At 29.9% G+C, this 144,179-nt stretch overlaps 11 protein-coding genes, 1 long non-coding RNA gene, 3 other non-coding genes and 1 pseudogene across 20 annotated transcripts in view; 8 read left to right on the forward strand and 8 right to left on the reverse strand.

The window, feature by feature from the left end:
* Nucleotides 1-210: 210 nt before the first annotated feature.
* On the forward strand, nt 211-1,318 carry LOC114169175 (annotated as a pseudogene).
* Nucleotides 1,319-3,823: 2,505 nt separating this feature from the next.
* LOC114170603 (cytosolic sulfotransferase 15-like) lies at nt 3,824-4,986 on the forward strand. The gene has a single exon (XM_028056116.1). The coding sequence runs from the start codon at nt 3,906-3,908 to the stop codon at nt 4,851-4,853; it is 948 nt and encodes a 315-aa protein (XP_027911917.1). The 5' UTR covers nt 3,824-3,905; the 3' UTR covers nt 4,854-4,986.
* Nucleotides 4,987-8,417: 3,431 nt separating this feature from the next.
* On the forward strand, nt 8,418-11,909 carry LOC114168767 (putative pectinesterase/pectinesterase inhibitor 24). Its single transcript, XM_028053695.1, has 3 exons — nt 8,418-8,989; nt 9,766-10,269; nt 11,096-11,909. Exons 1-3 carry the CDS (start codon nt 8,458-8,460, stop codon nt 11,770-11,772), a joined length of 1,713 nt encoding a protein of 570 aa, XP_027909496.1. The 5' UTR covers nt 8,418-8,457; the 3' UTR covers nt 11,773-11,909.
* Nucleotides 11,910-11,990: 81 nt separating this feature from the next.
* Nucleotides 11,991-15,302, reverse strand: LOC114168766 (probable pectinesterase/pectinesterase inhibitor 47). Its single transcript, XM_028053694.1, has 3 exons — nt 14,363-15,302; nt 13,004-13,361; nt 11,991-12,892 (listed from the first exon to the last, which is right to left on the reverse strand). Exons 1-3 carry the CDS (start codon nt 15,215-15,217, stop codon nt 12,204-12,206), a joined length of 1,902 nt encoding a protein of 633 aa, XP_027909495.1. The 5' UTR covers nt 15,218-15,302; the 3' UTR covers nt 11,991-12,203.
* A 12,928-nt stretch (nt 15,303-28,230) lies between these two features.
* Nucleotides 28,231-31,280, reverse strand: LOC114168212. The gene is made up of 4 exons (XM_028052954.1): nt 30,929-31,280; nt 30,706-30,804; nt 28,571-28,907; nt 28,231-28,448 (listed from the first exon to the last, which is right to left on the reverse strand). Exons 1-4 carry the CDS (start codon nt 31,075-31,077, stop codon nt 28,374-28,376), a joined length of 660 nt encoding a protein of 219 aa, XP_027908755.1. The 5' UTR covers nt 31,078-31,280; the 3' UTR covers nt 28,231-28,373.
* A 2,594-nt stretch (nt 31,281-33,874) lies between these two features.
* On the reverse strand, nt 33,875-38,289 carry LOC114170092 (mitochondrial inner membrane protease ATP23-like). Of its 4 annotated transcripts, none has more exons than XM_028055573.1 (6): nt 38,142-38,289; nt 37,221-37,384; nt 36,935-37,059; nt 35,635-35,772; nt 35,462-35,548; nt 33,875-34,384 (listed from the first exon to the last, which is right to left on the reverse strand). In XM_028055573.1, exons 2-6 carry the CDS (start codon nt 37,312-37,314, stop codon nt 34,253-34,255), a joined length of 576 nt encoding a protein of 191 aa, XP_027911374.1. In that variant the 5' UTR covers nt 37,315-37,384; nt 38,142-38,289; the 3' UTR covers nt 33,875-34,252. The 4 variants fall into 4 exon arrangements, with proteins under 4 accessions (XP_027911374.1, XP_027911375.1, XP_027911376.1 ...); XM_028055574.1 differs by having other exon boundaries at nt 37,221-37,414; nt 38,142-38,270; XM_028055575.1 differs by having other exon boundaries at nt 37,221-37,363; nt 38,142-38,269.
* Nucleotides 38,290-45,082: 6,793 nt separating this feature from the next.
* Nucleotides 45,083-46,286, forward strand: LOC114170552 (cytosolic sulfotransferase 15-like). Its single transcript, XM_028056057.1, has one exon. The coding sequence runs from the start codon at nt 45,146-45,148 to the stop codon at nt 46,127-46,129; it is 984 nt and encodes a 327-aa protein (XP_027911858.1). The 5' UTR covers nt 45,083-45,145; the 3' UTR covers nt 46,130-46,286.
* Nucleotides 46,287-49,608: 3,322 nt separating this feature from the next.
* Nucleotides 49,609-50,299, reverse strand: LOC114170533. Its single transcript, XM_028056027.1, has 2 exons — nt 49,979-50,299; nt 49,609-49,890 (listed from the first exon to the last, which is right to left on the reverse strand). The coding sequence occupies exons 1-2, from the start codon at nt 50,272-50,274 to the stop codon at nt 49,866-49,868; spliced, it is 321 nt and encodes a 106-aa protein (XP_027911828.1). The 5' UTR covers nt 50,275-50,299; the 3' UTR covers nt 49,609-49,865.
* Nucleotides 50,300-55,642: 5,343 nt separating this feature from the next.
* LOC114168236 lies at nt 55,643-56,247 on the reverse strand. The gene is made up of 2 exons (XR_003600644.1): nt 56,016-56,247; nt 55,643-55,934 (listed from the first exon to the last, which is right to left on the reverse strand). It is a non-coding gene; the product is annotated as an uncharacterized LOC114168236 (long non-coding RNA).
* A 1,544-nt stretch (nt 56,248-57,791) lies between these two features.
* LOC114168770 (type I inositol polyphosphate 5-phosphatase 10) lies at nt 57,792-63,525 on the reverse strand. Of its 3 annotated transcripts, none has more exons than XM_028053700.1 (11): nt 63,279-63,525; nt 62,725-62,802; nt 62,390-62,465; nt 61,336-61,414; nt 61,135-61,239; nt 60,071-60,587; nt 59,781-59,974; nt 59,553-59,661; nt 59,165-59,316; nt 58,424-58,637; nt 57,792-58,161 (listed from the first exon to the last, which is right to left on the reverse strand). In XM_028053700.1, exons 2-10 carry the CDS (start codon nt 62,800-62,802, stop codon nt 58,430-58,432), a joined length of 1,518 nt encoding a protein of 505 aa, XP_027909501.1. In that variant the 5' UTR covers nt 63,279-63,525; the 3' UTR covers nt 57,792-58,161; nt 58,424-58,429. The 3 variants fall into 3 exon arrangements, with proteins under 3 accessions (XP_027909501.1, XP_027909500.1, XP_027909503.1); XM_028053699.1 differs by having other exon boundaries at nt 63,246-63,524; XM_028053702.1 differs by lacking the exon at nt 63,279-63,525 and adding an exon at nt 62,566-62,611.
* A 12,832-nt stretch (nt 63,526-76,357) lies between these two features.
* Nucleotides 76,358-79,554, reverse strand: LOC114169715 (SUN domain-containing protein 1). Its single transcript, XM_028054982.1, has 2 exons — nt 78,165-79,554; nt 76,358-76,883 (listed from the first exon to the last, which is right to left on the reverse strand). The coding sequence occupies exons 1-2, from the start codon at nt 79,251-79,253 to the stop codon at nt 76,578-76,580; spliced, it is 1,395 nt and encodes a 464-aa protein (XP_027910783.1). The 5' UTR covers nt 79,254-79,554; the 3' UTR covers nt 76,358-76,577.
* A 4,205-nt stretch (nt 79,555-83,759) lies between these two features.
* Nucleotides 83,760-83,843, forward strand: TRNAL-CAA. The gene has a single exon. It is a non-coding gene; the product is annotated as a tRNA-Leu (tRNA).
* Nucleotides 83,844-92,725: 8,882 nt separating this feature from the next.
* On the forward strand, nt 92,726-92,809 carry TRNAL-CAA. Its single transcript has one exon. It is a non-coding gene; the product is annotated as a tRNA-Leu (tRNA).
* Nucleotides 92,810-114,021: 21,212 nt separating this feature from the next.
* On the forward strand, nt 114,022-114,105 carry TRNAL-CAA. The gene has a single exon. It is a non-coding gene; the product is annotated as a tRNA-Leu (tRNA).
* A 19,061-nt stretch (nt 114,106-133,166) lies between these two features.
* LOC114170449 (chalcone synthase 17-like) lies at nt 133,167-134,601 on the reverse strand. The gene is made up of 2 exons (XM_028055922.1): nt 134,279-134,601; nt 133,167-134,188 (listed from the first exon to the last, which is right to left on the reverse strand). Exons 1-2 carry the CDS (start codon nt 134,454-134,456, stop codon nt 133,197-133,199), a joined length of 1,170 nt encoding a protein of 389 aa, XP_027911723.1. The 5' UTR covers nt 134,457-134,601; the 3' UTR covers nt 133,167-133,196.
* Nucleotides 134,602-143,402: 8,801 nt separating this feature from the next.
* LOC114168796 (chalcone synthase 17-like) overlaps nt 143,403-144,179 on the forward strand; it is a 1,553-nt gene continuing 776 nt past the window's right edge. Inside the window, exons 1-2 of the mRNA XM_028053748.1 lie at nt 143,403-143,758; nt 143,849-144,179. The exon at nt 143,849-144,179 is cut by the window's right edge and continues 776 nt beyond it. Coding sequence (XP_027909549.1) covers nt 143,581-143,758; nt 143,849-144,179 — 509 coding nt within the window. The 5' untranslated portion in view covers nt 143,403-143,580. The remainder of the gene's footprint in view (nt 143,759-143,848) is intronic.

The raw sequence follows: 144,179 nt of genomic DNA on the forward strand, positions 1-144,179 counted from the left end.
ACATTTTTTCAAACGTTGAAATGCAATTGACACTCTTTTAAAAACATGTAACATATCTACACACCTCTATCAAAGTGAGTACCATACAAATAATTAAACCTTTCTCAAATTATCGAGAACCACGTGCTAAGATAAGCTGAATAGATTGATATCCATGTAGTTATATAGATGTCATTTCTCCAAACGATTATAATTTCTTCAACCTATTGTATTGCTATAAAAGATATTGATCAGCGACCAAATTCTCCATCCATCACTTCCAGTTATCATCACATTCTAGGGTTTTTCCTGTGGAATCTTTTCAGTGACAATGGAAGCAAATGCAGAAGATGAAATAATTCTCTCATCCCTCCCAATAGAGAGGGGTTTTGGAACACCCAGTATGTGTCTATTTCAAGAGTTTTGGTGTCCATCAACTCTTGTAAAAGGGCTAAACATTTTTCACAAGCAGTTTGAAGCAAAAGATAGTGATATTTTTGTTGCAAGTTTTCCCAAATCAGGCACTACATGGTTGAAAGCCATTACTTTTGCCATTGTCAATCGCCAAAGCTTGTCCTCCATTGACAACCATCCATTGCTTACTTCCAATCCTCATCAACTTATACCATTTATTGAAATTATGTGTCGTGATGATGCCGATTGGCCAAGTACTGAACCAAGAGTTTTTGGAACTCACACTCCACTCCCTTCCTTGCCCAACTCCATCATGGAATGTAATTGTAAGATTATTTATATCTGTAGGAACCCTTTTGACATTTTTGTTTCAGCATGGATTTTCTTTGATAACATTAAGCAAGAGTCTTTGACCCCATTGAAAATTGAGGAAGCTTTTGAAATGTATTGTGATGGGATAATTGAGTTTGGTCCATGGTGGAGTCATATGTTAGGTTATTGGAAGGAGAGCTTAGCGAAACCAGATAAGGTTTTGTTCTTGAAGTATGAAGATCTTAAAGATGATGCCAATTTTCAAGTCAAAAGAATTGCAGAATTTTTGGGTTTTCCTTTCATCCAAGAGGAAGAAAACAACCAAGTGATCGAAAGCATAATCAAGTTATGTAGCTTTGAGAAGATGAAGAACTTGGAAGTCAATAAATCTGGAATAACCGAACTGTGGAGAACAAGCGCTTTTTTCGGAAAGGAGAAACCAGAGATTGGGTAAATTATTTTTCTCCTTCCATGACAGAAAAACTGTCACAAATTATGGAAGAAAATTTTGGTGAATCAGGTTTGTCACTTAAGATTCAGGATAACGTAGGTATTGTTATAAAATTATCATATGTAATTTGACTACTAAATTTTGATAATGTTTTTTTATAATCTTAGATGACATTTTTTAAATGATTTTTTATTTTTTTATTTTTTTATTTTCGATATTTTAAAATCACTTAAAAAATAACACATTAAATTGTATGAGAAAATTATCAAAATTTAATAGTCAAAATTGTTCGTAAGTAAATATATATGTGGCTACGGAAAAAAGTATGTACTGTATTGAGCGACAATTATGTGTTGTCACTTTCTTATCGTTCTTTTCGAAATAAAGAGATTTTACATGTCGTAAACCCTTGTCACTATTGCTGTTACCTTTCTTGTGTGACGGTTGAATATGTGCTCATGCTTCACCTTTATTTTATGGCAAAGAGTGTTTTATAACTATATTCAAATTCAAATTATATTGAGAAGAGTACAAACAGCAAGGGAGTAGAAACAACTAAAGTTTTTATGAGTTCTAATTAGTTTAACAAACAATCAATAAATATTTTCTATTTTATATACCAAAAATTGTTAAATTCATGACATGGCTTTACCAAATATATATTTATGGTTATTTTTAAAGATAAACTAACATAAAAATAGTCATTTACGTCACCTAATCTACATTAGTAAAAAATTTCAAGTAAAAATAACCCAATGACATTTTTATTAATGAGTGAAACAGATTTATGTTGGACTTTTTATCAATGACATTTTTATATTTATACTTATACTTTTATTTTGAATATATCAAATAACACCGGCGACTACATTCAAAAGAACAACACATAATTTTTTTTTAATTAATTTTTTAAGATTGAATAGACAATATATGCAACTGTACAAGTATCCAAAATTTATTTTAAACGTGAAATGAATTTTATTTGGTTAAAAAGAGTTGAAATTTTAGAATTTACAAACAAATATTTATATTAAAAAAGTTGTCGGTTAGGTAATTTTCTTAACCAAATTTCCACATCCAATAATTTCATTTGTGGGGTGCAGAGGAGTCAATGGATTAAAGTCGAAAGCCTATTTTTGGAAAGCTTTGAAAGATTTGGCCACCGACGGAACTTAGCGTTGTCAAAGGGGCGTGGTCCCCCACATTTTTTATATTTATATAATTTCATATAAATTTTTTAAAATTTAATATTTTAATATATATTATATATTATATTCTAATAAATAGTCTTTTTTTCACATTTAATTTTCAATTTATCTTTTAATTTAATTATTTTTTTATTTGATTATTTTTAAACTTAATTATTATAATTGAAAATGAATAATAGTAAAATAAAAATAATTTTATATTTAATTTAATATAATGATAACAATAATTATAATTTTATTATTTTTTATTAGAATAAAAAAAATAAATACAATGTTTTTACTAGTTTATATAAAAATTTTGGAATTATTCTTTTGGTTCCTATTTTCGTTGAAAAATAATAAGTTAGTCATCGAATTTTTTTTAGTTTCAATTTGATTCTGATTTTAAAAAAAATAATGCAATTTTGTCATTTTTTCAATAAATTTCTTGAATCGGACGAATGTTTTTTCATCAAAATTGAAGTTGTAAATAAAAATTATTTGTTTTGATGGTGTACATGACATAATCCTAGTATAAATTTTGGTGAAAAATTCTTTTTCCGCTTTAAAAAATTTAAAGAAAAAAATCAAATTGTATTAATTTTTAAAAAATCAAAACTAATTTGAAACTAAAAATATTAGACAATAAACTTGATATTTTTACACGAAAAAATAGATAAAAAAACAATTCAACCAAAATTTGGAAGATCCGCCTGCTGAAGAAATTGTTGGAGGTGCATGGAAGAGCGACCTTACGTGATTTGGCTCAAATCCTGCCACACAGCCAAATCCAAATATAAAAGGCTCATGTGTTCTTCTTTCATTTTTATTATAAAAAATAGAAAATAAACCAAGGACTTCTTCCTGTACCTCATGTTTTTCTTTCCTATTTTACCCCCAAATAAAGTTGTGCACTAGAATAGACACTCGAGTTTGATGATCTCAGATCCAGAAGTATGTATCGAATTATCAATATAGAAACATCAGTTTCGAAAAAAAAATAATTTTTTGATTATTAAATTTTGACAATTTTCTCTTATAACTTTAGATGACCACTTTTTAAATGATTTACTAGTTTTTTATTTTCTTATTCTCAATATTTCAACATCATTTAAAAAATGACACTTCATATCGTAAAAGAAAGTTGCTGAAATTTAGTAATTAAAATATGATTATTCTTTCGAAAATTAACCCCAAATTGTGATAAAACTGTTGTTTATACTAATTTGGCCAATTATTGAGTCACATGCTAACTGGTATTAATATATTGTCATAACATGTCTGCCATTGATAACATTTGTCAAAACCATCATAATTTCTTCAACCTTCATGCTACAGATAGTGCTATAATAGGAAAGTTTTGTGCTATCTGCGTGTATATGCCGGAATTGATTTCAACTGATGTATAATGTCTCCAACTCATATTGCTATAAAAGATATCGCTTAGCGAACAAATTCTCATCCAACACTTCCACTCATTATCACATTCTACCAAACCAATATCCTCACTAAAAATTTTCAAATTTTCTAGGGTTTTCTCTTCCCTGTTGAATCTTTTCAACATGGAAGGGCCACAAGAAAATGCAGAAGATGAACTAATTCTCTCATCCCTCCCCAGAGAGATGGGTTGGGCAATCCCTGATCTCTATCTATTCCAACAATTTTGGTGCCCTTCAATTCTTATAAAAGAGGTTAACATTTTTCAAAAGCAGTTTGAAGCAAAAGACAGTGATATTTTTGTTGCTAGTTTTCCAAAATCAGGCACTACTTGGTTGAAAGCCATTACTTTTGCCATTGTTAATCGCCAATGCTTCTCTTCCATTCATAACCATCCATTGCTTACTTCAAATCCTCATCAACTTGTTCCTGCTGTTGAATTTATGTATCGTGGTGATATCCATTGCCCAACTACTGAACCAAGAGTTTTTGGAACTCACACTCCATTCCCTTCTTTGCCAAACTCCATCATTGAATCTAAGTGTAAGATAATTTATATTTGTAGGAACCCTTTTGACATTTTTGTTTCAGCATGGACTTTCTTCGATAAAATTAAGCTAGAGCCTTTATCCACATTGAAAATTGAGGAAGCTTTTGAAAAGTATTGCAATGGGATAATTGAGTTTGGTCCATGGTGGAGTCATATGGTAGGTTATTGGAAGGAGAGCTTAGCCAAACCAAATAAGGTTTTGTTCTTGAAGTATGAAGATCTTAAAGATGATGCCAATTTTCAAGTCAAAAAAATTGCAGATTTTTTGGGTTTTCCTTTCACTCAAGAGGAAGAAAACAACCAAGTGATCGAAAGCATAATCAAGCTATGCAGCTTTGAGAAGATGAAGAACTCGGAAGTGAATAAATCTGGAATAATTTACCAATTTCTGGAGAAAAAGTACTTTTTTCGGAAAGGAGAAACCAGAGATTGGGTAAACTATTTTTCTCCTTCCATGACAGAAAAACTGTGTAAAATTATCGAAGAAAAATTTGGTGGATCAGGTCTGTCATTTATGATTTAGAATAATGCATTGTTGTAATATTCCTCTAAGTAAATAAGTGCCTGCACAAAAAATAAGTGTGCACTGCATTGAGTGACATAAATATATTGTCACTTTGTTTCTGAAATAAAGAGGTTTGATATGTCGCTGACTACCATTGTTGTTACCTTTCATGTGTTTCTGTTGAATGTTCATGTGTAGTGTGCTCATGCTTTAGTCAATTACCGTGATGCAACATTATTGAAAAATAAAAATTTAACTTTAAAATATTAGTTTGGGTTAAATTGTGTTATCAGAGTTTAATATAATACAAAAGATTATTATTTTTTTAAATAGAAAAATGTAAAATTGTTTTTAATTACTTTTAATAAATAAATAAATATTTTTGTCAGTGTCTGTTGGCCTATCCAACGTTAAGTTATTATTCTTTAAAAAAATTTAAAGAAATTTAAAATTATTTTAATATTAGTTGGATAATAGATATATAAGTTGCACTTCAAATCTTGAGAGAGGTGACGTTAGACTTTTCAACACTCCCTCTCAATATATGAGGATTCTAGTGAGCCTCTAAATGTCTGTCGAACCAGGCAACTTAGACATGTTAGTAGGTAATTACCAAATGAGTTGTACATATTAGGATTTTTTTTCACAACACCATTTCTCTAAAATAAAATAGAAAAATATTATTATCTGAAAAAATTGAAAGTCGTTATTATACCTAACAGTTTTTTCAAATTGAATGTCGTAACCATATTTGAAATTTTTGTGTAGGAGTCGTCATCCACGATGACGACTTCATCTTTTTTAATTTTGTGAAGGAGTTGTCCTCATGTCATACGACTTCGTTATAAAAGTAGTGTTGGATTTAAGGACTTGTTTCCTACAATGTAATTTATTAGTCAATTGTTTTATTTTGTAAAAAATGAGTAAAAATGACCTATTTTTGTAAAAAAACCACGTTTTAGTACCATGTTATATTTAAGCTTAGAACACAACATCTACTAAAATACTTTGATTTACATCAACTAAAAAATTGTCTCATTAACATTGTTAAAAAAGTATTAGCTGACATCAATCGAAAAATAATCCTAATAATGTTGGTCGGGAAAATTTTGATTATTGATGGAGAAAATAGTTTGACCACATTCTAATCTACATTAGTAATAAATGATCTTGAAGTTGACTGTTCTGATTCCGATCCAAGTTCGTCCGGCAGCCATCGTTAGGAACAACCACCACGTTCCTGAGGTATTGTCCGCTTTGGAGCTAGTTCTGTCACGGTTTTGATAATTAAAATGTACTTTAGAGGGTGGATGGAGGTAGGAGTATTTAAACTTCGCTTGACCTCGACTCCTAAGCGATGTGGAATTTATTGGGTGTACCGGAACACTAAAAAAAACCTTAACTAATATTAGTTGTTAGAGATTTTTTCTTGTATGGAATCTAGCTATCCTGTAAGATATGGTATGTCTATGGTCCCTTATTCTAGATGTACACATAATTCTTGAATGATCCAACGAGAGTAAGGTATCTGCAAACATTTGATTTGTTCTAAGTAATCCAATAATGTGAATATGTATCAAGACTTTGAGCACCCCCTATGAATTCATCAAAAGAAAAACATACATGTAACTCTGTTACGAGTGTGAAGTACATACAAAATAAATCATTGGAATAATCTTCTTGACCTGCACAAATCTCATTAGTTTAACTAGATGTAAACTTTACCTGCCAACCTAGTTTTGCAACCTTGACTTAAGAATAAAATCTTCTCTAAAAATGACATAAAAGTTTATTCAAGAAGTTTTGCTAGTAGTTAGAAATCCTTGTCTTTTACATAATATATAAATTGGTGTGAATTCACTTACAAATTTTTATTTTTCAGATAAAATTTGAAATTTTTTAATACCAAATAATCAAATTAATTTAAAAAATTTAATTTTTATCAAAACAAAATATTTTATTATAGAAATTTAATTTTGTTTTACAAAAATAAATTATTTTTTGGCATGAAAGATCCTACCCAAGGCATTACTGAAAAGTTATTTCTTAGGGATGTCAATATGGGCCTGATCCATCGGGCCGGCCCGCAAGCCCGTGAAAAAAACGCAGGGCGGGCCAGGGTAGTGAATCTGCAGGCTCGCAACAGCTCGGCCCACAGCCCGCACGGGCCGGCCCGCAAGCCCGCATAAAAAAAAACTTGCACTTGTGTATATTAGTTATATTTTTTATAGACTTTTGCATTAACGTTCTAAATTCTTGTATAACTGGAAAAGACAAGTATTATGTATTTTTTAATATGCTAAAATTTAAAGAATATATTGTGTATATCATAGTATGAATATGATAAAAATGTTGAATTATCAATTTATCATTAACTCCCCAAAGTCTTTACTTAATTTTGTGAACTTTTTAAAATTTCCTAATTTTTAAACATTGAAAGTTTTATCATAAGAATTAAAAAAAATTAAAAAAAAGGATAGTCCGTAGGCCCGCGAACCAAATGATGTGCGGAGCGGGCCAATAATTGCAGCCTGCATAAATTGTGCGGAACAGAACATGTCAGTCCACGATATGCGAGCCTTATGTGGATCGTGTCTAAACAGGTCAGACCAACCCACATTGTCATCCTTTTTATAAATGAAAGAGCTTATCCTATGTTAAACTTTTGTCAATGAGTCAACATACAAAACCAATTTAAAAAATGAGATTAAATTTTGCATGTAGTAGTAATTTAATTGTCAGTTTCTGAAAATGAAGAGTAAAGTTTTCCTATAAAACCAAGAACATAAACTCATAATTACAATTTTAGGATTTAATTTAGTATATATATATATATATATATATATATATATATATATATATATATATATATATATATATATATATTATCTTGTGAATATATATAATATATTCAGGCCTGTTTCATTTTCGAACCTGACGAAAAGAAAATAAGGCTTAAACCTGAATAAAAAATGAAAGTTATTTCCCTCTTCTTTATTTAATTTTAATTATATATTATACTGTCAAGTTAATGAATAAGTCCTTCAACTTTTTAAAAAGTAAAAGAAAAAAAAAATTCATCGCACCAAAACTAAAGGTATAGCTGCCGATTTTAATCATCACAAAATAATTAGAGAAGCTAAATAGAGAATTAAAGTCAACAACTTAAAAATATAAGGATCAATATAAAGTTTGACCTAAAGTTAAATATAAACAAAAAAAACAAAAACACCTTTTTCTATCATAAAATGAACATATATTTGTGTAACATGCCAGCCACTCCATTCAACTTCGATATGCAACTAAAAGGATAGTGCCTTGCACGTAAACCGCGTTAAGCTCAACCCAACCTCAACTCCTACATACATATATTTATATACATATATACATATAATATTATAATATATATATATATATATATATATATATATATATATATATATAAATAAGCTACACGTTATATTTATATATTACACAAGTCATATACTGTTCAAAAAAATACATATATATTACAATTTGCAGCAAACTTCAACTCGTGTATATATATATACACACACTTTCACAAACCTGTTACTATTATCATCGTAACACAAATCAGCAAAAAGTAGTTATAGCATTAACCATGTCTTCCTTCAAATCTTATGGCAAAGTTGATGAATCAGAGCAAGCCATGCTCGAAGTTCGGCGAAAAAGCCGAAAGAGAATCACCATCATAGCGTTGTCCACAATAGTCCTGATTGGAGTTGTGTTTGCTGCAGTGTTTGGAACAGTTGCTCATAACAACAACAACAACTCGAATGATGGTGAAAGCAATGTTGCTTCTGTTTCCAGCTCAGTGAAGGCTGTTTGTGATGTGACACTCTACAAGGATGCCTGCTACAGCAGCCTTGGTTCTGTTGCACAGTCGGGTGATGTTCGACCTGAGAATTTGTTCTTGTTGTCTATTAAGGTGGCCTTAGGTGAGGTTTCTAAGGCTGCTCAGTATTTCTCTGAGAAGGGAGGGTTCAGTGGCTTGAATGTTGATGAAAGGATTAAGAACTGCAAGGATCTTCTGGGTCTTGCAGTTGATCATCTGAATAGCTCTCTGGTTTCTGGGGGGAAGTTTTCTTTGGTTGATGTGTTGGAGGATCTCAGAACTTGGTTGAGTGCTGCAGGTGTGTAAGCGTTGATGCTTGTTTAAATTTGCATGTTTCTTGAGTCATCAACTTATATTTTTACTCTTATATTTAACCCTTTTTGCCTGTTTAATTTATTTGAGAAAATATTGTTGTTTTTTTTTTCGGCTCGAGATTTAAAATCAGTATACTATTCTCATTTGCCTCGAGTCTTTTAAAAGTTATATAGGTTTTATGCATAGTCATATTGTATATCATTGAATGATCTAAAGTTACTAATCTCATTTTTATGTAAAAATGTAGAAGAATGCATGTTATATAAATTTATAATATATAAGTTGATGTATATTTCATTTTACAATTGTAGGATTCATTTAGGTTTAAAGTCTATTTTTTATAAGTGTGTGTTAACAAAATTTATCATTTGTTGGGTGTGGTATGACACATTTGGTCAGATGTTATCAGATCATTTATTAATATTCGGTCTCACGCTCAATATACATGTCTTGGTGTGAAGAGAGTGTATTAGAGATTCTATATAACTAAAAATAAGATTAATTTATAATATGTAAGTGGATATGAATTTATTTTCAAACCAGTTTTATAGAATTGACTTTGGTTTAATGTTCACCTCTTAGAACATGCTTGACAATCTGAAAAATTAAAGAGCAAAAGAAGCATCGAAGAGCAGTGTATTCAACAACAAGGGCTTAAAAATAAGATATAAATTTATTCTTCCCTCATAAATTGATTCACCAAAACTTCTACCGAATATTTGAAGATCACTGTTCATCCGTGTGCAACTACTGAAACAGGTACCTACCAGCAAACTTGCATTGATGGATTTGTAGAGGCAGAAAAAGCATTGAAGAGCAGTGTATTCAACAATCTGAAAAATTCAACAGAGTTCACCAGTAACAGTCTTGCCATCGTTACATGGCTTGACAAGGCTGCAAGCACTGTGAATTTGAGGCGCTTGTTGAGTGCTTTGCCACACCAAGATGAAGAACCAAAGTGGCTTCATTCTAAAGATCGAAAGATGCTTCAAGCTGATGATTTGAAGAAGAAAGCTAATATTGTTGTTGCAAAAGATGGCAGCGGAAATTTTAAAACAATCACTTCTGCACTTACACATGTCCCTGAAAAGAGTGACAAGAGGACTGTGATCTATGTGAAGAAGGGGATTTATAATGAAAATGTGAGGGTGGAGAAGACCAAATGGAATGTCATGATCATTGGTGATGGTATGAACGCCACCATTGTATCCGGAAGCCTTAACTTTGTGGATGGCACCCCAACATTTTCATCAGCAACATTTGGTATGTAACACTTTCTATTAAGTAGAGTACCTTAAACACGATTTTAGATACTAAAAGGAAGTTTTTCTAAACTAGTATCAATTCTATTCATTTTTATTTTTGAAAATACCATGCTTTATATATAAACAAGTTTTATGTTTGGTGGAGAGCCTAACTCAACCCTCTTCTCTTAATTGAGTCAAATTATGTCATGTGATGTATACAAATTGTTGAAGATGTTAAGTAGATTAGAGATAAGATATATTTACAGTATATAAATAGATGCAAACTTTAAATTAAAAACTAGTTTTGTACGTTTGAGTTAGGTTTAATGTTCAATTCTTAAGATAGTATCAGACCTATCTCAAGCCTATCCTATTGAAATTTATTATTTGTTGGGTCTATCGAACCAGCCGCTATTAGACCACAATTAATGTCTAGTCATACACTCGAGATGTATATGCCTCATTGTGAGAGTATGATAGAGATTCCACGTCGACTAGAAAAAAGGTCAGATTTTTCGTATATAAATGAGTACAAATTTTACTTTATAAGTTGATTTTATAAGGTTAAGTAAGGTTTAATGTAAATTTCTCAAGATAAATTATCTCATTTATTAATGAGGTTTTTTTTATTTTTTAAGATTATAAATGCATCATGTACTCTTAGTCTCTGATAAGGGACTATAAGGTCACTGTTTAAAACTGAATGAAGTTTAAAGATAGACAAAAAATTTTACATTTTTGGGAAGAGAGGTATATCTAAGCCTTCTGATTGCATTTATATTGATTTTTAACACTTTTGTATGTGGTAACGTACTTCATTTCTTTTCTTTGGTGCAATTTAGCTGTGTTTGGGAAGAATTTCATTGCTAGGGACATGGGATTTCGCAACACAGCTGGTCCAGAGAAGCACCAGGCAGTGGCACTGATGAACACTGCAGATCAAGCAGTTTACTACAGGTGTCAAATTGATGCATTTCAGGACAGTCTCTACGCTCATTCCAACCGCCAATTCTACAGAGAATGCAACATTTATGGCACAGTTGATTTCATTTTTGGTAATTCAGCAGTTGTGCTGCAAAACTGCAACATTTTTCCAAGGGTGCCTATGCAGGGTCAGCAGAACACCATAACAGCACAGGGCAAAACTGATCCCAACATGAACACAGGAATTTCAATTCAAAATTGCAGCATTTCACCCTTTGGGGACCTAAGTTCTGTGCAGACTTACCTTGGAAGACCCTGGAAGAACTATTCAACCACAGTGTTTATGCAATCCACATTGGGGAGTTTCATCAATCCAAATGGATGGTTACCATGGGTAGGAAACTCAGCACCAGATACCATATTTTATGCAGAATTTCAGAATGTTGGACCTGGAGCTTCAACAAAAAATAGGGTGAAGTGGAAGGGTTTGAAAACCATTACACTTAAACAAGCTACAAAGTTTACTGTCAAGACTTTTATTTCAGGGGACAAATGGATTCCAGCTTCGGGTGCCACCTTTAAATCTTCTCTGTGATCACTTTGATACACATATGTAATACAATATATGATGCAAATTCTGTCTGTAACATTTTCAAATTTCCCATTTTTTTTTCTTTGTATTATTGATTTGATTCTATATACAGATTAACTCAATTTGAGGCTTCTTCCGAAGATCTTGGAACCTACTAGAGGCATTACGCCTCTTATGAGTACTCATTTGATATTATGTTTACTTCAATATCTTTATTTTTCTTTGTATTATCCTCTGAAGAATCAACAGTTGTAACTTCATCTCAAGATAAAAAATTTTGAATTTGATCCAAACATTCAACAGATGACACTCATCCTTTTTGTAAGCTCTTTCAAGACATAAAAATGATGATACAAATACATCACATTCTAATTAACCAATAGTGAATCAAATTTATTGTTACTCCATACAATTGAATTGATCACTAACCTAATCTAGAGCCCTTCAGAGTAGGGTATATCGGTATCCGGAAGCCATGTATTACCCAAGGTAAAGTTATACACAGTAAAGTTCCAAGCTTGTGTAGGGCTCAGTATATTGTAACCATTCCATTGTACCCTTTTGCTTGTATCAGAACCTGGTCCAGAGTTATTGAACTCACCATAAAAGAGGGTGTCTAATCCATTTGTTCCATTCCATTCTAGCCATCCAACGGATTGAATCAGTTCTCCAATATATGACTGCATGTATACTGTTCTTGAGTACAGTTTCCATGGCCTGCCCAAGTAGTTTTCAGTTGAGTTCAAGTCTGCAGCCAAGTCAGGTGCAGCCTCAATCTTGCAATTCTGGATTGAAATTCCAGTGTTTTGATTGGGGTCTGTTCTCCCTTGTGCTGTGACAGCATTCTTCTGCTTTGGCAATGGTTTTCTGGCATAGATGTTGCAGCTCTGGAACACCACAGCAGCATTTCCAAAAATGAAATCCACAGTGCCATAAATGTCACATTCTCTGTAGAATTGTCTCAGAGAGTGGACATAGAGAGTGTCTTGATATCCTTCAAAGCTGCAATGGTAGAATGTGGACAGGTCTGCATTGTTCCTCACAGCCACTGCTTGGTGCTTCTCAGGGCCAGCAGTGTTTCTGAATGTAACATCCACAGCAACGAATCTTTCTCCAGAAACAGCTGCATTGAACATACAAAAAGTTGAATCTCATCAACTTCATCGAAGAACAGTCGAATTTGAATTCTCTGATGAGATTTTAACAATCCAAAATATTATTATAATTTACTTACCAAAGGTTGAAGAATTGAAAGTGGTCCAACCATCTACAACACTGTGGTTTCCTGTGATACAAGTCTTGTTGATACCATCACCAATAAGCAAGATATTCTTCTTTTTAGAGGGAACAGTGACATATTCCTCATAGGATCCTTCTTTTGCATAGATAAGGAAATAGCCATCTTCTGGCCTTAAGTTATCTGGTGCAGCAGCAATAGCCTCTCCAATGGAGGTGAAGTTGTCTGTGCCATTAAGGTTCACAATCACAAACTCCTTAAGCAGAATTCCCTTGCTCTCACTTTCTTTAAGAATCCTTTCACTTCTAGTGCTGCAATTGGATGGTGCTTCGCAACTGTGCTTTGTGTGAAGAAGCTGCGCCAAGTAATGTTTCAACTTTTGTTTTTCAGTTAACAATTTAGCATTTACATATATAGAATACAAGAAGACTTATCTATTGACATATTTAAAATCATACAATATCAAAGCTAAGGAAACAGAAAATACAATTATATCAAACACTTTCCACCAATAAGAAACAACCAAAGACTTCAACACTACAATTAATACTACAAAGGTATACAAAATGGCATGTGGTGCATGAAAAGACGCTAGTTTGGGGGTAATTATGAGTTACACGTGCATGGTTTGTTTTTTATTCGTAAAACATGCAAAGAACCCACGTGGCAAAATCATCGGGCTATTACACATAGTTTAAACTTTAAAACCAACCTACGTTGACCTGAACTAACCAATCCTTGGATCTGGTTGACTTCATTTTTATTTATTTTTTATATGTGAACTGTGAAAGAATTATTTTTGTAATATTTTTTTCCATCATAACGTCATCTTATTTTGTATTGTTCTAAAAATGTTTTGTGAAAATATATGATGTTGAAATAGCATAATCAAACCCGTATTTTGGAGGACGGTACTCACAAGTTTCTAATTTTATTGTGTGACCAGCTTTCGACACAGCCATGAGGCCACAAAGAATGCTGTTTTATTTAAGCAATGTTTTAGTTTATTAAAATCTATGTGCTTGAGCAAATATATGTAAGAAATTATAGGGTGGAATTGTGTGCAAATGATCCAAATTCAAAATGGATTTCAATATATGTTATATTTACATAAGAAATGTTCGCCTTAAAGTTATATATAGAAAATATTGATAAATATTAATTTAAATATAAAAATATTTATTTTGCATGTCTAAAAGTTGAAAAACTAATTTTTAATTAAACTTTTGAAATACGTTATTAAAAAGTTAAGTTTGACAAAAACAAAACACCCTTCTTATAATAATTGAAAATTCGATAGAAGCATAGAAACCAACAAAAAAAAGTGAATTAAGAATCCAGGTAGAAACTAGTTACCTTAATGAGCTTCTTCAGTGGCTGTCTGACCTTGTTATTCTGGGTGGGAAGACCATGTTTGCGAGTCTTATGCTTCTTCTGATTCTTCTTCAGAGCCTGCGTGACCAACCCAAGAGACACACTATAGAGTTGTGTGACATTGTTGAGAGGCACAGCGAGAGTGTTGACAATGTTGCTCTTGATCAGCACCAACCCATCATAGCAAGTGTAGTGGTTGGTGGCCACAGCACTGAGATATGTTTCGATCTTTTCTACCAACTCTGTGTTGGAGGGGTCTGCAGATTTCAGCTCTTCTGAAACCGACTCCAGGTACCCAACACTTAGCTGGCTCAGCTCACTGCAGTCTTCTAGGGCTGCGATCTCTGCGCTGCTGAGAGAAGAAGATTGGTGCTTTTTGAGGAAATTGGAGAAGACTTTGGCCAGTTTCTTGGCTTGCTTGAGGCTCTGTTTGATGGAGAATTTTCCCAAGTTGTAAGGGTCAGAAGGTGAAGCTCGAATGGATGAGAGAAGGGAACGGCACAGTTTTGGATATAATGTGGCCTTGCATGCTGCAGAGGGTGAAGTTGGTGGAAGAGGTGGTGGAGGAGGAGGAGCAGTTGTTGGAGATGGTGATGGAGACGGAGAAGGAGAAGGAGCATGAGTTGGAGATGGTGATGGAGAAGGAGCATGTTTTGATGGTGATGGAGAAGGAGCATGAGTTGAAGATGGTGATGGAGAAGGAGCATGTTTTGATGGTGATGGAGAAGGAGAATGAGTAGCATGTGTTGGGGATGGTGATGGTGATGCAGTTTGAGCTAAGAGTAATGGAAGAAAGAGGAAGAAGAGGAAAAGAAGGGAGATTGGTGGGGAAAACATGTTGAAGGGTTAAGGTTTTGGTTCTTTGAGGATATACGATGTGGTAATTGGATGGTGTGTTGGAGTTGGAACAATGGGGATTTTTATAGGGTGATGAAGATGAAGTTACTAGGAAGCAAAAAGGGGTGTGAGGAACAATAATTAAGGAAGAGGGTGTCGGTTTGAGCATGCAAAAGGGGCGAAAAATAATGCATGGTAGACGGTGGGAACGTGGCTTTGCATAAAACTGTAATATATATGCATGGCAGTGGAGGAGCTTGATGATTGGTGTTTTTGAATAGATTATGATAAGTGCATGACTTTGAATTGTCAAAGTTGTATAGTAAGTGAGGTCAAACCACCTCTCTTGAGATTCATTCAAGAAAAAACATGTGCGGAGTAAAATAATTTTTAAATTAGAAGAGATGTGAAAGAGAAGTGAAGTAATTCTCTACAAGTAGTGTCAAATAGTGTAGAAAAATAATTCTCTTACTAGTAGATAATTAATGGGATAAAGATATACAGAAAAAATAAAATGATAATATAATAATAATGTAACTGTCACTGTTCTTCAAATTAACTTTTAGTTTCGTAAAAAAAAATTTATTTTACAAGATTTTCTTGTGGTCAGAGTCTAGTTAATCCCAAAGTTTTTTTAAGAAAAAAAAAAAGATAACAAAGGAAATCGGTAAGTACAAAAAGAGAAAATAATTGAAAAAAAAGGGAGTCTTCAACAGAAAGAACATGAGAGAGCTCCGTTTTCCCACCGTTCTTAAGGTTGCAAAGCAAGTCCTTCGGATTCTCCTTGTATTTTTAATTAGTTGCAATTATCTCGATGTTGGAATCTTTAGGAAGATAAACATATTTACTATTAATAAGAAAATATCACTTTCAAAATAAAATTTTAAGTTCAATGTTTATAAGTCTCTATTTAATAAGTTTCACCGGACTATTTTATTTTTAATTAATGCAAAACTTTTCACTCATATCTAATTCATTATTAGTTCACATTTTCACTTATAGCCATGTTAAATATGATTTCATAGACAATCTAGAATAGAAGATAATTTTAGTCTAAGAGCAAGTGAAACATGTTAATCTTGACACAAACAAATTGAAAGTGACGCTTAAAAAATCAGACCACTACTAAAAAAAACTCATATTTCCAGCCAAATTTGTTTTGAATTTTTTTTTAAGAAATACTTACAAATTTTTGTTATGAAAAAAAATTGTAAGAAATTGCTACTAATTTTTTTGAAAAATATTTTATATAAAACATTTTTTATAATAAATTTTGTAGGAAATACTTGTAAATTTTATAATTTTATAGAAAATAATTATCAAAAAGAAAATACCTACCAATTAAGATTCTTAGAAAAAATGGCAAAAAAAATATCCTTTTTAAAAAATTTGCAAGAAAAATATCATTTAATATGAGAATTTCTAATAATGGACTAATTCCTTAAATAAGAATTATATTCAACCACAACAAAATCAAATTAAGGTGAACCTCATCCTCATTGTTGCCCAACCTTATTAGTTCTCATAACTCCTACCCTACAAAAGAGCATGTACCTATATAATAGAGCTTCGGAGATTCATGTGCTAAATTTTAGCCTTATTATTCTTTTGCCAAAATTTCCAGCACCCTATAATAACCTACTACCATTGTGATCACTATGATACATGAGTCACTTGGCTTTAAATTCTTTTGTATGTTTTACAGGACAATCAATCCCTCAATTATCGTCATTATCTTTTCTTGGAATCCAACTAGCACACAAGCTACTTTGCAACCATACGCTAAAGAGTTAGGTTATTATATTCCTCTAGGAGTGTCAAAATGGGTCCCAACGGGATGACCTGCTGACCTGCCAAAAAAAAAGTGGTCGGGATACATTTTAACATACGTTAGAGTTTCCCTTTCATCTTTCGTTCATTTGTTCTTCAGGTAGCAACAACCCAAACACAGGCCACACAAAAACCCTTATTCCCTCAAACATAACACACTACGCAATCACAAATTCATAGCCCACACAACCTCAACTCATAAGCCACCACCCCCACACACAACCATGTCACGAGCGACCACCACCTAGCGAGATTGAGAGGATGTTCGTGACCACCACCACGCGAGATTGAGAGGAGGAAAGTGAGGAAAGTGACCACTACCATGCGAGATCCAGAAGAGGCGCACGACCACCACCACAAGAGATCGAGAGGAGTCGCATGATCACCACCACGTGAGATCGAGAGGAGGCGTATGACCACCACTGCGAGAGATCGAGAGGAGGCGCACGACCACCACCATGCGAGATCGAGAGGAGGCACGCGACACCACCATGTGAGATCAAGAGGAGGCGACCAAAGTTACGTGATGCGAAAGAGAGGAAGATAAGGAAAGCAGTCTCCACAACGACAAGGTGACCCACAGGTGGCTTTGATTGAAATTTCTGGTTGTCTTAAATGTTACAGATAGGTATTTTTGGTTGGATTGGGAATTTTGCAAGTTCCAATTTTTATGGTTTGAACTGGATTCTCATTGTAGAGATGAAGATAATGATGATTAAGAAGAATAAAACAATGAATGTATTATGATGAGGATGGATTGTAATGTTGGCACAAGCAAGCTTGGTGCAAAGATTTGATAAAGCAAAGTGCATGAAGATCTCATGTGTTTGATGAAGATTGATGAAGATCCACTTGAAGATCATGTTTCTATAGTGCTAAATTTGTAAATGATGTGTTAAATGTAATGGTTACATGTTATATCATGTTGGTAGGCTATATGACATAGGTTAGATGTCTTGTTAGTCTTAGTGTGTCATTTATAATATGTTAAACTGGGTTTTAACACGTTAAAAAGCTTGTTGTATATAGTTTCTGGTATAAATGTATTCAATCAGTTGAACTATTTTTTCAATCGACTGATTTCACTTAAGTCAAGTGAAATAAATAGATTGTACAGAAAATTCAACTGATTGATTTCACTTAAGACCAGACTATATAAGTTGTGTTTTCAAGAGCAAAGGCATGATTCTGAGTTTTTTAGCGCAAAAATCTGTAATTCATCACTGAAAACTCTCTTTCTCTAAATTACATAGCTACAAGGTGAAGATTGAAAATCTTGGTTGATCTTGGAGGCATTTTGGCTTAGGAATAGCATGAAGAACTCGTGTATGGTTGGCTAGGAAGAGCCACCATCAAGTTTTGTAGTTCTTGTGTCTTTGCTTGTTTACAAGGGGATTTGGGAGCTAATCATCGAGGGATTAATAATTCATAATCTTTATCGATGTTGATAAATGAGATTGATATAATTATGCTATTATTGAATTTTATAAGGTTGGTGAAGTTTGATCTTAATACATTAAAAGAAAATAAATATTTAGCATCAATCAAAAGTTAGTACAAATAAGCAAAACTCAACACTAAATAGTCATTAGCATCGGATTTGTGTCTATGTGTGTGTGGCTCTAAAATCATGAATGTTATAATCTATTAGCATAGGCTTTTGAAGAAAGACAGTAAATAGTTATTAGCATCAAATCTGTGTTATACACATGTGCATCTCTAAAATCATGGACCCTAATTCGTTAACATCAACTTTTGAAGTCCAACTTTAAGAAGTGTTAACTAAGGAAAAGCTAATTCATAATTAATTCTTAAATTAAGTTTTTAACTAAAGCAACTCAGTGTCAACCAAACCAATACTAATGTGTCTTTATTTTATAATTTAGCTAATTTAGCATCCACTTAGCTAAAACTAAAAATATATTCATAATAATAGTTTAATTTGTGTCAATTTGGCTCACACTAATGAAAATAACTTAAAAAAAAATCTCATACAACATCCCTATGTTCAAAAAAACTAAATTGTAAATGAAAAAAAGATGAAAAAAGAATTATAGTAGATGAAGGAGACGAAAATGGATGAAGGAGATAAGTATGAATGGATGGGATGAGAAAAAGAATGTATGTGGATGAAGGAGATGAGAAAAAAAAAGTATATGAACGATATGTGTGTGGATGAAAGAGTTGTGTGCGAATCAAAAAGATAAGTTTGAATAAATGAGTTGAATATAGGTTAAATAGATAAATGTGAAGAGATTTATGAATATGAATGAACAAGACGAGGGTGATGAGATTTAAAGATAACAAATCTCCTTACTCACAATTTTTCTCTCTCACTATCCATATAAATCTCATCACACTCATCTTCTCAATTCATATTCATAAATCTCCTCACATTCATTTCTTTTATTCACACTCATCTCCTTCACCCACATTTATCCACAATCATCTTTTTTTCTCTACACAAATCTCCTTCATCTACATTTTTCTCCTCATCTTCTTCATTTATACTCATCTCTTCCATTAACATTATTCTCCTTCATTCACTATAATTTTTTCTACTTTTTTCATTTATATTTATTGAAGAAAATATTTCTTTAAGTTATTCTCAATAGCGTCAACCAAACTTGTTTGTGTAAATTAAACTAATATTAAAAATAGATGTTATTTAGTGTCGACTTAAATAAATTTTAAAATAAAACTGTTTTAACATTGACTAAGCCGATGCTAAACTGCTTTAATTTAGAGTACGTCTTTAAAAGTCGATTCAATAAATTAATATTTATAATTATAAAGTCACACTCGTGCAATGTAAATACGACACTAATAACTATTTACCGTTGCCTTTTATTTATTAGTGTTAGCTTTTACACACATTTTGCAAAAGAAGTATATATATATATATATATAACAAAACAAAAATTCAGGATAAGTAGACACATGTACAACACAAGGACAACCTACGAATCAAAGTTTGTGAACCAAAATGCTAAACGATGCCTGCATTATGCATAATGAAACCAGAATGTTGGAACGAAACCTCCTTCTTCTATATTAACACTATCCACCAACAAAGATTCATCTGATAGAGTGAACACAAAGAAACTACTTAGTAAAAATTACATTTGCATTTTAGAATAATTAAATTGAGTTGGAGAAAGATAGTGCAGGGAATGTTAAAAGTTGAAAAAGAAAAGATTAAAAAAAGAGTTTAGAAGTGATTCAATGAGGAAATACTTAATGTTAAAAAAATATTAATTGCATGTCTTCCACAAGATAAAATTATAAAAGAAGTAACAAAAAAAAAAAGTCAATGAATGTTTAAATTTTACTTATTATAATTTAAAAATAAGATAAGAAGTTGACATTGCAACATATATAACATTATGTTCATGAGAGTCTTTATCTTTATGCGTTTTTTTAACATGCATGTAGTTATTTGGTAAACCACATAACCTTTTATAATCAGTTTGCTAAGCAATTTGACAAATTGTAGAAAGGTCGATTTTCTAATATTCAGAAACTGTGTACAACAAGATTATATTAATATTATATATTACAAGTTGTGACAGTTGATAACGTGAAGCAGATGCTAAGATTCAAACTATGTTTCAATAATCTGGATTCCATCACTACAATTTAGCAAAAAAGTGGGTCAAAAGTCAGCTAGATTATAAGTTCCCATGCATTAATCATGTTTAAGGGTAAAAGATATTTGTTTTTATTTTTTCCTTATTTTATAAAAAAGAAAAGTGTATTGTTAATAATATATGAGAATGAACTTGATCTTCAAAAACAAATTGCGGAACTTGAAGAACTATGCTAAAAGGAATAAAATTTTGAAGGCAACCAAAATAAAAATACATTCGATGATCATTAATCGGTGTATTTTTTTTTTTTTATGATTAGCAAACTAAAAAAAATAATATACATTTCTAGCATATATGTTTATTAAAAATTGATGTCTTTTAATTAGGGATGACAAATAAACTCTTCCCGTAAGTATTGTCCAAATTTGTTCCCATTTTAACAGGGGTATCAGAATAGGTATGGAGAATATCCGACTTTTTCAAATAAGTAAAAGGGTGAGGGTGAGGAGGTAGATATTCGTCATGATAATGTTTAATCCTCTTAGTTTAAGTGTTTAATAGCATAAATTTTTCATTTACTACGTAATATAAAAAATTTATCTTATTTTTTCTATTATTATTAATTTTTTCTTCATTTGAAGAACTTTTTTGTTTCGCTAAATCAATTTTCATTATCTCTCAACAATCAACTAAGTTGACATTTGAAAAGTTTTATTAGATCTTTAAGGTATTTTTCATATAATCATATCCTTAATTATACATTTGTTTTCCTTTGTCTGATTTCATTCAATGGACTCTCAAATTATTTCTAAGACACATTTGAAAAATTTATTTTAATATTTTTATTTGTTGTTTATTTTTATCATATAGAATACTAGTTTTATATTTTTTTTATATAATTTTTTTTCTAACTCATCATTATACGTGTAATTTTATCACTATAATTGTATAAATAAATTTTATTTACTATAATATAATAATTTAATGTAATTCTAATGAATCTTTTTTATCACCATCCAACATATATTGAAGTTCAAAAAATGAGTTAAAATTTTAAAACTATTTTATTATTAGTTTAATCTTTGTTCCTTGTGTATTTTTGATCAAGTGATGTGTTATAATTTTTATTAAAGACATTTCATTATCATTTCATTATAATTTAAAGAATTGAAGTAAACAGACATCTAAAATATTTTTAATTGGAATATTTGTTTTTCTTTCATAACTTTTTTTAAATATTTTTATATTTTATCATAATGTTTCATTAACGTTTGCAAGTTTAATAAATATTTTTGTTGTCATGAAATTTTATTTAATATTCTGATTCGAAATATATACAATTATAGTTTCTTTCTAAATATTTCATATTGAAGAAACAACTCTCCTTTTGATATTGAATATTTAATAATAATAATAATAATAATATATTGCTTTTACCGTAACTTTTTATTATTTTATAAAGATTAATTAATTAATATTAAAACAGTATTAATATTGAATATTTAATAATAATAATAATAATAATAATATATTGCTTTTATCATAATTTTTTATTATTTTATATTGATATGGATACAAGTATATATATATATATATATATATATATATATATATATATATATATATATATATATATATATATATATTTATTTATTTATTTATTGTTTGTAGAAAATTAAAATAGAAAGTCTTACAAATATTTGATTAAGTAAAAAAATTATATCGTATTTCTTAGTTTCTTTTAAAAAACCCCCTTAACGAACACTTATAAAAAGAAAGCGAGAGAGTTAATCTTTATAAAAATAAATAAATAAATAAAACCAAATTCGGTGAAGAGGATATTGAATATATTTTATTCAAAAGTAAATATTAATAATTTTTAAAAGCTATATTATTTCTATTTCTGTGCTTCAACCAAACATGGAAGTGGAAGTACACCTCAGTGCATAGGGGTGGCAATGCGGGCCGGCCCGCCCCGTTTAGGCCCGCCCCGCATAAGACCCGCCCCGCCCCGCACATTTTATGCGGGCCGCATATTCTGGCCCGCCCCGCATATACATTGGCCCGCGGGCCTGCGGGCCGGCCCGCTTTTTTTTTTAATTTTTTTATTTATTTTTTTTTTATAATAAAACTTTCAATGTTTAAAAATTGGGAAACTTTAAGAAGTTCACAAAATTAAGTAAAGACTTTGGGGAATTAGATGATAAATTGATAATTCAATATTTTCATCATATTCATACTATGACATACACAATGTATTCTTTAAATTTTAGCACATTAAAAATTACACAATACTTGTCTTTTCCAATTATACAAGAATTTGAAATGTTAATGCAAGAGTCCATAAAAGAAGTAATTAATATATACAAGTGCAAGTTTTTTTTTTTTTTTAAATTTTATGCGGGCTTGCGGGCCGGCCCGCGCGGGCCTATGCGGGCCGAGCTCGCGCGGGCCTGCGGGCTCAATATCCTGGCCCGCCCCGAATTTTTTCTGCGGGCCTGCGGACCGGGCCCGCGGGCCAGGCCCTAATTGCCACCCCTATCAGTGCATATCATTGATAAGTTTTTGTCACACAAAATTAAAATAGTGAAAGTACCTGTTTTAGAATAATATTAAACATGGATATTAAATGTATGTATATGTATTTGAAATTATATATAGGCCAGTGGCCATTAGTGAAGTGAGTAATTCAGAACTATAGTAACATTTGACTTTGGAGTTTTCCAATATCAAAGTAGTACTTTGTATTGCACAAATTCCAATTCACACAACGCGTATGCCAACTAAAAATCATATGCTAAACGTATTTTTGATGGTTAAATCGATGACCTAGTAAACCGGGAAGAAGCTTAGCGTGTAAACCCATGTGCATGAAGCTCGTACCACACATGCGTATGAATAATTCAGTTCCATGGCTTCAAGAGCTCGTAAAAATCTTAATTATGGCATGTTTTCCATCATCTTTCAGTTGCTTAGGTCAATAGTATAATCCAAATGAGAAGTGGGGGAACTTCATTCCGGTGGGATTGTTGAAAATATTTTATTATAATTTAAAAAATAAATAATTAAAATAAAAAAATTTATTGTTATTAAAGTTTTTATAGCCCTTTAATTTATGGGTGAATGCTTTTAATGGCTAACGGCTATATTCTTATTACTATTTACTCATTTGTCTCCTTTTGTTACCTATAAATACCACCTAGGTGCATGGGGAAGCATACAACAACAAAGATAACAAACACCAGAGTTTTTTCTTAAAAGTGTTCTTATTTTCTTCTCTATATTATCTTTAAGACAGTGGTGTTCATAAGGTTCTGAGATCCTTCGCTGCACTCGATCGATCTGACGGGTTGTTGTATCTTGGGAGAGAAACACATATGATAAGAATAAGAAACACATATGATTGTGTATTTATATATTTGTTTAGTCCTATGCAGTGGGGGCGTTTTCTCTCTAAGGATAGCGCTATGTGTGTCTCAACCCAGGATATTTCTACTTCTTACCTTTTATCTATTATTTATTATTGTTAAAATAATTGTTGATCTCTGATTAATATTCATTGTTTTATATATTGTCTTAGTATTATTATTGATTTAATAATTATTATTATATCATTTTATATTTTTATTATTATTAGTATTATCTGAGTAATCTTTTTCTAACATTCTTAGAGAGAAAAATATTATCTTGTTATTTATATTTTTTGATTATTCATCTGTATTCATTTCTACAATTAAAAACAATATAGAGTTGAAAACTGAAAACACATTTTATAAATTAATGTGTTTCTTATGGTTATAATTTAATCAGTTTCAACAAAGCCTAAAAATTGATGTGTATAATTGTTTCTATTTCTATTGATAACAATAAATGAAATTATGTATAAATGAAATTCCTTCTCATTGAATAATTATTTTGTGATGTCTATAGCTCATGCTTATGTTGTTATATTATTTATGCTTTAATATTGTCTATTCTTACCATTGATAAAGATGTTATATATCATGTTATATATTGAGAAATTTTGATTAGAGATCATTCAAATTATAAAATTTTGAGGTGCAAAATTAATTAAATAGAGAAGTTGTGATACATGTATGTATAAATGAGTGTTTTATGTGAAATTCATGATATTATTCATTAAGTAACATCTTCATATAGTTTATGGTGTTAATATAATGGTGTAGCGAAAGAAAGAAAGAAAAAAATGTTATGATATGGTAAGTGTTATTCTCCAAGTTCTAGTTTGCCTAACATTATATTAATAAAATTTTATATCTTGCTTACCATATTTTGAACACAAAAGATTGTGTTAAAACTTGTTATGAGTTATGAAAGAAAAAAGAACCACATTTAAAATATTTCAAAGTGTGGGGGTGTCTTACAATGCATACATGTTAATAAAAAAATCTTGGTTATATATTATAAAGTGAATGAATATATACCTCACTCTATTGTCATCTAGTGTGATATTATTTGTTTTTCTAGTTATGGCAATATGTCCAATTTTTTTAGATTAATTGAATGATATTAATGTGAATTGGATATTAATTCTGGTGGCACAAAATCACCTATTGGTTATGGTTATATTTTAACCATGGATGAAGATGCCCTATCATGGAAATATGTTAAAAAGTTGTTGTTATGTCATGATCTACTGTGCAAGCATAAATTATTCTTTTTTCCAATGCATCTTGACAATCAAATTATTATATTTAAAGTTTTTAGTAAAAATGTCAATGAAATTGAAAAATTGACATATGAGAATGAGAGACAAATATATTAGAAACTTAATTACTCATGATATTATCTCTCTTGAGTTTGTCAGGTTAGAAAGAAAGGTTGCAGATCTGCTTATCAAAGGGTTGATGCATCAACAACAAGTATTTGAGTCGTCGAGGGGAATGAGATAGCCCATAAATTAGTTGCAACAATGGACACCCATCTCCACATGAATGGCGATCCCATGGAATGGAGTTCAATGGATAACAACGAAGTTGTTGTTGACTAAAGTACACCAAATTATTTGATTAAATTTTATGTCTCATTCCTATGGCAAGGTGTACTATAAATTGTGACAATAATAAGGTTGAGGTATATGCATTATTATGCTTATTTTATAAAATACCTCTTAATAAACCCAATGGTTGGATGTATGTGCATTATTATGCTTATTTTATAAAATACATCTTAATAAACCCAATGACAATTATTGTAGGGGTGTGAGTCACAAACCACCCTTTGAGGGTTTACCTAGTGAGTGTGATGGTGGGGCCGCCATTGTGAGACATGGGCAAGTCTCTAAGTGACACTCATGAAACAAGATACATGCACAAGGCCGTAATGTGCACCCACTGACTAAAACCTATAACGAACACCGATATTGTATGTGTTATTTACTAAAACCTGGTCACAGGGGATGTAGTTCAAGACAATCAAGTCTCTGCATTTTCTCGAGTGGAAGTTTATAAGCACTAGGTGTAAGGGTCACACCGGGAAGGTTCCTTACGCTGAACTACAATATTTTGTTTTAAAAGATAATATATTTTTGTTTTTTTTTTTTAAATTATGTGGGGGATTGTTGGAAATATTTTATTATAATTTAAAAAATAAATAATTAAAATAAAAAACTTACTGTTACTAAAGTTTTTATAGACCTTTAATTTATGGGTTAATGTTTTTAATGGCTAACGGCTATATTCTTATTACTATTTACTCTTTTGTCTCCTTTTGTTACCTATAAATACCACCTAGGTGCATGGGAAAGCATACAACAACAAAGATAACAAACACTAGAGTTTTTTCTTAAAAGTGTTCTTATTTTCTTCTCTATATTATCTTTAAAACAGTGGTGTTCATAAGGTTTTGAGATCCTTCGCTGCACTCGATCGATCTGACGGGTTGTTGTATCTTGGGAGAGAAACGCATATGATAAGAATAAGAAACACATATGATTGTGTATTGATATATTTGTTTAGCCTTGTGCAGTAGGGGCGTTTTCTCTCTAAGGATAGCGTTATACGTGTCTCAACCCAGGATATTTCTACTTCTTACCTTTTATCTATTATTTATTATTGTTAAAATAATTGTTGATCTCTGATTAATATTCATTTTTTTATATATTGTCTTAGTATTATTATTGATTTAATAATTATTATTATATCATTTTATATTTTTATTATTAGTAGTATTATCTGAGTAATCTTTTTCTAACAGGGATATTATTAGAAATTTCCTAAAATATCTTAATACTTTTTTTATTCTCAACTTGGATATAATTCTTTTAATATTATTGTTGTTAAACCCTTTAATAAGTATATTTGCAACTTATTTTTGAAAAAAAAATATTTGGTGTGCAATCAAGTCATTGTAAAAACTTCAATACATTTAGTTATATCATATCGTATTGGATTATGAAATATATAATAATTGCATATTTGTGGTTAAATATTGTTTCATATGTCTATCTCATTTTATCTTCAAGTCTTTCTGTTTAATTCTTTACCATAATAGCTCACATATCTCTTGAGTCATTGCTCGAAATATAGCTTTAGCAATGGACCTTGCTACCACACTTTGCTTTTTACTCTTTCAAATTACCAAGTTTCCACTAAGGAAAGTGCAATAACTAGTATTTGATCTTCTATTAACAACTTATCCTACATAATCAACATCAGTATATGCTCCAAGGTTCACATTCTTGTTTCTTCTTAATAAAATTTCTTTTTCTGGTGTCCCTTTCAAATTCTAGATAATTCTAATTAATTGCAACTTGAAAATGAGCTTCCTTTTGTTGATGTATAAATTGACCTACTAAACTCACAACAAAAGCAATATTAGGTCTAGTATGGGATAAATAAATAAATCTACATACAAGCCTTTGACACATTTCTTTATCAACAATCATACCATCCTCTTCATTTCTCAACTTTACATTTCGATCAACTAGTGTGCTCACTGGTTTGCAGGCTATTTTACTTGTTTTTTTCAGCAAATCAGTAATATAATTCTGTTGGAGTGAGTAACTTCAATTCCTAGGAAATATTTAATTTCCTCATGGTTTTAATTTCAAATTCTCTAGCTAGATATTGACTTAACACTACAAAAAAATATGTAAATACCGACGTTTATTTTTGTAATTTACGTCATTTTTGACTGTCGTTATTTACTTGAGTGACGGTTTCCTAAAAGGTCGTAATTCTTGTCGTCACAAAGTATAATACGGCGGTTATATATGAAGTGCCGCAACAATCGTCATTTTATACAACGTATAAAGTGACAGTTTAAAGAGGAAAAAAGCGTCAGTTAAAACTGACGTAATATTTTTACTGGATGACAAATATAATGTGAAAAACAACGCTTTAAACTGACACTATTATCATTATATTATGACATTTTAAAATGTCACGAGTTCAATTAATTAGAATGAATTATGTTATTAATTACATCATTATCAAATGTATCAAGTGACGTAATTTTAATATTTAATTATTTATTCATTTTTAATATTTATTATACTTTCATAATTTGAAAAATTATTTTTTCATGATTACTTTAAAAACTATAAAAAATTATAGTACTATCAAATAGAAATTAATAAACTAAATTGATTCATTGTCAATATAGCATAACTACACCAAAGTACCAATTCAAGCATTTGGAAAAAAAAGACAACATTAAGAGTACCAAAATATTCAAGCATCTAAGAAAAAAAGACAACATTAAAAGTCCTAAGTCTAAGATGTTTTGCTTCCACCACTTGATCCTAGTATTTCATGCGGAGATGGCACACCACTTTCAATATCTGGTGCCTGCAATGAAGAAATAATACAGTATATATGAGTAATTGAAATTGAAATAAATTATGAGACCCACACAATAAGTTTAAGTAATTTACTAATGTAAATTATAACTCATTAATAGATGGACATACCAAACCAGCAACCATTGTAGCTACATGTTCTGGAACATCTTCTTTAGAAGCAATATAGGCAAGCAGTGTTTGCACTTGGTTCTTGACAGTTGCAAGTTCATTTTCAATCTTCACAAACTTGTCTTCATCATGTGGTGAAGCTGCATTAGGTGAAGCAAAGTTGATTCCTCTTATTCTTGTAGTTGATTGTTGAAAAGCAAGAGTAGGACACGCGCCATACAAAAGTTCTCTAACCCGACCTGGATGCTCTTTTCCAAATATGACACCAATAGGATCATTTGGAGATATTTCAGATGCAGTTTCCGGATTTTTCAACATCAATTCATCAATTTTTTTCCTGCATAAAAATAGGAATAATAATTCAACTTTAATCATACTGCAGCACAACAGAGAACATGAGTCGATTTTCAACATCAATTCATCAATTTTTCAGTTTCCAATTTATTCTATCCATCACAACATTAACTCAGAATGGGATGGAGGATGAGTCGAAGATCACAAATTTTAATCATATTGCAGCAACAGAGAACATGAAATGCGAAATCTGGTGATACACCAATTATCTTCTTCTTTTTTGTATAGTATGTTACTTATGTTACTAACCTAGTTGATGAATGTGAAATCTAGTGATGTGTTCAAGAAGATAATGAATACAAAAAGTATATATCAAATTGGAGTTCATGCCATGTAATATCCGATTAGAAAGAAAAAATTGTTGCAGATCCATACAAAAATCAACACCAATAATGTACCAATATGAATAACTAGTATGCAGAACCACAAAAAAAAAAAATGTATTCGTTAATACATTTCAGTCAAAAATACAGATTATGATCACAAAAAATCACCATGTTTCAGAACATGACAAAATGCAGAAATCACAACTAATCACAAGCACCAAGCAACCAAATTGATGGCAGAACCACACCAAGGCAGACACAAAACATGGATAGTGTGCTTAAGATCACATATGTTTTTATACTCCAAAATCACAGAAAGGAAAAAACAAAATAACCAGCACCAAACAAGCTATAACTAATATCAATATCACCAGTAACTTTAAGAGCTAGAAACTGCATTGTGGAGCTTATGTTTATCTGCAAAATGAAGTTGTACAGGAACTACAGTATAATCGCAACAAAACATCATAACTTTATTATTGAGGATGTTTAAGATGATAATAAAACATGAACATATGCCTTTAATGGAAGCCTCCATTACCACTTGTTGCAGGATTTTAAACCGCAGCAACATGCAGTAATGGAAGCCTTTGGGGTCACCAAAACTCATTCTGTATTCAAAGCTCCATGCACAGATCTAAGAAACTTGTTATTTTATTTCTCAGTCAAGCACACACACCCTTATACCTTAATCACAATTACTGCATCCATATTTATAGACTGATAAAGAGACACGATGAAGATGCATCACAGAGAAAATCCTCTTACTCTCTTTGCTGTGGTTTGATTCGCCAAATTTAAATTTAAGATATGATTACTTTTTAGATAGAGAATAATGGACTTTAATTTCTCAAGAACCTTCATTGTTTATAATGACAGCTTAAACAAAGTCCACTAAGGTGGAGATATACAGTGCTTATTTACTTCTAATATAATAGAATGTTACCAAAAGGGAAATATACCATCATTTCCATAATATCTTTTTTATCTTCATGCAGCAGAATCAAATATACATGATCCTTTAATCAAAATTCATTTGCATGTTGATTCTTTGATCGGTTTGTGAAGAAGCTAATGTGATTTAGTGTTCACAACTCGTGGAGAATATATTAAAGAATGGCTTTAAAGATAAAAGGAATAATATAGTAATAGAAGCCACACAAGTCCAAACTGATTGATGATAATTACAGAATGCCACCAATTAACATTGCAGATAAACCCTTTCATGCAATGATTTAATTTAGCAATGGAACATTTGGTAAGCCATGTGTCAACATTGATTGAAGACAAAATCAAACAAACAAGTATCAGTATAGCTGCAATAGCAGATTATGTTATTCCAAAAAACCAAGCAGAAAACGTTAGCTGCAATACCACAAATCAAGCAGAAAACCAGCACCCAACCAAAAAAAAAAAAGAAAAAAAAATACTAGAAGTGAAATTCAGAGGCAGAACCGAAACTGAAATTCGAGCTTCAGTGTGGTGGAGACAACTGGTGCGAGTTCCTCGCCCTTCGATGTCAAACTGTCGTTGTCCACCACGCGAACCCTAATCCTACAATTGGCCACTCAAATAAAAAATTGGCAAGACTAAATTCAAAAAGGCAACACTAATTTGATGAATATCATACCATAAACAAAAAAGGAGTGGACTGAGGCGCAAATGCGAGCAATCGAACCTTTCTCCTTCAGAACGAGGTTGAAGAACCCAATGAGCAAATAAGAACGGAGGCAATCGTGGACTAGTCGAGAAGGAAGGAGAAAAGAGAAAGAGCTGAAACGAAGAGGTGAAATGAAGGAGAAAGGAGAAAGGAGAAAGGAGAAACATGCGAAATGGAGAGGTGAGTGAACGGAGAGGTGAGTGATTTAGGGCGACCTGAAGGAGAAAGGAGAAAGGAGAGACGCGAATGAGACGCAGAGAAGGACGAGAGCTTGGTTTGACGCAGAGAGACGAGAGCTTAGTGATGAACGCAGAGACTGAGAGTGAAGTGATCTGTTGGGTATCAGCGAGGGAACAAAATTTTACCAAAAAAAAAAAGAAAATATTTGTTGAGTGGGAAAATGAAATAAAAAAGAGAGGGAACAAAATTTTACCAAAAAAAAGGAGGTATCGAGACAAAAGTGAGATAGAAAATAATTTCATAAAAATAATGTTTTATATAAAGTGACATTTCAAAATGACACAATTTTAAATAATAATATGACAATGTAAAAGATGGTGGTTAGAAACGCCATATTATACATTTACATTACGGCTGTTATCAAATTGACGTATTATACTGCGAAAAGCGACAGTTTTAATTAACCGTCGTATTAAAACCATCGTTATATACATAATTTTTTGTAGTGTAATCTTTGTCCATGTTCATTTTATGAGTCTATGTAGATGATATTTTTGTGACTGAAATATTCCAGTCACAAAAATATCATCTACATAGCTCATAAAATGGTTACTCCACCTAAACAAAAATGCTTAAGAAATAAAGTATGATCTCTTTGACTTTGTTTATACTTAAGGTTCATTAGGATTTTGGTGCACCTCCCAAACCATGCTTTAGATGAGTGTTTCAACCCATACAATGTCTTCCTCAATTTGCACATTGTGTTTTCAAATGGTACCTCCATATATATTTCTTCTTCAAGATTCTGATGTGGAAATGCATTTTTACATCAAATTGTTGCAATCCAATCATGGTTTGCTACTAAAGATAAAACTACTCTAACAATGTTAATTTTTGCAATTGATGCAAAAGTCTCCAAGTAATCATGGTTTGCCACTAAATATAAAACTACTCTAGCTTTGTACCTCTCAGTGGTTCCATCAGCCTTGTATTTTACTGCATAAAACCACCCAACAAGTTTTTTTTAGATGGTAATAGCTTCTAAGTATTATTCTTCCCTAATGCCTTCATTTCCTAATTAATAGTTTGTTTCCATATTTTGCCAATTAATGCCTCATATACAAAGGAATGTATATTTGTAGTGTTTATGTTGTTTAAAATATGGAATGAGTACAATTACCTCAGAAATTCAATATCGTTCGTCTGATGGATGACACGTGTAGGGATTAGGTGAAAGGTCAAGTACAGAAATGAACACCTAGAAGATGGGGGACAGGTATAAAGCAATCATTTCATCCTAGAAACTGAAGACTCAAGGTTGGAGGATTGAGTACTATCTAGATCAATACGTAGGTTCATGACCGACTTAGGTGTACTCATCTTATCTCGATCTAACAGAGGTATGATTCTAAATTCATGTGAAAGAACAAAAGGGAGAAAATACGTATTATTTGGGCCGACTACAACCTTACATGCCTCATTAGCGATTATCTATGAGCCAAGTTAACAATTACTAACACAAGAAATGCTTGAGGACCAACGAGGTCATATATGTCAAGATTTGGGCCGAAATCTATTTTATAGTTGGTTTAAATATTTTTTTACTATATCATTATATAAAGAAATTTTGATACGTTGTTATTATCTTTTTAATCTTTATTTTTTTATTATTCCTTGTAACTAAAATGTAACTAATTTGCTTATAAATAAAATACTAACGGTCACGATTAAGAAATGAAACTTTTTTTTGTTTTAGTGTTATTTACTTTAGTCAAGAGAATTCGTTATATTTTTTGGGTTAAATATGTTTTTAGTTCATGGACTTTGACTCAAAATTGGAATTCGTCCATATTTGAAACTTCACTACATTTTGGTCCCTAAACTTTAAAAATAAATGAATATAGTTATTTTAATCCAATTACATTAACTTTTTTTACGTATCAAACGCATTTCATGTTAGTATTGGAGTTGTATACACCGTTTGACATCTACAAAAAAGCTAACGTAATTAGGTTAAAATGACTATATTCATTCATTTTTAAAGTTTAAAAACCAAAATATATCAAAATTTTGGACAGAAACAAATTCAAATTTTGAGTCAAATTTAAGGAACTAAAAACATACTTAACCCCATTTTTTCTTCGGTTTAAGGCTCTCAACTATTTTTAAGAAAATAAAAAAAAAGTATTCCAAATTAAATTAAATCTAGAATACATTTCCAAATTATGCAATTTAATCGGATATACATCCCAGACTATATAATGTGAAACATGTTTCCAAATTCCAATATTTAAACATGAACATTTTTAACACCCATAGAAAATGAGGAAGAAACCATCGTAGTAAAAAGGGTAATTACCCTACAATTGGTGGCTAGTGTGGACTGAGTCATTCAATGGATGACAATTTGAACTAGTTTTCCATCGTGGCAGTTTCTTCCTACACCTCCTTGACTTCAACTTGCACCATCATCAATTTTAAAATTTACACTTAAGTTAAAGATTTTCATTTTTAGTTTCAAATTGTTTAATCCGGAGATGTTTTAGAATATACAATTCAGAGTACGTTTGTGTTCTGCGTTGCATATGTTCTGGATTGCATAATCCAAAATACAATTTTATGTTCTAGAATGTATATTTTAAAAATATAAAATAAAAAACACACAAAATTTGTATTCTGAAGTGCATAATATAAAACATAAACTTGTGTGAATTCCAAAATACATACTTTTGTATTTCAAATTATACAATCTAAAATACAAATTCTATTTCAGATTGTGTATCATAGAAAACGAAATAAAAAAATAAATTTCAAATTGTACAATTCTAAATGTATTTTTCAATAAACATATACAATAATAAGAACAAAAATAGTTACAAAAATCAATCCGTTCAATCAACACAGCGAGGAAATGAGTGTCTAAGCAATTTCTGACAATTGTAAAGTGTTCTAGCAGTGCATCTAAAACAAAAACTAAAAGGGGAAGGGGTAGAATGGATGCAAGGCCAATGTAGGAAGAAGAAGTTAAAGTGAACCAGTGCAACTCTCTCGTTGAATTGGCTGGCTAACCTTCATTCTTATATTTGAATCACCTTAAAAGTTCCAAGCCCAAAATGGTACCCAACGCAGGTATAGTAAATACCAGTTACAATCACGCAGTTTTTACAGAGTTCTGTCATAAGGCTCTGTATCATTATAGCAAACATCCCATACAGATTCCATAGCAGCCTTCGCCACACCAGAGCAATAAGGATTTGCAGACAACGATTTCATAACTCTCCTTCTGATGCATTCCTTCAAGTTACATTGCATTGGTTCAGTACTGATCAAGTAACAGAAGCAGTGTCTAAACTCTTGAAAAGCAAGGAGAAAATTCAATTGCAGACCGCGCATACAGTGTAGCAAGCAATGCAATAGGAGAATAAACTCAAAAAGACTTCAACTATTACCCGTGAAACATATTTCATTTTTCACTTCAAAAGTCAATATCGTGTAAATATAAAATATGATACATCTAATCAACGACAGCAATAGCCTAGTGTTGGTTTATTTTTTGCCTTTATTCATTTTTCTGATGAATGGGGTAAAAATTATTAGCAAAAAGCCCAGTGGTTGTGTAGCAATTTATGCTTATGTTTTCACACAATTTTAATTTTCATCTAATTTCTCTAGTTTCGTAATTGATTTCTAATTTGAGCTACAAAAACAGTGTCATACTTTCCAGACCAATGGTTGCTTTGATCTTTCAAAAAAAGGACTATCATATACTAACTTATAATATTAATAGTCAACATCCAACATGCTTCATGTATTCATTATCCTATTACTTGCTTTGTAAATAGTGAATAAGTATCCAAGCACTTGGGGAACCCACCCTAAAAAGCTAGCTATTAAATGGGAGAAACAAATACTTAAATACTTTATTAAACCCCTTCTTCTATTTAATAAGTCTCCAAATACTTGGAGAACCCACACTAAAAAGCTAGGTATTACAGGAGTGAAACAAATACTTAAATACTCTACTAAGCATCTCATACTAATCAATGTGTGACCTAGGCACCCCAAAATACTCAAGTTCCTAATGTAACATCACCCCTAACTTCACTCTACAACACTTCACTCAACTCCCCCCCCCCCTATTAATCAAAACCTTCCATAGGTAACCCTATCTAAACACCAACAACGAGTTCTCTAAGTCTACAACACTTCACCCCAAAGTCTTTTTATGAATAATTTATCCTTGACACTATCAATCTTTAGATAGTAAAAAGGAAAGAAGAAAAAAAAATCAAATATAAGATCCTACATGTTATCACTGAAAATAAAAGTATTATTCTGTATATCCGGAGAAAAAGGAAAGAATCAACGCACTTGTTCATGCCCTCGAATTTTCAAGGAAGTTAATTTAAGAAGTTCCCGTTTGAAATGGCAATCACCACTTAGATGACCAGCTCTGATCTGTTTCACATAATCATTGAGAAAAATTAATTGGAGGTACTTCATCAAATTCATTAGATGGGTAAGGGGAACATTGTTATAGGAACCTCGCTACAAGCATGGTGAGCACATTTTGTCCAATCCAAGTTTGCTGCACGACAGTCATCAAATACATGAATAAGTTCATGCTTTAACACCTGGTCAACATCATCTTGAGATTCCATCTCGTTGCAGCACACAACTATCTGAAATAAAGTCACACACCAATGTAATAAAAGGATGCTATCACATTGCAATGCTCATACTAACACAATCAATCACAATATTATGACTTTATATTTTTTTTTACTGTCATCCGATCATGGAATCTCATATAGCTAAAAATTGTTGAATTGTGTAATAATTAACATACCTCTCTGTTTGGATAGGGGATTTTAAAATTTAAAGAAATTCAAATAAATTTAATTTGAACTCCTTTCATTAACCTTTAATATGTTTTTTCTGTTGAATAAGACAATTCAAATATATTCAATCTTGATTGAATAGAGTGTTTGAAATACCACCAACTCCAAAAATATCAAATACGAAAATTACGTCTTCAACCATTCAAAGCATTAAGAAAAAATAACCAATAAAGACCTCAACCGAAAAAATTTGGTTGACGTCCACTGAAAAATAATCCCACTGATATTGGTTGTGAAAAACCTAAAAATCATTTACCAAGAAATAACTCTAACTTATATTAGTCGAAAAAAGAGTCTAATTGGCATTGGAAAAAACATCCTAGTTGGCATCAATCCAGAAATTGTTGTGTTAATATTGATCAAGAAAAACTTTGATTAATGGTGGTTAAGAAATAACCTCACACACTTTCAAATCAATGTTGTTGAGATCAACAAAAAAGAATATCAACTAAAAATAATATTTTTTGATGTTAATAAACAAAAGAATTGTTCATAATAAGCTAAAAGCCATTGTTCATGTGAATAAAGAAAACCCTAATTAACGTTATCAACAAAAGAAAACCTTGATTGATGCCATTATATCATATTATTCAACCATTATATCTTATAGCAGCTTAGTTTAATAGTGTAACTCAGCTTTTTAAGCTCCTACACCAGAAAAGTCACCTAAATAAAATGAGAGGAATACTGTTAACACCTTCTTTTAACTATATACTTCTTGTTGCTTAAAATTATTATAAACTACAAAATCATATGGGTACTCATTAAATGAGAAACGAGAGACCCTGTAAAAAGTTGTGACATCCAAAAAATTTCAGGCCAATAGTGAAGAGTATATTCAAAAGAGTGTGTGATGCCTAGCATCACTCATCGAATAAACACTATTTAAATTGCATGTATAACATGTAGAAGCCAAACTCCGAAGAGAGAAAGAGACAAGTACCCCTTTACCCTTAGTGTAACCACCAGCTATTCCGCTCTCGTTGCATTTAACAGCTTTGATGAAATTATCCCCTACAAGACACCCGGCTTTCTCCAACTGTTCCCTCAAGAACCTCACCTGCGGAGCTGAGAGATGTCTGGAATAATCAAATCAAACGAATCCACACATAATATAAATTAGAAGTTTTCTTCTTTTTTAAGTGATTTTGTAAAGAGATTGAGTAATCGGAGTTTGAGAACAGAGAGCGTTGACATGTGATGGATAAAAATAGAAAAGAAATACATACAAAGGAGACTCTTATGAATCATGCGTTGGCACTGCTCCAAAGATGCGCCGCGGTTTCTGGGAATGTAGGAGGAAGAGAGATCGTCTTCATCCATTCCCGGCTCCGCCTTTGATTTCTTTGGAATGCAGTTTTGTTGGCAGCTCCTAATACCACATATTAATACGCTACCAAAAAGAACATGGTAACACAAGATTCTGTTTATAAGGCAGAAATCAAATTTGATACGTGCAAATAACATGCCATCAAAGTTTAATTCAACATAAGTGACTAAAAAGTATAATTTGATACCAATCTGGACTAATGCTAAATATCAATAACTTATTGATCCAAGGAAAGCCTAAGAATTGAAACACGAAAACTACGTGAGGTTCTCAAAATTTTATTAAAAATGTTCCCCTTTAATAGCTCTTTGATAAGAATCCTAATTCTTTCAGAAGCTTAACAACTTAAAAAAGGGAAGATAAAAAAGGAAAACTACTTAAATCATTAAAAAAAAAAAAAACACAACAGATAAATGTTAGCCAATTTGCACGACATTATTTTGAATACCCTTCGTAGTGATAATAATCAAAATTTGCAGTTTAGTAGCAGGGTTGTCCTGCAGGAGAACGAAGTCAATCTCGCTGCGCCTAAAAACTAGAAAAAGAAACAGTGTTTGAAACACAAATACCTCGATCATAAATTACATACTCATCATCACTGTCAAAAGATATACATAATACGAAAGAAATGAATCAGTATAACTAATAATCATTTAAGCCTAAATTCCAATAACAGAGAACCTTCCAACTTTACCCAGTTTTGGAATAAACAACATTTGAAATAGTACAAGTTGGACCCTATGTTTGAACCCTAAAATAAATACTATTCCGAAGGTTAGCACATGGATCAAAAAGAGAGAAAGCAAATTAGAGACTATACCTCCGAAGACGAGAGACAGAAAGGCCTGCGAGTGAACTCGGAGAGATTGAGAATGAGGACGAGAATTAGGTTTGTAAACAGCGATTTTGAGGGCTCACAGATTTCAAATTGGGTGAGTCTGAATAATTGGAAAAAACAAAACTATAATAAATAATATAAAAAATCAGGCGATGGTAATAATTTTAACCATTTTTTTATATATGAATTGGCCTAATTATTTTACTCTTCTATTTTGGTATTTTTTAAAATTAATATTTAATAAAAGATACATGATTGTATTTTAATTCCTCTTTAATAAGTGCATATATTATACATTATCGGTTTCTACATCTATATTATTTCGAGAATGATACATTGATTCATTTTTCCTTAGCAAATTTTATGGTAGCTAAGGTAGTAATTCTTTCTTCAATTTTGGTTTGTTTTTTTTTAAGCTTTGCAGGAGATGAGGAAATGTGAGTCGAAGAAGGTTATGGATGACAAACGCCATGGTGGGAATTAACTCACCAATTTAATACTCATCTAGTATTTTTTTTTTTGTTGGACAAGAGCTTCTTTCTTCGACTAAACCTTTGACAATAGTGTGAACGCTCCGTCTTGCTTGAGCTAGGTTAGACTAGGTTGGACGATTTGGTTGTGAGTGGTCGGTTGCGTTTGCTATAGAGCAGGTTGTTGAGTTTGGGCAGACTCGGATCCTCGGATCTAAAGGATCATGTTGGACTAGTCCAATTGTCCTTTTCCTCACCCCATGAAACATCCACGTCTTCTGTCAATTCGTTGTTTCCTTGCTGAGCGAAACGAGCCAAGGTGCTAGAGCAAATCAACTTTTCGATGAGGTATCGCAAGTGACGACACTCCTCTATGGTGTGTCCAATGATCTGGTATAAAGCACATTTTTTCGTTGGGTCGACCTCGGGTGGAGGAGGTTGAGGTTTAGGGAGCTAAATAAGCTCTAGATTGCATGCTTCCATGAGTATGATGTCTCGGTTGGCATTGAAAAGAGTGTACTGGCTATATCGGTCTGTGTTCTAGTTAGTGACATTGAAAGGAGTGTACTGGCTATATAGGGATTTCGGGCTTCTTCACCCTTTTCAACATGTTTTCTTCAACGGTCACTTATTTGGTCGCACATTCTCTCAACACGTCCATGTTCTTTGTCCTTTCTGTGAAAAGGGAGTCAGAGAATGGCAAGCTGAAGATCATAGATCAAAGAATGCATGATCACAAACAAGGTGAGGTTTGGGATTGTAGTCGTTGCGGCGATGAACTTGTCCATGAAGTGCTTAACAGTTTCGTTTCCCCCTTATTCTATGCATATCAGGGTGATCGAAGTCCTCGACACCGTCTTGCGATCCATGAATCGGGCTCGGAACATGGTACTTAGTGTTTCAAAGGAATCCACCGAGTATGGAGGTAGCGTGTGGTACCAGTCTAGAGCTGATATGTAGGTGGTAGGAAACAGTCTGCAAAATACCCTTTTATCTTAAGTATGGATACTAACCTAGATCATGTAAGCTTTCATATATATATATATATATATATATATATATATATATATATATATATATATATATATATATATATATATATAAGGTAACTTAATTAATTATGAATATTTTAATAATTTAAACATGGACGGATATATGACAGGGATATATACATCTCTATACCCAACTGAAAAAGTCGAGAATTCCCCATACTCATATCCAGTTAATGCGAGGATTCCCCGTCAAAGCACAGATGTGTTCAGACAATACCCACGGGGATGAATTTATTTGCCATGTCTAGTTAAAATCTTTAACATAAATTTACATATGTTGGAAAGGACGTAAATTTTGGAGTTTTTTTTTTACACCAAATTTGTGTCAGACATTAAGTAAAGTTGTGATTGTTAGTAAGAGACATAAATTTACATTTGTTAATTAATGTTCTAATATACATAAATTTATGTTTTTTAATGTCTTAAGAGATATAAATTTGTGTTTGTCATTAAGAAAACTCGTGATTGTCAGTAATGAACGTAAATTTACATTTGAATGTCCTAACAAACATGAACTTATGTTTGTTAATGTCTTAACAAACGTAAATTTATGTTTGTTAATGTAATAATAGACGTAATTTTTTTACATTTATTTAAAAATATGAATTGGTTTTGGCTTGAAACTAAAACCTGAAAAACATAAATTATCTAGAACAACGTATATATTTCAAATATAATGTTTCAAATACAAAATATATATTTCCAAAATCAAAATAAATATATATTGAATAAAAATGGTAATTTAACTTAAAATAAAAAGCTAATCAAAACCTAATATATATATATATATATATATATATATATATATATATATATATTCTTGAACAGATAGTTTGCCCACTTTCATCCTATTTCGGTCATGTCCTCATTTGATATGGATAATAGGTCCATGAAGACCTAAAACAACGATACAATATTATGATGTATAAAATTCCTCAAACCATACAATTCATGCACAAGTTATAAGTGTTTACCCTTGTCCAGTTTTTAGTGACTTCTACCCCAATGATAGTTTTGATCCAATGCATGATGTAGTATCCACGTTAGAAGAAACTACTGTTCATATTGCAATAAAATAAATAGAGGAAAAATTGATATCATACTACTTCTACATAAAATAATTAATTTAAGGTTTAAATGATATATAACCTTAGGATATATAAATTGGATTTGTCTTTATTTGTTCCTATTTAATTATTAGTTTGTCCCGACCACAACTTTGATTAAATTGAACACACATTAGTCATTGTTATATACTAATCGGATGATACGAAAATTGTAACATTCCCCTTCTAGTAAGTGTTTTAGTTTAGTATTTTGTTTCTTATGAATAAAACAAAACCAAATAATTAGGGACTCTTCAAGAATCATCAAGACTATTAAATTATAATGGACATACAATGAAGAGAAAAAAAATGGTTAATTGAGTAATTAGCATAAAAAAATAAATTACATGAAGGCTAACACTAGCCAAGTAAACATGTCTCAGTGAGGTGGTCATCGTTGTTGTTATATATTATATGATTTGAGCCTTTGTGTTGCCATATCTTTGAACATGGTTGACTCAAGTGTAAAGCAATCACTTTAGTCCTCTATAAAAGGAAGACCTCAATTTTAGAGAAAAGAAAAAAACTTATTATCGAGTTGAGCATAACAATATTTTTTTTAATTATTTTTATTAATGATTAATCTTAAAATAAACTCTACAGGTCTGTGAAAAAAAGTTTAGACTCAAGAAAAAAGACTTGAGACTTCAAGATACTACAAGTCTATTATCGAGTTTACTTTCTTGACAATCAAAACTAGGTTTTATTGTTTTAACTCGTTCATTTTGTATACTTCTTTTTAGTAGTGTTTTATATATTATAATTTTTTATTTCATATAAAAATATATCGATATGTCAACTATAAAATTTGAATCAGGTTGTTCAAAAATCCAAAAGAATAGAAGAATTGAGGTTTTAATTGCTTCACAAAAAAAGAGTTATGAATAAATTTATAAAAATATATAAGAAAATTGAATTAGAAAATACATGTAGGTGCTCTTTGAATGAGCAAGATAATATATATATATATATATATATATATATATATATATATATATATATATATATATATATATGTGTGTGTGTGTGTGAAAGCAACAATAAAAAAGAGAAGTAATTAGTGATGATGATAATTTTGATTCTCAAACCCATGATAACGAGGAGAAGATTGTGAAATTAGATGATGATTCTACTTTTGACAAAAATATATATGATCCAAGCTAATGGAAGAATATTGATACAAATTTGAGAGATTTATTGGTAGAAAATAGTCCTATTAAAATCACTGGTATAAATTTTCCTAAGGATATGCATTATAGGCACTTTTGCTCATCAAATTATATTCAAATATTGCCTAATGGATAGAAATACAAAAGAAGATGGATAATTTATTCTAAAGATTTAGGTAGAGTCTTTTGTTTTTGCTGCAAATTATTTAATGTTGTTTCTTGAACAAGTAAACTGTTAAGGAAGGTAGTAATGATTGAATAAATCTTAGTACCAAGTTAAACTAACATTAAATGAGTATATTACTAAAATGAATGAATGGATTAATTTGGAAATGAGATTGACAAAAAATAAAACAATAGACAAATATGTTCAAGAACAAATAAATAGAGATAGAGAACATTAGAGAAAAGTGTTGTTAAGAATTATTGTAGTTGTTAAAACTCTTGGTAAAAATAACTTAGTCTTATGTGGAAACAATGAAAAGATCTATCAAGGAGCTAATGAAATTTTCTTAAGTCTAATTGAAATGATTGTAAAATTTGACCCAATTATGTAAGACCATATTTGTCGAAATAAAAATGATGAAATTCATAACCATTACATTGAGTATAATATACAAAATGAATCGATAAATTTGTTATGAAGTGAAGTCAAAACAAAAATTATAATACAAAATAAAAAGACCTTATTTTTAAAATTTGTTTTAGGCTTCCTAAACTTTTGAGACGTCTCTCTTTGTTATTATATAATAATCACTTCTTAGGAAGATTGATTTCTTTTTATATGTTACTTTTTAAATTTTAAGATAATATATATATATATATATATATATATATTATATTTTTATTTTTATTTTTATTTTGTATTTTTTTAAGAAAGAAAACTTAAAGGATATAATAAATAAATAACTTATTTTAATTTACATGAAGAATTAAGTGTTTTCCTGTAAAAACTACTGAAATAAAAGAAGTAAATCTTAAATCAAGTATTAAATCTCATTAAATAACATTAAATTTTTTAAAAATTAATTAATGTGTAATTCAATGATATATATTAAATTTAATATATAAATTATATTTTTACTGTTTTCTTAAGGTGCATTGAAAGAATATTTTGTTCTTATTTGATAGTCGTTTCAAAATTTAGACAACATTCATTGTTATATATGTATATATTATAATAGAAAAGTTTATAAATACACTAAAAATACTTTAGTCCACACATAGGAAAAAAGTAAGTGAAAATTACTGATTATTTTCTTTAAAAAACAAAACAGATATTCGCAAGTGGGAGGATGTCGACATTAATTCTTTTCATAGTTTACTTTCTAACGAAGTGTGTCATTAATAAGATTTATTTTTAATTATGAGCTTAAAAAACCTAAATAAATTAATATTTATAAAGATAGAAACATATATTAAAATCCCATTAAAATTTTGTTGGTTGTTGAATACATGCTTATCAAAAAATGTAAATGTGATTATTTTCTATACATACTCATTTTTAATATGATTATACTTATAATTGGTTTAAAAATAATTTAATAAATATATGAATTTCAATAAAAGGATCAACATGATATTTATATAAAATTTAAATTTGTTCCAAAAAGAATAAAATTGGTCTATTTAAAATAAAATTACAATCAAATTGAATTAAAATAATAATTATTTAACTTCAATTGAATATAAGATAATGACATATTACATCGACATTGTCATATTATATTATATAATACGAATGTTGACTTAATATATGAACAATTTTTTTTTCTAAAATATTTTAAAATAGAAAACAAAAAAAAAATATAAACTAAAATATGACTTATCTTGAACGTTGTTGGTATGGTACAAGAACCAAATTACATTTAATTTTAAAAAATTAAAACCAAATTAAGATAGAAAAGAGAAGAATGGAGAAACCAATTTGAATTATCTTGACCAAAATTAGTTAAAAAAACACTTTTTTCTCTTCAAATTTAACCATAGTCATCGTTAGAGACGTCAAAAAAATATGTATTCGCAGATATTCGTGGATAAAGTCTGTAATGGGTAGGAAATAGATATTGAAAATGGATACACGCAAGTAACGAGTTGATATTTTTTATACCCACATGTTAACGGAGCGGGTACGGATATCATAATATTCGTACCCATGAATATTTGTACTCGGTATACTCTAATTTAAATTAAATAAAATAAAATAAATGATTAAAACATTAATACATTCATACTTGCAAGTACCCATGGATATTCGTATATATTAAAAAAATATGCGGATATCCACATAACAAATACCTAAAGCTGTCAAAATGGGTCGCCCAGCCCGGTCCAACCCGACCCACCACGGGTTGGTCACTTAGTGGGCCAACCCAACCCAGCTCACTTATTAGCGAGTCGAAAACATTCGAACCCAGCCCGGCCCACCACGGGTTTGTGGGTTAAACGGGTTGGTTCACTAGCCCACTTAATTAAAAAAATATAATTTTTTTTTCTTAAGTCAGAAATTATATTTCAGATTAAAATTTAAATAAACTTGAATACAATCTCAATATAATCCAAAATGATGTTAAACTCTAATACAAACCAAAATAAATAAATAAATAAAAATACAAATTACTATATAAGATCAAAACATTCTTGTGACTTACTCAATATTTTATTGAATGCAATATTTTTTTCAGCAAACTAATTATACTTTTTCCAATAATTATATTTTTATTAGTTGAAGTTAGGTTTCCATTTGCCAACCCACCAATGTGTTTGGTTAAAAAAATAGCCCAACATTGCAAAGTCCAACGTAATGTGTGTCACCATGCGGGTTGGTGGGTCAACCCGACCCACCACGGGTTCAATCCGGATGAGCCGGATTCTTGGTGGACCGGGTCAAAAACTAACACGTACTAAAATTTGTAAAAAAATTTCAACCCAACCCGACCTGAACCTGTGATGGGTCGGGTTAGTCCACGGATTCTGACTCATTTTAACGACTCTACAAATACCCAAACAAATATAAATACAAGTATAAAACAAACTTTTGTCCAAGAAATAAATTACGGGAAAATTACTAACCCTATTCTACCCGTATCGTTAACGTGCCTAATCACATCTATAAAAGCTATCCCCATGTGAGTCAAATCCTCACAATTTGAAAAGTATCAATTAGAAAATCACCTTCTATCTACTCCAATGGCTTCAATAGCTTGGCAAAACGAGAACGAAGAAGAAGATAATCTCATTTCCTCCCTCCCTAAAGAGAGGGGTTGGTCTTTTCCCTATGTCTTTCTATTTGAACAATTTTGGTGTCCATCACCTCTGATCAGAGAAAGAAACATTTTTCAAAAGCACTTTCAAGCAAAACAAAGTGATGTTCTTGTTGCAAGCTTTCCAAAATCCGGCACAACATGGTTGAAAGCCCTTACTTTTGCCATTGTCAACCACAAAAACTTCTCCAAAGAGAATCATCCATTACTCACTTCTAACCCTCACCAACTCGTGCCTCCCCTTTACACATTTCGCGGTAACATCCATGACCAGATTCTTCACCTATCCAACATTCCTGAACCAAGACTTTTTGGCACCCACATTCCCTTTCCTTCGTTACCCAGGTCAATCATAGAGTCCAATTGCAGAATAATTTATGTTTGCAGGAACCCTTTTGACACTTTTATTTCTGCATGGGCTTTCTATAACCAGATCAAGGTGGAGTCTTTACCGACATTGACAAAGGAGGAAGCTTTCGAAATGTTCTGCAATGGGGTCATCGAGTTCGGTCCATGGTGGAGTCATATGTTAGGTTACTGGAACGAAAGTGTGGCCAGACCAAACACTGTTCTGTTCTTGAAGTACGAGGATCTGAAAGAAGACGTGAATTCTCAGGTGAAAAAAGTTGCAGAGTTTTTGGGCTGTGCTTTCACGGAGGAGGAAGAAAGTGATGGAGTGATCGAAAGCATAGCCAAGTTGTGTAGCTTTGAGGAGATGAAGGATCTGGAAGTGAACAAATCTGGAACCATGAATTTTGAAATCAAAAGGTTTGAGAATAATTTGTTTTTCAGAAAGGGAGAAACAGGGGATTGGGTAAATCATTTTTCCCCTTCTATGGTGGAAAAATTATCCAAAATCATTGAAGAGAAGTTTAGTGGGTCTGGTCTGTCATTTAAAATGCATACTTAAAACTATTATTATGTGGCTTTGAATTGTGTGCCACAAATGTTATTGTGGCTTTTTATTTTTCAAAATAAAGAGGTATCATAAATTGTAATGTAAAGTCAAGTGATTAAATAAGGTACCTTCCTTCTAAAATAGTTGTATGGAGTTATAGTTTTATGGAAAGGAGGTTCTCTTTTAGATTTTTAGATCTATATGCAAATGATTTATCTGTCTTTTTTCTGTTCTTACATAAGTTGTTCAATTCTTTTTACTGTGTTTCAGAACAAGTTTTAATAATAATAATAATAATAATAATAATAATAATAATAGTTAATAATTATTATTATCATTATTATTGTAATAATATGTTATGCAAATTAAATATTTATTAATGAATCATTTAAAGAAATTTGTTTCCATTGTCATTAGGGTTTGGGAAAGTGGGTCATGATTTATTGATTAGTTGTAATTTTAACTAGTGTGTATTATTTTGACTCATTATATCAAGTTTGTCAAAATAATGAGACAACAAATTAGGTGAATCCAGTCTTTTTTTCTTTCTAAAATTAAAATAAATGATAAATTAAAAGATTAATTTTTTTATATTATATTATTTTCAAAATTTTAATTTAAATATATAATAATATTATAATTTAAATCATTAATACTTAAAAATTAAGTTGTAATTATTAATTATAATAGAGTAATTATTAAATATAAATGTAATAATTTATTTAATTTATTTAATTAAAGAAATTGATTAATTAATTAAAACTTTAAAAAATATTTACATGATTAAATAGTTTATATAAAATTTTGAAAAAACTGTCAAGACAACATACAATGAAAGAGAGTGACCCGTTTTATCTTTTCTAATTATTATTGATAAATGTGATGGAAAGACAAATTAAAAGTAAAACAAAAAAAAAAAAAACTGTAACAATATATGAAACGTTCAGGAACACTTATTTTTTAATTTTCTTTTTGTATTTCAGATTAGATGTTATGGAAGATATTTTCAGATTTGAAAATATATTCTGAAATATTCAATTCAAAATACAAAAACAATTTTCAAAACACGTGTTTTTGTATATATTTTGCACCTGCCATAAATCCAAGTTTACATAATTTTTCAAATTTCAACGCGTAACATGCAATATGTAAATGGCGTATGAAAAAGAAAAATAACGGGATGTGGATGTAAAACTGAATTAGACAACTGGCCCATAAAAATAAAAAAACAGGTGTAAAAAGAAAGATAGGGAGGTTTGGATGTAAAAAATGTATAAAAAGAAAATCCGATGTATATTATAATGTGGTTTGAGTTGTTAGTCCATTAGAAAGAGGTGAAGAAAAATGAAAACGGAAGGTGTAAAGAGTTATTTAGATCCTAGGTTGATTGGGCCATGTGCTGGAGGTTGTAAAGCGAAAACTTGTGGGTGTGAAAAGTAGTCTTTTTTTTAATTATATGTTTATTGTTATTTTTATTTCACTTCTTTTTTATTTTCCATTTTTGGAATTAAATAAATACATAGTTTTTTTTATTATTGTGGAAATAATTTTTTTTTATCCAAATAAAATTAGGTATTAACACTGCAATAAAATGTTTTGCTAACAACAAATTTTCATAATCAAAAGTTGATAATTACTTAGATCAATATCAATTATGAAAATAAAAAATTATTATTTATTATAATTTATTTTTAAAATATAAATACCAAAGTTTTAGCTACAAAAGAAAATTTGATCATTAATTATTAGCTATAAAGGATTTTGCTAAAAAAAATTGTTTCTAAATTAATTTCTAATTAATTAGTGACTAGTTTAACGATCAATTATAATTTTTTTATTTATAATAGTAATTATTTTAGTAATTATTTTTTTTTTATTTTATATATTAGTGTAAGAAAGTGTATTAGATTAGTGTTGTTTCCTGAAATTTGGTGCAATCGTGTGAAAATATAATTAAATTGACATACTATTATAATAATTTGACTGAGTGGCTCAAAAGGGGATTTATCTTGTGTACCGAGAATGTTTGGAATATATTTTGTTTAGGGTAGAATTGGCAAGAAAATACAATTAAATTGACATACTATTATAATATTTTTTAAAATATTATGTAAAAGGGTTGAAATGTCTGAATTCCATATTCATGAATATATATTTTTTCTTTACTAGTAAAAAGAAAAATTATTGAGTACTATGATATTTGATACAAAACTGAGACTTTTGAAAAACATTTCATGTTGTGTTATGTTATTTTACGTTTCAAAATTCTCATTTTCCCTAGTTTTATGTCTTTAATATCTTTTTCTCTTTGGGCACCTAATGTATTTTTTTTTCATTCTTTAACAATATATTTTACTCATAAACAATTATAATAACAGAATTGAAGAAATTTTAGAAAATAATATAATTAATAAATTCAATAACTTATAATATAAAATATCTCAAACAACATTTAAAAGTAGTTTGAAAAACTTATTTGAATAAGTGATAAAAAGATTACTATCCCGAAGATTGTATGAGTAATGATATATCTGAAAACAATAAAGTAATTTTTTTTATATAATGTAATACAGGTTTATTAATTCTTTAATATATTTTTAATTCTAAAAGTAAATTAAAACCATTATTGTTATGTACTAAAATAATCTCTTCAAGTTAACTTCAACACCTTTATTAACTGATTATGCAATCGCTTCAACCCTCGATACAAATAGGAAATAAAACAAAGCACTATAGTTAATGCAACAAACTAATTATAAAAGTAAAAAATAAAATAAAAAAAATAGAGAAAATGAGTCCAGCAAGCAAGAAATAGGGGACATGTGATCATAATATACATTTTAAAATATTTTATCAATAAATTTCGTATAATAAATTAGAATAATGAATAAAAGTGTTTTGATGTTCTAAATATTATTATATTCATAAAAAAATCATTTCAATGAAGAAAAATAAATTTCTAAAACATATTTTCAATAAACCCATCATTAGATAACTTAAATAATATATATAAATGTTTCAATAAATAATTTTAAAATATAAAAAATTAAAAGTAAAATGTATTTTAAGTATAAGAATTAAATGAGTATATTTAATTTATAATCATTAATTAATTAAAGGAATTTGTAGTAGATGACAGTCCCATGTGCTCATCTTCAAGGTTTTAAAATTTAATATGATAATTACAGTTTGATCCTACTTCTTCATATTATAGAAAATATTTATAAACAAGTGTTACTAAACAGCTGCAATTAGTTCATGAAAAATCCAAATATTCTCAAGAAACCCTTTTGAAAACTCTATATAATAAAGGTTATATTTATCTAACAAGGTGAAGGAAAAATAGAAGAACCAAATCCAAAACATTATACTGAGAATAACATGAAGAAGCTACTTTACAAGTTTACAACTGCTAATGCAAACTAATCTCTTTTCCAAAACTTTGAGAAAAGTAAAATAAAGAAAATAGTTTTTGAATCTAGTGGTGCCCATAACAATCTTAACATGGCTATATTATTTTTCTCCTTTACATTCATAATATGCTATATTCTCTACAATCTAAAGCATCAAAAGTAAGACAAAAAACAAAGAAAAATCTAAAGTCATCATCACTAACAAAACCTAAGAATTTGAATCTGGGAAACAGTAAAAAACTAAAAAAAAAAAGTGAAACAAAAGCAAAACTAGAGCAACTTGGTTGAATCTTGATGTATATAGCTTGAATCCATTGCATCAGTTCCTCTGCAAATTAGCCTCTTATCCTAGGCTTTAACCTGCTACACATGCACCCTTTGTGATCAAATTTCTAGATATTATGAAACCACAATGAACAAACACTTGTGAGGAAAAGGGGAATGTTACTTGTTCTGCGTAGGATTTGGTCTGCTAGGTGGTATCCTTCTAAGGTTAGCAGCTACCTCAGGAACAGTTGGATTTTGTTTGATTGGTGGTTTTTTTGCTGCTACCACAGGCTTCTGAGATGATTTTTGCTCTTCTGTGTGAAAATTTGAATGTGAAAGAGAATGGGAAGTTTGAGACACTTTTGAAACTAAGGATGAAGAAGGAAGAACCCTAGCTTGTGACATAATCACCCCATATGAAAGGATCAATGTCATGGCAAAGATAGCGGCAATCATTGTACTGCATAAGGAATTCATGGTCTTTTCTGACTTGGAGGATGTCTTTCACTTCCTCTATATATGCTTCTTGCAATGATAAGAGTTTATATATATACATGGATTAAATAAATTTTTAATCCCTAAACTTCTAAATCTTATTTCAAAACTTTGATACACTTTTATCTTCAAACTTTAAAAGTAAATAGATATAAGGGTTAAATATGTTTTTTCTCCCCCAAGTTTCAGCGAAATTTGGAATTAGTCTCTTTTCGAAACTTTTGACCAATTTAGTCCTTCATCTGTAAAAATGCGTGAATTTAGTCATTTTAACCAAATTTTGTTAAATTCATTTGACGTTTCAAACATGATAAATTATAATATTTGAGTTAACATTGAAGCGGAAATATGTCAAATGGTGTAAACAATTTAAATACTATTATGAGATGTGCTTGAAATGTCATATAAACTTAACAAAATTTAATTAAAAGGACCAAATTCACGCATTTCTAAAGATGAAGGACTAAATTGGTCAAAAGTTTCAAAGAGTAACTAATTTTAAATTTCACTGAAACTTAAGAGACCAAAAACATATTTAACCTAGATATAATCATCATATCCAAATTTACAAGCCAAATGATGTTAATGAGTGGTCCGATGGTAAGTGAAACAATATGTCCAACAAACAACAATTTTTTTTATAGCAGATGACACAATAAGCCGAACAAATAACAAATCTCGCTAAGATAAGCTTTAACTCATGATTCTGATACCATGTTATGAAATGAACTTTAAACCTAACTCAACCACCTATAAAACCGACTTATAAAATAAGATTTACACTCACTCATGTATTATAATTTTTATAATTTGATCTTATCATTACTCTTTCGATAAAAAACTATAAATATATTTAACATATGAATATATTGATTACGTGTATGCAATATTGATGATAAATTAATAGTTTTGTTGGGTAGTGGGTTGGACCAAATTTGAAAATGCAGTGAAGGGGTGAGGGGGTGTCATGTGAGAGATGTTTGACTAATTGATGAACTTACAAGTCCCAAAGCTAAATCAGCATGAGATTAGGATGAACGTTGTTGATTACGGGGTTTGTGGGGTGCATGTCACGTGATGTGGAACGTGCTTTATTTACAGTTGGTGGGTTGGCAGCTTTGGATTCTACTGTTTCAGAGGTTTACAACTGCAATCAACTCATGAATGTTGCTCAAACCAAGGTGAGGCAAATGGCTTTGGTTTAAAAAGACTGAATCAAAATCTTTAAATATTGTGCCTCGTGAAGTGCAGTCATCAGAAAATACTACACTTTGTGTGCACTCTTAAAACTTGTCTCTAGAATAACATGCTTAAGTTAAGCAACTCTAGGTCTTCTTGGAGTTTTCTTTCCCTGCTCAAGAGGAAAAAAAAAAACACTCCTACTTTACTATAGAGCTAAATATATGTTTGGTCCTTTAACTTTCAATGAATTTTAGAATTAGTCTATTTCAAAATTTTGGACCAATTTAGTTCTTCATCTTTCAAAATACGTGGATTTAGTCATTTTAATCAAATTTTGTTAAGTTTATTTTACATTTCAAACATGTTTCATAATAGTATTTCACTTAACATTAAAGCAAATATGTATCAAACAGTATAAACAACTCAAATACAATTCATGAAATATGTACGGAACATCAAATAAACCTAACAAAATTTGATTAAAATGACTACATCCACGTATTTCAAAAAATGAAGGATTAAATTGGTCTAAAGTTTCAAAATGGACTAATTTTAAAATTCACTTAAAGACTAAAAACATATTTAACTCTTTAGTACTATATCATGACAAATATCTATGTATAAACTAAGTGAAGAGTAGGAGAAACTAATGATGGGAAATGAAAGAAGTAATAAGCAACATTATTTTGAATTTTGAGAATGACAATTAAATTAAACAAAGTTTAAAATAAATAAATAAAATACTAATTTATAGAACGTTTCAAAATTTATAATATGATATTTTTCAAATGTAATATATTAAATTATTTTATTTTTAAATAATTTAAATGATATGTTACTTTTCTAAAATATTATATGATTAACTATAAAAAAAATTAAAAAGGAGATTTATTTATTTTTGAATTTTGAAAAAAAGTATTGCAACTTTTTCTCTTGGTAGAAAGAGATAAAAATATCTGTATCTTAATTAAGATGTACTACATGTATGTGTGTTTAATTTGTAATGATAAAAAGAAAAATTATTTATTCTAGAAATGAATTTTATTTATTTAGTTTTAAAAATAATTAAATTTAAGAAAAATGTTAAACTAAAAATAAATAAATAAAAAGAAGTCACTTGAGAAATAAAATTAAAAAATTGTGAAAAAAGGGGAAACCCTCCTTATCTCCTTATATAGTATAGATCATAAAAAATTCTTTATTATAATTATATGAAATAAGGAAGAGAGGAGAGAAAAAAAATTCTCTTCTTCATGATTAAAGTAAGAAAACGTGCGTGTCTTTGACAAAGAGATACAGATATTAGTTAAGAAAGAAAACTTAAACAATAAGAAAGTATACGAGACAGAAAGAAAGATAGAATAAGAGAAACAAAAATGAAAGAAGGTAAACTTTTAACACGTCAAAGTATTTACTAAGGTAAGTAAAAAAAAAAACATATATCATCTTATTTATTTTGTCATTTTATAATTATATAAGGATTATAATTATATAAAGATGAAAACTCATAAATCTACCGTATTAAAGTTTTGAATTAAAAATGATATCAATATTGTATGTAATTGAACTTAAGTTTCATTAATATTGTATCCTATTTATTGGAGGAGAAATGTACCAATTTTTACGAATAAAGTATTTACATTAAATTAAAGAAAATAACCATGAATAACTCACATCGATAAACTTCCACTAGAAAACTACATTCAAATCGTGTTCTGAAAATTCTGGAAAACTTGTGGAAGATTTCTGGAACAAATAATCCAGGAGTCACTTTTAGTAGGAGTAAAATGGCCATTTCAAAAGACATGGGGTGAAGTTAGAAACTATGGGGTTCGGAAAAGAAAAAGTCTCATAACAGTGCTAATCAATGGGGCCCCCACAACAGTCTCATAACAATCTCATAACAGTGAAAATTTGAGAAAGTTGTGGGGGTGCAGGAAGTAAAATCATATGGAATAATGCACCTTATATTTTTGTGCCGAAGACTTCTTATTCACATTTTGTCTCTTCTTCCTCAAGCAACAATTTTCCCTCTTCTTCCTCATTTGTAGAAGCAATAATGATGATGGAAGTGACAATAATAATTAAGATGTCAAAATGGGTTTTAATCTGTAAGTTAACTTGATTCATCAAATCCACCTCTTAAACAGATTGAAAGTAGATTGATCCACTTAACTCACCAATATTTTTTTACATTTTTTAAAATTTTTTAATAATTATTTATTACTCCTAATTATATAAGTTCACAATTTCATGTTTTTAAATATTAGAATATTGCTTAATAATATTTGAATAGTTTCAATGTTTAATTATAATTTGATTGTCAAGTTATATACGTTGATACTTTAATCTTTAACTATAATCTTTATAGTAAATTACTCAACCAACCCTCTTATAAATAAATTTTTCTAAATTAGCATGACCAAAATTTGTAGTTTTTTTTATTTATATTTTGTTGAATAGCATGACAGAATATATGTAATATTAACCATGTTTTCTTGGACTATATAAACACTTTCTTGAAAACAATTTATCATATATTGGTGGTGAGCATGCTCAAGACATTGATTCTTGATTCTTGAACATCTCATGGGTTACTTAAAAAATTATTTAAATATTTGAATACTTAAAAATAAATAAATAATTTGTTTATGTGGATTGGTGAGTTAACTCACTTAATCCACTAATCCGTGATGAATTGAATCGGATTACTAAATTCATGACTTATCATAAAATGAACTAGGTTGGATTCATTCATTTTCAATAGAGTTCGTAGTGAACCAATACATGTGACATCTCTAAGCAACGGCAACAATATTTGTGTAGTGCAGTCGAGGATGTTAGAATCTTTTTCTATTTACAGATTGCAGAATTACTAATTAATTAACCTATATTTGATTAAAAAACATGTAATCCACGATAGTAATAAAAATGTTTTGAAACAAGCATTTCGAATCTTAAAAAAGTATTCATTAATCGAAATGCATGTTCCGGAAAATAAAGAAAATTAAATAAAGTAAGGAATATTAATTTATGAGAAAAATATGTGGTTGAGGAAGTAAACTCCTTGTCATGATTTTTTCAGAAGAAGTCAGGGTTAAGGAAGTCATCGAAATTGGTCCCACACCGAGAGGTCAATCCCTGTGTAAAATGTTTGATTAATTAAATTTAGTTCCTTTTAAAAATTTAGTAATTTTTTAATATGATTAAATGGTGAATTATTGAAAGGGTAACCCATGGTAGAAGATTGTTAAAATATATAATGAGATGTTTTTTTAAAATATTTTATTTCTTAATATATTTTTTAGTCTATATAATATTATTTTATAAATTTTTTTCCTCAACTTTAACGCAAAAATAAAATTTGTGTAACTTTAATAAATTTTAGATTATAAACTTTAAAAATAATAAATATAATTTTCTAAACCCAATTACATTAAATTTCGTTTATATGTCAAACAAGTTTTATGTTAACATTTAAATTATTTATACTGTTTCATACATTTCAATTTCATTGTAATCTCAAAAACGTGTTTGTCACATCAAAACAATGTAACATAATTATAATTGAGTTAAAATGATCATGTTTATTGATTTTAAAATGTTTTATAGATAAACAAATTTCAATTTCTCATTAAAATTTAGAGATTAGAAATATAGTTAACCATGTTAATTTTTCATCATTCATTCTTTTCATAATTTTGAAGTTCTCTTTTTTTTTTTCACACTTCAATTTTGTCTCTTTATCCAATTTCAAATTTAGCTTTCTTAAACAACAAAACCACATAAAAATAAATTAAGACATGTTAAATTTAATAAATACATTAATAATAATAATAATAATAATAATAATAAAATTTTAGCTTAACAAATAGTTCGTATAATTAGAATAACCTGCGGTCTACATGACCATTCATAATAAAAGTAGATGTTTCTTTTTTATCTATTCTTTATTTCTTAATTTAAACAGTAAATTATATTTTTAATAAGGATAATGATATTTTAATCCAATTTTTTTATTCACTTTTAATTTATTATTTCGATCATTTTCATATCGTCACATCAAACCAAAAAAAATCAAAATAATAATGGAGAGATAATTACAATAATAGATTAAAAATAAGTAAAAAAAGTTGGTCACAAAATAATTGGAATTCATGCCCTTGAATTTCACTAGACTTAAAAATCTTTGAAAATGAGCTTAAAACAAATTTTCACCATCAACAATGCTTATTATAATTTTCTCCATTACATTATAGGCTCATACACTCTCTGCAATAGAAAAACATCAACATAAGATAACATAAAGACCAAACTAAATTCTCAGGTCAAGAACTGTACCATTCTCTCTCACTAACAAACCTAAGAATAGAAGCTTCAGAAACATTAAAACCCTGAAAACAACACCTACAGTTCATGCCATAGCTTCCTCTTCTTAGCTCCTTTTGCTTGGCTTCAATCTGCTACATACACATGCACCCTTTTCTGTTAATATCTATCTATCTATATCTATATACTAACGAAGGAAGGATAATTCTTACTTGTTCTGTGTAGGATTTGGTATTGGTTTTGGTATCGATTTAAGACTAGCAGCTACCACACGCTTCTGAATTATTTTGTGTCCTTCTCTTTGCAGAAAGAGTGAATGAGAATGAGATTGGGAAAGAAAGGGTGTAGAAGGGTATGACCTAGCTTCGGACATTACCCTAAATGAAAGGATCACTGTCATGCCAAAGATAATTGCAATCACTGATCTGCAAAAGGACTTCATCGTCTTTGCTCATGTGTTTCTCTTCTTCACTTGTGTTCTGTATATATATTATAACTGATCACATGCATGCAATGATCTTGCTATATAAAATAATGTGAAAATATCTGTACTAATTACACTTTTATTCAATCATAATTATATATACATTTTTGTATGAATTATTTTAAATATGATATTAAATATATTTTTAGTTTATAAACTTCAACGAAAAATTAAAATTTATAGTTTGATAAAACTTTAAATATATATATATATATATATATATATATATTTCTTTTTTTTTTCTTATGTGAAATATTTTAATTATGTTAAATGATATTTTAGATTAACATTTAAGTTGTTTGAAATCTTTTATATGTTTTAATTCAAATATAATCCTAGAATATCATTTAACACAAAAAATTTGACGTTGTTATGTTAAAAGAATTATATCTATTTATTTTCTAAATTTTTAGACTAAAATATATCAAATTTAGGAAAAAAAAATTCTAATTTTGCGACTTAAAAATATTTAATCCTTTTAAATATCATATAAGTTCTTGTTCATGATGAGGATATAAAACAATTTCTCACTTAGGTTTTCTTAATTAAGTTAAACTTATGACAAAATTTACTATTGAAACATATAATGGGATGCTGTATTAGAAAGAGAAAAAAGCTATTAGCAAAATATTTTAAGTATTCATAGAGTCCTCTATAAAATTTATAAATTCAAGTTTATTTATTGTAATAAACTAATGTCAAAATGATTTTTTTTTTTTTTTGTGTGAAAATACTTAAATCTGCACTATATAGGAAGACACTTAATATTAATATCAGATATGGATTATCTAACATTAACATGTTGTTAACTATATCTATAATTTTTCTGGCTAGTGGGCTGCACTAAATTTAGAAATGCAGCAAGGGTTGCGGAGTCATGTGGAAAATTATTGTTTGACTAATTAAGATTACGAATCCCAAAGCTACATCAGTGTAAGATTAGCTTTAATGCTGAATTTATTTTTTCTGAAGTTTCACTTTCACATGGTGGTAGGGTTTCAAGCTTTGGATTCCTCTAATGAATATTTCAGAGGATTAAAATTGCAATAAACAGATCAATTATACTGTTGCTCAAATTCAAACCAAGGGAGGGAAAAAAAAAGTCAATTTATTTGGCTCTATTTTATTTAATATATAATTTTGGTTCTCTATTGAAGTTAAACTTATCGTATTCATTTTAATAAAAATATATCAATGAATATAAATATAAATGTGAGAAATAAAAATTATGTGGATAAATTTGTGAGTTAGATCAAACTTGTTAATATTTTTTCTCTGTTTTAAAATTGATCCAAAGTTAAATTACACAAAAATAGGAGAGAAAAATTGTATTTAAGAAAAATAAAAAATAGCTTCGGTTTAAAAGATTAGAAATTTTATATTTTTAGGGGATAATGATTAATCATTACGGTTCTTTTATTAGAATATTCGGTAAAGATTCTTAAAACAATGTATCTCGATCGACAATTGATTTGGAATATGGAAAATAGAAGGAGCAGAGATATCAAGGAAAAAAAAAACTTTAATTAATACTCTTCGTTAGCACTTAAAACAACTACTAGCAACACAAGGAATATAGTTATATATAGTTAATAATATACTAATTTCCTATAGAACCAAAAATAAATCATTGACACATTTTTCTAAGAACATGCTAGTAGGAACTTGTTTTTCCTTTTTTCATAGAAAAAAAAAAGAAATTAATTCTAATAACATTTTTATTACATTAATTTCACAGCTTCTTCTATTCTGGATGCAACAAGTTTCTTGATGCATTCCAAAACCTTCAAACTTTTCATCACCGTCAGATGCAACCAAAATTTTGATATTTATTGTTCACTTTTGCAATCATTGTTGTTAGTGCACCAATGTACCTGTTTACACATTAAACAAACAGTTCAATATTCTCACTAGCTTGTTCTTATCTATTTGCATTGATCTGCACAACAACACAAAAATCTATGAACAGATGAATTCAGAAGCTAATCTGAATTTCTAAGAGCAATTTTACTTTCTAAACTGCAAAAATGCACTTTACAAGGGTCAGATTCTTTCTCTTGCAACACCATGCAACAGTGTCAAGAGTCGTTTCTTCTTTTGTCATGATATCATAGTAAAATTTGGCTTGTAACTTACGAATTTTCAAGAATAATATGAACTTCTTGTGGATACAAGATCATCAATGTTCTGAAAGTTATAAGTTGAAACTTTCTTCTTCTGTCCCCTCAACATAACCTCAACTTCTACGTTAAACATTGAACAAACAGGTCGATGGTCGGAGAACTTAAATTCCTTGCGAACGTATGAAAGTTGATGGATTCCTCTTCCATGCCACAAGATTCTGTCGCACCTGCAATATTCTCAATTATTCAGATTCGAAAGAAAGAGAGTGAATACACAATTTGGTTCCAAAAGTTCCTGAAAGATTATACAATGACAGTGTAATTACAATCCATTAAGCATAACAAGTTCATTGACTTTCATCATAATAACTCGAAAAGTCATGCAAACAGTGATGTTTGATTGGTAGACAATCAATTTGGACCCGAATCTTCATAATACATCAATGGATTTTGATGTTTTAAAATATATTAAAAGCATTTTTAATTATTAACATCGGTGTATTTTGAAAGCTTAGCAGAAGAACAGTACCAAAAGACAGCAGATAATCTGAACTCGTTGACAGTGTCATTAGTTAAACTATTTAGTTTCTTACACAAATTGGTAATCATTTGCAGGTTATAACAATTTTGGTAGGGTGAAACTGTTAGCTAGTTGATGATTTCAAAGACAAATTAATGCAAGTAACATTGTTCAAGGACCAAGTTTAAGGTTTATTAGAAGAAAATATCTTAATTTCTTCAAACTGAGACATACCAAGCTGGAGTTCTCCTTTTGTTCTTTGAAACTTTTACACCTTCAACATAGTAAGTGTCTGAGTTAAAGGCATATTTGTAAGTTGGTGCAAAGTAGATTTTTCCTTCTTTCCACCCCTTGAATACACGACCTGCTTCCCTTTCCATTTTAAGCTGCGAAAAGAGAAAATTGTACAATGCATAATAATCAGAAATGTAATTAGAACTCAGAGATGCACCCAAATGGAACTCCACTTAAATTTTCAGAAGATTATGTGTATATCAATATGAATATCTTCCATTTCATGGTTCATATAAATGAAAACCATAAAAACTCATCACCCAAATGCTCAACAGCAATGACAAATCATAGTCAAATCAGCACAACATTCTTAGGCAAAAGAAACTACCTGATCCTTGTTAAAAAGTGCAGGCCAGTCCTTCCTTTCCACAAGCCTTTTTGCATCATCATGGCTCAAAGAGATTCTGTAATTCAAGTCCCCAAACCAAATGATTCGGCTGGAGAAAACATTTCCCACATAATCAGAAAATTTGGGACCAATGATATGAAAATTTCTCAATGTCATTAAGCACTTGAGAAATTTCTGTCTTAAAACTTAGTTTCAAAAGATGCTCACTCATGATCTAAGATTCTGTCAGGCATTCTACTATGTGGTGTCTTGCAAATCCTTGGAAACTGAGTGTTCTTCAGAATCTCTATGACATCAAGATTCCTGCGAAGTTCATCACCCTCTTTCTCTCCAGATGCTAAATGACTACAGATAAAGCAAAAACTTGTCTGATAAAAAGACATGCTCACTGATATACACCCCTGCAGCCACAAAACAAGCATGGTAATGTAGATAGTAACTACAACTTTTTGTATGAGTTTTAGTTAAATAGAATCAATCAAGCTTCTTAAGACTACCTTGTTGCCAAGACAACCCATGATCCCGCGGCTAGTGCAACATACTCTAAGATGGCCAACATACTGAACAAGTTCTCTCTTCATCCAGACACTTACAAAGATTCCAACCATTTGTTTGCATGTAACAAGACTGTATTTCATCTGGCTAGTAGCTAAGGCAACAGGAATTGGAAAATTTTCGTCCTCCTCTTCGGTTGAAGAGTCGTCCGAATTGAAGTTCGATTCTTGACAGCGAAAACAGAAATCCTTAGCAGCCTTCCTTTCCATTTCAAGAACACAGTTACAACTTTTTAGCCTCTTTCCATTTATTTTCTTGAAAGTTTTCTTAATCTTCTTCAGAGAAGGCTTTTGGAAGAACAGTGGTCCGCCAAAAGATGCAGTTTGTTTTAGTCCGTTCAAAGCCAAATCTGAAGGACCATTGAGTGATTGATTGATTAAAGCAAGCCATTTTGCAGCAGGTTCATTGTCCTCTAATACCAGCACATTTCCAGCATTTAAAGGGACAATCTCCTGAAAGCTGAAAAATTAGATAAAGATATATTATACTGTGAATTAGAGTGAGGTTGTTTGAGACTATTTTTTCTTAAACGCTTCTTTGTATGCTAATATAAAATAAAACCACTTTTGGAAAATGTTCACATCATTAATACAAGCTTTTAGATTATTTTGAAGAGCTAGAATGAGTAGCTTACTAAAAAATCTCTTAAAAGAAGATTGTTTTTTATACAATCTAAAAATCACTTTTTTCCCTTTTAGTTCAGCAAAGTTGTAAAGCAGAAATCTCCTATTAGACTACCTTTCTGCCTAACAAAGCGCTCCCCAATATTCAAAGCATTTTTATGGCTCAAGCAGACAACACCACATGCACCAACTATATTGGCATATGGCAAATGGTGCAAATAATTCATTTCATGACAAGACTGAAAGGTCAAAAGTTAAAATCCAAAACGATAAATGACCTTCTTTGATGATTAACTAAAAAATTTTATTCATTGATTAAAATCAGAACTATGAGATAGATAGATAGATACATAGATAGATATAGAGAAAGAGAGAGAGCATACCCCAAAACATACATATCAGGTTCATTTCGAACCTGAAGAAAATCACTCAGATCAAGGTTCATAGTGGGGCATTGCCCTCCCACATTCCATGTTGCTGCAAAAACTCTGATATACAAATAGCTACAATCATTAATTTGGTCACAAAATATTGTACTTTATTCATAAAACAAAAGAAAAAATCAATTCTTGATATGAATATACCTGAGATTTTGAACTGCTTCAGTAGAAGACATGGAAGGTTCTGAGACTCGATTTTCAATGGATGGATCAGAAAGTGCATCTACAAGGAAAGTAAGAGATTGGCCTAAGTGATCATAACAAGATGAACCTCTACAATGGTGTTTCTGAAACATGTGAAGGGTGAGATTCTATTGCTCTTAACATCATCCTCTAGAACTGAGGGACTGTACACACAGTAAAAGTTGAGATAAGGATAGTTTGTACTTTAATATATTCTCAAATTTGGAACAAACCAGTAGATGCTCGAATTATTACCGTTAACAAGTCAATGAAGCCATAACAACTTCTAATCTGTTTTATTTTATTTATCAATTCTAAAAAATATCCTTGTCAAAAGGGAAAATGGAAAGATAAGCTCTAACAACCACTGGTAATACATAGGAACATATTTCTAAGCAGAAAAGGTATATATGCCTTTCTCAATGCCCACTTATTTTCTCTCAACAGTGAGAAAGAATATTTTGTGCCAAGATGAAACAGTGAAAAGGAAAATGAATCCATTCAACTTGCTTCATTTATTTCACCACCTGAAACACAGGTACATGAAGACATTCTTGTGAATTTACATTAAAAAAACTTAGGATGTTCCCCCATAACCACTCTGAATTTTCAGTTATCAGTTAGGCCAGCTCATCTTCTGATCTTTACAACTAAGATGGATTTTTATAAACATCGTGCTTGTACAAAAGATGGAAGAAGAAAAAAAAGGGCTTAAGTCAAAGGGAAATAAAGAAGTAATATATATTCTCTTAAACAGAAAAGTAGTGATTCCAATAAATATTCTCTTTAATGGGATAGTAGTGATTCCACCTTTTCAGGGAAGACAGCATATTGATGTATGATATCTCCAACACAATAACCAACAGAAATTAACAATGTCTGTGTCCAAACACCCATAATTCAAAAATATTATTCGATCTTTTTGACATCTTCGTTCGTAAACATGACCAGAATGTTGTGTAATGCTGCCAATCTCTGTCTGGTTAAAAACAGAGTGAATTTCAGTAGAACTCACCAAGGGAATAACTTGAACCTCTCTCCATTGTTCTTCCATTTCTCTCTCGCATGGCCAAAACTTTCCACAGAAACGACTGAAATCACATTCAAGGGATTAATTGGCAAAAGAAAAAAAGAGTAAACATTTAATCAAGTTATTGAAATAAGCATGAACATTGCATAACCAATACACACTCAGTCACATGACTCGAGAGATTCCAGAGTGGCATCCATTAAATATCTTCATGAATGTGAATAAGAGACACAAACAAACCCAAAAAAAAATTAAACTGAAGACAAAATAAACAATATTTTCAAGAAAAGAAAGAGAGAGAAAGAAAGAAAGAAATAAACCTGTTTTTTCCTCTGCTGATTGCTTCGTATGATGTCTGAAACTGTTTCTTCTTGTCTATCCTCAAATTCGTTGTCCATCTAAATTCCCATGGGATCACACGAAATTAATCAACACCCATTGCATGATTATTAAACCATTCACAAGAAAATAAGCATCTCAAAGCATTCACACCAAACAAACTCAGATATGCTCAGATTATTGAAATACATGGGGTATGACCCAAATTGGAAAAGAATGAATTCACAAATGCCCAAAAACGTTAAGAAGTGCAGCAAGTATCAATTCTCAGCCATGAACCCAAAATCCGACAAATCAGAACAGTATCACACAAAAATGGCATTCACTGAAGAAGAAAATCTCAGTCATTTAGAGAAACATTGCCACCCCTTAAAAGGGGTATAAATTCGAAATGTGATCCTTGCAGAAGTCAACTTCTCATGCAATGCCCTTGAAGCATCAATTATCCAACAGGGTATTCCCGGAGAAGGAATATAAACTGAGAAAGGAAGAAAAAAGGAACCTGAACAATCGTTGTGAAACTGAGAACTCTTACTCTGGTCTGCAACAAAAGGGTCCAAAGTTTCTGTTGCAAAGAAGCATAAAACTTGACATATATACCAAACAAATATTTGATGGTTTCCAAAAGGATAGAAGAGGGGACAAAGAAATAGGAATAGGTGGAAATAGGGAGTAGGGTCCTCCCTACTCAAGAAATTGGAATGAAAAATTCAGAAACAATAAATAGAAAAGAGATAAAAGGGAAACAGTCAAAAGGGAGAATGGAATAGAATCTCATGTGCCCCCTTCATTGAGATATATTATTATTTTTTGAGGTGTGTGGCAAAGGCTATGATTCGTCGGTTTGTTCTTTGTTTTACTCTATTGGAAAACCCAAAAGGGGTTGTTTTCAAGAACCAACGAAAAAAGGCATTTGTTTTAGCTTCAATGCTGAGAATTGTCTTCGAAGTTTGAACCTCGTCCTTTGTACTAGTTTGAACGTTAAGGGTAGAAAGAAAGAAAAAAAAAAAAGTTACTTTCTTTCTTGTGTGTGTGATCTTAGTCCATGGAGAGAGAAAGTAACCAACCCCACGTGTGTGCCTGCAAATAAAATCACAATAGTTGGCTGTGCCATGTTTCCTATGAATGTGACACCAAAAGGTACCTTCTGCCTTGTGTTAAGGAATGGCTTTTGTATCACATTAAAAATACAAAATGCAAGTTTTTTTTTTTTTTTTCAAAAATTATCATTATTGATTTTTCATTATGATAATTATGATAAATGCTCAAATAGTAGGTTTATAAAAAAGATAAGACAAGGATGAAGTTATTCTAAGAGTGATTATAACATCAGGTATTGATTGACATTTGCAAATTATATCAGTTATATAAAAAAATTATTAAAATAAAAAACAAAATAAATAAAGAATAAAAAACATAAAAAACCACATCATACTAATAATAAAGTAATATAAAAGCGGAGAAACCTACACTTTACAATACATAGATGATAACAGTTATGAAAAAAAATCCAAAACTAATAATTGTAGACATGACATTATATTACTAGTCCTGCTCTCTATTTTACACACACAAACATGATATTATTTTATTTTTAATGGTTCTAGTTTATAGCTAATGTACATCAAGATATTTTAAGAATGTTTTGTTTGTTATATTTTTTCATTTAATAATTTTTTGTAGATATTAAAATTTTATTAATTGTATTGTAGAACATTTTATGGATCAGAAACCTTGATTTTTATGATCCAATTGGTTGAATCTCTCCAATTGATTAATGTAACACAATTTAAGAAGATAATTTTTTCATTGCTAGTTTATTTTTTATTCTTGATCATAATTTTGAAGATACAAAAATTTCATACCCTTTTATGGATTTCCTTTTCAAACTATTTTTTTAAGTTTTAGATTAATTATACATTTTTGTACATGGTTGTTTGGTTCAATGGAGAATCATAAAATGGATACAAGGGAAAGGAAAAGTTTAGAAACAAATGGGTTGATGTACTTTTAACCGGGGATGAATTAAGTATTTTGAAACGCTTTTATAAGCTTATTTCGTAACTTTGTTTGAAATATTCTCTCAAAAGAAAATTCAGAAACATTCTTAAGAAACTCGAATCCTAAAGATGATGGAATGTGAAATTCCCTATGGATATAGTTTAGTAGTAATGCACATGAGTTTAAGTAGGACAATGATACTATGACTCTTATTTTTTGACTCATATCCTTTATTCCCTGACGTGACTATATTCATCAATAGTCTACAGTAGTAGTCGTTAATATGAGTCATATATTTTTTCAAAAAAATAAATTAATAGTACATTAATCAATAGTCTACACTAAGCCACGTCAGGAGTAAAGGTTAGAAGTCAAAAAATAGAAGTCATAATATAATTTTGCTTTTAAGTAAGGTTTGACCAATAATATGTCCCTCCAAAATGCAACACAATTGATATGTAATTGATGATTAAACTCAAATATATGCACTAAAAATATGTAACCAAAACACAATAAACAACGTTGGCTTATATAAGACTATCAATCCAATTGAATATAATCTTCATCAATTCAATTACCTACAATTCAAATTAGATCAATTATTAATTAAAAAAATCAGAGAGGGATAAATATTTAAAATAAAGAATGAGAAATATTTATATGGGTTTACTATATATTACTCGGGAATTATATATAGTCTTCAATCAACCTAAATGATAGTTATTTTCGTAATTATTGTGTTCACACAAAGTTGTTAGGGGAAAAAATGTTAATGCTCACATACACTAAAATACTAAACATCAACAAACTTATTTATCCAAAAAGAAAAGAACCTAAGACACCGAAAAACAACAATGATTAATAGTACAAGTAAAAAGGAATACAATGAGAGTAATGAAAGTAAGTACAATGAGTGAGAATCAACGAAACAAGTACAAGATACTCATCTGTGAAAAGATAGAGTACATCTTCTTCTTCCATGTACTTTATTTGACAAAGAAATTTTAATAAAACAAATAAGAAGGAAATTGAAAAAAACCCTATGTACTTGTTTATTTCATAAGGGGAAAAGAAAGACAACTTTGTGCACACATCATAATTAGTCTACCTAAGAATACCAATGCACGATTTAATAGATGCACACACTAATACAAGATAAGAATTTACCTTAATGCAAAAGCACATTGATGGAGCATAATTAAACATTGGTGATGCCAAAGAGAAAAAGGACGAAAATTAGGGCAACTTCTTGATTAAACTCTTAATGTACTTTGGTCAAATAGCAAAAGTGTAGGACTTGGACAAGGAACAAGAAAAGCTAGAGGGGTGTAGGAGAATACCTAAGGAGGTTTTTTGCTATATTTTTGTATATATCTTGTTCATAGATTAGAGTATCTCAAATACTTTAATATAAATCTTTATTATAAAAAAGACAAACGCATTAAAATATAAATAAATAAAATTTGTTTAATTATATAAAGTATCAGTTACATGGTGGTTTCAAATATTTTATTACAGTTATATTGATTGAATAAATTCAAATCATTAAAACTTAATAATATTATTTCATTAATAACTACTTAAATGTAATATAATTAAAAAAACATTCAAATCACATGTAACAGTGAAGATTTGAATTTATAATTAATACCGTAGTTGACATATTATAACTTTACTATTTTTTTCGTCTTTTATATTAGCATTGCTTTGTGAATATCATGATTTCTACAATTTCTATCAAAAGATATCGTGGAATAAATTTATAGCCATGTAAACTTTAAACTTAATTCAACCTTAAAATTTGTTTATAAAAGGAAGTTTGCACCTACTTATATACTGTAAAATGGTTCTATCTCTAGTTGATGTGAGATCTCCAATACATCCTCTCACGTCAAGACATACATTTCAAACGTGGAACTAGGCTGTAATGAGTGATTCGATAGCGACCTGATTGTGGGTGGAACAATATATCCAACAAACAACAAATCTCGCTGGGATAAACTTTAACCCATGACTCTTACAATGTTAATAAGTGGACTTTAAGTCTAATTTAACCCTACAAATTTGACTTATAAAGCCTTTAGCTGCCAAATACGTTTTTGTGTGTTCCTAGGTTCATCCTTAATATCACAGAAATCAAATAAAAGAGTATTGTTTCTCGTTCGTCCACAAAAGCAGAATATCATTACTGCTTGTGAAATTCAATGGTTACAATATCTTCTCCACGATCTCCAGGTTCAAGCCAATACCACTGTTGTCTTGTGACAATAAGTCAACACGTCATAGTCCACAACCCAAGTTTTCATGAGCGCACAAAGCATATCGAGATTGATTGCCATGTGGGACAGAAGATACAAGAAAAATCTCTTGATTCAGTTACCTATTTGATCAAAAGAACAACTTGCTGACATTTTCATTAAAGATCTTTATCGTCTTCAATTCAAATCAATAATCTCCAAGCTTTGATCGATGAACATGCATCATCCAACTTGAGGACAAACTATTAGGTTCATTTATTCAGTTAGATGTTTTGATTACTTGCTTTTGTTTTAGGGTTTTGGAATTCTATTTAAGATAGACATTCCCGTCTTATGATTGTTTATAATATAAAAATGAAATCAATAACAATCGGTACCTTTAAAAAAAACACCATACAAACCAATTTTATAAGATTAAATTAAACTTAAAATTTAATACTTTGAACATATATATTTTTGTTATTAATCAAGTTGGTACAATTATTACATTATTAACCTAACTTTTTATTTCACTTTCCTTTGTCTTATTATTTGTGCTTCCTGACAGATGTTGAAGTGTAGAAGGTGGAAAAAAATAAAAGTAATTAAGTTTACGTAATAGAAAGAATCATTCTTTCAACTCTCAACAATCATGAGAATAGAAAAATGCATTAGTCTTCAAGGAAGAGAAATGGATATTTCTTAAGAAACTTTCATGACAACCTTTGTAAAAAGTAATCATGGTTCCTAAGGAAATAATCAAGAGCAGCATCATGCATATGGATTGAGAGATGTCTATTGGAATATTTATGAATAAGATTGTTTTGAATTATGTTTAAGACAACTAATTCGTATTTATTAAGGAAGGTAATTAACTAATATAGTTAATAATATCAATTTGTATATAATTTATAATGTTTTCAAAATTATCCTTATATAATAAAGAAAGAACGAGGCCATTCATGACTTTTATCTATGAAATAAAAGAAGAATATTTTGATGAAAAACAGTGTCTTATTATTAAATATGGAGGAAAAGTATGGCACATAGTTTCAATTTGATTTAGTATTAGAAAACACGTAGTTTCACGAATTTTGAAGAGAAATGGTCCATTGAGAAATAAATAAGGTACATGGGAAAAGAGTGGAAAAGTGGTCCTCAAATCTAATTCCATGAATGAAGATTGCCCTTAAGCAAAATGTTAAAAAAAGCTCAAAACCCTAGAAAAGCAAAGAGCCTCTTCCAAATTAATGGATGACTCAACACAGTCAAGGTCAAACTGGTCTCCACATGATGGGGGCCACTTTCAAAGTTGATAAATCAATGTTGCTGCTTATCAAATCTTTTTTCTACAAATTCAAATCTTAATCTCACAAAATAAAAGATTCCTTAAGAAATTAATATCTTTTCACACATAAAAAAAATTAAGAAAAACTTCTCATATGTTTAGGAGATACGGTTGATTATGATAAAATTTGATTATCTATAACAATATATAAACAATATATAAAGAGATTCTCTCTTTTGTGTTCATATTTTAAAATATCAATTTTATTCTTTAAAATATAATTATTTATTAATTGTTTGGAAATTGACTATTACTTTTAAAGTTTTTTATTCGTTGTTTCTTTTTTTTTTCTATTTATCAACAATTATTCTCTTATCTTTTCTGATATATTTCACTTTTTTCTTAATAAATATAATTTTATTTTATATATTAACTTAATAAGATTACATTATCATCATCTACTAATATAATATCACGCATATTTAAAAAATGTGTAAACACAGGCGCAATAGCGCGTATATGTTTACGCTAGTAATAATAAACACTTTTCAAATTTGATGCATGGACTTAATGCATAATTTTTTGAATTATATATATATATATATATATATATATATATATATATATATATATATATATATATTAAAGAAAATGAATAAATACAATGAAATTATTTTCATTACTAATATAACTTTAGGGTTTTAATGGTGATCACAAGAAGTCATGTTGTAATGATACTAAAAAATGAGTTAAAAGGACATACTATGATATAGATGAATTATACTATTCATCCACCATTAGAGAGAGAGAGAGAGTGAAAAGTGAGGGTAGTTATAAAGGTGGTGAAGTAGAGTAGTATGGTCCCGAAAGATGATTATGGTGATGATATATAAAGTATTGATCCATGCATGCTCTTTTAGCAAAGTGTCTCTAACTTTTGTGGTACTACGCCACTCTGCAAAGAGACGAAGCCAGCTTAGAATAACACAAATATGGCGGCAGTTTTGTTCATTGAAAAAGCACATCATTCTCCCCAAAATAGAGGGTTACCATTTGCTTTTCGAGTGGCACAGTGGGGCCACTTCACCACCATTTCACAGACACACTCCTTGGTATTCCTCTTTTCATGCTCAAACACCTCATATCAAGATCTTCTTCACATCCAAGGATTTCATCACTTTCATCTTTCTTCTTCCAATTATTTTACAATTCTAACTAATGTCTTATGAGTAATGTCTTATGAGTATTTGTTCCTTTTTCCGTGTTTCTTCACATAGAGTGTTTTCGTTTATTTATCAGAAGTAATTTTGTCTATTTTACTGTATTATTTAGGAACTAATAAATTATTGGTATTTTGGAAGTTCTATATTGATTAGAGATAAGATAAATCAAAAGTATACAAACTTCACTTTACAAGTAAGTTAATTTTGTGGGGTTAAGTTAGATTTAGAGTTCACTTCTTAAAATGTTATCAGATCATGAGTTAGAGTCTATTCTAGTAAAATTTAACACTTGTTAGGTTTATTATTTCATATGTTATCGAACTTATTTCACATGTTATTGAGCTGCTATCAAATTCATTAATGTCTAGTCTGAAGCTTGAGACGTATGTATACTTCGGTGTGTTGGAAGTCACACATTTACTAAAAATAAAGTCAATTTAAAGTATATATGTAAGTAAAACATCATCTTATAAGTAAGTCTTCTAGAATTGAGTTAGACTTAAAATCTATTTCTTAACAAATATAAAAAAAAAACTTTATGTATATAATAGAAAGATGAAGTAAAGAAAATAAAACTTGTGATTTCATTCACAAATATTTTGAAAAATCAATCAATACTTCTATAATACTTTTTATAGGTTAAATATTTTGTATAGGTTAAATATGTTTTGTAAGTTTCTTTTTTAAATTACTTTTATTCCTACTATTTTTTTAATTTTATCCCTATAATATAAAATATGAAATAATTTATTTAAATTCATATAAAATGTGCATATCTTGAATCATGATTTTCTTGTATACAATTATATTTTTATCTTAATTCTTGATAACTTTTCTTTCTAATATTTGTATTTTTGTCACAGTTGTATTTGATGCATTAGCAAACAATATTTTCAGTAATGTGTATCAAGTTTTTTTATCATCATCATCATCAATATCAATCATCAAACAGTACCAGTATCATGAAGAATTAATAGAATTACTTAAAATAGTAACTAATTAATACATTTGGTGAGAAAAATCATAAAACATTAGAGTTCATGCATAAACTTGATGATAGAATATTTAGTATTGTAAATTTATCAAACACAAATATATTTAATATTCTTAAAATTAAAAACTACCTAGATGGCATCGACAGTGACCCAAATTGAGACAAGTTGTGTCTGTTTTCCCTTCTCATCCGGATCATGCTATGGAGATTAACAAAAACCTAGAACACATTAACAGTAACAGTGGCATATGTTTCAGCATGTTATAAATCTATTATCATATATTTTATGCCAAGTGTGTGGTTGGTGTGTGGCACTATATGAACTCCTACTTTACTACATTCCAATTAATATCACTGTTTTCATCCATCATCATACCATCATACACGCTAAATTAACAATAAAATAAAGCAAACCTATTTGATTCATGATGTCATCTCATTCATTATTCAAACACAATTCTAAATTGGAATATCAAGTTGTCATTTGTCAAAATATGATGTAACCTACTTTTCAATGCTATTTATACAGTAAAATAAGACTTAAACAAGTTTTAAAGCATCAAAAAGTTATTTCAAATGAGTTCCAATGAAAATTTGTTCGTACTTTTAAGTATTATTATTCAATAACTTTTTAATCCAAGGTTTTTGTTAACTAATTAATTTTTGTATTAACATTTTGACATGGTCTTTAGCATCACTAACATTAAATAGACAATTTATGTATGCGATTTTACGTCTGATTAACAAGAATCAGACATAAAAAATGACTGGTGATAAATTTGTAATTAAATTATTAATTTTTACGTCTGATGCGCTATAGTTAGATGTAACGTCCGATTTCTCATGTCAGACGTAAATTTACGTCTGACGGGACTTGTCAGACGTAAATTTACTTCTGATTAGTGCCAGTCAGACATAAATTTACGTTTGACTACAGCGCGTCAGACATAAAAATTGAAACTTAAATCTCTAATCTTCTTCTCCGCAGCGTCGCGACTACGCAAGATGAGAACACTTTTCAAACTGCACCGGTGGAGATTAATTGTTGAAAGGTTAGTTTCTCTCTTGATTCCTCCTCTCTTAATTCCGTTTTGGTGCACCCCATTCTTGAAAACCCTAATTTTCCGCAAATTTTGGTGGAGGCAGCAGCAACAGGAACTGCACGACGGAGGAACTGTAGTGGTGACGTTCGAGGTGCGGTGGTGGCTGTTTGGTTGAAGTGCAGCGGCAAAGGACTCTACAGCGGCGACAATAGCGACGGAGGACTGTGAATTTACGTTTGTTCTCTTGGGTCAAACGTAAATTTACGTCCGATTTGTAGTCAGACGTAAATTTACTACTAGCGTTACTACGTCTGACCTATACCAGACGAGAAAAGTCAAAAATGCGAGACGTAAAAGACTTTTTTTCTATTAGTGCATGTTAATATGGCATGACACCAACATTGATTAAGCAATGTAGTAGATATATCAACACATTAAGGGAAAGATAAAAAAAATTATCTCAAAAAAAGTAATATATATATATATATATATATATATATATATATATATATATATATAATATTCATAAGCATAACATTTTTTATTAGATACATTTCTCAAATTTTATACGGTTTAAAAACAATTTAATCCATAAATTAATTAATATACTTCTTTTCGATTTAAACATGTTTTTTATATCTGATAAACAAATTACATAATTTATTTCTAGTGGTTAATATTTGTTTTATTTTTGACCCTCATTAAATAATAAACAATTCGTGTTAACTATGAACATGAGTTGGTCATTTTTTACAAGTAACAATAAATAATATGATCAAGATAAAAATAAAAACATTTATACAAGTCAGAAATTGTTTTGTTAAAAAATAAAAGAATTTTTTTATCAAAAACTTGTTTAAGTTGAGTAATTGTATGTGTTTTGGAAGTGAAAAAATAATTGGAAAAATAATAAATTTAAATATAATTTCCCTTTATTTTTGTCCTGAGTTTTGTCTCAATATTCATATATATTTAAAAACAGCTAGCCTAGGTTTTCAGCCACAGAATAAAAAGGTCTCAATTATATAACTATGATGATAGTTCCATAAATGGTCCCAAAATATGAAATAGACATTCCTGAATAAGACTACACGTGATCACCATATATATTTTCAATCAATGAAAGAACAAAAGAGAACTAACTGAAACTAATGGGAGGGTAATGCATAGAATATATATATATATATATATATATATATATATATATATATATATATATATATATATATATATATATATATTTCCGTTGGATATTAAATCTCTTCCTTTTAAGAACAAACTAACCACTTTGGTCCAAATTCTGCTCGGTCCACATCTTGTTTGGCCGAAATCCTGTTCGGATTCTTTGCTCGTCACCTCGACCCATGACTGAAACTCGTCATTTTATGATAAATATTTATTGGTCGGAATCGAAATGAGTATGTTAAGATCGGTCATTCCCCGGACAGTATATATATATATATATATATATATATATATATATATATATATATATATATATATATATATATATATATATATATATAAATGCAGGAACAATTTGAATTATTAGATTCTTTTAGGTGTTGTTAAAATTTTGTTGACTTGTAATTTGCTTATTAGAGTTATGAAATCTTTTGACTAGTTTATCAATGGAGAAATCTGTGTGCCACAACAAACTACGTTAATTACTATAGTTCAAGGGTTACTGTAATTGAAGAGTTTGAATTTATAATTGTTCTAACAAAGTTACTATGTGTTACAGTGTTTGAAAGCTGTTGACCTCTATAATAATGATTTCAAAATTCTATTTACAAACTTTAATATAATTATTCTCTATAAGGATGATGATTTTGCAAAGTAATAGCGTTTTATTTGATTTAAGGATCGAATGAGAAAGAGAAACAAAGCAAGATAACATTGTTTTGTTTGAATTAAAGATTGAAGAAAGAAAGAAAAGAACAAGAGAAAGAAAAAGAAAACTGTGAATATTGAGATCAAAATAAATGAAATAAAAATTATGAGAAGTAATGGAATTTGTTTTTGAATTATTTGATTAATGTAGTAAAATAATATTTCTTTTATATTAATATATTCAAAATATATTTTTTAAATATTCTAATATAAAAAAAATTTAAAATAATTTTATTTGATATTAATGATTTTTTATTATTTCATATTTAATTTATTATTATAATAACATAAAAACGAAAAGAGAAAAATAAAAAATCCATAATCGTTATGAGTACTCCATAATTAATCATGTTTGTCTAAAATATGCATGTTATTATCTTGTTATATTTTTTTTGGCAACAATATAAAATATAGGATTAAATATATTTTTATACCTTAACTTTTTGAGTGAAAATTCAAATTTTCTTATTGAAACTTTATTCAATTAAGTCTTTCAACTTTAGAACTTTGAAAATTTAATCATTTTAATCCGATTTTGTTAAGTTGATTTGATGTTTCAAATGCGCTACATGATAATTTTTTAGTTAACATTGAAATGTGTTGAACATTGTAAACAACTCAAATGTTATTTATCATGAAACGGTTTGAGACATCAAATAAATTTAACACAAATGGATTAAAATGATTAAATTCACATGATTCTAAAATTGAGAAACTAAATTAGACAGAAATTTCAAAGAATGCCTAATTTTAACTTTTACCGAAAAGAAAAACATATTTAATCTTGAAATATATATCGAGAAATATCTACAAAAGCTATCTTTTATTTTATTATTATTATTATTACATTATTATTATTATTATTATTATTATTATTATTATTATTATTATTATTATTATTATTATGCAGAAGCAAATTAAAAATAATGGGTACCTAAAATATTCATTTAAAATATTCATATGTTGTTTTTTATTTTATTTTTTTATCGCACTTGTCTTTCCACTTCTTTCTCTACGTTTCCACACAGTTATAGATGGGTGAAGAGTTTTGACAATAAAATAATTAGTTATTAGGTAAAGAAATCGTTAATATTGTAAGGAATCATATATTAAATTTTCTGAGGACGATTACAATTTTAACCAATAACAAATAACTAAAAGCAAGCGTTTCAAAAGAAACCAAAAACGATTCACACAACACAATGCATGAAAACCCAGAAACAGCAAACATAAACTGTCTTCGTTATTTTGTAGTCAAATAACCAATACGAAAAATAACAATAACAAAAACACTTCTTGCACCAATTTAATTGTTTTAAAATTTCTTTTCGAAATCGATTAAACAACAATAATCAATTTAAAAAGACTCTTCAAGTAACACAAGGGTTTGAGTATTTTGAACGAAAAACATGACTGAAAGAATGTGGTAATTAGATTTCTTAGCGATTATAAAAATAATAAAATTATTTTGATTGGCCAAGTTAGACTTATAAAATTAAATATATGTTTACGGATCTATTGGGAACCAAATGCAAGATGTATCACGCATAAACCTGGAAAATCAAATAGAAAATGGCAAAACAAGAAAGGAGATTAAGAATAAACATCATATTCAATTCAAAGCCCTAACTGGAAAATAAGAAGAATTTTTAAAATTTTAAGTAATTCTGATATAAATTTAATACTTTAGAATTTTTAAGATCTTTATTAAAGATTTAGGTAATTAAATTTTTTTATAATACTAAATTTATATATTTATAATTAATAATTTTAGATGTTAAAATATTATTTGTATTTTTAATATAGAGGATTTTGTTAAATTAATAAGAGTATTGCAAAAAATTATCAAGTAATAGAAAAGAAATTCAATAAAGTAATTGATGCTTTACTTTTAATTTTTTAACTTTTAAGATGTTTAACACTATTTATTTTTTATTTTTATATTAATTTAAATTGTTTAATATTTAATTATATTTTAATTTTTAACAACATTAAAATATAATTATTTTATTTTTTAATTGTTTTTAACACTAAATAAAATATTAAACACAGTTAGTTATATAATATTTAAAAGCATTTTTGTCTTTTAAACAAAATGAAACTACATTAATAATTATTAGATCAGATTTTATTTATTATCATAATTAATTATAAAATTTTATAAAATTTAATATATATTAATTATCCTTAAACAATTATAAGTTTTTATAAAATTTAATATATATTAATTATAGTTAAACAGTTATAAATTTTTATAAAATTTAATATATATTAATTATCAGTGTGGTTAACAAGACTCATATACATATAGTAATACTTGCTCTGAGAGAGATAATATTATGCTTATAATGATGATAAAATATGAAGACAATAGTAAAAGTGATAAGGCCAGTTTTAATAATTAGAGTGCAGGAACCATAAAGTCCATGATATTTGAATGATGCATATATATATATATATATATATATATATATATATATATGTGTGTGTGTGTGTGTGTACATACAATTAATTTTGAAGCAAAAGTAGCTAAGCATAAATTATTATAGACAACAATTAATATATGATTAATGATGTTATGAAATTATGAAATGTCTAATTATGATTAGCTTTGTCTATAGGATAAACGAAGATTATCAGTCTTCAAGGATCAGTACCAAGTTCAGACTCCTCCCTTCGCATGAAAATCAACCACAATTTTTAAAATGCAAGAGCTTTCGAAAATAATATTTATGATTGGATAAAAGTTATAATCAGATTAAATAAAAAAGCGAGTAACAAATATATATATATATATATATATATATATATATATATATATATATATATATATATATATATGAAGAATCAGAAAAACTTGTACATTCAAAAGAAGGAGGGTAAAATAATGAAAACAAAAATTGAAGTAAAGCATCTAAACAAGAGAAAACCAGAATGAATTGCAAGAAAAAAAATTGCTTTGCAAGAAGCAAGATCTACCAATTGCCTATATCAGAATCATACAGTAGATACAATATCCTTTTGAGGCAGCAATAACAAGTTAAAAATGACTGCATCTAGCAATTAAGGAGTCCACAACTATTCTACATCTAAACAAAATACAGTGAACAATTACATAGAAACTGACAAAACTCAAAGCAAAACACTGGCACACATTATGACTCCACTGCCATCATAGAAACCGAGTCAGGTTCGTGACCATGAACTCTAAACCGATATATACATGTGTGTGAAGGGCTTCCATGGTTGGATGTAAAATCGAGCCTTACCGTGTTGATGAGACCAAAAGCACCTGAATTCAACACGTTGAATGTTTGAGCATTGCTCTTCTCAAGGTCATACGTGAATTCTGATAGAAGATACATCTTTTCAATGTCAACTGCAGAATCACCATTAACGCCCTGCAGCCAACCTGAGACCCTACAGTCTTTAGGGGCACTTGATCTGTCATATGCAACGCTCTGTTTGACAGAAAAATTATCAGTACTAAAAAAATGGATTCAGTGTAGCAGTGGCATGAAGATAAAGTATGTATGGATATACAAGAACATCCATCATAAGCAAAATAACAAATAGAACTTGGGAAGAAATGAATAGTTTAAATTATCAACAAGCGGAGAATTTCTAAAAAGTAATATCATTCTCTTCGATGTCCACCACAAGCAACAAAAGGACCATTTACTAATTCTTTTACTTCTTGTTTTAACTTTTTAGTTACAAAAATACCACCTTTTATCAATCTATTTTCTGCTTCTAAATATTTGTACAGGAAACATTGAAATCCATTTATTTGTTTTCTTTATACAAATATTTAAAAACAGGAAATAGATTGAAAACAAAATGACATTTATATAACTAAAAAGTGAAAACAGAAACTGAAAACAGGAAATAAAGTTCCAAGTAAACCATCACCTAAGTTTCTCAACTTTATTAGTGCTATTGTATTCAATTTTGGTCCTATCAATTATAATAGCATCTAAAATCAATCTTAAAACACAGAATTGGGCCACAATCTATAGGAGATTGTTTGATCTGATATAATCCTCTAAGAAAATGAATCAACATCAGAAATTTCTTAGATATAGACAAGAAAAAGTACTTTAAATAAATGTAGAATATACCCATGTAAAAAGACAACTTGTTTACAGTCCCATTAAACGTATTCCCATCAGAAATTTATACTCTTTAAAGAGAGTAACAAACTTAATACTAGCAGATAAGAAATTAGATGCAACAAAAATTATGCAGCTTAAAACATATGACAGTCACCCCTTCACCCCAATGACATACACAATAAGCTTCATACTCTCACGAATCAAAAATGACCATTAATTGTTTCTCGTGTTTGATTTCAAAATAAAGAATATGAACTCCTAACAGCTAATAATCTCCCAAGTCATAATCCATCACGTTTAGCATCACTAGCATAAGCACAAAGAGAAAAAAAAAAACTGTATCTTTTACAAAAATGTCACCCAGAGGGAAAAACTTATCGATAAAATAGTTACATCCATGTGATGTATTAAAGGATTAATAAACCTAATGCATGGCAATCATCCAATAGCCAATTCATAAACTGAGTTTACCACAGGCAGAAAGAGGGCCAAGTACATAAACATGGGATATTCATAATATATTTGCAGACTTAAATTTCGATACCAAACATCTCATCTATTCTAATAGTTACATAAATTTAAGGAACAGAAAAAAAGCACGTTAGATTTAGAACGAAAATACATCACCTTTGCTACATGTTCCAAGGTTACAGCCTCAGGAATGATGGCAGTGCGCAGCCTAATTTGAACAAACCCTTTACTGTCCTTCAAGGGGAAACACTGCCCTGGCTCGCCAAAGCTCGGTTTCAACATCTTCTCCGCACTTGGGTGGACACCATTTCTGACAGACTTGAACCAATTTCCCTTCCCCATATGATACACCTCCGAATGCTTCACCACCGCACCGCCGCCGGTGGCTAGGGCATAATCCAATCTCCCAAGCCCATCAGCAGCATGTTTCTCAATCTCCTTCTCAATCACTCCTCTTGCAAAATCTCTTATTTCATCCAAACCACCACCCTCGAACCCATCCCCCTTCACACTCCTCAGTTCCTCGACAAATTTCTCAAACTCTTCCTTTGACAACCAATCCTCCCCTTTTAACTCACTCAAATACCTCTCCAATTCCTCACTCCTTGCCTCCAATTTCTTCAACCCACTTTCAAAAATCACCCCTTTCTCCTCAATTTTCTCATTCAACTCCTTTCTTAACCCTCTAACCTCATAATCAATCTTCTTATCCACCACATCAACTTGCACCTGAATCATCTTAGCTGTCTTCTTCAACAGTCCCTCCACATCCGAAATCCTTCCCTCGAATTCCGACAACCCAGCGTACCCTCCGACATCGCCGTCTCCGGATTTCAACGCCAGCCGGATCAACTGAACCAGCCCCGCAAGCACCACCAACAGCACTAAATTCTTACCGAAAATGCTCACCACCGTCAGCCACCGCGGCTTCTCTCCCTTCACGGAAGACTTCCTCGCCCGCCGCGGTTGAAGCGATGCGGAGTTCCCACCTGCCCCGGCGACCTTCTTCACCGGAGCCAAATCCCGAGGGATCCGGTCAAGAACCGCCTCGCCTCGAATGGAGTGGTGGCTTAGGTCGCGCCCGGCGCCCGCGGCACCTTCGCCGGACGTCGCGACTGCGGGGGAGGCGGCGACGTCGTTGGCGAGGAGCTCGATGTTGGTGGCGGTTTTCCTCTCGGCGGCGAGCACTGGCCTCCGACGCGCCCCCGGGTTCGCCGCCGTGATGGACACCGTGGAAGCCGACATCGGAATCGTCGAAAACCCCTTCTCAATTCAAACACCGAATTTTAAAAATTTTAGAATATAAAGAAAAAAAATTAAAAAAAAATTATGGGAAATCAATGTCGGAAACCCTAGTAACGCGTGGGGGAGAAGAAAGAACAAGAGAGTGAGAAAACAAAAAAAAAGAAAAAGAAGAAATAAGAAACGAAAGAGAGAGAGCGTGTTGTACAGTGTTTTTATGAGATCTGAAGAAAAGCAAAATGATGAAGAGGAAGGGATTTGAATATTTGTTAAAAGGTTTGCTTTTTAGCCCTTTTTGGAGTGTTATGAAAATTTGATTGGGAAGTGAGGGAGGAAGTTGAAGCGGGATAAGCGATTGCTGATTTTTTGGGTTTTAATTGGGCTTGTCGCTTTTTGGGCTTGAGTGGAACAATCGGATCTGGGTTTTTTTTTTCTTAACTCTACTGTTCTTCTTTTACTGCCTGCACGTCTACAATATCTTCCCGCACCCTCCAAATTTTCCTTTGAAAATAAGTTTTCAAATTTTTTGGAATAAGATTTCTGAAATAAGATTTTCAGAACAGGATTTTTGGAATATAATTTTCGAAATAAATGACATGCATTTAGGAATAGACTTTTCGAAATAAGATTTCTTCAACAAAATTACACATTGTTGAGGGTATCGAGAAGTAGAAAGAAATTATTCAAGATATTGAAAGACGTTATGAGATTAAAGGCTACTTAAGTAAGTTAAATACAATCCATTGTAGCCAAGCCTTATGTCATTCAATCGATTGAAAGTCAAGCCTTATGAAGAACGAATAACAAAGGACCATAGTACATCATATTGTACATGGACGGTGTTAGTGAAGGACAATAGTGTCTTTAGGAATTATGAGGAATTTGTTTTGCGTTATCCAAACTTCATTACTTGTAAACTATAAAGGATTATATTCTACAAAGATGGGGTAAGTGAAAGCCAATTTAATCAAGTGTTTCTTTATGAGATAAATGCTATAAGACGGGCACGTTACGCATAAAGAATCAGTTATTCGCTCTCACTGTTAGAATGTTGATCGAGGAAGAAAGAAAATAAAATAACAACTATTGATCGAAATCAGGAGCAAGTTGAGGAGAAGGACAAAACAACAATTGCTATGGAAACTTAGTGGATATCAACTGCTTAAGCCTTGTTGACTCAAAATCTGCTAAGGGTGATTTTAAGTCACTTATATGTAACATGTTCAAATTTGAATTCAAATATTGTAACTGTCGAGGGAGGGTTGGAAAATATAAATTGGTTTATTTTATATTTTACGAGGGTGACAAATTGTGAAATAATACATACATTACGAGAAACATCGCAAAAAAGAAAAATGACAAATTCAATGTTGATTGTTTTAATTTAGGTCACCGCTTCCATTACTTTCCTTAGTAGTTTACCTTTTGCTATTTATTTTAGTGCTCTTCTATCAACACACTTACCACCACTTTGTGTTTTTACCACCTTTACATCAAGGTTCTATCCAAAAACTAATAGAAACACAACACAAACTTGTTATGCACAAGATTCTCATTAAAATCCATGTAAACGTTATAATACCTCAATTAAGTTGAAAAAACAAGTGTTTATTGACCTTGTAGAAAAATAATTCATATTGAGTCATTTTAGTGGTGAACAACAGTTGAAAATCAATCAAGACTAAATCTTCGAGAAACAAACATATAATGTTTTCTGTAAAAAGTTTTCTATAACACCACTGTTAGATATGTATAATCCATGAAAAAGAAAAATATCCACAAATACCCACAAGAGGTGTTTGATAAAGAGCAACTCAATGAGAGCTTTCATATTGATCTATTAGAAACTTTCTAATATATAGAATACAATATCTCATTATATAAGGGGAAAAAATAAAGCCTAATATATCATCATAATATAGAATATTTGATAATAATAATAATAATAATAATAATAATAATAATAAAGGGGAATAAAATATATGATATTGAAAAGGTCGAGAATGTTGAGAAAAGTTTTCTATAACACCATAACACCACTTGTTAGATATGTATAAGCCATGAGAAAGAAAAATATCCACAAATACCCACAAGAGGTGTTTGATAAAGAGCAACTCAATGAGAGCTTTCATATTTATCTATTAGAAACTTTCCAATATATAGAATACAATATCTCATGATATAAGGGAAGAAATAAAGCCTAATATATCATCATAATATAGAATATTTGATAATAATAATAATAAAGAGAAATAAAATATATGATATTGAAAAGGTCGAGAACGTTGAGAAAGACTAGAAAGTCAGAACCGTGAAAAAATCGACATCGTGAGAAGGAGAAAATGCAAAAGGCGATTAGCTATAATACAATGTTAAGAAGTGGACTTTAAGCCTAACTTAACCCCACAAAATTGACTTGTAAGGTGAGGTTGGCACTCTCACTTATATACTATGAAATTGCCTTATCTTTAGTCGATGTAGAACTTCCAACATACTCCCTCACGCCAAGGTATATGCATGCCATGTGTGGGACTAGAAATGGGTGGTCTGATAGCGGCCCGATAGTGGGTGAAACAATATGTCCAAGAAATCTCATTGGAATAGACTTTTAACTATGACTCTAATACCATGTTAGATATGTATAAATCTAACTTAATCCCACAAAACCGACTTGTAAAGTTAGGTTTGCACCCCACTTATATATTATGAAATTGCTTTTATCTCTAGTTGATATGGAACTTCCAACACACCCCCTTCACACTAAGGTATATATATCTCGTGCGTGGGACTAGAAATGGGTGATCCAATAGTGGATGAAATAATATGTTTGAGAAATCTCGCTGAGATAAGCTTTTAACCATAACTCTAATACCATGTTAGATATATATAAGCCATAAGAAGAAAAAGTATTCTTAATTACAAATATCTTTATCGACCACTACATGATATGTGTTTCGTAAAGAGTTTTTTTGAAACACATGAAATGTATTTTAGGATTATTTTTCTACAATAAGTTTTTTTCAATATTTTCTCTCTTTTTCTTCGTTTGTCGTGTTCTTCCACTCGTCTTTTTCCTCTACAATGATGATGATGGAAGCACCGACGACAATGGTAATGATGGTGTAGTAGAGTGATGCAAGGTGTTTTAGGTTTTTTCTATTATTATGGGGATGCAATTAGTAATTGTTTGAGTGCAAGAAGTAAAAGTCGTATAGTTTTGTTTCTTTCACCCATTTGATGTTAAGAGAGAGGAGATTTTTTTGGTAACCCAATTGTTTCTTTCTGAACCTCCTATGTAATAGATGAAAATGTGCTCAAGATAATATATATTATATTTATCCATACTGGTGTAAACACAGGTGCTATAGCACATGTGTGTATGCATTTTTTAAATATGTGTGATATTAGATTAGTAGGTGATGATATTGTAATGTTATTAAGTTAATATATAAAATAAAATTATATTTATAAAAAATAAAGTGAAATATACCAAAAAAGATGAGAGAATAATTGTTGATAAATAGGAAAAAAAAGAAGAAGCAAAGATAAACCGTTTTACAAAAAATTTAATAAATAATAATATTTTAAAGAGTAAAACTAAAATTTTTAAATATGGACACAAAAGAGAAAATACTATTTATTATTATTATAAGCATAAAAAGAGGAAATCATCTTTATATGTTGTTATAGATGTGATTAGTGTTCGTTTGATCTGGAAATTTTTTTCATTTATATATTCGAGAAGTATTTTTTCGGAAAATGACTTAAATTTTGCAATCAGAAAATAAATTACAACTAAAAGGGTAAATTAAGAATTTTTATATTTATCTGGGTGTAGAATGAAAGTATTGGTAAAACAAAAAATTCCATAAAATGGACCGAAGATTTATGTTGAATGCAAATTTTTATACTTGATAGAATGTGATTCTTATTTAATAAAATATTAAGGGAAGTGAATATTTATTTTAAAATTAAAAAGAATGGAAGTGTTATTTAAAATAAGTTAAGGAGAATAAATATATTTTTTCTTTAATTTTAGTATTTACATTTTATCTTTAAATCTTTGTCTAAATATAGACATACTCACTCAATCCAAAATGCTTAATACTTTATTTAACTACCGATGAATTATCCTAATTCAATCTTTATTAACATTAATAACAAAAAAAATTTGTAAATGTAGATGATCTAAATAAATAAACGCTTGAAAGAAGTCAAAGTTCTATAAACAAAACAAATAAATATATTAATCATAGTTTTGGATATAGTTGCGTAAATTTCCAATCATCCAAAATCTAAAACTTTGAAATTGAGTTAAAATAATTAATCAAGTGATTGATAAATCATGTCAATTAAAATATACTTGGAAACATAAAACAATGATTTCTTTAACAAATCATACGCAGACTATTTTTTATTTAAATTACAAATTTTATATTCTTTGAGTTTACAAAATATAACTGACATAAAAGGTATTGTACATGTTTGCATGCTGAAAGTAACAAAATTGTCAGGATGGCCGAGTGGTCTAAGGCGCCAGACTCAAGTTCTGGTCTTCGAAAGAGGGCGTGGGTTCAAATCCCACTTCTGACATTTTCTTAATATCTAATTTTAAAATTATTAAAATATTTTTCTGTTTGCAAATGAAATGGTATTTGTACCTACAAAACTAGGTCTTTGTGTATGAAAAGTTATTTAAATTAATTAAACTGTAAAGGATAATATAAATTAATATAATTAGGAACATGAGGATAGGCACTTTTAAGAAGTATAACGTATTATAATGGATACAAACTTTAAATATGATAAACTAAAAATAATGTAATATATTATAAATTGTAGTTAATGCATAATTATTGCAAAATTTTTAAATATGTCATAAATAATATTGATTGTACAATTTATAATTAAATCATATTGATTAAGAAGAAGTATAAATGGAGTCTTTGTTTAGTGTTAACCATTGAAAATGCAACATACAAAATTATTCATGCTTAATACAGGAAGATTTTAATAAATAAAGTCTGACATGAAATAAATTATGGCCTTGACATTTATTTATTGTCATATCAGAATATATGATCAAAGATAATTGTCACCTTTTGAAATTAATAAGTAATATTTAATTCCTCCATACTAAAGTCATTATCAAAATATATAGGAATTATGTGACTAATTTTACTTCATGTTAAAATCTAACATTCAATAACGTGAGTTCACAATCTCTTTACCTACAACCCTAGTTCCATTGGATGGAATTTGATTAATCATAGGCTTAAATATACATTTGGTTCCTATTTTTGTTGAAATTATTCAATTTGGTTCCTATTTTCGTTGTTTGTTTAATTTGGTCCTCATTTTTGTAAAATCACATTCAATCGAGTCCTTTTGGCAAACAGTGTTAAAATGTTAACGGAACAGTGACATGGTGGAACTATTTGGGTTACGTGTCAAATTTTTTGCAGTGACTTGGCACAGTGAAATTTTATGGCCGTTGTAGGTTTAAAAGTCAGTGAAATTGATTTGGGGAAGAAATTAGGGTTTCAAGCAAAACTGTGGCTTGCAAGAAACTTGTGTACAATCCAGTTGGTGATTTGGAATTCCTGTTTGAGAAGTATGTCTCGCCACCACAAACGAAAAGCCAGAACAGAAATCAACCAAAAAAGTACAACTTTTTAAACACTAACCTGAACCTAGTTGACGCTCCCATCTTGAATGATAACCTCCAAGCGCAATCTCGAAGCGCAATCTCCAAGCTTCAATCGCAAATCACTCTCCGAGCGCAATTTCCCCTCTTCGCGAACCCTAATTGATGAACAAGAACCTCCACCACCCAAGAATCCTAATTTTCCCCTTTCTCACAAACCCTAATTTTTCCCTATCTCTCGATCACTTCAATACCCAATTTCAATTTTTCACTCAAGGATAACTCTCGCTGCAGTAAACCCTCAATTCAAACTTTTTAATTTTTTTTTCACTTAACCATGTTTTATCTTTTTACATAATTCAAACTTTTTTCCCCAATTTCTTTTTAACTAAACATTATGCCAACGTGTGCCATCATATATTCAAAAATTTTACACGTAACCCAAACAGTTCCACCGTGTCACTGTGCCAAAAGGACTCGATTGAATGCGATTTTACAAAAATGAGGACCAAATTGAACAAACAACGAAAATAGGGACCAAATTGAATAATTTTGACAAAAATAGGGACCAAATGTATATTTAAGCCTTAATCATATTAAGTAACAAACAACTTTTACAATATGGTTTGATGTGTAATCATATAATTAATGAAAATGCTTTCATAAAGTACATTTCACAAGAGTTAAACCAAAAATAAATTGTTAACCCATACAATATAAAACAAATACAAATTCTTAACAACAAGTAATAGGGATGGCAATGCGGGCCGTCAAAGGCCCATTTAGGTCCGGTCCGCATAAGGCCCGCACATCGATGGTTGGCCCGTCTCGTTCTGCACAATTTATGCGGGCTGCAATCATTGGCCCGCAGGTTCGCGAGCTAGTCTTTATTTATTTATTTATTTTTAATTCTTATGATAAAACTTTCAATGTTTAAAAATTGGAAAACTTTAAGAAGTTCACAAAATTAAGTAAAGACTTTGGGGAGTTAGATGATAAATTGATAATTCAACATTTTCATCATATTCATACTATGACATACACAATGTATTCTTTACATTTTAGCACATTAAAAAAATACATAATACTTGACTTTTTCAGTTGTACAAGAATTTGGAATGTTAATGCAAGAGTCCATTAAAAAAATAACTAATATACACAAGTACAAGTTTTTTTTTTAATATTTTATGCGGGCCTGCGGGTTCACTATCCTAACCCGTCCTGTATTTTTTTCGTAGACCTGCTGGTCGACCTAATGGGCCAGACCCATATTGCAATCCCTACAAGTAACTCTTTACAACAAATATTCTTATTAACATTTTTTTGTGTTATACGAGTACTCCTAATAATTCTAGGCTAATCTTCTTAATCTACAACAACTAAAAAATTATTTCACATATCGTGGTTTTACGAGTGTTTTGTTATTGTTATTCGTGATTTTCAACCAAACGTTCGAATGAATACAAAATAAACTTTGAGAAAATAGGATTTGATAAACGTGTAACATCCTTCATTCAAGATTTTACTTAAGAAAATTAATATGAAAACTTTAAAACATTTTTAATGAATCCAAGGACGAAAGATATGACTTTTTTTAAAAAAAATAATAATGAACCAGTTTATTCTCATCTACATTTGAGAAAAGAAAATTTACATCATTAGACCGTTGTAATTTAGTCATCAATAAAAAATGATCCTAAAAAATATTCAATAAAATGTAAGAGATCTGTCTACAATTTCTTTTTTAAATCTGAACATAGCACTAATCTAAACGGTAAATAATTATGATAAAATTGAGTGTCAATATTAAAAATTCTAAATAAAAATGGCATTAAGTTTGCAAAGAGTTAGAAATTCTGAATGGTGAATTAGAGGAAAAAAATTATATGACTCAATTTAAATGGTGTGTTGTAGCAGGTAAAGAGAATAAAGTCTACAAAGGTTTAAAATCTCTAAATGGGTTGAAAAAAGTATAAAGACAATGACATGAAAAACTTGATAATATGTTACTTTGAAATGATTTTTCATCTAATGATGTTGATAAATGTGTGTACGCTAAATCTGAAAATGGTGAATGTATCATTATATATTTATATGTAAATGATATGTTAATTTTTGGTACATGCATTATATAGTCTTTAGAGCCAAATTATTTATAGGATTTGAATTTGAAATGAAAGATGTGAGTGAAATTAATGTGATTTTAGGTGTTAGAATAAGAAGGAATGGAGATAATATATTACTATCCCAAAAATAACACAACGAAAAACTTAACCTATTTGTTTGTTTTCATTATTATACTCTTTTTAATTTATAAAATGTTATTTACTTAAAACTCTTCTTTATATTTTATTACTGTTAACTAATTGTTAACTAATTTTCTGAGGCAAACACCCAAGAACATTCATTGGTAGTCCAACTTCAGGACTCATACGAGGAAAATGAAAAAAATTAAATTTATATTTTGGATAACTTGTACTACTGTACTCTCTCGTGGATTTTATAAAGTTTATTATAAGTCTATGATGAGTTCATTAACAAACCAAATATGAATAAATTCAATCTTTTACCTACTCATCCCAATTATATAAGAATATGCATTCATAATATAATATCTAATTAAATATAATAGAATTCAACTACATAAATTATATCATTATAATTTGGATATTTTCTCATATATACAATTATAATTGATTAAATGATAAATAATCAGCAAAATAATTATAATTTTTTATTTATTTTGAACATCTCTTGTACACTTGAGTCTAGATTAAAAAAGGTTTATAAAAAAATATTTTTATGTATTCATTCAATTCTTATACTTACTCATACTGACTTAAGTGTTATTGTCGATCTTCACCAATAACACAACAATAAACTCTTATAATTAAGTAGAGTTCGACTTCATTAGAATCTCTTTTTCACCTTGGGAGATTTATACTCTTTTTCGATAAAAAAACATTTGATATTCAATGTGGGGCAGGTAATTTTTTTCCATACCATGAGTTTTATGATCCTTACCAAAAGTAGAATTGTTACGTCATTATTGGCAGTTCTTGAGATGGATCCATCCCACAATGGAACCTTGACAACTCATATTAATGTCATTCTTTGGAAAAAAAATGAAGAAAATCTTCAAAATGCAATATTAGAAATGCATAATAAATTTGATAAAGATTTGGAGCTTTAAGGGAACCAATATAGAGTCAAATTGATTCAACATTGGAACGAGTTAAGTCAACATCAAAACAAGTTGCAGACTTTCCACGAACAATTGGTGGTATTCAACTAGGACCATACTACTCACTTGTCTGAACATGACAACCAATGTCGAACCCCAAATGATAAACAAATTGTTGAATCTTGTACAATCCATAGATAAAAACCAATGGAGAGCAAGGTTCAATCCAATCCATCTTGTTTGTGTTTAGGCTACGATTTTATACATGTGAGCAAGTTTAACGTGATCTAAAGTAAAAAATGTTGTAGTGTAAATGAAGACGAACATAATGATGACCTTGATGACAATGACTCAATGTCATAGTAAAAATAATTGTTGGGTATGACTCTATGTTTAGAACTTGGTGATACATGTTTAGCTTATAATTTATTAGGATTAATTAGTCTTTTGGTCCTTGTATTCCTTTATGTGATCCAATTCTCAATTTTTTTGTTCAATTAAGTTCTTATAGTTGTAAAAATGATCTAATTAAGTCATTTTAGCTAGATTGACATTAACATCATGTTCGTACATGCATGTGTTAGTTCTTAGTATTTTTCGTGATTTGTTGTTAGTAGGGATGACAAAATGGGCCAGGCCCGTCGGGTCGGCCCGGGCGGGCAGGGTTGAAGTTTCTAACCCGTCAACCTGCTATATCCCGACCCGCCAGTTTAGCGGGCCAAAACGGGCCAGCCCGCCAACCCCTTTTTTTTTATGTTTAAAATTAAAAATAATTAAAAAATAATACTTTTTATATTATATAAATAAATTTGTATATATAAAATAAATTTATAAACAAAATTTTAATAAAAAGTAAAAAGAAATTAAAAAAAGTAAAAAAAAAAGAGAGATGGGCCAGCATGCCAGCCCGCCCAAAGACGGAACATGTTACAGTTTTCGGCCCGTTTATTGATGGTGGGCCAGCCCGGCCCGACCCATTTTTGGCGGGCCACAGGCAGGCCAGACCAAAACGGGCCGGGCTAGCCCGTTTTGCCACCCCTAATTGTTAGTATGAGTGTCATGTGTTAGTGTCATTATCACATGATAGTGTCTTTTATTCAATTTAGTCATTATATATGAAATGTTGACTCAATTGAATTCCTATATTTTAAAATTTTGACTCAATTGAATCCCTATATTTTAAAATTTTGACTCAATTGAGTCCTAATTTTAATTTTCAATTTAAATTTGAAAATATATATTTTAAAAAATGTAAATGTAAAGTGATATTTGTAATGAGAAGTGTCACTTTATATTTTCATTTTTAATATTTTAAAAAAAAAATTAAGTTTAAAATAGGGATTTTTTTTGTTGAAATTTAAAATGTAAAAAATATAATTAATTTGAATATTTAGATGGAGTGATTTAATGTATAAATTTTAAAAAATTATTTTAACAAGTATATATAAGTTGTAATTGAACTTAATTACTAATTTGGTCTCACGTTGGAGAGAAACAAAGATACTACATTTTAAAAAAAGATTGGAACTCAATTGAGTCAAAATTTCAAATAAAAATACTAAAACTAACATGTGACACGAAATCAGATGCATACCTTAGTTGGTTTGTAACCCATGGCCCCTCCTAACATGTTTTTTCATACATTAGTTATAAAAATATTGATTTAATTATAAATAAAACTTAATTAATAATTGAATTTAAAAAAGATAATAATATTATCGCCATTTTACTCACTTACTATTAATCAATAATTCTGTAACTAAATTGCCACTATAATATATCCTATAAAAATTAATTTAAATTTTTAAGTTTAGTATTTTTTTAATACTCTTAATTATTCAAATTCTAAAATCCTATCAATCATATTTGATTAATATCAATCTTCGAAAAAAGAACTGAAAATACATTTTACTTGAATAGAAAGATTTTATTTTTGTGAAACAAGATTGTCAAATAAAAGGAAAGATAAATTTTTTGCACACAATATAATTATTTACATTAAAAAAATATAAATGAAAATTTTAGTTTTGGCTTAATTATTAATGAGTTCAATAATTTAAAAATACAAAAAAAATTAGATATATGCAATTTCTTTTATAGTTATAATTATATTAAATTATGTATTTATTTTTGTTGTATTAGTGATAGTGATTAATATATAAATTTTGATATATTATTTTGGCTCTCCAAAGTTATTGGTCAAAATCCGCTACTGCACGACAATGATCTAGCATGTGACTTTTCTTAAAATTTAAAAAATAAAAAAAAAAACATTAAAAATTAAAAAGAAAAATAGTATGAACTAACACGTGTCATGTATGGACACGGCGTTAATTTAAATATAATGGAAATGATTAATTGAATCATTTTTCAAATACGAGAACTTAATTGAACAAAAAATAATAATTAAAGGACCGAATTGAATCATGTAAAGAAATACGAGGACGAAAAAACCAATTAAGCCAATTAAATATTTACATTTTTATTGTAATAATTAATTACTTATTTTTAATTGTTTCATTTTTATGTGCATATATGTCTTGACTTAAAAGGGTTAGGAACTTGCTTAAGCGAGATACAAGAACCCCAAAATTTAACACATTTCGCGTAGTTCAAAAAATTATGTGGAAAATTAGGTGGAGGTTACATCTAAGTAACCAGGTACTGAACTAGGATAATGAAGAACTGAATCTGGACAACCAAATATTGAACCTGAACAATTGAGCTTGGACAACCAAGAACTCAACATGCACCTATACAATCAAGAACTAAACATGGACAACTAAGAATTAAATTTAGAGAGATGACACTACAAGAAAATGCTTCTTGAGTAACCAATTTTAGTGACCAAATGTTAGAAGTGGACTTTAAGCTTAACTCAACCTCACAAAATCGACTTGTAAGGTGAGGATTGCATCCACTTTTATATATACATATATATATATATATATATATATATATATATATATATATATTATGAATTTGCCTTATTCTTTAGTGGATGTGGGACTTCCAACACACCTCCTCACGCACACCTGTTCCTGTGCGTGAGATAAGAAATTAGTGGGTGGTCCGTTAGCGGTCCGATAGCGGGTGAAACAAAATGTCCAAGAAAGTTCGCTAGGATAGGCTCTAATACCATGATAGAAGTGAGTTTTAAGCCTAATTCAACATCACAAAATCGGCTTGTAAGGTGAGGTTTGCACCTCACTTATATATATATATATATATATATATATATATATATATATATATATATATATATATATATATATATATATATATATTATGAAATTGTTTTATCTCTAGTTGATGTGAGACTTCCAACACACCCCCTCACGCCAAGGTATATTCATCTCGTGCGTGGGACTAGAAATTAGTAGGTGGTTCGTTAGCGGCCCAATAGCGGGTGAAACAGAATATTCAAGAAAGTTCACTAGGATAGGCTCTAACTTGGCTCTGATACCATGTTAGAAGTGAGCTTTAAGCCTAACTCACTTCTAACACCAAAAGTTGTTAGTCACTATAGTGACCAATTTTGATACCGATTCACAAAGTAAAAAATTATTGATTATTAAAATAGTGACTATTATGAATAAAAAAATTATAATTGGTCACTAAATTAATATTTAAAATTAGCTACCATGGTTTTGAATACCAAAGGAAATTGGTCACTAAAAATAGCTACCAAAATGACTTAGTTTCTAAATTGGTCTCCAATTAATCCTGACCAATTTAGTGACTAATTATAATTTTTTATTTATAATAGTGACTATTTTAGTAACCAATAATTTTTTATTTTTTAAATTGGTATCGAAATATGTCACTATAGTGACTAACAACTTTTGATTGTTAAACTTGATTACTAATGAAATATTTTCTTATAGTGTAAAAACTAAACATGGAAAACTAAGAACTCAACATGCACCACGACTAGCTTTTGAACCTGCACAACTAGCATATGAATCTTCTGAACCAACTTTTTAATATACTCAACAAATTTCTAAATATGTTCAACCTACTCTTAATAAGTTATGCTATCTTATTAAATCTAAAAATTTAGAATTAAATTAGAACAATTAATCGAGTGACTAATAAATAATGTAAATTAAACAAGCGATTTTACTGGCAAATCATATCATAATTTTTCTATGTTATATGACTTATTATAAAACTTTAAAAACCAATTAATAAGTTATTCTATCTTATTAATTCTAAAACTTTAGAATTAAATTAGAATAATTAATCGAGTGACTTAATAAACAATGTAAATTAAACAAGCGATTTTACTAGACAATCATATTCATAATTTTTCTATTTGAATGCCATCAATCAATATTCCTTTTAGGGTTTCTTATATAGCCTTAGTAAAAATATAAAGATATTATATATGGGCTAGGCTTGTGAATTGCATGTGTGTTAGGATGGCCGAGCGGTCTAAGGAACCAGACTCAAGTTTTGGTCTTTAAAAGAGGGTGTGGGTTCAAATCCCACTTCTAAAATTTTAATAATGTTTTCTCATGATTTTTTGCTTGTAATATATTTTCTTTTTCATTTTATACCTTTTTAATTTATATTGGTACGCAAAAAGATAAGAGAGTCATTTTCTGAGTTAGGTAGTACTAGCTTGTGACTTACATGTGTGTTAGGATGGCCGAGTGGTTTAAGGCACCAGACTCAAGTTCTGGTCTTCGAAAGAGGGCGTGGGTTCAAATCCCACTTCTGACAATTTAATAATGTTTTCTTATAGCGAAGCAAACTATATATTAAGGCAATTTGTAGTATTGTACCTGTGAAGAAAGATGCAAAATAAGAAATAACATAAGACATTATTTTAGGGGTTACTTAACAATCTAGTAAATAGTTGAAATGATCATATATGGTAGAAAGATAGAAAGCAATGGATTGAGTTTTTTTTTTTCATTTGTAATCTTTATGTTCTTCATTGACAAGCAAGGTGCGTTTAACTTTTACCTCTTTTCCTTTTCTTTTTTGTCATAAAATAAGCTATTAAAAAGTAAAAATAGTTCATAAACCAAGAATATCCTTCATTAATCTTATAATCAGATATAAATACATATTTAAATTTTATAATTCATCTTTCAGAATTCTATTTTTTCAAAATATTTGATAACCTAATTGTCCATCTACATTTAAAACGAGGACAAAAATAAAAATGGAAATTTGTAAGGGACATTGTAGTATGAAACAAGAGGGAAAGAGAGAAAGAGACGCTAACATGTGTTTGTTAAAAAATGTAAAGAGATACAAGGTTGTGAATGTGTGTTAGTGCATTTGAACCATACTTTTGCATAAGGGTTGGTATAGTTTACCATTTATGCAATGTAATGTAAAAGCCCCACATTGTGAAGAATGTGAAAGAAAAGAAACTTTATATAGTGGGTGAAAAGGTTGTGTTCTCGCTGAGCTAAGTAACAAGAGCTTGTAATCCAAGTGGGGGCATGAAGGTGATGGAACAACTTTGAGACTCCTTGGTTGGAGTTGTGGATGCTAAAAGCTCGCTTGCCCATTCCAAGTTGAGAGTTGGGTGATAGGACTTGTGCGAAGGCATAAGTCTCATCACAGAGCAGCGATTACCTCTACCCTCTACCTCCCAATAGTGGACCATCACCTTTTTTCATTTTTTATTCAGCATTTTTTCATTTGAGATATTTCTTACCACCTCTTTCTAATATCTATTTTTTTTAAATTGTTATAGTTGATTCTCTCAAAGTAACATATGTGAATATGGTCGATATAACTTTTACGATGGTGCTTAGGTATGTCCACTAATTTTTTATACTATATTATTACAAATTTATGATATACACAAAGTATACTAAATTTCACTTTTATACTAATAGTGACAAACTTTCTTTTTCTAACCAAAATATTCTTTTGTTCAAATTGTTTTAATGTGATTTAGATATCTATATTTTTATATATTCTATACATTGTTTCAGAGTATTAATGTATCACTTTTATAGTATTAACAACCCTTTAAGTGTATGAATGTATCACTTTTATAGATTTAACAACCCTTTAAGTTTAAGATGTAATAATTAAAACAAAACTAATGAAATAGGGTTGATATGTTTGAATGAGCAATTTTGAGTTTACATATGCTAGTAAAAATTAAACTAAATTTTGTAGAATGACATATGATATTAAAATGTAAGAGTTATAAATTCTACGATATCGTTATTTATCACTATTTTATATATATTTCTTGCAAGACCAATCCCACAACCAATTATAAAATTAGTAAATTCTTGAATAATCCTAGTATATGAATGACCTACAAGATTTAGCCAAATGTAACAAAACAAATAACTTAAAATTGAAAACTATTATAGGAAGAAAAAAAAAACTCATAAGAGTATAAGAAGATAAATTAGTAAATGTTGAATAAGTCTCGCATCTATAACCAACAAAATTACGGAACCTAGCAATTGAAAAATAAGTGTTGCAAATTTTCAACAATCTATCTATTTGTTATTCAATAAACAAATTATAATATAAAAGAAAAAATAAATAGTTTATAGAAAAATAAGTAAATAAATTAATCACGACCAAAATGAACTTTTATATATTTAGCACCATTTGAAAATTTTCTAATTTTATTTTGAAAAAAAATTAATCAAATTATTTAAAATTAAAACGAAGTGTATATTTTATATTTACAAAAAGGTGAAACTCTAACTTAATAGAACTTCAAATACCAATTTTCTATTTAAAAAATAATATAAGGCTACACATGCAATCACAAATGGAAGATTGGAAATGTAAAAAAGAGATTGGGAATAGATAAATAAAATATTTTTTTTTCTTACTTCCCTTTTTTATTTTTATTTTTTTGAAAAAAAAAATTAAAATTTGCAACGAAACTTTTATTTCTTTCTTTTTATTAAACCTATTTTTTTATTTTGCTAAAAATGATTTTTATTCTGTGCTACCTTTCACTTTCACATATTTGTACTGAAAATTTTGTAGCATAACATATGTAATTATTCATATCCCAAAATTTAAACAAACAAGATGTTAAATTTCATATATATATATATACTCTCACGCCACAAGTAAATTTATCAGAGTTAACACTCTACATGTCTTAATTATAATAGAATAAATTTAATAAAGTAATTCTTAAATTCCATTAAGGTGACTTTTAGGTTGTGTTCTTTTGAGGGGAAGGATTAGAGGGAGAGTGAGAGGAAGAGATCGAAATGATTAGAGGGTGAGGTTGATGTTATTTCTTTTAAGTGATTCAAAGGTGATTTTAAAGTGGATTATAGAGTGAAGTCTATGAAAGTTTGTGATTGAATTGACTGATGTGATATATTAAAAAACAATTTAATAGAAAAAAAAGTTAGATTATCAAAATGTCCCTATTGTTATAGATAATATAAAATTATATGTAAATAATTTAAAATTATTTTATAAATTTTATTAATTATTGAAAATATTAAAAAAATATTTATAAAAAATGAATAATACAATATATTTTGTATAAAAATATATTTAATATATAAGGTGGAAAATAATTAATTTACATGGAAACATTTTTTTTTTCTTTTTAATAGTTATTTTAGAAGTAATAATTTTTTATTATAACCATAATAAATTATTATTATCGTTAACATAGAATTAAGAAAGTGAACTAAAATCATCCGCGTGTATTGATTTTAATCGCTAAATGACATGTAATAAAAATTAAATAATGAAGAGTAATTTGGTAATTGTGTCACCCTCTAATCTCACTATATATGACGAGATTGAATTTTCAGTCCATCCCTCTAATAATCTCCTCCCATCACCTTGTATCCCCTCGAACAGAATACATTACTTACCTCCTAATCATCTTTTCCCATCCCTTATAAATAGTACATCCACCCAAAAGAACACAGCCTTAAATCCAAACTAAGGTTTTTATCAATAAATTCAATTTTTAAGTGAGAATATATATATATATATATATATATATATATATATATATATATATATATATATATATATATATATATATATATATATATTACATATACACAAAGGTACAGGTGGTATCAAAATTTTTAGTAAAAAAGCATATTGATAGCAACTTGTTTCATCACAACTTGGATTTTAAACATTTAATTAGTGATTCTTAAGGCTTTTGAGCTTAATTAAGGAACTAATTTTTAGCATTAGAAAAAGAAAAAAAACAAATTTGACATCCTTGAAATATCGAGGGTTGTACATGTAGTTTCAACAAAAACTAACACAAAATAGTGCTAAGGAAACTCTGCATACCTTGAGTGTAGCTTACAAAATAAGTACAATAATTTCAAATTACTCTAGAGTAGTTTGATTTTGAGATAATGAGCAAGAAAAAAGATGAACAAAAGCTTAGAAGAAATAAAGAAAAATTGTTCTTAAAAATATAAGGGTACACATGCAATCACATTAGCAGAGACTAAAACAAACAAGACTAATCTATTTTTCTGAAGCAAACACTTGGAAGGACATTCATGTGTAGTCCAAGTTCACGACACATACATGGAAGTGGCAGTTTTGTTTACTGCAGACAGATCTGATGTTTGAATTGTGATGCAATCTGATAATTTTATCTTATCAATTAAAAATAAGCAGCTTTAAGAGGTTTAGATTATTTTATTTCTAACCTTATTTTGAACATGGTGTGAACGCAATACAAACAAACCTTATTGTTTTTTATTATTTGTTTGCAGTTTTATAGATTTGATGAATAATTGAGAGTGTGGATTTGTGTAGAGATGTAAAGGAGGGAAAGAGTGAAGTTATTACTTTATCACTCATCACAGTCTTTCCTTTTCAAGTCCCACATCAGACAGTTAAAGGAGGATCTTATTGTTTATAAACCTCTGGCAATCTATGCGGATCGCCGAGCTAGGTTGCGCTAGCTTGTAACCCTAGAGGGGGCATTAAGGTGATGGGACATGCGCTTTAGAGTATTAATATGATTAGTGGCATTAATATGATTGATGTAGATAATCAACTCACCAAACTCTTTAGAATTCTTGACACTTCACCCCTCTTTGAAGAGGTACATGATGTACCAAAAAGGGTGTTTTGTAAGAAGCACAATTCTTCAATTGACTAAGGATTTATTTGAGAATAATAAGGGTGTTTGTTGTATGTTCCGCGATCACTACACTCATCTTTTGTGGTCCAAGTGACACGTTGGTTCTTAATGAAGAACATAAAGATCAGAAAAAACTTGATCCATTTTTGGGCTTGTTTTGAATATGGTCATGATCACTTTAATTATTTACTAATTTATGGTGTAGTGTATGGTAACATCTATAATAATGTATGATGTTAATTCTTACTTTGCATCTTTCTTCTCATATACAATACTAGAGATTTTCTTAATAGATAATTTTCTCTATTTTAGATATTTATAATTTCATAAGAGAATAAAAGGTAGATAATTCAAGCACAATGTTTATTAATCACTTATCAAGTTTTAGTAACTTATTACTCTCTTTGGCATTTAGAATTCATTTAAGTGACTAACATTTTTGTAACAAATTTTCCCATCATAATTAGCGATAACACACGGTGTTTTTTCTTTTGGATTATGTTCGTTAGGGAAAAAAGAGATTTATAACAATATGTACGATGTTACAATCTCGATGATGTCATATTTTTTATCATGAAATTCCTCTCCAAACTTTAGGTGGCGATATTTTGAAATACTATGTGATGAATGATCTTTGTCAAAAAATAAAAAATTCTTTAACGTCTAAGCAATTTCTATGCCGTAAAATCAAGACAATCATTTCAACAAATGTAAAAATATATATGTTAATACCAACCTCAATGAGTAAATATTTATAAAAATTATATCTTATTTATTAGTTCATCCAAGATCTTTTTAATCACATTATTTTAATATATTCTGAATCATATATATATATATATATATATATATATATATATATATATATATATAATTGAAATGTTTATTGGCTTTGCACCAGATTATGGAAATGTTTAATTAATCTTCTTCTATTGTGGAGAAATAGTTGAGTATCGAAGAAGATTATCACATTTTCTTCTATCAAAATGCCATTTCAGATTATTCGTATCTTTTTTAATGACAAACAATCGTTTTCAACTTAAGTATTATAAGCAAGTACTACATCACCTTAGCAGGTGGACCATCTACGTCTTCCAGACCATTATTTCCATCAATTTTTCTTTTTAAACCGTGATAAACCATATGTTGGATATGCCTTCAGTGAAGCAAACTCGTCTATGTATACAAATCATTGGGACATGCATGTATATTTTAGTATTCCAAACCCATTAGACATAGAATTTTCTTCACCTCATAATTAGAATCAGGTAACACGTTATTTTCTAGAACCATCTCCTTCAACAACTCCAACAATTCTATGAAAACTTTTATCGGTCCATCAATTCCTTGCTTTTAAACTGAACAATTTCAAATTTGCCGACAATTGTGTAAATTTAACACATCATGTGAATAACTATTCCTCTAAATCACACTTACGATAACCATATAAGATCTCTTCCCAATTCTTTTTCACCAACATCATGTATCATGTCCCCTAAATGACCACTCATCCATTCGTCTTTAGAATTTGTTCCTTGTGACATCGTAGGCTAGTGTAATACTTCTCCATGCCAATTCCAAACTGTAAAACTCCTCAATATATACCAAAGATTAATAGATGATCACACATTGTGCCTAAGTCTTAACGTATTTGATTAAGACAATGAACACAAGGACACAAATATGTCCCGTTCACATGGATTGCATGTTCTTAAGCATATTTTGTATTCACAAAGATTCATCCAAGTTTGATCGATATTTGTAACAAACTCCATCAATCTCAAAATTTTGACTCTCACAAGATGAAACTCTACCCATTAATATATATATATATATATATATATATATATATATACATATACACTGTCTTCATAATTTGCTAATACGTATACGAAGAAGTCTAACATAAAAAATTTGATAAAGTTTTTGAAATATTTCACATTGGTCTCTGAAGTACACCAAATGAAAGTGATTACTCATGAGCACAATCAAGTATTCAGAGAACAACACAAAATGGTCTGAATCGAAATATTATTAAATTTATATATAAACTTCAATGTACACATTTTAGCGAATTATGAAAAATAATTTTTCCAAACTATCCTATTGAATAATTTAAAATTTAATACAAACAATTAAAGTTTAATCATTTGTATTTAATCTCAAATGGAAACTAAGATCGGTTTAGTGTTTAGCTATAATGAACTTAATTATAAATTCTTCCAACATATATGATAATGAACTATAGGTTTGTTTTAGGATTCATAATCTTATCATAAGTGTCAGGATGGCCGAGTGGTCTAAGGTGTTAGACTCAAGTTCTGGTCTTTGAAAGAGGGTGTGGGTTCAAATCCCATTTTTGACATTTTTGGCTTGAGTAGTTAATTCTATAGTCAAACCTGACTCAAGGGTGAAATAAGTACTTACATTATTTATGTCTAAAAAAACCTCTCAATTATTTTAATATTAATATTTGTCTATTAAATTAATAATAAAATTATGTTTAAGGAAAAAAATGCCTCAAATATTTTTAGAATTAATATATCTCTATTAATTTAATTATAAAATTATGTTTAAGAAAAAAAATACCTCAATTATTTTAGAAAAATATACCTCTATTAAGTTTATTATAACTTTATATGTTTGAGAATAAAATATAAATAAATTATTATAAGTGTCTGTTAAGTTTTACTAGTATTCAAAATGGTATTGGATGAGTTAAAATTTTTAAATAAATTATAATTTTGGCTAGGAAAATGAGAATTATTAGTTATCTTTATTTTGATATAATTAATTTTGATTTCTATTTCTTTTTTTTGTTTATATGTGACTTCTTATCTACTAATTTCACTCATTGTCTCTTCTTGCTTTCTTCTTCTATTCTAGACTTCTTCTTTTGAGGGTTTTGATAGATTCCATTCCTTGAATCTCATTCCAATCTTTTTATCCTCATTTGTTTTCTATTTTCGTTGCTATTACTTTTATGCTATTTGTTGCTATTAGAAATGTGTTTCTTTTACTCGGTTTTATTTTTTTGGTACTTTTAAATTTATAGTTTTGACAGTTTTTCTGTAGATAATTTTGACGGGGAATTGAAATTTTTTCTTGAATGATTTGCAAAACTATTAACTAGGATTAGTGTTAAGCCTTTTGGTGGATAAAGGAGATGAAATCACTAATGAAATAAGATGAATACAAATTGAAATTGGAAAAAGTAAAATAAAATTAATGATGATACTTTAATAGATAATTTTGAATCAAAAAAGTTTAAAAAATAAATTTAAATAAAAAAAAATCATTCTTAAGTTTGTTTCCGACCTTCTAAACCTTTGAGTCGTCCCTCCTCGTATTGTGTGTTTTATGATTCTCATTTAAGGAACTTAAAAAAAACCAAGATTATATGCAAAAATTAAAAATTTTTGAGAGACAAAAAAGTTGTTTATGTCTTTATTTAATTTGTATTTACAGCGACATTAAAATAACAAAAAGTAAGTAAATTGAAAATTTCAAGAAAAACTAATTGATCTACAAGTAAGTGAATAAAGTATATGTTAATTGGAGACAATATAATTTATAAAAATAAAGAAGATGATTTAATTGGACTTTCTTTCGTCATAGTTTTCCTTTGTACAGTAAAGAAATGACAAAAGCAATTGAAAATGGAATATGCTTTTACTGAAAGAGATAAATATGAGCAGGACTAGCTGAACAAAAGTGGAATTGAGGCATAATAAACACATAAAATACGAGCATAATAGGAAAACTAAACATTTCAAAGTGCTTAATTGGAAACGACGAAGAGAATAACTCTAAAGGATTTGTGTGTCGTTGTTCGAAGTTATTAAGGTGTACGTTCATGTCCTTCTCATTGCGATGAAATGTCAAAAGTGCAGATTCTTTAGTGGTTGTTTTTCCAACGTTTTTCAAGAAAGCTCATATTGTGCACGGTGCGAAGAACTACATGGGTTCTTCATTAACGATACTAGATAAGGTTATTGTGTACACACAGTCTTTAAAAAAGCAGTGAGTGCTTAAACTCTAGATGACCTACTCCTAATTATGAAAGGGAGTAACGGTTAGGAATTCAAGTGTGATTTTAAGTCCCACATTGACTAGAAATGAGAAAGTGGAACAATATATAAGAATAAAGACCCATAAACCCATTGCCTTAAGATTTTGGGTTGAGAGTGGTGTAGTGAAACCCCGACTACTAGAACTTGAAAAGTGATTCATGAACATTGTGCTTGAACCATCATCTACCTTTTTTATTTTATGACATCTTGAATATTGAAGTACAGCAAACTATATATTAAAGCAATTTGTAGTATTGTACCTATGAAGAAAGATGCAAAATAAGAAACAACATTAGACATTATTTTAGTGGTTACTTAACAATATAGTAAATAGTTGAAATGATCATATGTTTTAGAATGATAGAAAGCAATGGATTGAGTTTTGTTTTTCTTTTGTGATCTTTATGTTCTTCGTTGACAAGCAAGGTGTGTTTAACTTTTACCGCTTTTCCTTTTCATTTTTTTTTCTTTAAATAAGCTACAAGAAAGTATAAGTAGTTCATAAACCAAGAATATCCTTCATTAATCTTAAAATAAGATATAAACACATATTTGCATTTCATAATTCATCTTTCAAAATTCTATTCTTACAAAATATTTTTGAAAAATATATTATTGACAACCTAACTGTCCATCTACATTTAAAACGAGAGAAAAAATAAAAATGGCAATTTGTAAGAGACATGATAGTATGGAACGAGAGGAGGAAAAGAGATAAAGAGAGACGGTAAGATGCTTTTGTTAAGAAATGTAAAGAGATACAAGGTTGCGAATGTGTATTAATGCATTTGAACCATATTTTTTCATAAGGGTTGGTATAGTTTACCATTTATGTAATGTAATGTAAAAGTCCCACATTGTGTGGAATGTGAAAGAAAAGAAACTTTATATGGTGGATGAAAAGGTTGTGTTATTGCCGAGCTAAGTAACAAGAGCTTGTAACCCAAGTGGGGGCATGAAGGTGATGGAACAACTTTGAGGCTCCTTGGTTGGAGTTTTGGATGCCAAAAGTTGGCTTGCCCTTTCCAAGTTGAGAGTTGGGTGATGGGACTTGTGCGAAGGCATAGGTCTCATCTCTCTTAGACAAGAGGGCATTGCGTGAGGCTGGTTTCACAGAGCAGCGATTACCTCTAGCACCAACAAGTTATTGCAACCACCCTCCAAATAAATACCTAAGAAGCCTCACTTGCTTGGACCATCACCTTTTTTCATTTTTTATTCAACATTGCTTTACATTTGAGATATTTCTTAACACCTCTACCTTATATCTATTTTTTCTTTTGAAATTGTTATAGTTGATTCTCTCAAAGTAACAGATGTGAATATGGTCGATATAACTTCTACAATGGTGTTTAGGTATGTCCACTAATTTTTTATACTATATTATTGCCAATTTATGATATACACAAAGTGTACTAAAATCCACTTTTATACTAATGGTGACAAACTTTCTTTTTCTAACCAAAATATTCTTTTGTTCAAATTGTTTTAACGTGATTTAGCTATCTATATTTTTATATATTCTATACATTGTTTCAGAGTATTAACGTATCACTTTTATAGATTTAACAACCCTTTAAGTTCGAGATGTAATAATTAAAACAAAACTAATGAAATAGGGTTGATATGTTTGATTGAGCATTTTTGAGTTTACATATGCTAGTAAAATTAAACTAAATTTTGTAGAATGACATGTGATATTAAAATGTAAGAGTTATAAATTCTACAATACTATTATTAGTCACTATTCTAGATATATTTCTTGCAAGACCAATCCCAGAACTAATTATAGAATTAGTAAGTTCTCATACACTGAATGACCTACAAGATTTAGCAAAATGTAATAAAACAAATAACTTAAAGTTGAAAACTACTATAAGAAGAAGAAGAAAAAAACTCATGTGAGTATAAGAAGATAAATTAATAGATGTTGAATAAGTCTTGCATCTATAACCAATAAAATTATGGAACCTAACAATTGAAAAATAAGTGTTGCAAATTTTCAACGATCTATCTATTTGTTATTCAATAAACAAATTATAACATAAAAGAAGAAATAAATAGTTTATTAAAAAATAAGTAAATTAATTAATCACGACCAAAATGAACTTTTATATATTTAGCACCGTTTGAAAAATTTCAAAATTTTTTTGAGACAAAAAATATTTAAAAATTAATCAAATTATTTAAAATTAAAGGAAGTGTATATTTTATATTTACAAAAAGGTGAAAGTCTAACTTAATAAAACTTTAAATACCATTTTTTCATTTAAAAAATAATATAAGGCTACACATGTAATCACAAATGGAAGATCGGGAATGAAAAAAAGAAATTGGGAATAGATAAATAAAATATTTTTTTTCTTACTTCCCTTTTTTATTTTTATTTTTTTAAAAAAAAAAATTGCAACGAAACTGTTATTTCTTTCTTTTTATTAAACCTATTTTTTTATTTTGCTAAAAATGATTTTTATTCGGTGCTACCTTTCACTTTCACATATTTGTACTGAAAATTTTATTCGTTGAATTTACATTAGGATTAGAATTATGTTTTTCTGTCTACTTTTTCTTTTTCGATATTTTTTTATTTATAAGATTTCAGAGTATTTTTACGTATACTTGAATGAAGAATTGAAATTTTTTTCTTGAATGGAATGATAGAACAATTAACAAGGTTAAAGTTAAGCTTTTTGGTAGATAATGGATACGAAGTTTCTAATGAAATAATCCATCTACACAAATTTTTATACTTATATTTTCCTAATTTTTATTCACAGTCTGAAAATTAATTAGTCAAATTAATTGTGATAGTTTAATAGAAAATTTTTGTGTAAAAAAAATCATAAAATAAATTTACTTTAAGCCTTCTAAACTATTGAACCATTCATGTAGCCAATCTTATAGTCAAGTCCGGCTCAAGAGTGAAACAAGTATTCACACGTATAAAAAAACCTTAATTTTTTAAATATTAATATTTGTCTATTTAATTAATAATGAAATTATGTTTAATGAAAAAAATCTCTTAAATATTTTTAGTACTATATATCTTTATTAAATTAATTATAGAATTATGTTTAAGAAAAAAAAATGTCTTAATTTTTTTTAGTATTAATATATCTTTATTAAATTAATTATAACTTTATATGTTTAAAAATAATATAATTAAATTATTATAAGTGTCCGTTAATTTTTATTAGTATTAAAAATGAATGAGTTAAAAAATTTTAAATAAATTATAATTTTGTTTAAGAAAAAGAGAATTATAATTTTAATGTGTAACTACAAAAAATTTAGTTACCAGACTCGGTAGACTCGTCTAATCAGTGAATAAAGAAACTCGTCTAATGTGTATTGCAAGACTTGTCTAATCAGAGAAAGGATATAATCGATTAATGTGTATTAATAAAGTTGTTTAATATGTGTATTAATAGACTTGTCCAATATGTATATATGAACAAACTCGTCTAATGTATATTATTAGATTCGTCTAATTAGTATATGGACAAACTCATTTAATGTTTGGTGTAAGATTTATAACATCTTAAATTTATACTACAATGATTTTAGTACTTAAAATTATACTTATAAATGTAACACCCCATTTAATTAATAAATATAATTAAAGGAAGCATCCCACTGATTAATAAAAGAAAAGCGGCCCCGGAGTTTAAACCCTACTCCTTACAAGTATCTAAGGAAGTTCAAACATAAAAGGCACACCACGATGCCAAACAGGTACAAAGGTAAACGACAATAGTTGATGATACACCCAAAAGCTAAAACAGAACATGGGTCGTGGCCCTAAAGGAAAGCCCAAATAAAAGAACTCCAGTCTGGGTAGACTATGCAGCGGAATCATCCCTCCTCTGTTGACCACGAGGACCTCTCGCATCTGCTCCCATCAATAAATTGATGATCATCGCAAAGGTAGAAGAACAACATACAAAACAATCAAACAAACAAAGGGTAAGCTAGAGCCAAAAATATTTTTATCATGCAATTAAATATGCCTTCACAGTCCAATATACATATATCATCCAAGCATGTTATGACCTTTCAATCAATACACTAAGACTCGACTCGACTCATCCGGATACATATAACCTTGTCAGATTCAGCGGATGCTTGCACTTGTGGTGGATACCTCTGCTTAACCCCGAGCTGCTCACCCCCGAGCTATGTGTTACAAGTGTTACAATAAATCAATTCCCTCACACACAAGGTTAACCCTTAATGAGTTTCGGGCCTCCTGCTACTCTCACCACAAGAGTCAGTCCGCTCTAAGTAAGACTTACTGACTCTTTAGAGTGTCAGGATGCAATCCTTACCTTGAATCCTTACCAAGTTATATAGATGGGGCACCACCATGGACACCCACTAACAGGGGCCATGGAATTACGTCCCGACCACTGAAGCACGACCCTGAAATCCCACCTAGAGATTTCAAGGAATTATGCATTGACCATGGACCAATCATAATCAAACCAGTAATATTTAACATGCACAGATGTATATATATCATGTCAACCTTTACAATCTGTCCTCACTTGTATTTCATATCGAATCCATTCCATTCATCCTTCACAAATCACAATGTAGAAGTGTATTCCTACCGGCACCATGCCACAATCATTAATCCACCTTCACTCATGTCTCATGCCAAATCCATACCAAACCCATCATTTTAATTCCATGAATCACCCCATACAAACATCATGCTCACCTCATGTTAAAACTCATGAATCATAATCCCATCTTATTCATACAAGGTCACTCAATTCATACAGTTCATACTCAAGGTAAAGTATACCAAGCCAAACATACAATTAAGGGCCCAAAAACATGAAAGGTACAATTATATAAAGAAGTCCCATGCCAGTCTCGCTCAAGCCACAGGGTCTCGCTTAGGCGAGACTGTCATCAGGGAAACCTTGCGAGACTCGCGGATTGTCGCTTAAGCGAGCCGCTACTCGCTTGGGTGAGCATATCCCTCGCTTAAAAAGAGCTTCCTCGCCTGAGCTACGCCTACAACACATACCTCAAACCCTCACGCGTCCTCGCTTAGGCGAGCCTCTCTCGCCTAGGCGAGATGGTGTCTCGCTCAAACGAAAGCTCTTCGCCTGAGCGAGAGCTCGAGTGCGAGTTTGGGCCTGTTTCTGCAAGTCTCGCCTGGGCGAGGCCTGGTCGCTTGGGCGAGAACGTCGGGTCTCGCCACTGTTCATCCTACACAACCATCCAAACACACTCAAAACAGCAACATACATCCATTTAATATTTCACAATGGCACCACAAGCGTACAAAGCATAAAAACACAGGCAAAATGTGCAAGAAACAGACTTTAACAAAGATCCCTAGCTTCCCTTACCTAGAAAGGGGCTAATATCGGGCTTCGACTCTTAAACCAACGGGACCGACAACTCCAAGAGCAGATCTAAGAACTGAAACCAGTAGCATAGAACATGAACGAGGTTACTAAAGTGGACTCTAGTGGAGAAATACCAAAAAGAACTTTGAAAGGAACTAGTAGGGGTTGGGGTTTACCTTACGTGAAGACGAGCTGAGCTTAGAGCTAGCTTGACCAAGATTGGGGCTAAACCCTAGTAGAGCCTCTGTGGGGGAAAATGAGAGTGTGAGAGCACTGTTTCTGCAAGAATGACAGAAGTGAGAGGGGTTTGGCTGCCTTAGGGGCCTTGGACACCCTATGGACCAGCCCTTAGGCCCATTAGATTAGGGATAACCCTCTAAAAATTAGGACAGAATAAAAGAGGGTTTTACAATAAATATTCTCTACATAAAAATTATAATTATAGACATGTTTCTGTTTTATATTTTAATATATTTTAATTATTTTTAATTTAATTTAATTTTTTATTGTTTTTTTCAACTATATAAAAAAGTTTAATTATAATAATCAATACTATTTTATTATGTGAAAATTACATACCCTACAAACTACAAAAAAATATATAGTAAAATACTAAAATATTCTCTTCAAAAAATTATACTTACGAATATTCTCTTCATAAAAATTATAATTATAGACCATGTTTCAAAATTATTATATTTAATCAATAATTACTTAATAGATTAAATATATGTTTTATCTTTACATTATTTTTAAAAATCATTTAAAAATAAATAAATTTCATTGATACTTATTGATAAAATCATTTAAATAAAAATACATCTCAATTTTTAAAAATAAATAAAAATACTAGAAAAAATAATTAAAATTTTAGTTATTTTATTTTATTTTTGGTACTAATATTGTGTATGAATAACATTAATTGAACAACTTTGAAACATTTTGAAGAAAACCTACTCCGTATGAAGGTTTTATAAGGTTTGGATTATGTGACTTCTATATAATTTTTTGTTTGTTTGTTAAAGTAGTCTGAATCTCTTCACTGTATCAACGACTTCTTTTATGTTTTATTATATATTGTCTATGAATAACATTAATGAAATAACTTTGAAACATTTTGAAGGAAAACTTATTCCACGTGAAATTTCTACAATGTTTGGATCATGTGATTTCTATACTTTTTTTTTGAAAAATTACTCATCAATTTATTATCCGTATTTGTTAATTTTTATTATATTAAAACTGATATTAAATGAGTTAATTTTTTTTTTCAATGAATTATAATTTTGATTAGGAAAAATAAAATTATTAGTTACATTTATTATTATATAATGAATTTTGATTTTGATTTTCTTTTTTTATTTCTCTGTCACTTCTTATATATCGATTCCGCAACTTGTCCCTCCGTGTTTTCTTTATCCATTTCTTGAATCTCATGTTACTGTATGTGTGTACAAATCTTTTAATCCTTATTTTTTTGTTAGTATGTTTTTCTTTTTATTTGTGTTGATCTTCTTTTTATTCTATTTGTTGAATTTGTATTAGGATTACAAATGCGTTTCTTTTGTCCACTTTGATTTTTCGGTACTTTTGATTTATAGGATTTAGAGTTTTTCTACATATATTTGGATGAGGAATTGGAATTTTTTCTTGAATTGAATGATAGAATTATTAACTAGATTAGAGTTAAGCCTTTTCGTAGGTAATTGACATGAAATATCTTATGAAATAAGCAAAGAACACAAAGTTTTCTACATATAATTTCATAATCTCTAAGAATAGTGTGAAAAGTAAGTCAAACTAATTAAGACAATTTAATAGAAAAAATTTTGCATAAAAAAAACTTATAAAACAAATTTTAAAATAAAAGACTTCATTCTTATATTTGTTTTAGGCCTCCTAAACCTTTGAGCGACCCGTATAATCAATCTTATAGTCAAGGCCGACTCAAGAATGAAACAAGTATTCACATGATTTAATTTACGCCTAAAAAAATCCTCAATTTTTTTAATATTAATATTCATCTATTAAATTAATAATAAAATTGTTTAAGAAAAAATCTCTCAAATTTTTTTAGTAGTAATATATCTCTATTAAATTAATTATAAAATTATATTTAAGAAGAAAAATGCCTCAATTGTTTTAGTACTAATATACATCTATTAAGTTAATTATAATTTTACATGTTTGAGAATAAAATACAATTAAATTATTATGAGTGTCTATTAATTTTACTAGTATTAAAAATGATATTTAATGAGTTAAATTTTTAAATAAATTATAATTTTGTTTAGAAAAAAGAAAATTATTATTTATCTTTATTATGATATAATTAATTTTGATTTCTATGTTCTTCTTTTTGTTTATATGTGATTGCTCATCTATTAATTTCATTCTATTCTAGACTTCTTCTTTTGAGGATTTGGGTAGATTTCATATGCAAAAACTATAAATTTTTGAGACACGAAAAAGTTATTTATGCTTGTACTTAATTTATATTTACAGCAACATTAAAATAACAAAAAAGTAATTAAAATGAAAATTTCAAGAAAAACTAATTAATCTACAAGTGAATAAAGTATATGTTAACTGGAGACAATATGAAAATAATGAAGATGATTTAATTGCACTTTGTTTCATCGTAGTTCCACTTTGTAGAGTAAAGAAATGACAGAAGCAATTGAAAATGGAATATGCTTTTACTGAAAGATAAATATGAGTAGTATACTAGCAGAACAGAAACTGAAAAAACGGGAATTGAGGCATAATAACTATTTCATGTCCTTCTGATTGCGATGTGTGTCGTTGTTTGAAGTTATTAAGGAATACGTAGGTTCATGTCCTATTAAGGAGTACGTAGGTTCATGTCCTTCTAATTGCATGTAATCGATGAGACATAGCGAAGAAAGAAAAAGTGTTGAAACTCCCTCAAATATATCTCATCTCACAGGATCCTCTCTGCAGAACAGGAATTTGGTTTTCAAAGTATTTGTTTTTAGGACAGGACAGATTCCTTAGTGGTTGTTTCTCCAACATCTCAAAACACTCAAAGTTAGCCAAGTAGCATATTTTTTCATTTTTTATTCAACATTACTTTACATATGAGATGTTTCTTAACACTTCTCTCTAATATCTAATTATCCTTTTAAAATTGTTATAATTGATTCTCTCAAAGTAACATATATGAATATGGTCAATATAACTTCTATAATTGTACTTAGGTATATCCACTAATTTTTCATACTCTATTATTGCCTATTTATGATATAAACAAAGTATACTAAAATCCACTTTTATACTACTACCGACAAACTTTCTTTTTCTAACCAAAATATAATTTTTCTTCAAATTTTTTAATGTGATGTAGTTACCTATATTTTTATATATTCTATACATTGTTTTGGAGTATTAATATATCACTTTTATAGATTTAACATCCTTTTAAGTTTAATATGTAATAATTAAAAAAAAAAACTAATGAAATAGGGTTTGATATGTTTGAATTTTTGAGTTTACATATGCTAGTAAAAATTAAACTGAATTTTGTAGAATGACATATGATATTAAAATCTTTAAGAGTTATGAATTCTACAATACTATTATTTGTCATTATTCTAGATCTATTTCTTGCAAGACCAATCTCACAACCAATTAGAGAATTGGTAAGTTTTTTAATAATCGTCATACACCGGATGACATACAATATTTAGACAAATATAACAAAACAAATAACTTAAAATTGAAAACTACTATAGGAAAAAAAAAAACTCATAAGAGTATAAGAAGATAAATTAATAGTGATGTTGAATAAGTCTTGCATCTATAACCAATAAAATTATGCAACTTAGGAATTAAAAAATAAATGTTGCAAATTTTCAACAATCTATCTATTTGTCACTCAATAAAAAAATAAAAAAATAGTTTATAGAAAAATAAATAAATAAAGTTATCACGACCAAAGTGGATTTTTATATAGTTAGATTGTATGAAAAAAATTCTAATTTTTATTAGAGACAATAAATTTTTTAAAATCACATTATTTAAAATTTAAAGGAAATTTATATTTTATATTTACAAAAAAAAAGTCATAGTCTAACTTAATAAAACTTCGAATATCATTTTTTTTCATTTAAAAATTAATATTAATTTCATTGTCGTTTTTAAATTAATTAGTTGAAATAATTTTTTTAAATTAATATTGAATTACAATTACGTTTCCATAAAATAAAATATGGAGAAAAAAATGTTATTTTACTAAGTTGTAGATTTTAGTGTTACAAAACACTCCTAGATAGAAAATGACTTCATTCATACATATAAAACCTATTTCTATAGCCAAAGGGATGGATAAAGTGTCTAGTTTCACCGTTTAAATTTCAAAAGTATCGACTGAAGTTCTTTTGTTTCTGGGAATAATTATGTAAAATGCTTGGAAGTTACATGTATTTTTTAGAAGGCACGTAACTTTTTAGGTTAGATAAGTGTGTGTTAAAAGATTTTATGTTTTCCATAATTTCAATTATTTTTATATAGACTTCAATGCTAATTTAATTTTTATTTTTCTTGAGTTTGTTCAATTTAGTACTAATTTTTCTTTCTTATTTAATCAAGTACTAATTTTTATCAATTTTTGTCAGGGTGGAATCGTTCGTTTGATGTGACACCAAACGTGGCCTAACATGTCTAGTCTATCTTTCTCATCGTTCTTCATGGCCTCCAACATTCATCATTAATCACCCATCCCTACATACCTTCATTCCAAACATAACACTATCACAAATCATCTCCTCCCTTAGAAATTCAAGAAACCCCAATCACATACCTCCATTTGAAATTCAAGAAACCCCAATCACCAACCAATGATCTCACACAACTTCCACCTAGCCTCCTCCTCACCTTATCGCTCAAATCTTTCGTTGGCCCTGCCGTCACCGTTAGAGATGTCGCCAAAAAATGCCAATGCCACCATATTCTCCCTCTTCACAGGCAAACACAATTGCTTCCTAAACCCACAATCTCCATCACCTCATATTATTACTAGAGTTGCCACCAGCGCAAGAGCTCCTTTGCACTTTTGAGAATAGAGCTCGTCTCCACCGCGCCTATGGCGGTCAGATAAAACACACTATTCAAAGTTGATGCCTCGACCACGCCGAGGTTGTCATTCGCCACAACCGGTGCTTCATCAGAATGTTGTTCTTGTTCTAGCTTTGCTCTTTGATTTGTAATGATGTTGTGTTTGATTGGATATAAGGTGAATGAGATGAGGGAATATGAAGTTACATGCTCTCTGGTTGGGCTATGGGGATGAGGAGAGATAGAAAAAAGGAGTTCAATCTGCTTGTTTTGAGATAGGAGTGAAAGGGGTTTTGTTAAAGGAGAAAAAGAAGTTATTTTGTGTGTAATTATGTGTTGGTCGATTCTTAACTGGAAATTGATTAAGGAAGAAGATGAAGTTGATTACGATTAATAGTAGTGTGTTGGTTTTATGGAAAGGAAGATAATGTAGAGAAAGTTTATATGTGTGTTTTTTGTTGATGATGGGTGGTTTGGTGTTGAGAAAAGATGAATATGTAGAGATGGGTTTTTTTTTTTTTTTGTGAAGGAAGAAAATTGAGTGTGAAGTTGGATCACTAGAGAACATGAAGTGTGTTTTATGAAAATGAGAAGGAAGACACATGTTAGTGATAAAACATAATACGTCAAAGGCCACCTCAAATGATGTGTTCCACCCTCCACTATGATGTTAACTATTTAAACGACGCTACAAAATAGAACTAAATTGACAAAAATTGAAACTTGATTAAATAAGAAAAAAAATAGTACTAAATTGAACAAATTCAACAAAAATAAAGACTAATTTACTATTAAGGCCTTTCTATAAATAATGTTCTTGTTAAAACTTGAGATACTAAGATTAGGGATGTCAACACGGTAGATAGGAAACAAGTAGTAGTTCTCTTGCATATTTTTTTAATGTCTGCAGATATCTATGGGTATCCACGGGTACCCGCGGATATCCACGGGTACCCACAGATATTTACAAAAATAAAATATATTTAATAACATATTTTAACCATAAATTCAAATAAAAATACAATGCATAACATTTATAAATTTCAAATACAGTGCAAACAACTCATTTAAATACAAAGAAATGAAATTTTTTTAAAACTAATTGATAAAAAATAACTCATTCAAAATCAATGTGTTAATGTTTTAATCATTTTCTTAATTTAAATTAGAATATAGCAGGTACGGGTATCCGTGGGTACAAATACTATGATACCCATACTCGTCCCGTTAACATGCGAGTATAAAAAATACTCGTACCCGTTACCAGCGGATATCCATTTACAATATTCATTTCTTACCCATTACAAATTTTATGCGCCAATACCTACGGGTACGGATTTTTTTTTTACATACCTAACTAAAATTGTACAAAAGTTATACCCCTTTAGTCCTAATAAACCTCATCAAAAATTGGTTAATCAACTTACGTCGTCCATAAATAATTAATCATATAGATAAAAAATATAATATGTTAAAACCAAATTCAATTCTAACATCTAACATAATAACATATAAAATTATTGTCACAAGTTCTTAACAAAACTATGGCAACAATTTAATTATTGTCATATGATATTACTAATAACATATTTATATATTTATAATTTACGGTGGTGAATATTTACATTTCTTTAACTTTATTTTAATGACTTAAATAATAAAGGGTTAAATATGTTTTTGGTCACTCAAGTTTCAGTGAATTTTGGAATTAGTCCTTCATCAAAACTTTATACCAATTTAATCATTCATCTTTAAAAATGTGTGAATTTAGTCCTTTTAACCAAATTTTGTTAAGTTTATATGATATTTCAAGCGCATTTCATGATAGTATTTAAGTTAATATTGAAGCAAAAATGTGTCAAACAGTGTAAATAATTTAAATACTATCATGAAATGCGCTTGAAACGTCAGATAAACTTAACAAAATTTGGTTAAAAGGACTAAATTCACGCATTTTGAAAGATGAAGGACTAACTTGGTCAAAAGTTTTGATGAGGGACTAAATCCAAATTTCGCTGAAACTTGAAGGACCAAAAACATATTTAACCCAATAATAAATAGTAAACATAAATCTAATTTCCTAAATTTTCAAGTCATTTAATTTATGTTATATGAATTATTTTAAAACTTTAAAATCGATTAAGAATTTATGTTATGTTATTAATTCTAAAACTTTAGAATTAAATTAAATTAATTAATCGTGACTACTAATAAACAATGTACATTAAGTAGGCGATTTTAAGATAGCATATCATATCCATAATTTTTTGTATTTGAATACCATGAAATCATGTTCCTTTTAGTGTCAGCAAATTTAACTCCAGTGTCAGGATGGCCGAGTGGTCTAAGGCGCCAGACTCAAGTTCTGGTCTTCGAAAGAGGGCGTGGGTTCAAATTTCACTTCTGACATTTTTCATTTTTTCATTTTTATACTTTTTATGGACATTTACTGATAGTCCAACTTCAGGACACATAAGAGAAAAAATGAAAAAAATTAAATTTATATTTTGGATAACTTGTACTACTGTACCCTCTCATAAATTAAATTTATTTTAAGTCTACGATGAGTTCATTAACAAACCAAATTTGAAATGAATAAATTCAATTTTTTACCTACTCATATCCGAACTATATAAGAATATGCATTTATAATATAATATCTAATTAAATATAATAGAATCCAAACTACATGAATTATATCATTATAATTTGGATATTTTCTCATATATATATATATATATATATATATATATATATAATTTTAATTGATTAAATAATAAATAGTCAACAAAATAATCATATTTTTTTTTTTATATATTTTGAACACCTCTTATACACTTAGTCTAGATTAAAAAAGATTTACAAAAAAAATATATTTATGGAGTATTCATTCAATTCTCATACTCACTCTTATATTATAGAATTTTTTTATATGATTATACTGAGTTAAGCGTTCTCATCGATATTTACCAGTAACACGACGACAAACTCTTATAATTAGGTGAAGTTTGACTTTGTTAGAATCTCTTTTTCACCTTGGGAGATTTAGACTCTTTTTCAATAAAAACATTTGGTATTCAATGTGGGAGAGGCAAATTTTTTCCACTCATGATCCTAACAAAAGTAGAATTGTCATGTCATTATTGACAATTCTTGAGATGGATTCATCACACAATGGAACCCTGACAACTCATATTGATGTCATTCTTCAGAAAAAAAATGAAGAAAATCTCCAAAATGCATAATAAATTTGATAAAGATTTGGAGCTTTAAGAGAATCAATATAGAGTCAAATTGATTCAACATTGGAACAAGTTAAGTTAATATCAAAACAAGTTGCATACTTTCCTATAAAAATTGGTAGTATTCAACCAAAACAAGACTACTCATTGTCTGAACAAGACAAACGAGGTTGAACCCCACATGAACAAATTGTTGAATCTCATACAATCCATAGATCGAAACCAGTACTCCAATCCAATCCAGTTTGTTTGTGTTTAGGCTACATTGTTATACATGTGGGCAAGTTTAGCATGGCCTAAAGTAAAAAGTGTTGTAGTGTAAATGAAGACAACCATAGTAAAAATAATTGTTGGGTATGACTCTATGTTTAGAACTTGGTGATACATGTTTAACTTATAATTTATTAGGCTTAATTGGTCTTTTGGTCCTCATATTCCTTTATGTGATCCAATTCGGTCCTCTAATTATTTTTCTTGGTTCAATTAAGTCCTTGTAGTTGTAAAAATGATCCAATTAAGTCTTTTTCGCTTAGATTGACGTTAACAGCATGTTCGTACATGTTATGTGTCAATTCGTAGTATTTTCACGTGTTAATGTTAGTGTGAGTATCACATATTAGTGAGTACCATGTGTTAGTGTCATTGCACATGAGAATGTCTTGTATTCAATTTAGTCATTGTATATAAAATGTTGACTCAATTGAATCCTTATATTTTAAAATTTTGACTTAATTGAGTTCTAATTTTATTTTTCAATTTAAATTAAAAAACACATATTTTAAAAAATGACAATGTAAAATAACATTTGTAAGTTTTAAATTTTATATTTTTAATATGTGAAGTGTCACTTTAAATTTACATTTTTAATATTTTTAAAAAAATTATAAGTTTAAAATAGGGATTTTTTTTATTGAAATTTAAAATGTAAAAAATACAATTAATTTGAATATTTAAATGGATTGATTTGATGTATAAATTTTGAAAAATTATTTTAATATGTATATATAAGTTGCTATTAAGCTTAATTACTGATTTGGTCTCACTTTGGAGAGGAACAAAGATTCTACATTTAAATATAAAAAAGATTGGGACTCAATTGAGTCAAGATTTCAAATACAAAGACTAAACTATACTCAACCAATTTCAAAATATGTTCAACCCACTATATCAACAAATGCAAAATCACTCATACTCCATTATAACTACCTAGGAATATCTAATGTGCAAATCATATAGCATGGGTTCACATATATTAAGTCTTAAGTAAGCACATATATGGATTAGCATTGTTCTACATCTTCTTTTTAAGTATCTCAATATGCCTTGCTGCCTCTCCTATCGGCCACAACCGATAGAGCACGTGCGGAAACCATGCTACGGATCACACACCGTAACGCCAAGTGGAGTTCCCAAATACGAACAGAGTCCGTAACGTCCCAGGACTACCAAACTCGTTAGCATCCACTGAGGAGGGCAATCCAACTAGACCTATCCGTACTGGCCACAACCAGCACACCCACACCGGCAACACTCGCCAACCCGAGCCACCACTCAAGGGTTCCTCGTGTTCATCTGCTATCCCGAGCCACAACTCAAAGGAAGTCATTCTGGGCCACAACCCATAGAATGCCACGTGCTTAACCCCTGTCCCGGGCAACAACCCAAGGACACGTTCCGGGCCACAACCCATGGAACACCAGTAAGCTCACCATTAAGACACTCTAGAAGCATTATAGGTCATGCATCAACATCCAAGCTTTACTCAAACCAATCCCTCCTCATTTATTGCCTTTAAACCTAACATCCCTCCATCCTTGCAATAAACTTCCAATTCACGCATAATCATCTAAGTTCCCCTCGCTTAAGCTAGGTTACCTCGCCTGAGCGAGTACGACACACTAAACCAGTCTCGACTTCTCGCTTAGGCGAGTTACACTCGCCTAGGCGAGATCACTCGCCTGGGTAAGATCACTTTCGCCCAAAAATTCAACACTCTCGCCTGAGCTGCAAGTCAAGCCAACCACAAAAGAATCTTCACGTTCTTGCTTAGGCGAGAGACTCTCTCGCCTGAGTGAGACATTCTTTCACTCAAAAGATTAATATTCCCGCCTGAGCGGGATGTCAAACTAAAGCACCAACCCTCTCGAATTCTCGCTTAGGCGAGTCTCACTCGCCTAAGCGAGATGAACCCTCGCCCAAACCCCAAATTTCTCCGCCTGAGCGATAGCCATGAGCGAATAGGGGGATACGCGTCCCTGCATATCTTACCTAGGCGAACCTAGCTTGCCTAAGCGAGAATTGCAGGTTCTGTCACAGGTTCACGCACACAACCATTGCACCAACGACCCAAAACACAACTCAAACACACCAATTCATTAAGCACAATTTAGATAAGCACATGAGCATTATTTGGACACGAAAATAAGCCCTAACCACCCAACTTTGTATAATCACAGAATACACAAAATCCCATCCCATTATAGGCAAACTCTTAGGTCCAATTCCAATGAAACAGTCCACAAAATCCACAACCCCGAATTCCCTCAAGTGTAGCACGAAATTTAGGGCAGCAATTCATCAAAATCATACAAGAACAGTTAAGATAGGGTTTCAGGTTCAGCTCCCCTAACCTGAAATTTCCTTGCTTAAACTTGAATTCGGGAGGTTCCTTTAATCTCAATTGGATATCCTTATCATCACTTCAGTTTCTCCTTGCTAACACACACAATTCAAGTATCATCTCATACAAAAATGTGGCCCAACATATCATTAAATCAATAATAACAAAAACATACACAATTGGCATACATAGGACTCGAACCCAAGTCCCCTCACACAATCAAAGTACTCTCAACCATTTGAGCTAGTACTTTTCCACGTCATCCCCATTAAAATTTAATATCATAAATAAGCTACCTTCCCGCTTTAATTAATTAATTAATTAAATTCCGCGGATCTTACACTTCATCTTGAACCCTTATTTTTCTAAGAACCCCTCTTCTTCTTCCTCGCAACAGTGTGGGTTTACCCATTGGGCGAAAGCTTCGACAGTTCGATGTTCGTATCCATTGGGGTGGAAAGGAGGGATTTGTGTTGTTGTTTGTAGTGTCGTCATCGTTGTAGTGGTGTAAATTTGTGGATTTCGTCTTTGTGGTGAAATCTAATTGGGGCCGCTTCTTCGAAAGGTGCGTGGTGGTAAGTTGTATTTATTTTTGCGTATTGCTTGTGATTATTTTTTGTGTAAAAAGAAAGAACGAAGATGGGTTTTCGTTTTGAATGTGGGTTGTTGAGGTTAGGGATGATATTACCTTCATACTCTTATTCCTTCATTTAGTAATATGATGTTGTTAATTAAATTAAGAAAATTGCATTTCTTGACTCACCAACATATACTCCCCACTAGTAATGAAGAGAGTGAAGATTTAAAGAGGTTTTGTACATCCTTTCACACATGTTCAAAATGTATACCACAGGTTGACACTTACGTAGCCATGTGTAAGCAAAAATATTGCGCAGTGGTAGTGAAGAAATATAAGAACCTTTATTTTCCTTTTCCAAAACACAAAGAGGGGAAAAATTGGACTCACTTGAAGGAATAAGAGTATTAAGATTTAACTTTATCACATTAACTCAAAGCATGAAAGTGTCACTACTAAAGATATCAAAAAAAGAAAAATTCATGTGCAAAGCATTGCAGCTGGATTAACAGTTATTAACTCACGGGTTGGCATGTAGTAAGAGGATGTATTCATATGTTGTTGTGGATTAAATTAAGAAAATTGCATTCCTTGACTCACCAACATATTCTCCCTACTAGTAATGAAGAGAGTGAAGATTGAAAGAGGTTATGTACATCCTTTCATAAATGTTCAAAAATTATACCACGAGTTAGCACTTACGTAGCCATGGGTAAGGAAAAATAATGCGCAATGGTAATGAAGAAATATAAGCACCTTTATTTTCCTTTTCCAAAACACAAAGATGGGCAAATTTGGACTCACTTGAATAAATAAGAGTGTGAAGATTTAACTTTATCACATTAACTCAAGACATGAAGGTGTCACTACTAAAGTTATTGAAGAAAGAAAAATTCATGTGTAAAGCATTGCACCTGGGTTAACACTTATTAAGTCACAGGTTGGCACGTAGTTAGGGGACATAGTGATATGATGTTGTGGATTATATTAAGAAAATTGCATTCCTTGACTCACCAACATATACTCCCCACTGGTAATGAAGAGAGTGAAGATTTAAAGAGGTTTTGTATATCCTTTCACGCATGTTCAAAACGTATACCACAGGTTAGCACTTACGTAGGCATGGGTAAGTCATAATACTGCACGGTGGAAGTGAAGAAGAAATATAGGCACCTTTATTTTCCTTTTCCAAAACACAAAGAAGGGCAAATTAGACTCGCTTGAAGGAATATGCGTATGAAGATTTAACTTTATCACATAAACTTAAGGCATGAAAGTGACACTATTGAAGTTATCGAAGAAATAAAAATTCATGTGCAAAACATTGTACCTAGGTTAGCATTTATTAAGTCACAGGTTGACACGTAGTAAGGGGAAAAATCCAATAATATGACTTCAGCATTTTTATAATTAATTCTTACTTAACATCATAAAAGACACGTACTAATGCATTATACTCTTCAGACATTCAAAAAATATATATATTTTCAACATGGCTACATTCACCAACATAAGACTGCAAAATTTAGTAATTTAAGTTTCTTCTAATTATGGCGCTTTCTCCTTGCGTAAGTAAAAAACAAAGTTCGTATGGTTTGACTCTTAAAACGTTTCCTTGGTTGATCCTTCAATCGGTGATACAAATTACTGCTTTGCGATTGATTGATGTCTTCATGTTCAACAAGGAAGCCACCAAGATGGCCAAATAGGTTGAGAGTTCCCATAACACATTCTTTTTGCCAATTCAGTACTTGCATAAAAAAATAGTTTTTGTTGGAGCCAAATTAGACTCCACTTTGAGAACATGACTACAATTTCCATGGATTGAGATCATTTATGCTCAATTATAACTAATAGGGGTAACCAATGTGCAAATCATAGACCATGGGTTCGTAGTTATGAACTCTTAAGTAAGCACATATTTGGATTTACACTTTACTTAGTAAACCAATGAATGAATATCATCCCTGCTCAACTATAACTAACATGGATATCTAATGTGCAAATCATAGAGCAAGTTTTCGCAGTAATTATATCTTAAGTGTGGATTTACAGTTTACTCAATAAGTCAACAAATGCAAAAACACTCATGCTTCATTATAACTACTAGGAATATCTAATGTGCAAATCATACAACATGGGTTCGCAGATATTAAGTCTTAAGTAAGTACATATGTGGATTTACAGTTTACTGACTTAATTCAAGAAAATGTAAGCGGAAGCATTTCAAAAACAACAACAAAAATAAGAACACAAAATCTTAACCCTAACCTCAACAACCTACATTCAAAACAAAAAACCATCTTCGTTCTTTCTTTTTACACAAAAACTAATCACAAGCAATACGTAAAAATAAAAATACAACTTACCACCTCACACCTTTCGAAGAAGCATCTCCGATTAGATTTCACCACAAAGACGAAACTCACAAATTTACGACACTACAACGATGACAACACTACAAACAACAACAAAAATCCCTCCTTTCCACCCTAATAGATACGAACGCCGAACCGTTGAAGCTTTTGTCCAATGGATAAACCCACACTTTTGCGACAAAGAAGAAGAGGAGTTTTTAGAAAAATAGGGGTTGAAGATGAAGAAAGGTGGTTGAAGACCAACATCAATGGTTGAAGACGACGAACAAAATGCTTTTTAGTTCAACCATTTGCACTTCTGTTTTCTATTTTTTCTCCTCCAATTTCTACTCCCGCTTTTTACTTTTTCTCCTCCCGCTTTCTCCTAAAATAACCAAAGTGAATTGAAAAAAATTGAAAAACATATGCCATGTCACGTTGTGAGACAAGTTGTCAAAAAGTGGATGTTACTATATCATTTTGCATAAATATATTTTATACAGGCCATGCTTGGGACTCACACGTGTGTCAGGATGGCCGAGTGGTCTAAGGTTTTAAACTTAAGTTCTTGTCCTCGAAAGGTTTTGGAAATTTAGGAACTTAATTAATAAAGGTTTTTACTTCACCATAATGTGATGTCTAAAAATATGTTCATATGTAGTCTCTTGAATTTTCTTTAAATATATCTAATCTCGAGAATCCTCCGGTCTCCTATGTAGAGAACAGAAACTTGTCAAAACTTTTGTTTTTAGACAAGACTGATTCTATATTGGTTGTTTCTCTCAGATATCTAAACATTCAAACTCATGAGTTCAACTTGTTGTTTTCATAAATAGTTAATCATATACAAATAAAAACCTATACATCATATAAACAAGAAGTTAACGTTAACATCAAATCATTGTTGTATTTTATATAATTTTATTATATAAAATTATTATTCTCTATTTTATTATTATTATTGTGGATTAACATTAATTAATAAATTATATTATTTGTAAATATCAATTATATTGCACATTTGTTATTAATTTATCGATAATATATATTGGGTTTCTGATGAATGGTCCGTGATGGGTTGGATTGTTCAATGAATGGTCTGTGATAGACTTAAATATTCATGAACTTGTTGAGAGGTCCCTGGTCTCTGCTGGTAAGGATATAAAATTGATATCCCATTAGTCAATTTTATGAGACGACGTAGTAACACACATAGATACGTCTAGGATAACCTCCTACCAGATAAGAGAGCAGTATAGTCTCACAAGTAAAAAATTTCTAATCTTTCATTTTCATTTATTCTATTTGGAAGATCAGGTACCACCACTCTTCAATCTATATTGTTCCTAATTATAGATACGTTTCCGCATTATTAGGAACACTTCTTAATATTTAGGAATAACTTATTGTATGAATGGTTTGATATTTCTTATGATCTATTTAAGATTCATAATCTAACCATTGGTATCAGAGAATGTTAGAATTATGATTATGTTATATCTCTAATTGCATTGACCTTAATTACTTTTCCAAATTTTATGAGAAAATGAACCCTAATTATGCGAAATCTCAAGTCTGGTCTTCCATTGCTCCGGTTTAATCTTTATCGAGGGTTTATAACCGTTTTCCCAAATATTGTAAAGAACCCTAATTTTGTTTTGATTAAATCCCTAATCTAGTTTCTTCTCTGGTATTCCCGTGGGTCACCAATCTTTTACGTTCCCATGTACTAATCTTTTTTGTGCCACTCTCTGGATTTCTTCTTCCTTGGTGTCAAGAAGAGGTGTTGTTCCTCGTCTTCCATGGAGCTCGCCATGGCTGCGTTTCGCGCAGTAACGTTCCGTTTGTCAGCATCGCGATGGTCACTTGCAGCTTCGTTCAAAGCTCGCGCTAGGGACCTACACTCTTATTCGAGCCAGTGGTGGCTTCGCCGCGGCGATTCGCGACTTCTGCTTTGTCCATGGCGATGTGCTCGCGGTGATGGCTGCGACAGTGATCTGGTGCGATGGTGGGTCTGCTTGCGCTGCTAGCGTTTGTGACGGTGTTCGCAATGGCGCATTCGGCACAAGATGGTAACTGCGTTTTCGCAAGCAGATCAGGTTCGTACCTCGCGTTGGAGTCACTGGTTCTCTATGGCTGCAGCTTAGGTGCGTCACTGTGGTGGTTTTGATTTTGGTGACTCACGAGAGAGGATAAAGAGAGAAAGGGGGTTTGCTTTACTGAATCGTGATGTCTATGTAAGACCTTTAATGGTACTGTGCAAGTGGATTGTATTAATTAAGCTTTTCTCTACTTAAGCATGAATTGAGTGATGATGTTGTCATTGTTGATACAATTTTCGATGTGATTTGCAACCTGTATGACCCATGCATTGGAATTAAAATTCATTTGTTACGTGTATTTTCTGGATGCACTAAAATGATGCATGCCGGTGCAGATTTCTTTTGGTGCATAATTAAGTGCATGGATTGGAATATTGCAAATCTCTTTTTCCCTATTCCAATGTGACATAATTGTTGGAATTTGGATGAAAGTCATGTGTAGCATTGAAATTGAAACGTTCTGTGACTTATTTTGGATGGATAGCATTTTGGTAATAATTGGTGTGCAATTGATTCATGCATTGGAAGTTGTGATTGCACACCAATAATATTGCAATGTCTTTGAATTAAGTAATGCAATTAATAATGCTTATAAGTAAAAAATCTATTATCATACCTTTTACTTTGATCAAAATTTGATTCCAGTGTACAATTGGATGTTTGCATGAGTTTGAATTTCATTTTTCAAGTGAAATTCAATTAGGAACATTTTAATTGTCACTTGTCTTGTATTAAGTATCTTCATGGCTAATTGAGTTGTTTGATTGAAAAAAAATAAAAGCTATTTTTTATGTGAATGTGAATTGCATAAACAATTTATTTTATTATTATAAATATATTTGATTTGAAAATAAATAAATATTCAAATTTTGGTTACTTAGCATTTTTTATGAGCAAATTAAATGTTTAACTTTTTATAACCTCATATTTAAAGTGACATCTTTTGAATAGATGTTTCGTAAAAAATGTTAAATATTTGTGTTTATGTATATCCATATATTTTAATTTCAATTGTTTTGGATTTTCACCATGGTGATCATATTTTTTGGAAAATCACATCATTCTGCTACGTAAATTACCGAAATATTATTTGGTTAAGCATGAGTAATATAATTTTATATGATTGTGATCTCACCTATCATGGGCACAATTATATAAAATTTTGTGTGAATGAAATAATTTAATTTTAATTATTTCATGAATAAAACTTAAGTTTGTATATTATATTCTCGGCTTTTGGGTATGAAATTTTTTGTACAATTTTTTTGTTATTTTGGTAACTTGTTAGTGTGTTGTGCTCTCCCTGATAGCATGTTTATATTTGAATTAAATTTTTTTTTTACCCTCATTGGTAAATTTTTTTAATTTAAGGGTTGTTCCTGCATAATATAATTTTCTTATATTTTGTTAAGCATGATTAATATAATTTTATATGATTGTTGTTAGACCCGGAAAAATTAATTAATTAAATAATTAATTAATTAATAAATGCGGGTAGATAGCGCCTTTATGAAATTAATTATTGTTTTATATGATGTGGAAAAGTACTAGTTCAAGTGGTTGAGAGTACTTTAATTGTGTGAGAGGACATGGGTTGTTATTTTATTATTGATTTTTAATAATATGAATGAGTATGAAATTGGTATTGTAAGCTTATCATGATTGAAGTGTATCACTAACATGACTTGGTTGAATTGATTATGCACTTGAATGGTAACTAAGTGGTTATGGGTTCAAACTTGGTTGGGAATGAAATTGGAACTTTATTCTTTTTAGTGTAGTTTTGGAGGGAATATGAGAAGGCAATAGTAAACCTAGAAGTTGGTTCTGCATGATGTGAATCCCGTAATATGCATTATATAATTGAAAATGTGGATAATGTGATGAAAATTCCTTAATAAGGTGTGATAGATGATGTATAATGAGTGGTATTGGTTGAATTGAATATTGGCATGAATTGTGGTTGTTTTCGTGTGCGATCAGAGGAGAACCTCTGCAATCTTCGCCCAAGCGAGTCTATCTCGCCTAGGCGAGAGTTGCTGAGTCTCATTTTTGGCTCTGGTACACGTATCTCGCTTAGGCGACTCTGGACGTGGTTGAGCGACTTGGTCTCTCGCTCAAGCGAGAGACACTCGCCTAAGCGAGGTCGCGAGGAAACCTGGATGGTTTTGAGCACGAAACCTCGTCTAGGCGAGGAGTTTTGTGGGTTTGAGCGAACCAGGGTCTCGCCTAAGCGAGAAGTCGTGATCAAGTTGGATGTGTTGCTTGCGTTGTAGCTCAGGCGAGATTGAATTAGGTGTTTGAACGAGAGATGATCTCGCCTAGGCGAACAGATCTCGCCTAAGCAAGATAACGTGATGCGGCCACTGTTTTAAGCTCGCTCAGGCAAGGTGAACTAGCCTAAGCGAGGTTGAGGGCTTAGCTTGGGCGAGTGTCCCTGGCTTAAGCGAGTTTATGCAAATTTTCATGTTTGTGTGAGCTTGTGTGTGTGATTTGACTACTTTTCCTAAGTATAGGAAGTATATGCGTGTGTTGTGGTGTGTGGGCTTGAAGGACTAAGTCCAATAGGGGTCTGGGATGTGCTTGATGGTTGGACACATGATGGGCATGAAACTGGTTGAGTTCCCGTCGGCTACTAATGGGCGAGGAGTCCTTAGTATGGTGATTACATATGTCGGGCGCACGATGGGCAAGGAACTGTTATGTTCCCGTCGGCTACTATTGGGCGAGGAGTCCATAGTATGGTGATTGCGTGCGTGTCAGGGTCTAAGTTGAGAAGGCTTGGATGTTTTACTACAGACGAGGAGTCTGTAGGGCAGGACTATGATCGAGATAGGCTCACAGGGTTGGACCACGAATGGGTTAGTTTCGTGGGTAATTTGAAAAGCATGAAATTTTAGTTGACAGTTTCAAACTTAAAATGTATATACACGACGTGTCCTGTGTCTTATATTTTTTTAATTTAACCGTATTTTTGTATCCGTGTAGATCGAGTCGATTCCATGATTCTAAGTTCATTCTATACCGGACCCAACCGAAATGGGGTTATATACATTCTCATTATGAGAAGGGTTCATTCGAGCGTATCTAAATAGATACTATGTTTACATATAGATCTCTGCGTCCATTTTATTTAGGATTAGGAATAGGCGTAATCGAACCTGTTTTTCACATATCTCTCATTATTTAGGACCCTATTCAATTCATCTCTTTGGGCTTCTATTGAATCGATAAATAGGTTTAATTAGTCCATTTTTTTTTTGATAGAATATCTATATCTATCTATATCTATCTATATAGATAGATAAGATATCCTCTGGATAATTCAAATCGAACCAATCCGTACCGTGTCCAGGTATGATAGATGTCGTGGTATCTTGTATCGGGGCTATTAAGGCGCTGGAATATCATCTAATATTTTGGTTTAAAAAGTAATTTTTTGACGGCTAAATTTTTCACAATTTTTTTTTAAGATCTTAAACAATAATAGAAGCGTTATTCAATGATGCGGTATTTAACCGAGAGTGGTGCCTATGGTGGAATAAAAAACTGGAAACAACTTTAAACCCTAAGTCTTATCCAAATCACAATTTTAACTACGTGGATACAAATTTAAAACTAATATAAAACAAATGCAACGGTTAAAAAAATTAACAGATTTTTTTTAAAATTTATTTAATCACCAAAAAATTACCTTTTATGTAGTGTAAATAATGTTTTTGCTGTAGATTTTATAAAGTAAAAAGTCTGATATACATAAACTATATTAAACTCCAATTTTAAAAGTCAATTCTAACTGTAATATTATTTTCTTAAAATTCTTTTAATATGTTATACTTACCTATATTTTTATATATCATGTAAATTATTTTGGAATATAAAGGTTGATAGATTTAACAACATTTTCTTCTTAAATTTAATATGATTGAATGAGTAGTTTTGAGTTTATACGTGAAAGATAAAATGTATCAATAAAATATTATATATATTATTTGGATTGAATTGGTTCAATTTTTTTTTTAAAATAATCGATTATTAGTAGATTATTTAAATGAAAGTATCAGATGATAGGTTGTTTTTTGACTGTAATAATAGACAACAAATATTTAACATACAATAAAAAAAAACTAAAATCACTTTACTTAAAATTTAAATGAACTATCTATTTTATAATTCAAAAAAATGGATGTTTAATATAAAAGAAATTGGAAACACATATTTGCATTTTATAATTCATCTTTCAGAATTCTATTTTTACAAAAATATTTTTGAAAAATATTTGATTGACAACCTAACTGTCCATCTACATTTAAAACGAAAAAAAAAAAACAATTTGTAAGAGACATAATAGCATGAAACGAGAGGGAAAGAGACAATGAGTAACATGCGTTTGTTAATAAAGTAAAGAGATACAAGTTTGTGAATGTGTCTTAGTGCATTTGAACCATATTTTTTCATAAGGGTTGGTATAGATTACCATTTAGGTAATGTAATGTAAAAGTCCCACATTGTGTGGAATGTGAAAGGAAAGAAACTCTATATAATGGATGAAAATGTTGTGTTCTCATCGAGCTAAGTAACAAGAGCTTGTAACCCAAGTGAGGGCATGAAGGTGATGGAACAACTTTAAGACTCCCTGGTTGGAGTTGTGGATGCCAAAAGCTGGCTTGCCCATTCCCCGGGATAATAAGTTGTTGCCTTCAAATTCTTTTAACGTGATGTAGTTACCTATACTTTTATATATTTTATACATTGTTTTGGAGTACTAATGTATCACTTTAGATTTAACAACCTTTTAAGTTTGAGATGTAATAATTAAAACAAAACTAATGAAATAGGGTTTGATATGTTTGAATGAGTATTTTTTGAGTTTACATATGCTAGTAAAAATTATACTAAATTTTGTACAGTGACATATGATATTAAAATGTTTAAGAGTTATGAATTATACAATACTGTTATTTGTCACTATTCTAGATCTATTTTTGGCAAGATCAATCCCACAACCAATTAGAGAATTGGTAAGTTTTTTTAATAATTGTCATACACCAAATGACATACAATATTTAGACAAATGTAACAAAACAAATAACTTAAAGTTGAGAACTACTATAGGAAGAAAAAAAAAATACTCATCAGAGTATAAGAAGATATATTTATAGTGATGTTGAATAAGTCTTGCATTTATAACAAACAAAACTATGCAACCTAGCAATTGAAAAATAAATGTTGCAAATTTTAGGCAATCTATCTATTTGTCACTCAATAGACAAATTATAACATAAAAGAATAAATAAATAGTTTATAGAAAAATAAATAAACAAATTTATCACAACCAAAGTGGATTTTTATATATTTAGTACCGCATGAAAATTTTCTAATTTTATTTAGAGACAATAAATATTTAAAAATCACATTATTTAAAATTAAAAGGAAGTGTATATTTTCTATTTACAAAAGAAGGTGAAAGTCTAACTTAATAGAACATCGAATACCATATTTTCATTTAAAAAATAATATTAATTTTCAACAAGTTAATTTGGATAAGTTTTTCGAGTGAGCCTGACATGTGAATTTGTTTATAGCAATTTTTTTCATCTATCCACAATTAAGTCACGTTAAATTATATAACAATTTCATGGGAACGTTGAAGTGAACCAGATAAGTAAAGATTTTGAAAACTTTTCTAACATCCTATTGATTTTTGCATTTATGAGATACACATAAGACAAGTCAAGAAATTACCTTGTCTTTGTAAACTTCTAACAAAACATATGTAATTTACCGAGATAGGTAGTAATACCTTGTAACATAAGTGGGGCCATTAAGATGACAGAATACCAACTTCATTGTTGATTGTGTTGTCTTTATGACACTATTACTGCATCACGGTGTGGTAGCTCTTATGAGATCGACAACAATGGTTTCTCAAGAAAGCTCATATTGTGCACGGTGTGAAGAACTACGTGGGTTCTTCATTGACGATATTGGACAAGGTTGTTGTGTACACACAGTCTTAAAAGAGCAATGAGTGCTTAAACTCCGGATGACCAACTCCTAATTGTGAAAGGGAGTAACAGACTACTAGAACTTGAAAAGTGATTCATGAACATTGTGCTTGAACCATCTACCTTTTTTCTTTTATGAAATCATGGATATTGATGTAGAGCAAACTATATATTAAAGCAATTTGTAGTATTGTACCCGTGAAGAAAGATTCAAAATAAGAATCAAAATCAGACATTATTTTAGTGGTTACTTAACAATCTAGTAAATAGTTGAAATGATAATATGTTTTAGAAACATAGAAAGCAATGGATTGAGTTTTTTTTTCTTTTGTGATCTTTGTGTTCTTCATTGATAAGCAAGGCGTGTTTAACTTTTACCTCTTTTCCTTTTATTTTTTTCTTTAAATAAGCTACAAGAAAGTAAAAATGGTTCATAAACCAAGAATATCCTTCATTAATCTTAAATTAAGATATAATTCATCTTTCAGAATTCTAGTTTTACAAAATATTTTTGGAAAATATTTGATTGACCACCTAATTGTCCATCTACATTTTAAACGAGAAAAAAAATAAAAATGACAATTTATAAGAGACATGATAGTATGAAACGATAGGGAAAGTGAGAAACAGAGACGACGTTAACATATTTGTTAAGAAATGTAAAGAGATACAAGGTTGTGAATGTGTGTTAGTGCATTTGAACCATATTTTTTTCATAAGGGTTGGTATAGATTACCATTTAGGCAATGTAATGTAAAAGTCCCACATTGTGTGGAATGTGAAAGAAAAGAAACTTTATATAGTAGATGAAAAGGTTGTGTTCTCGCCGAGCTATGTAACAAGAGCTTGTAAACCAAGTGGGGGCATGAAGGTGATGGAACAACTTTGAGGCTCCTTGGTTGGAGTTGTGGATGCCAAAAGATGGCTTGCCCATTCCAAGTTGAGAGTTGGGTGATGGGACTTGTGCGAAGGCATAGGTCTCATCTCTCTTAGACAAGAGGGCATTGCGTGAGGCTGGTTTCACAGAACAGCGATTACCTCTACCTCCCAATAGTGGAGGGATAACAAGTTGTTGCACCCACCCTTTAAAAAAATACCTAGGCAGCCCCACATTCTTGGACCATCATTTTTTTCACAAACTTTCTTTTTTCTAACCAAAATATTATTTTTCTTCAAATTGTTTTAATGTGATGTAATTACCTATATTCTTATATATTCTATACACTATTTTGGATTATAAATGTATCACCTTTATATATTTAACAACCTTTAAAGTTTAAGATGTAATAAATTAATAAAACTAATGAAATATGGTTTGATATGTTTGAATGAGTATTTTTGAGTTTACATATGCTAGTAAAAATTAAATTGAATTTCGTAGAATGACATATGATATTAAAATGTTTAAGAGTTATGAATTCTACGATATATTGTTATTTGCGACTATTCTAGATCTATTTCTTACATGACCAATCTCACAACCAATTATAGAATTGATATAGATGATAAAATTGGCATATCAAGTTTTTGAGGACCCTCATACGCCGAATGACCTACGATATTTAGTCAAACGTAACAAAACAAATAACTTAAAAGTTTAGCACTTCTATAGGAAGAAAAAAAAAATACTCATGAGAGTATTACAAGGTAAATTAATAGTGATATTAAATAAGTCTTGCATCTATAACAAACAAAATTATGCAATCTCCTAAATATTGGAAATTTTCAACAATTTATAAATAGTTTATAGAAAAAAAAAAATATATATATATATATATATATATATATATATATAAAGATCAAAGTGAACTTTTATATATTTATCACCATATGTAAATTTTCTAATTTTGTTCAGAGACAAAATATTTAACCTAAAACAAAATTTTAAAAGGAAGTGTATATTTTATATTTACAAAAAAGGTGAAAGTCTAATTGAATAGAATTTCGAATACCATTATTTCCATTTAAAAAATATTATTTTTCAACATGACAATTTGGACAAGTTATTTGAGTGAGCCTGACATGTAAATTTGTTTATAGCAATTTGTTTTCATATATCCACAATTAAGTCACAAAAAATTATATAACAATTTCATGATAAGTGAATCGCATTGAAGTGAACTAGATAACTAAAGATTTTAAAAAAATTTATATCATTCTATATGTTTTCGCAATTATGAAATCATGAGTATTTGAAGGAGAGGAAACTATCTCTTAAGGAAATTTGTGGTATTATATATGTGAAGGAAGATGTAAAATAAGAAATAATATCAGAAATTATTTTAGGGGTTGCCTAACAATTTAGTAAATAATTGAAATGATCATATATTTTAGAAAGATTGAAACAAATGGATTGATTTTTTTTGGTGATCTTTATGTTCTTCATCCACAAGCAAAGATGGATTAACTCTTACCTCTTTTCCTTTTCTTTTTACTAAAAATAAGCTATCAAAAAGTAAAAGTAGTTCATAGACCAAGAATATCATTCATCAATCTTAAATTAAGATATAAGCACATATTTGAATTTTGGATTTCATCTTTGAGAATTCTATATTTAGAAAATATTTTTGGAAAATATTTGATTGACATAAAAAATGTCCATCTACATTTAAAATGAGAACAAAATAAAATGACAATTTGTTATAGATAAGTTAGTATGAAACGAGAGGGGAAGAAAGAAAGAAAGACGATAACATGCATTTATTGATATATGTAAAAAGATACAAAGTTGTGAATGTGTACTAGTGCATTGGAACCACATTTTTGCATAAGGGCTTGTATAGTTTACAATTTATGCAATGTAATGTAAATGTCTCACATTGTGTAGAATGTGAAAGAAAAAAAACTTTATATAGTAGATGACAAGGTTGAGTTCTCGCTGATCTAAGTAACTAGAGAATGTAACCCATGTGGGGGCATGAAGGTGACAAACCATCACCTTTTTTTTCATATTTCATTGTTTTTTTTTTCAACATTGCTTTATTTTTTAGATATTTCTTAGCACATCTCTCTAACATCTAATTTTCCTTTTAAAGTTGTTATACTTTATTCCGTCAATGTAACATATATGAATATGGTGCATATCAACGGTGGAACTATGCATGGACAGAGGGGAGCCACGACTCCCCCAAATTTTTTTTTTTAAATTTATTATATATATATATTATATATTTTTTTTAAATTATATTTATATATTATTTATATTAAGTTTATATTATGGAAATTATAATAAAAGATAAAATAAAAAATTTAATGGAAACATTGATCTATAAAAGAGATTAGGATTTTTTTTGGTTATAGGATTTTTTCACCGTGTAAATTATCATGAAAGTGTGTGAAGAGAAATAAATATAAAGAGATAGATGGGAAAACAGAGTTTAGGGAATTAGGGAACACATAGATTGAGATTGAAGTAATTCTCACATGATTTCTCACAGATCAAGTTTAGTATCTTATTATGATTTATGTATGATGAATTTATTAATCTTTTTAGGATGTTTCTCCAAATTAAGTTTATCTCAAATTAGTATAAACTTAATTATGATTTTAGGGATTCTTTTATGAAAATGGTAGGAACTCTAATTATAATTTTTCCTAAATTATTATAACCCTTAATTATGAAAGTTAGGGATTTTGTGTTTTCTGTTGTCTAAAGTTCCTAGAATTATATATAATGAATTTAAAAATTCATTAGAACGCGATCCGGGAAAAGCGTCTTCAAATTTGGCAATACCCACAAAATCAAATTGATGAGGTACAAAGGGTTGATATAAAATGATATAATGGTTTGGTATCATGATATAATAACAAATAATAGTCATATTTTTTTAAATTCTACTATTATGTGTTTGTTTTAAGCAGATGAAATGAGGAGAAAAAATGAAAAACTTTTTTTTCTAACTAAAAAAAATTATATATAACAAATTTAATTTGACACCCCTAAATTTTTTCTGCAAGTTCTGCCACGGGTGCATATAACTTCTAAAACATTATTCTGGTATGTGAATTACTTTTTTATACTTTATTATTGCTTGTTTGTGATATACACAAATTATACTAAACTCGACTTTTATACTTCAATACTAACAAAATTTATTTTTCTAACTGGAGCATTAAAATTCTTTTAATGTGTTGCAGTTACTACATTTTGTACATTGTTTTGGACTATAAAAGGTATCATTTTGATAGATTTAACATTTTTTTTTAAGTTTGAAATGTAATAATTAAAACAAAACTAACAAAATATGTTTTGATATATATGAATGAATATTTTCGAGTTTGTATATAAAGTTAAAATGAATCAATAAAAAATTAGATATATTGTCTCGATTGAATTGGTTCAATTTTTATTTAAAATAATTGATTATTAATAAATTATTCTAGTTAATGTATTTATTAATAAATTGTTTTCACTTTGGAATAATTGACTAAAATGATATATAATAATTCAGGAAACTATGTTTGAAAAGTGGTTTATAGGTTATAGTATATATGAGTGTTACATGTATAATTTTAATGTAAATTATAACCTCCAACAAGATTGAAAATTGGTACATCAAAATAATAAAAATAAAACAATGGAGTTGACAGGGTGTTATATAGCAACACTATGGAGAACGACAGTTTCAATAGTAAGTCCAGGTCCAAAACCAAATAAGACACCCCACTCAAGTCCTTCACCAGTGGTTTTAAGTCCATTTTGAGTCGATTTCCTCCTCATCTCATCCAAGATGAAAAGCACACATGCACTTGACATGTTCCCATAGTCACTAAGCACATCTCTAGTGGCCTTCATCTTTTCAGCTTTGAGACCCAACTTTTGCTCAACTTGGTCCAAAATTGCAGGTCCACCAGGGTGTGCAATCCAGAAGATGGAGTTGTAATCAGAGATGTTCAATGGGTTGAAGGCCTCAGAAAGTGCCTTCCCAATGTTCTTCGAGACAATCCCAGGGACATCCTTAAGGAGGTGAAACGTGAGTCCAACTTCACGAAGGTGGCCATCAATGGCACCGTCACTGTCTGGAGCAATGGTTTGTGCAGTCCAAACCAGCTCAAACAATGGCTTCTCAATTTGTGGAATCGGGTCAGAACCAACGATCACCGCAGCTGCTCCATCTCCAAACAATGCCTGTCCCACAAGACTGTCTAGGTGGGTGTCACTTGGGCCACGGAAGGTGACTGCAGTGATCTCAGAACACACGACAAGCACACGGGCATCCTTGTTGTTCTCAGCCAAATCCTTGGCCAATCGAAGAACCGTGCCTCCTGCAAAACAACCTTGTTGGTACATCATGTACCTCTTCACAGAAGGGCGAAGTCCCAAGAGTTTGGTGAGTTGATAATCAGCACCAGGCATGTCGACGCCACTTGTGGTACAAAAGATCAAGTGTGTAATCTTTGACTTTGGCTGCCCCCACTCCTTTATGGCCTTCACTGCAGCCTCTTTCCCTAGCTTTGGCACCTCTACCACCACTATGTCTTGCCTAGCATCCAAAGAAGGTGCCATGTAAGCACACATGTTAGGATTCTCCTTCAAGATGTCCTCGGTGAGATGCATGTATCTCTTCTTGATCATGGACTTGTCGCCTGGAATATAGTGAAGGAAAGAACAATAATTAGATTGAATGAACAAGAGTTATGTGAAGTAAATATTGATAGATGGTATTCTGAACTTACACATGCGCTGGAATTTCTCTTTGAGGTCAGTCATGTGTTCACTATTTGTGATTCTGAAGTAGTAATTGGGATAGGTGCTTTGATCAATACAGTTTGATGGAGTTGCAGTTCCAATGGCAAGGATGGTTGCTGGGCCTTCTGCCCGTTGAGCCTGGCGGATCTCGGATACACTCACCATCTCAGTTTTCTTTAACAAAACTTAACAAAGTGGAGATGTTAATGAGGGAATTTGGAACCGAATCAAGCCGTGCAAGTTTCACGAAGTCACAGCACTTTGGTGGTAGCGAGGATTCTTGCTTGGTTGCTGAAGTTGTGTGTTTGAAGATGTGGGAGGAGTTAGCTTGCGTTTTATATGCATGGAAGGGTGGTTGATTGGAAGCATATTCATGAGTTTGGTGGCATGTTTTGGAAGACCATCTCTCTATCACTCCTACGTTTTAGTCAAACTTGGTAGCTTAGCAGGAAAAGTCTACTGGTATGGTAGGTAGCCTTTTAAATTACATCAACGGCCACAATCAAATTAAACTAAAATCTATGTCTATAGTTTCGCCATGTCATCGAATCGCACACCACTTCTCTTCGTTTATTTTTATTGTATAATAATATGTATTTGGTGGTGACATCTTAGGTCGTGGTCAACCATCAACGAGCTCTACAAACCCATAAAAAAATTCATTTGTTTATTTATAATAAGTTTTAGATAACATTCTTGCACATGTCTATAAATTTCACACAATTAGATATAGAGTTAGGATTTATTTCCTCCTTATTAAGTCATATTCTATAAATTATAATTTTCTTTTTCAAATATATATGTCTATTTTTAGTCTGTAATTCTTTGTACACAATTCGTAAATTCTAAGTTCATAAATGGATTCTTTAGATATTAAAACTTAAGACTAGGTTCAAAAATTAACTGCTTTACTCATAAAATATTTACGCTAAAGTTATGTTTTTTTTTTTATTGTTGTTTTGGTTTTAATTTTTTTATTTTATACGACTTTTTTGATGAACAACCTTGTATAAATTTTAAGTCAACTAATGGATAAAAATTTGAAATATATATAAGCAAAACACTAAAATATGCATAGCGAAACTATATTCATATCTTTTAAAAAGGTTAAGTGTGCATGACGAAATTTATCTAGATTATCTATATTATGAATGAAATATCACGATGTCATTTGATGTTTGAAACCAAAATCTACTAAAATATCACGATGTCATTTGATTATGATTTAAGTTTATGATAAATCTCGGAATTTTTAATTGAGTTCCTACAAAATTTTGTGGTATAAGTACTTAATAAATTTAATTTTTTCAATTGAGTATTTGTCATTAACTTGTTCTGTTAATTGGGAATATGGATATTAATTGCTTGACGTGGTTATTATCACGGTCCTAAATTGCGGTCATTGTAATTTTCTATTTTATTATTTTAAAATTTATAATTTTCAATTTTATTCATTTTTAATTTTGTAATTTTAATATTTTAATTCAAAAATATAGTTAAGAAATTATGATTTTATAAAATATAAAATTACGATATATTTTGAATTTTTACTAAAGCAATAAAATCATAATTTTATAATTATATAATTTTAAATTAAAATAATAAAATTATAATTGACCAAGGATTTCATGCAAGATTTTTTTTTTGTCTCAAAAACAACTAAAAATTCGTTTGGTTAAATGAAAGTATTTTTTGAGAACGTATGTATAAATTTTAAAATTTTAAAATAATTAAATAATAAAATGATATGTAGTGACTACTAAACAAGGTCATATGGCAAGATAATAACCACGTCAGATAATGTGATGATAACATCGATTGGTCAACTTCAATTTAGTTCAGACCAGATTCAGGATCATTATCATCTGTTTAATAACAGACTCTTGTAAGACGACTTCATTCATAATTTGTTCGATCTCTTCTAAAGGTTATTATATGACTCATGGTTGAGAATATCTATTTAATATCTTTCTTATTTGAATTAGTCTTTAAGAAATATTTATGTTTTTAAAAATATTTTTTAATTTACAAATTACTTAATTTTTTAGAATTAGAAAATCAAAATCAAAATATTGTAAGTATTTTATATTATACCAGCGTAACACAGGCGCTATCGCGCCTGTGTATATATATTAAAATTATATTTATTAAAAATTAAAAATAATATATTATAATAAAGTTAATATATTATATTAGTAGGTGATAATATTATAATGTTATTGAGTTAACATATATTAAAATTATATTTATTAAAAATTAAAAATAAAGTGAAATATATCAGAATAGATAAAAGAATAACCATCGATAAATAAAGAAGAAGAGAAGAAGCAGAGATATTTGATTTTATAAAAAATTTGTAAAAGTAACGGTCAATTTTTTAAAATTTAATAAATTATGATATTTAAAGAATAAAATCGGTATTTTGAAAAGTGGACAAAAAAAAAGGAATCCCCTTTATATATTGTTATAGATGAATAAAACAAATTAACAAGATACTCATATAACAATCTCTTTTATTTATATATATATATATATATATATATATATATATATATATATATATATATATATATAATATTAATGAGTTTAAATATATTTTTAATACTTGTAATTTGTTCCTATTTCAAAGTTCATATCAAATTCATTCTTACACTTTAACAATGCATAAAATATGTCATCCAAAACTATTCTGTATAAATAAATTTAATTTATCTAAATACAATTTTAGATTATTTTTAACATCAAAAATATATTTGGTAATATTAACTCTCAAACCTCTTTAAAAATTAAAAAAGATAAAAATAAATTTCAACCTTTAATCTATTTAAATCAATCCTTTTGTCTCCCTAAATCACCAAGCTCGCATTACCCAGCTCGGTTGGAAAGCAAGAAGGTTGCAACAAAACATTTCTACATCTCAGGAATACTATAAAGGAGGATAAATAATAAAATATTTTGTCACCACATTGATCTGTTATATATCAGAGGCATAATTGTTACAACCAATTACAAGACAAATTGGTTGACATCATTTTCTAACATTTGCAGGCCTTGAACACTATTATTAATACTTTATATGTACATGTTCTTTGGACTTATTCCTAAAATGTCAATAATCGACCATCAAGCTTCAAAAGCTTCAAATATATGTTACATAAAAATTGGTCATTCTTGTAGTGAAATCTAAGTTAAAAAGGTAATGAAAACTAAAAGTTAAGTAACCATACTAATGCACAAACCATGCTAGCCCAAATACAATAGTATAATCAAACCAAATGGGCTCAAAGTTAGTAACACAATGATACACAAATCAAGCTAACCCCAACAGAGTAGTATAATCAAAACCAAATGGACTCATGACAAATTCCATAATCAGAAATGTAACCAGCGGCGGAGTTTTTTGGGGGCAGGGAGGGGTCTTGGCACCCCAAAATTTTGATTTTATTTTGATTTATATATATATATATATATATATATATATATATATATATATAATATTTAAAATTTTTTAAATTTTTTAAATTGTAGGTAATATATATTAGAAATTAATAAAAATTAAATTTTTTTATTTTTATTTCTTTTATTTAAACATAACATTTGATGTAAATATAAAATTAAATATAATAAAAAATAATAATTTAGGTTTAATTTTTCTTTTGGTCCCTGTTTTTATTTAAATTGACACTAGGATTAGGTTAATGACACCAACAAAGCAAATTATTCATATTAAGAGTCTCAATTTTAATGAAAAGATCATTGATCTGTTTCGAGAAATTTAACAAAATTTATCATAAAAGATCGAATTACATTAGTTTTTTCAAAAATCGGGATCAAATTGAGACTAAAAAAATTGGAGGACCAACTTAACATTTTTAAACCAAAACATGAATAAAAAGAGTAATTAAACCAAATATTTATTAACATAATTTTTATTTTTTTACAGATTGTAATAATCTCTCACTCTCATACGTCTTCTTTTTGTTTTTTTTGAAAAAAAGTTAGACATAAACTCGTTATATTTCTCATTTATCCTCTTCCTTTCCCGTCTCTTGTCTTACTTGATAATGAAAACATTATTTTTTTATTTCATGAGCTTTTCGTATAGTTTTTTTATGAATATAAAAAAAATAGTGTATTATGTATTAATAATAATAAATATATATTTTTTTAATAATTTCATGTCTCAATTTTTTATTAGATTATGATCAATTATTTTTAGCATTATTTACAAAAAAGGTATATTGATAAATAATGAAAGAATAAATTAATCGTTTAAGAGTGATGAAAATGAAATTATTGATTAAAACAAGATAGATTCTACCTCTTCACATATTTTGAAGCATTATACTAATGATAAAAAATGTTCAGTTAAATAAGTCATTTTTTGAAGCATTATACTAATAATTGAATCTAATGATCTCAAAATTATATTATTTTGGCCCCTCCGACATTTTTGGTCAAGATCCGCCACTGAATGTAACTAATGTGGTTTCACATAACAACCTAGATTCATCATTCAAATTCAACTCAAGAACAATCCAGATTTTAAATTACAAAACAAAAGCCATAAATTACATGTTCAAATGTCTCCCTTCTTATTGACAGTGGCATCCCTAAAAGTGGAATAGCAAATGTTAAACAAAAAATCTGCAACAGGTGAAACCAAAAATTATAGTAAAAATATCTTCTAATTCTTATTGAAATACATGCATTAAGTTGCAGTGAACATCCCTTACTTACTTCCAATAACTATTGTCCATCATGAGGTGCATTAGAGTCACAGACAGAAAAGTCTAGAAGAATTTCTTCTTCTTTTTGAACATCTTCATTATCTTTATCTTCAAAAACAAAACAATTTATTAGCAAAAATTGGTATGATATGAAGAAAATATTGGAAAGTAATATAAATTAATTTACCAATATTTTCAAAGTCATGTAACCAACAATATGATGTTAAGTAAATTCGGTTATGACATTGATGCATTTCAAGTTTCAACTTCTCCTTCATTTGAAGATGAAATTTCCATAAATCAAAGACCGTTGTATTCCTACTCACATGTTTTACATCAGGGTTCAAGTATGAATGCAATTCTCTAATCCATTTGTATTCTACAAATTTAAATGGCAAACCATGTTTCACAATAGCCATTGTCATAATCTCACGAACATGTTTTTGATCAAGTTCCCTGCTCCTCAACTTTCCCATATTGTCAATTATCATTCCTTGTACATCATTATATTTTGGGCTAACATTACATTTTTTTCAAATGACGCAATAATGTTGAAGTACCTATTTTAGTTCCACTAATTACATGCTCTTGCCCACATGCATTACATTTATCTTTCTCTTTTCCATCTTTAACTCCAATTTTCGAAAAGTAATTCCAAACTTCCGATGTACAAGTCTCAATCAAAGCAAAAAAATCAATTTGTGGGTAAACTTTTTCATGCACTTCAAACTTTAGATTATAATTTTAATTAAAGAAGCAAAATTTAGAACCATTCAAGGTGAATATGTTTTCCATAAATCAGAACCAGAAAGTACGGATATATCAAAAACATAAAACAGCAGAACAACATTCCAATAGCTCAGAAAAAAATTAAGAAATGAACCTTAGATGAAGAGCAATTGCAGCAAAGGAGCAACCACGCAAAGGGGCATAAACATGAAACACCAGTCTCACTCTGATGACCACTCACGCGGAGGAGCACCAAGCAGAGCAATCGCACTAACAAGCAGACAACCACTAACACGAAGCACCACCGACACAGACACGGAGCACCACCGACGCAGACGGAGAACCACCGACACAGACGCAGAAGAGCACCAGGAAAAACAAATTAAAGGAGCACCAAGGAACAACAACCACCAGAGCACCAACGACAAATAAAATGAAGAAGACGAAGGTCTTTGTGTGTAGTGTGCGTGAAGAAAAAGTTGTGCGTATGGTGTGGGCAAAGAAGACGAAGGTCTCTCTGTTGACGCGAAGAAAGAAAGGGAAAAATGAAAAATTTAGGGTTTCTAATTCATTTTAGGTGGAATTTCATCTGATTAAAATTTTGTTTTTTTTTTAGTTAGGTGAGTTGTGGGTCAACTCACTATAACTCGACTCGAACCTACCTAACCCATGGATTAAGTAAACTAAACCCGTTTCAACCTATTATCATAAATTTTTTAAAATTCTCAACCCGATTCAGCTTAAACCCGTGGTGAGCCAGGTCGGTTCATGAGTTTGGCTCATATTGACATGCCTAAAAATTCTCCTCCTTTACGGCATTTGCAAAAGTCAACTGTCATAAATATCAGACTTTGGTTCTCATTTTTTCCTTTTACAAATATTTAATTTTGTTCTCTTTTGGATATGGTACTAGTATTTAGTTTAATAATTTGATTGAGCTGGTTCGGTTGCTGCTTCAATAACAGCAACACAAATTATAACAAAAAATTGAAAGAAAAAACTCTTTCTAATTTTTTTCCAATCAAAAAATCTTAAAAGGTATAGTGCGGTTAAATAACGTCTGAAGCATAAAATTTTAAATCCTAGTGGGTAAGGAGTCAACTCTTGACAAATTTAAATCAGAGAACATTGTCTTAACATTTTAAACATTTGAATTTGTTAACCAATATTATAGTATAGTAATTACATGCCTAACATCGAAGTGCAATGTAATAATAATAAAAAAATAAACCTTTAAAATGTCTTTTCTTATGTCACTTAAATGACATGTTTGTAGTTTAAATGAGAAAAAAATCATAGTAATTCTTACTTCTCTAAAAGTGTACTACTCAAGTGTTAGTGTGATGTTAAAGCAAGGACTTTTCACTCAAACAAGAATGTTGTAACTTTAGTGAGGTATGTTTTGTAAACTCCCTTGTCTTTATAAATGGTGAAAGTTGCTCAAGCAATGATTATTCACTCAAGCAACCCAAAAGTAAACTTAAATGTATTATTTGATTCTAATTAATCAAAATATATTAATGTAAGTATTTGATAATGTAATATTTGAGATTCTTGAACTTATTTTTTGATGGGTTTATATATATATATATATATATATATATATATATATATATATATATATATTCATACATGACTATAGTTATATATGACATTGGTCTTATATACATATAAGGTATTTGGTATTTGATACCACTTTTATTCTAAAATTTAAAACAATAGTGTTATGAGTTTTTATTTTTATATAGTGTTTAACTTTGTCTATTCTATTCAATGTAGAATTTGACTCATACTTAAACTATTCTAACCGTTTTTGGATAAATATTATGAAACAATATTGAAATGATGTATGTCATCTTATTTATTTGAAGTCAGATAGATTATATGTTTAATTAATGTGTAGTTTGTCTTATTTACAATGACTCATTGAAAGGATATATTTTTTTGAACTTATAATCTAAATCACATAAATTAAAACATATGGATGTTAGTAGTTGATGTAAGTTGTTATATTATTATTCCATAGGTATAATTAGTCGTATAATTAGTAGTTGATGGATTTTAATTATTAAAAAAAATTAGGACAAAATTGACTCAAATACACATACTTAGGTACTAAATTGAAACAAAAAAAAACATATATGGGGACTAAATCGAAATCAACATAATGGCATCTGATAGTGATACTGACACGTGGCACTGACAATGTCACGTGGCACTGACAATGCCACGTGGCACACACAGGGACTTGACACGTGGCATTTTTATTTATTTTTTCAAAAAATTTATAAAAAATATAAAAAATATAAAAAAAAATAAAAAAAATCACAAACTGACATGTGGCACGTTGACTAACAACGTTAGTCAACTCTGTCTGAAAGGGACCTAATTGAAGTATTTTTTCAAAAGTTGGGATGCAATTAACACTTTTTTTTAAAACCGGGTACCTATTTGACACCCTAGCCCCAAACTGGGTACTATACGACTAATTATACCTTATTTTTGTGCAATAAACTTATCTTCACTATATGAAAATTAGGTCCATGTTTAGATAAAAAGAATGATTAAAATAAATTAGGTAATGGTTTTTGGTGACACATGTTGAATATTAGTGTTTTGAAAAATATTTGTAAATTATTTTTTATTTATTAGAATTGATGTTTCTAGCCTGATAGAGCATTGAGATATTATACAGGACGAGGTTGAATTAAATTGATGTATTTGATTCAAAATATATATTCGGTATAAATTTATAACCAGTTATCCTTCTTTATCTTTTACATAGTTTTATTCTATAATTTTACTTGGCACATTTTTTATATAGTTTTATTTTATAATTTTACTTGTCACACTATAATAGATGATGTTGTAAGTCCCACATGCGGTTATAGATTAATATACACATATTAAAAAATATGAATTTATTTTTACTAAGCATGTTTGTATGGCTGAACTTTATACATGCATATAAAAAGCAAGTCAAATTAGTAAGATGCTCCATTTAATATTAATGTTAATGTCTCATTAAAATTGTATATACATCAAAACTCTATAAATATATATATATATATATATATATATATATATATATATATATATATATATATATATATATATATATATATTAATACAATCATGTGCATCTCATCTTAGATGAGACACAGCTACTTATCCTACAGCCTCCAACCTTGAATCGAATAAAGCAAAAAGAGTCATTTATTCATGGTGGTGGAGACATAGACGTAATTTTGTTTTTGTCCAATGTGGTTACTTTTGAAAACATACGCAAAAATGTTATATAAAACTTATATTATAAATAAAAAATGAATTTTTTTAATATTCATTTGTGGTTGACCATGACCTAATATGCACCACCAACTACGTATTATTATACAATAAAAATGAAGAAGAGAGGTGGTGTGCGATCCAAAAACAAGAGAGTGATACCCGATGACATGGCGAAACTATAAGCATAGATTTTAGTTTCATTTGATTGTGGCCGTTGATGTAATTTAAAAGGCTACCAGCCATACCAGTAGACTTTTCCTGCTAAGCTACCAAGTTTGACTAAAACGTAGGAGTGATAGAGAGATGGTCTTCCAAAACATGCCACCAAACTCATGAATATGCTTCCAATCAACCACCCTTCCATGCATATAAAACGCAAGCTAACTCCTCCCACATCTTCAAACACACAACTTCAGCAACCAAGCAACCACCCTCGCTACCACCAAAGTGCTGTCACTTCGTGAAACTTGCACTGCTTGATTCGGTTCCAAATTCCCTCATCAACATCCCCACTTTGTTAAGTTTTGTTGAAGAAAACTGAGATGGTGAGTGTATCCGAGATCCGCCAGGCTCAACGGGCAGAAGGCCCAGCAACCATCCTTGCCATTGGAACTGCAACTCCATCAAACTGTATTGATCAAAGCACATATCCCGATTACTACTTCAGAATCACAAACAGTGAGCACATGACTGGGCTCAAAGAGAAATTCCAGCGCATGTGTAAGTTCAGAATACCATCTACCAATATTCACTTCACATAACTCTTGTTCATTCAATCTAATTATTGTTCTTTGCTTCACTATATTCCAGGCGACAAGTCCATGATCAAGAAGAGATACATGCATCTCACCGAGGACATCTTGAAGGAGAATCCTAACATGTGTGCTTACATGGCACCTTCTTTGGATGCTAGGCAAGACATAGTGGTGGTAGAGGTGCCAAAGCTAGGGAAAGAAGCTGCAGTGAAGGCCATAAAAGAGTGGGGACAGCCAAAGTCAAAGATTACACACTTGATCTTTTGCACCACCAGTGGTGTCGACATGCCTGGTGCTGATTACCAACTCACCAAACTCTTGGGACTTCGTCCTTCTGTGAAGAGGTACATGATGTACCAACAAGGTTGTTTTGCAGGAGGCACGGT

The sequence above is a fragment of the Vigna unguiculata genome, chromosome 11, assembly GCF_004118075.2.
Source record: "Vigna unguiculata cultivar IT97K-499-35 chromosome 11, ASM411807v1, whole genome shotgun sequence".
NCBI lineage: Eukaryota > Viridiplantae > Streptophyta > Magnoliopsida > Fabales > Fabaceae > Vigna > Vigna unguiculata.

Bases quoted from the DNA above. Each gene is read 5' to 3' on its own strand.
- LOC114170603 (XM_028056116.1), top strand. From the start codon at position 3,906: ATGGAAGGGCCACAAGAAAATGCAGAAGATGAACTAATTCTCTCATCC.
- LOC114168767 (XM_028053695.1), top strand. From the start codon at position 8,458: ATGTCTTCCTTCAAATCTTATGGCAAAGTTGATGAATCAGAGCAAGCC. The intron at 8,990-9,765 runs GTGTGTAAGCGT...CTACTGAAACAG, and splicing joins AACTTGGTTGAGTGCTGCAG to GTACCTACCAGCAAACTTGC. The intron at 10,270-11,095 runs GTATGTAACACT...GGTGCAATTTAG, and splicing joins ATTTTCATCAGCAACATTTG to CTGTGTTTGGGAAGAATTTC.
- LOC114168766 (XM_028053694.1), bottom strand. From the start codon at position 15,217: ATGTTTTCCCCACCAATCTCCCTTCTTTTCCTCTTCTTCCTCTTTCTT. The intron at 13,362-14,362 runs GTAACTAGTTTC...TACTTGGCGCAG, and splicing joins CACTGAAGAAGCTCATTAAG to CTTCTTCACACAAAGCACAG. The intron at 12,893-13,003 runs GTAAGTAAATTA...TGTTCAATGCAG, and splicing joins TTTCAATTCTTCAACCTTTG to CTGTTTCTGGAGAAAGATTC.
- LOC114168212 (XM_028052954.1), bottom strand. From the start codon at position 31,077: ATGTTTCTCCTTTCTCCTTTCTCCTTTCTCCTTCATTTCACCTCTTCG. The intron at 28,908-30,705 runs GTTCTGCCTCTG...ATTTTTATGCAG, and splicing joins AAGCTCGAATTTCAGTTTCG to GAAAAAAATTGATGAATTGA. The intron at 28,449-28,570 runs GTATGTCCATCT...TCTTCATTGCAG, and splicing joins CTACAATGGTTGCTGGTTTG to GCACCAGATATTGAAAGTGG.
- LOC114170092 (XM_028055573.1), bottom strand. From the start codon at position 37,314: ATGGATGAAGACGATCTCTCTTCCTCCTACATTCCCAGAAACCGCGGC. The intron at 37,060-37,220 runs GTATGTATTTCT...GACATCTCTCAG, and splicing joins GATTCATAAGAGTCTCCTTT to CTCCGCAGGTGAGGTTCTTG. The intron at 35,549-35,634 runs GTTCCTATAACA...TATGTGAAACAG, and splicing joins CTCACCATGCTTGTAGCGAG to ATCAGAGCTGGTCATCTAAG.
- LOC114170552 (XM_028056057.1), top strand. From the start codon at position 45,146: ATGGCTTCAATAGCTTGGCAAAACGAGAACGAAGAAGAAGATAATCTC.
- LOC114170533 (XM_028056027.1), bottom strand. From the start codon at position 50,274: ATGAATTCCTTATGCAGTACAATGATTGCCGCTATCTTTGCCATGACA. The intron at 49,891-49,978 runs GTAACATTCCCC...CATGTGTAGCAG, and splicing joins CCAAATCCTACGCAGAACAA to GTTAAAGCCTAGGATAAGAG.
- LOC114168770 (XM_028053700.1), bottom strand. From the start codon at position 62,802: ATGGACAACGAATTTGAGGATAGACAAGAAGAAACAGTTTCAGACATC. The intron at 59,975-60,070 runs GTAGTCTTAAGA...TTGTGGCTGCAG, and splicing joins TGGGTTGTCTTGGCAACAAG to GGGTGTATATCAGTGAGCAT. The intron at 58,638-59,164 runs GTATGTCTCAGT...AGAATATTGCAG, and splicing joins AAAAGGAGAACTCCAGCTTG to GTGCGACAGAATCTTGTGGC.
- LOC114169715 (XM_028054982.1), bottom strand. From the start codon at position 79,253: ATGTCGGCTTCCACGGTGTCCATCACGGCGGCGAACCCGGGGGCGCGT. The intron at 76,884-78,164 runs GTGATGTATTTT...TCTGTCAAACAG, and splicing joins CCTTGGAACATGTAGCAAAG to AGCGTTGCATATGACAGATC.
- LOC114170449 (XM_028055922.1), bottom strand. From the start codon at position 134,456: ATGGTGAGTGTATCCGAGATCCGCCAGGCTCAACGGGCAGAAGGCCCA. The intron at 134,189-134,278 runs GTAAGTTCAGAA...ACTATATTCCAG, and splicing joins AGAGAAATTCCAGCGCATGT to GCGACAAGTCCATGATCAAG.